General features: G+C 51.2%; 6 protein-coding genes across 9 annotated transcripts in view; 1 reads left to right on the forward strand and 5 right to left on the reverse strand.

Annotated features, from left to right (window-relative positions):
- Nucleotides 1-4,032, forward strand: part of HNF1A (HNF1 homeobox A) — an 18,843-nt gene extending 14,811 nt beyond the window's left edge. The window contains exons 6-10 of one of the 3 annotated variants that reach the window (XM_004615497.2): nt 1-10; nt 1,680-1,871; nt 2,747-2,868; nt 2,944-3,103; nt 3,905-4,032. The exon at nt 1-10 is cut by the window's left edge and continues 192 nt beyond it. In XM_004615497.2, coding sequence (XP_004615554.2) covers nt 1-10; nt 1,680-1,871; nt 2,747-2,868; nt 2,944-3,103; nt 3,905-4,032 — 612 coding nt within the window. The remainder of the gene's footprint in view (nt 11-1,679; nt 1,872-2,746; nt 2,869-2,943; nt 3,104-3,904) is intronic. The other 2 variants (XM_004615498.2, XM_055147368.1) reach the window with 2 other exon arrangements.
- Nucleotides 4,033-4,650: 618 nt separating this feature from the next.
- On the reverse strand, nt 4,651-10,984 carry C9H12orf43 (chromosome 9 C12orf43 homolog). Of its 2 annotated transcripts, none has more exons than XM_004615586.2 (6): nt 10,837-10,984; nt 9,887-9,929; nt 9,557-9,655; nt 6,605-6,678; nt 6,265-6,355; nt 4,651-5,721 (listed from the first exon to the last, which is right to left on the reverse strand). In XM_004615586.2, the coding sequence occupies exons 1-6, from the start codon at nt 10,976-10,978 to the stop codon at nt 5,397-5,399; spliced, it is 774 nt and encodes a 257-aa protein (XP_004615643.2). In that variant the 5' UTR covers nt 10,979-10,984; the 3' UTR covers nt 4,651-5,396. The 2 variants fall into 2 exon arrangements, with proteins under 2 accessions (XP_004615643.2, XP_055003045.1); XM_055147070.1 differs by having other exon boundaries at nt 4,651-5,724.
- A 7,566-nt stretch (nt 10,985-18,550) lies between these two features.
- Nucleotides 18,551-35,220, reverse strand: LOC101544279 (2'-5'-oligoadenylate synthase-like protein). The gene is made up of 4 exons (XM_055147379.1): nt 35,023-35,220; nt 31,383-31,665; nt 30,678-30,856; nt 18,551-18,595 (listed from the first exon to the last, which is right to left on the reverse strand). Exons 1-4 carry the CDS (start codon nt 35,218-35,220, stop codon nt 18,551-18,553), a joined length of 705 nt encoding a protein of 234 aa, XP_055003354.1.
- Nucleotides 35,221-42,130: 6,910 nt separating this feature from the next.
- Nucleotides 42,131-54,319, reverse strand: LOC101543414 (2'-5'-oligoadenylate synthase-like protein 2). Its single transcript, XM_055147101.1, has 6 exons — nt 54,122-54,319; nt 49,917-50,199; nt 47,343-47,521; nt 46,328-46,569; nt 44,534-44,666; nt 42,131-42,607 (listed from the first exon to the last, which is right to left on the reverse strand). The coding sequence occupies exons 1-6, from the start codon at nt 54,317-54,319 to the stop codon at nt 42,131-42,133; spliced, it is 1,512 nt and encodes a 503-aa protein (XP_055003076.1).
- A 6,534-nt stretch (nt 54,320-60,853) lies between these two features.
- LOC129407014 (uncharacterized) lies at nt 60,854-92,865 on the reverse strand. The gene is made up of 13 exons (XM_055147102.1): nt 92,668-92,865; nt 88,466-88,748; nt 85,911-86,089; nt 84,905-85,146; nt 83,083-83,215; nt 80,688-81,163; nt 79,709-79,744; nt 74,533-74,752; nt 69,029-69,311; nt 66,265-66,443; nt 65,296-65,537; nt 63,470-63,602; nt 60,854-61,342 (listed from the first exon to the last, which is right to left on the reverse strand). The coding sequence occupies exons 1-13, from the start codon at nt 92,863-92,865 to the stop codon at nt 60,854-60,856; spliced, it is 3,093 nt and encodes a 1,030-aa protein (XP_055003077.1).
- Nucleotides 92,866-99,420: 6,555 nt separating this feature from the next.
- On the reverse strand, nt 99,421-110,710 carry LOC101543680 (2'-5'-oligoadenylate synthase-like protein 2). Its single transcript, XM_012934270.2, has 6 exons — nt 110,513-110,710; nt 106,692-106,974; nt 104,123-104,301; nt 103,183-103,424; nt 102,007-102,139; nt 99,421-99,897 (listed from the first exon to the last, which is right to left on the reverse strand). The coding sequence occupies exons 1-6, from the start codon at nt 110,708-110,710 to the stop codon at nt 99,421-99,423; spliced, it is 1,512 nt and encodes a 503-aa protein (XP_012789724.2).
- Between the last annotated feature and the right edge of the window lie 6,090 nt (nt 110,711-116,800).

Consider the following 116,800-nt stretch of genomic DNA (forward strand, 5'->3'; position numbering starts at 1 on the left):
CTGGTCATTGGTAAGTGGGTGGAGATGGGGCAGCTGTGGAGGGCGGGTTCACGGGACTCCCACGGGAGCTGGAGTGGGAATCACTCACTCACCCGCTCACTCACAAGCTCATCCACTCACTCACTCACTCACTCACTCACTCACAAGCTCAGTCACTCACTTACTCACTCACTCACTCACTCACTCATACATGATCATTCACTCACTCACTCACCCATCCACTCACTCACTCACTCACTCACTCACTCACTCACTCACCCACTCACTCACAAGCTCACTCACTTTCACTCACCAGCTCACTCACTCATACATGATCACTCACTCACTCACTCACTCACTCACTCACCCACCCATCCACTCACTCATACTTCACTCATTCACTCACTCACTCACTCACTCACTCACTCACTCACTCACTCACTCACTCACTCACTCACAAGCTCACTCACTCATACATGATCACTCACTCACTCATACATGATCATTCACTCACTCACTCACTCACTCACTCACTCACTCACTCACTCACTCACTCACTCACTCACTCACATGCTTACTCACTCACATGCTCAATCACTCACCCACCCACCTATCCATCCACTCACTCACTCATACACCCACCCATCCACTCACTCACATGCTCACTTACCCACTCACCCACCCACCCATCCACCCATTCACTCATTCACTCCCGTGCTCACTCCCACATGCCCTCACCTACTCACCCACTCACTCTTGCTCAATCACCAATCCATCTACTCACTCACCTACCCACTCACACACCCTTCCACTCCCTCCCTCCCTCCATGCTCTCTCTCATGCTCTAACCTGCTTTCTCACTCACTCACACGCTCACTCTCTCACCCACTCTCTAGCCCACATGCTCATTCTCTCACTCACATGCTCACTCACTCATTCAGCTGCTCCCTCACCTGTTCACTCAGTTACTCACATGCTCATTCACTCACTCAATCACTTATTCACCCACAATTCACTTACTCATGACTCACTCCTGCACTGGCAGCCTGCTCTGTGCCAGACACTGCGGTTGATAAGGGTTCCGTGAGTGACCAGAAAGGACAGAGCCTCAGCCTCTCAGGTGGGAGGCACGGGAGGACACCTAACCAATCATGTGTTTGTTATTCTACCTAGTGCACCTCCTAAGACATGGGAGGGCGGACTGAAGTTCTCTGAGTTTCATTATCATTTTGGAGGGACCTCCAGGGGGCCCAGGGCCACTCCCGGTGAATCTCAGAAAATCAAGCTGGTGGCTTAGTGCTTAGGCTCAAGGGCCCTGCAGTGTCGGGGACCATGTCGGGTCAGATTCTAACCTCTGACGCCCCTTCTCTCTCCATCCCGAGACCGTGGGGCCTCCTCCGCAGAAGCCCCTATCCAAGCTAAGCGGGAGGCTGTGGGGAGAGGAGAGAGCCCGGCTTCAGGGCCGTGGCACTGCAGGGGGACGGGGCCCCTGGTCTCACATACCCACGGCCACAGAATGAGCCGGGAGCACTGGGGGCAGGAAGTCTTGTGCGGGCCCCGTGAGTGGCAGGTCACAGCGTGAGGTGGGGTCTGGGCCCTGGGGAGCAGGGGGAGGCGGAACTGTCGGTCCCCCACTCTTGGGGTCTGGGTGGGCTGGGCCTGGGGCGGCCAGGCTGACTCCTGTCCCTCCCGCGGCACAGGCCTGGCCTCCACGCAGGCCCAGAGCGTGCCGGTCATCAACAGCATGGGCAGCAGCCTGACCACACTGCAGCCCGTGCAGTTCTCCCAGCCGCTGCACCCGCCCTACCAGCAGCCGCTCATGCCCCCCGTGCAGAGCCACGTGACCCAGAGCCCCTTCATGGCCACCATGGCCCAGCTGCAGAGCCCGCACGGTGAGTGGGCGGCCAGTGAGGGGGGGGGCGCTCTGTGCACTTGGGGAATTGTCGGGGGGGTGGGGGGAGGACTTCCGTGGCTGTGGGCCAGGATGTGCGACGTGTGTGCACGTCTGGGAGTCTGTCGATGTGGGAGGGGGCGCACCCCTTCTAAGAATCCCCTGGCGGGCCCTAACCCTCACCCCAGAACTCAGGTTAGGGAGCAAGAAGGGCGGGCCTGGCAGTGCCAACAAAGGCGAGGCGGGAGGTTGTGCCCTTTCACACCTCAGTGGCACCTGTGAGTGTCCCTGGGCTGAAGGGACGACTCTGTCCTCGGCCACGTGTTTGTGTCTAGCAGAAAGTGTGGCTGAGTCTGTGTGGAAATGCAGTTCCCAGCCTTGTCTGCTGGAGCCTGTATGTTCTGTGTATGCGCATGGTGTGCTTGCACACACGTGCTGTGTTTGCATGTGTGTTCGTGTGTTTGTGTGTGTGTGTGGTATACACAGGGGCTGACGGGCTGCTGGGTTCTGCTGAGGTGCCCCCTCTGTGCGTGTCTGTGCACATGTGTAGGGCCTGTGTGCATGTGTTGGTGCATTTGCACATGTGTCTGTGTGTGCAGGGGCTGAGGGGGGTCGTGGAGACGGAGGTGTCGCCACCCTCTGGCCCGCTCAGTCCTCCCAGAGGCCCTCCCCTGGCCCCCTGGCCTCCTGACCTGTCATGCCCAGGTGATTGGAGGGGCTGCGTTTGGGTTCAGGCCTCTCCCAGGCCACGCTGAGGGGCTCCTGCAGCTGGGAACAGAGTTCTGCCACCCTCTGGAACCAGCCCGGAGACCCCAGCCACCACCCTGGGGCCCAGCGCCCTGATGCCGTGTCTGACCCCCCTCTCCCCCCGGCCAGCCCTCTACAGCCACAAGTCCGAGGTGGCCCAGTACACACACACGGGCCTGCTCCCGCAGACCATGCTCATCGCCGACTCCACCAACCTGAGTGCCCTGGCCAGCCTCACGCCCACCAAGCAGGTAAGGCTTCTGCCGGCCCCGGCCCCGGCACCCGGGCTCTGGTCGGCCCCCGGGAGCTCCGCCCTGGGGGCTCAGGACACTGCTCTGCCCGCACAGGTCTTTGCCTCGGACACGGAGGCCTCCAGCGAGTCTGGCCTGCACACACCGGCGTCCCAGGCCCTCCCCCTCCCCAGCCAGGAGCCCGCGGGCCTGCAGCACCTGCAGACGGCGCCCCGGCTCAGCACCAGCCCCACCGGTGAGTGCTCGGGTGGGGAGGACCACTTAGGGTCGCCGCTGGGCCAGGGACTTCAGGCCGGTGACCCCTGGCGCTGGCTGCAGGGCCGGTTACAGGGGCTCCTGTTCCAGGCTGGGACGGGGACCCTCAGCCCAGTCAGTCACGAAAGTGGATCCTCAAGGAGGGGCTCCACCTGGTCTCCAACAACTGCCAGGTGACGGGGCCAGATCTGTATCCTTGGCTCGAATCCAGCAGAGCCGGGGAAGGGACCTGGAGTTCCGCTCTCGGAGCCCCTCCCCTGACCCAGGGCCTGGCCTGGAACCTCGGTTCCCACTCGGCCCCTTCTTCCAACCTTCTGACTCAGAATCCCCCAGAACCAGAGAGAACACGAGTGCTCAGGGGGTTCGCTTACACCGCGGTGCAGCCAGCACGTTGGATGTGGGTCAGGATAGACCAGCCAGGCCCAGAATCCCGATTTTTTTGGGGGGGCGGGGGGAGGGGCGCGCACCGCTGGTGATGCTCATGGCTTACTCCTGGCTCTGCACTCGGGAGTTACTCCTGGCAGTGCTCAGGGGACCATAGGGATCAAGCTGGGATCAAGCCTCGACCAGCCATGTCGAGGCCAACGCCCTACCTGCTGTACTATCGCACCGGCCGCTAAGGCAGGAAAGCCTTTCAGTTAGTCCACTGACGGGGGGCTTCCTGCTAAAACTCTTTGGGTCCGGGAGAGGACGCAGAGGCTGGCCTGGGGTAGAGAGAATGGCGGGGAGGGGTGAAAGAGAGGCGGGGGGCCGGGCGACCAGCGCGTGCCTGTCCCCACAGTGTCGTCCAGCAGCCTGGTGCTATACCAGAGCTCCGAGCCCGCCCCCGGCCACAGCCACCTGCTGCCCTCCAACCACGGCGTCATCGAGACGTTCATCTCCACGCAGATGGCCTCCTCGTCCCAGTAGCCCCGGCCGCCTCCCAGGGCCCGCGCTTGCAGGCCTGCGGCGGGAGGAGGCGACAAGGACCTCGGGCCCCCTGCCCCTGGCGGGGGAGGGGCTTCTACCTGCCCCCAAACACTGGGCCGAGCTCGACCCTGAGCGTCGTGGGCCTTGGGGACGGCCTGGAACTTGAACTCGTGTTGCTGGGAGTGCTGAGCTGGGAGAGACTCAACGCCCCGGTTCCCCCGTGCGTGACATTCCCTGAGCACAACTCAGGGTCAGGCCGGCGGGCTCCCCCGCCCGCCACCCGCTGCCCTAGTTTTCTTGCCCCCAGCGTCGCACCGTTCATGCCAGCCTGGCATCTTGCCATTCCGGGGCAGCCCTCAGGGCAAGGGGCTGTCCTCGCTCCCTCGGGAGCCCTAACACCGGGGGCCGGACCCTGGGCCCCGCCCTGTCTGGGGGAGAAGCCACAGCGCAGGGAGGCGGGAGGTGCTGGGGGGGGGGGGAGCGGGGTCCCCCCGTGGGGACTGCATGGCGGCCTGGCTGGCAGGGGGTCCCAGGCGGTGAGTCTGAGCGCCCCAGGCCGCTGCAGGGGGCCCCGGGGGTCTTCTCTGCCCAGGACCGAGAGTGCCGACGTGGGCGAGCCAGGGAACCTGTACATTTATTTAACTTTTAGTAAAAATGAAGGAGGAATGTGCCAGAGGCTGCAAGCTCGCTCTCTTGGACCCCCCGTGTGTGCGGTGGGGGGGTCAGGGGCCAGCGTGCCTGCCCTGGCGGGGATGGATGGAACCTGGGACCTCACACCTCTAAGGCCGGGGACGCCAGGGTGAGCGACACGCCCCCACCCTGGAGTCTTAAAGCTGGGGTGAAGGAAAGCCCTCCAGGCGGGGGGCAGGTCTGACCCTTACCCCAACTACCTCGGAGTGAGGCGACACCACACGTCACTTTGGCTGGGCTTCGGGTCCCTTAATGGTTTATTCTCAGTATCTCACAAAGGCTCAGAGAGAAAATTCTGGAACCCTGCAGGGAGGAAAGCTGCTCTTTCCCGGCACATGTGAGAGCCAAGTCTGTGTGGGCTGAAGGGGGCAGCGTCTCCCTGGCAGCTGGGGGGTCGGGCCCCCTCAGTGTGAGGGTGGGGCATGTTCCAGTCCTGCAGGGCCATTGGGCTCCTCCTTCCCGAGGCCACGGAACGTCTCGGCCCCGAGGTCTGCCCCACCCTCGGCGCCAACGCAGGTGCAGGCCCGGCTCTGGCGCTCACCCTGCAGCCCCTTCTCGGCCCAGACCCGGGCGGGCCCCCGGGGGACAGAGCCTGGTCCTGCCAGTCCTCGGCCCTGGAGGGGGCACTGGGGCCTCTGGCCCCCACCCGGGCGGGCCGGCTCAGTCCGCAGTGCTCAGGGGGACGGGGCAGCCTCGCCCGCCTGCTTTGCCTTTTTCTTCTTTTTCTTCTTCTTGGCTCTCGGGGACGTCTGGTCTCCGTTGAGTTTCGTCGCTTCCTTTTCTGGCGTGTCCACGGCGGTGGTGGCAGCTAGGCTGGCGCTGGCGGCCTCCTGGGCTGGCACCTGCAGCTTCTTCTTTTTCTTCTTCTTCTTCTTCTTCTTCTTCACCACGTCTTTCTCCAGCTGCTCGGGGCCGTGGAGGGCGGACTCCTGCAGGAGGTCAGAGGCCGACACGGCCGCCTCCCGGCACCGCTGCAGTTCTTGGTCACTCTCCTCGCTGCTGCTGGGGGTGCGGGACAGCTGGGGTCAGCTGGGGTCAGCGGGGTCAATGGGGGCAGAGCGCCCCAAGCCGCCTCTCGCTGCCTCCTTCAGCGCAGACCTCCAGAGAGAGGCGAGAGCGGGAGTGCAGAGCGCTCAGGCCGGGGAGCGAGGCCGACCCCGGTGACCACGTGTGACCCCGGTGACCGCGTGTGACCGCAGTGTCACCCCAGTGCCTTCAGCCCTTTGGGGTCTTTAGCAATAAAATGGTGACTTGGGGGCAGGAGGGGGCTCAGCGGCAGGGCACACGCTCCTCCAGTGGGGCCCCGAGTTGGATTCCCGGCATACACCCAGGCAAGGAGCTGCCAGACCCCTGCACACCCGGGGCTGCCCAGGAGGGAGCGGTCGGCCAGCCCCGGCCAGCTGTGCCACAAGCACCCGCAGCCCTGCGCGGCCACTCCTCGGGCCGCCGAGCCCTGGCCAGGACCCGGGGGGCTGGCACGACCAAGCCAAGGGGCGCAGGGGAGGAGCTGGAGCGGGGGCGGTGGGGGGCGGGGGGGCTCACCTGGAGCTGGAAGGCGGCCGCTTTTGGGGGCGCGGAGGGGACGCTTTCCTCTCGGGGTCTCCCGGGAGGGAGGTGAAGAAAAGGCGGAACCCTAAAATCCCAAGGGGCAGCGTCAGCACTGTGGGGGCAGCCCAGCCGCTGCCCGTGGGGACCAACTCTTACACACACACACGCGCACTCACACACACACACACGCGCACTCACACACACACACGCGCACTCTCTCTCTCTCTCACACACACACACACACACAGACACACAGACACACACACACACACACACACACACACACGAGGTGCAGACAAGACCCCTCACACAGCCACGGGCGGGGACCACTCACCACTATCCTCCGTGGGGTCTCTCGGGGTCCTGGCCTTTGCCGGCGCCCTGGCGACTTCTGAGATGGTGATGGAGCTGCAGGTATGGAGGAGAGACGCCGGGTGAGGACTGGGCAACTCCACCGTGAAACGCAGCTCGAGGGGCCCGGCAGTGTCTGAGCTACGGGCCGGGACAGGCTGTGAGAAGCAGCCGCGGCCGCCCCCGTCTGACTGTGCTATTCCCTCTGACTATTCTCTGTGGCGCTCTTCCATGTGCTTACCTTATTTATTATTTTTTTTTGGGGGGTGGAGTGGTCCCCAGCAGTGTTCAGGGGCTTCTGTCAGCAGCAACTTTTTGCTTCTTTTGGCTCTCTGGGTCAACCCGGCGATGCTCAGGGTTTACTCCTGGCTCAGCACTCAGGAGTGACTCCTGGCGGTGCTCGGGGGACCCTATGGGATGCCGGGAATCGAACCCAGGTCGGCTGTGTGCGAGGCAAACGCCCTCCCCGCTGTGCTATCGCCCTGGCCCCTCTTGCCAGCAATTCTTGGCCCATCAATGTCAGCAGCCCAACGCCAGGGCCCACAGAGGCGGTACTGCCCGGGCTCTTCCGTGCCCAGGATGACCCCGGCCACAGTGATGGCGGTCAGACTCCTCCAGGGCCTTCCCCAACCACACTTAGGAAAACAGGTCGAACCTGGGTCAGACACAGGCAAGACACACGCCCTAGCCTGCCCCACGTGCCCAGTGTTCCCACCCCACTTCGTTCCAGAACGTACAAAGCAAGTTTAATTTATCTTTGTTTCGAGGCCACACCCGGCAGTGCTCGGGCTGACCCTGGGTATATGCTCAGGGAACACTCCTGGTGGAACCGGGTCGGCACACGCCTTTCCTCCTGGACTCGCCGGCCTTAGCGGAATTCGCTCTTAACGACTTACACAGCCACACAGTAAATGCAGCTTCAAAAAGGGCAGAGAGGGGCTGGAGCAATAGCACAGCGGGGAGGGCATTTGCCTTGCACGCGGCCAACCCGGGTTCGATTCCCAACATCCCATAGAGTCCCCTGAGCACAGCCAGGGGTGATTCCTGAGTGCAGAGCCAGCAGTAACCCCTGTGCATCGCCGGGTGTGACCCAAAAAGCAAACAACAACAACAACAACAACAAAAACGGGCAGAGAACTGACTGTGGCGGGGGTGGTCAGGATGACTCGTGCCCACCCGCCGAAAGGCCCCTGGCAGCAAGCAGGGGCAGGCAAACTGGACCAGTCGAGGCCAGTGGCCCACAGGACACGTGCACGTTGGTGCTTTAGCCTAAAATAAACAACGGACCATCCACGGGCATGTGGTCACGCGAGGGGTACTGGGAGATCCCACATGCGCCTTTCCCTCTCGGGGCGACTCGCCCCCTAGTGGGCGCAGGACGCCAGCACTGAGCCAATCGACTGACCTCACGCATCAGCCTTCAGGAGCTCCTGGCCAGTGCCTGCCCTCGGTGCCTCGTCAGACACAGTCTCAGGGCTGTCCCGGGTGAAACGGGACAGCAGGTACTGAGTACCCAGTACTGGGCCAGAGGCAGGTGCTCAGTCTGTGGGAAGACAGCAAAGTGACAATGATCTCTGCCCCTGGGATGGGCACCGGGAAGCCTTGGGCAGCCTCAAAGGCAAAAATAAAACACTCGGGAGAGCGTGAGCACGAGGCCCAGATACATGCCCGGCACGCGGCAGCCTGCGTGTGATCCCGACACCCACGGCCCACCGAGCACTGCGGGGTACTGGGCTAGAACTCCCAGCAGCGCTGGGCCTGAGCAGCACAGCAAGGCAGGCTGGGCACCGAACCGACCCGCCACATTGCCAAGTGCCAATGGGAGTAACCCTGGAGGCCTCCCCAGCCCCTGCACCCAATAACACAAACCCTCTCTCTGGAAGGGGAGAGAGAGAGAGAGAGAGAGAGAGAGAGAGAGAGAGAGAGAGGAGAGAGAGAGAGAGGAGAGAGAGAAAGAGAGAGAGGAGAGAGGACAGAGAGGAGGAGAGAGACAGAGAGAGAGAAGAAAGAGAGGAGAGAGAGGAGAGAGACAGAGAGACAGAGAGAGGGAGAAAGAGAAAGGGAGAGACAAAGACAGAGACAGAGAGACAGAGAGACAGAAACAGAGAGAGAAGAGAGAGGAGAGAGAGAAATAGAGTGAGGGGAGAGAGAGCAGGGAGAAGAGAGACAGGGACAGAGAGACAGAGAGAGATAGAGAGGAGAGACAGAGAGATAGAGGGAGAGACAAAGAGACAGACAGAGAGACAGAGACACAGAGAGAGGGGAGAGAGAGACAGAGACAGAAAGACAAAGATAGAGGAGAGAGAGAGGCAGAAAGATAGGGGGAGAAAGAGAGAGGAAGAGACAAAGACAGAAACAGAGAGACAGGGCAGAGAGACAGAGACAGAGAAAGAGAGGGGGAGAGAGAGAGACAGAGACAGAGAGAAAGAGAGAGAGACAGAGACAGAGAGAAAGAGAGGGAGAGAGAGCGAGAGAGACAGAGAGAGGGAGAAAGAGAGAGGGGGAGAAAGAGAGAGGAAGAGACAAAGACAGAAACAGAGAGAGAGAGAGAGGGGGGGGGGAGAGAGAGAGCACGTGTCGGGGTCACCTTGCCGCACAGAACACTATTCACAAAGACGAAGCTCATCTAAATAATCCTGGGGCTGATGCGGCCTGCCAGGGACTCTCCCCTCCCAGCACCCACAGGGCTGAAGTCACCCCAGGGTGCTGCTCAGGGCTGCCGTCCCCTTTCCTCCACGGCCCCCAGGGCTGGCTCCTGCTGCAGGAACGCCAGCCTGCAGCGGTGACATGCCACCTTCCTCCCTGGGACTCTGAGCAGAAGCTTCGGTCCAGGCCGGCCTGGTTCCTGGTCCCCGTCAGGGGGGACGGGGCCTCGGGTGTCCCAGGCTCTGCCCGATCTCCTGGCCCGAGAAGGCGGCGCGGCGCCTTCGCTCACCTGTCCAGGAGGGCGCCCAGCTTCTTAGCTACGTGGGCTCGGAACTCGGGGGTGGTCTGGAGCTCGTTGCCATCCTGCTCGTGATCATCCACCTTGCGCCTGCAACACACACCGCGGGCCTCACTTCCTGCCAGGCCCGGGGCACCCCCCGACCCCAGCAGGCTCCCGGATCCAGCCAAGGCGCTGCCTGAGCCCCTCACGTCCTGCCAGCTCACATGCAGGCTCCCGCATGGGCACGGTCTCCGGGGGTCTCCCAGAGCGGCCGGTAGCCTGCAGGGCGCCGACATCTGGGGAAGAAACGGAGCCAAGGCGAACCCACGGGGCAGGTACCTGAGGCTTGGCTGGGTGGGTGGCAGCTGGCTCTTTGCAGGGTCTGCGGAACACAAAAACAGGCACCGTGGGAGAAATGCCAATACTCACAGCTGCTGCGGGCCGGACTGTCGATTGATTTCCCTGGATAGTTCATTTCCCACCAGCCCCTTTTAAGGCCCCCCTCACCCCGCCCCCTTGTACCAACGTTGCAGAAGAGGAAAGGGAGGGAAGGAGATGAAAGTTAACCAAACAGCTAAGCACCCCACGTGTTGGGATGGGATTCCGGGTCACTGGGCTGCAGAGGGGACCAGGCGGCAGGCTGGCACGGCAAATCCAGGTGCCCTGTGACGCCGCCACTTACTGAGCACTTGCTATGAGGAGAGACCCTCAAGCTTAGGGGCGCCGGCCAGTGGGTACCGTCATCCTCACTTTAAGGTGAGGAGATCTGGGTAGAGTCCAATGTCACTCGGACAGAGCTGGTCTGCAAGCTGCATTCGCGGGCCTCTCTGGTCATGCCCTGAGACCCGCGGTCACCGTGCCAGCTCCGTGCAGAAGCGATCAAAGCTGGTCTTCCCCCTCCCGTCCAAGGTCAGTATCGATTTAGTTCAGCCTTATGCGAGAGAAGGCTCACGCCCTCCCGACGCTGTGCAACGATCAGATAAAGATGCGCCTGTGTTCTCGGATTTGGGATCCTGGGCGCTAGGGCGGCCGGGGTCAGGAGTCACGTGGGGGACCCAGTTCCGTGGGCAGCCCCCAGGGTGGGCGCACGAGCTGGAGGGGGATGCTCACGCGCCTCCGAGGGGCGGGCCCCCCCGCGGGCAGGGCCCAGGTTTTGCAGAGTCGAGACCGTCGGGGGCCTCCAAACCACAACCCTCCGCGCCGCACCCCTCCGTGGGGCTCTCTCGGGGCAAGGGGCCTCGGTCCCCACCCACGCCCCGCCGCCAGACTCCCCGAATGCCGCCCCCTACCGGCCCGCGGCCTTCCCGGCCCCGTCGAGCGCTGCTCCAAGCCCCAGGCTGGCATCGCCGCCTCGCGGCATCGCGCCAGTTCCTCCGCCTCGCTGCCGCTGCTGCTCTCCAGTTCACTCATGGCGCCACAGGGCGCCGCCATCTTGGCCGCCGCAAAGGATTGTGGGGAGTGCTTGCACGCGCGAGTCGCCCCGCGACGCAACGCGCGTGGACAAGGCATTGTGGGAATTGTAGTTCTCTGACTTAGGCTACCATGGGTATGACCTGTGCTTGGAGGTTTCTGTCCTCAAACGTGAGCTAGAGCACCTAAGAAATAATCTTTTCATTCATTTTTTTTCCCTTATGAGAGAACTGAGACACGCACCAGGGAAGGAAGTTCCTGAGGTCACCCATGGAGCTTGGATTGGTTCCCGTGTTTGGATCCATTTAGAGTTTCAATTTTATCTGATTTATCCCAGGAATTCTGAAGTCCATCTACTCATGAGGAACACTCTAGGGAGCTTGTTAAAACGCAGATCACTGGATATAACTAAAAAGTGACAGAATCATTATTTGTTTTGAAGCGGGGCTCAGTAATCTGTACTCCAACAACATTCCAGAGATGGTTAGAAACAATGAATTTTGGCATTTGACCAGACCAGAACCAGAACAGTGTTTAATAAGAGCTTCTCAGTTGGTGAGATAGTACAACAGCTAGGTTTCTTGCTTTGCACACTCTGGGTTCTATCCCCACCACCACATAGGGTCTCCTGAGCACAAAGCCAGGAGTAATCTCTGAGCACTGCCAGGTGTGGCCCCCCCAAGCTAAAATAAACCTAAAATAAGACGTCCAGATTGGAAAGGCACTCTCCCTGGTTCTGATGGATAGTTTGGGGAAGTTCTCTAAATGATTTCAGTGAAGTAGGGGAGTCAAGGAGGCAAAAGGAAAGATATACACACAGATATAGATAGATAGATAGATAGATAGATAGATAGATAGATAGACAGACAGATAGATAGGGAGAGAGGGAAGGAGAAAGGAGATGAGAGAGAGAGCCATTACCTTGCTTGTCCCACTTTCATCTCTCTGGGGAAGTGCTTGGGTAGACTTGGACTGGTCAAGTTTGCCACAGCATCTTCCCAGAACGGATGCTAGTGCCCCACAGCCCCTATAGGGCAGCTATCAAATTGCTCTTCACAGCTCAGAAACTAGACCCCACCACTAGAATCCTTAGGACTGTAGACTTGAACTGGAGTGCAGAATTGCTCACTGTAGGAGAAAGAATGTTGCCCAGATTCCCAGACTCATCGTCCACTCTCACAGAAAGGAGTTGTAAGAGGAGAGAGTGAAGCGATTTCTGTGAAGTAAACGGCTTCCACTCAGGAACTATGAGTGGAGATAAACATGCATGAGAGAAAATGAGGGGCTTTCCAGAGAGGCGAGTGCTGAGAGACAACAAGGTGAGATGTGGGTGAATCCTAGAAACGGGAAACGTTCCAGCTTGCTTTTCAAAGTGAGTTTTATTGGGTTTCACTCAAATGTCCCCACCCCCTTGGGGCTTAGGTAAGCATTTGCTATTGAGGCGTTGCTCAAGGGAAGAACTTGGAAATTTTGGTGATTTTCTTCCATATCATAGCCTTTTGTTTCTTCTGGAGCGTCTCTTCTCAAAGGGGTGCAGTCTGCTAGGCTCATGCCTTCATTTCTGCATCTCAGGGCTTTCAGCCTTGATGTGTTGGGGCTACTTTGTGCTGGAGACAAAAATCACTTCTTGAATTCAGATGTCAGTTTGGTTACTTCCTGAGAGAAAGAGGGGTCCCTCCTGCCTGCCTCACAAACTTTCTAGCATCGGGCTTCTATTGCCTACACAGTAGGAGGAACACTTGGGAAATGTTTAATACTCCTGATCCCAGTGACCTACCTAAATCCCACAGCCTAGAATCCCTGCAAGGAAAAAAACTGCACTGGGCAGAAGGAACAGAATTGCTTTGGTCTTTGGAATACTTTTCTCTATGGGCATCTCTGAAGTAGCGTGTGTCAATAATTTTATTAACACAGTTTTTGGCCTCAGGCTTTTCTCTTATAAAAGAGAGGGAGGTGACTTTAGTTCCCTTCTTTAAACAAGAATTTGCCCACTCAGGGAGACTAATACCCAAGAACTGTAGAAATAAGTACCAGGAGGTTGACCCCATGGCTTCGCGGCTGGCCTCACGTTCCGGGGAAAGGGCAACTCAGAGAAGCGATCACCAACTACATTGTAGTCGAAGGCCATGTGGGGGAAGGGAGTTGCGGACTGAATGAGGGCTAGAGACTGAGCACAGCGGCCACTCAACACCTTTATTGCAAACCACAACAGCTAATTAGAGAGAGAGAACAGAAGGGAATGCCCTGCCACAGTGGCAGGGTGGGGTGGGGGGGAGATGGGATTGGGGAGGGTGGGAGGGACGCTGGGTTTACGGGTGGTGGAGAATGGGCACTGGTGAAGGGATGGGTTCCCGAACTTTGTATGAGGGAAGTATAAGCACAAAAGTGTATACATCTGTAACTGTACCCTCACGGTGAATCTCTAATTAAAAATAAATAAATTATAAAAAAAAAAAAAGAATTTGCCCACTCCTTACAATGCAAGCTGTCCTGGGTATTTAAAAAAAATTGTTTGTTTGTGTGTGTGTGTGTGTGTGTGTGTGTGTGTGTGTGTGTGTGTGTGTGTGCTGGGTATTAAAGGACCTGAATATGTGGTGCACTATCCCAGAGAGAGGAGGCACGTTCATTGTTTTTGTCCATCAAGGCAAGGGTGGTGGGAAATAGGTTAGCACTGAAAAATTTTCCAGAGGCTGTTGAAAACCAGTAACAAACCCACATTTTTATATCCCATGGTTAGTTGTTCATCCTAACGCAGGATAAAAGGCGAGGGGGGAAGAGGTACTTGATTGGTTGGTCAAAATCTGGTCACCAGATGTCCTTTGAAGCTAATGACACAATTTTCTAAAATACTGAACTATTTCTAAAATATTGTACCGTGTGTGTGGAGTTGGGGGGAGGGTGGGGACCACACCGTCATTCCCGCCTCCCAGACAGTAATTTCCTTTGTCTTCGTTTCTCCACGGTCCTCACTTCTTCAGGTTGAGAAGTTCAAATAAGAAAGCTGTAACTTGGAGGACAGCATTAGCCGCAGTGGAAATAAGTAGACCACTGACATGAGAACAAAGGTAGATGAATTTCCAAGGGTGTCAGCTGCATCCTTAGCAGTTTTGGAGACGCAGTGGGAGTCAAGGGCAAAAAAAAAACGGGTCCAGGGCAAAACTTTTAGTGTAAATACGAACTTCAACCGGAAGCTGCCGGAGGGCTTACCAGGGCATCATGTGATTGGTTAGGGAGCCTGTGTAGCTAGCTGTGGTTGGTCCTAAATTGAAAGGAGGCGGGGATTAGGGGAAATTGGCAGCCGTTGACCAAGTCCCAGTGGTTTGGGGCTGATGATTGGGGAGGTGGTGGTTTGGCTCCCAGGGTTGGTGACTGCAGAGCTGGTGGGTGGGAATTCCCTTATCATATATGGTCTGGCCGTTGTTCTTTCGTTGTCCCTCCTATACCTCTGGATTCTGGCTCTGGTGGGCTGTGATAAAAGCGGAGTGGAGCCGGAAGGGGCAGTAAGGGGCAGTGGGTGGGCTGCAGCAGAAATAGACGGCGCGGAGAGGATTCTCGGAGAAGACTAGCCGATGAAGGGAAAGGGAGTCTCTCCCCCCGCTCTCTTCTTGGAGAGGAGGAGGGTGTTGTTGTCTTGGATGCCGCAGTCCCCCACACTCAGCCAGTCCTGCAGGACCTGGCCCTGGAACTCCAGCTGCTGCTGCGTCTGGGGCAGCCCCTGCTCGAGCTCTATCTGCTGCTTCAGGCTCCCGATGAGGCTGCTGGGGTGGATGGCGTAGGCCTGGCTCTCTCCGCCCGGGGTCTTCACGAAGACCTGCCTCTCGGGGGGGACCGTCTCCAGCAGAAGGAGGTGCACGCTGGCGAAGATCCCGTAGTGGGCCAAAGAGCACTGGGCGGCGAGGCCCTTGCGCTCGCCCCCTGGCTCCTGGAAAGACAGCCGCAGCTGGACCGAAGAGCGTCTGCTTCTCCGCAGCCGGGTTTTCTTTATAATCTTTGTTATGGGGTCGTAAGGGTTCACCCAGAGGATCAAGTCGGGGTGACCAGACAGCTCCACCGTCACTTGGATGTCGCGAGCACTCTGGAGGGAGAGGAGAGGGAGGAGTTAATGCCCTTGCAGCCCATGTGCCAAGTTCCCTTTGATGGCAGCTTGCCAACAGCAGCAATAGCGACAGCCAGCCAACAACAACAGCAACAATAACAATAACAACCGCAGCAATGGCAGTCATGGCAGCAAACATCCAGGGACAGCCACTTGCCTTTTTTTTTTTTTTTGCTTTTTGGGTCACACCCAGCAATGCCAGGGGTTACTCCTGGCTCATGCACTCAGGAATTACTCCTGGCGGTGCTCGGGGGACCATATAGGATGCTGGGAATCGAACCCGGGTTGGCCTCATGCAAGGCAAACGCCCTCCCCGCTGTGCTATCACTCCAGCCCCAGGGACAGTCACTTTCTATGCTCTGTGCTGGGCACTTGTCAGGTTCCTTTTCTGGGTGGTGGGAACCAGACAGTGTGGCGGAGGCCTGAGGGCTGGTTCTCTTGCCGTTCTCTCCCAACTGGTTTGATGCAATGGCCCAAGAATGCGCTGCCATTCTGGCATTGCTCAGGGTGCTCTGGGGCTGCACCTGGTGATGCTCAGGGGAGCACGGACTGCTAAAGATGGAACGGGGGCCACTGTAGGCACGTGCGTTCCCACCTGTACTATTCCTCTGGCTGTTATATTCTTCTTGTTGTTGTTTGAGCCACACCGGCGGTGCTGGGGGCTATTTCTAGCTCTGGTGCTGGGGGCCGGGGGGCCACGTGGTACTAGGGATTGAAGAGGGAGCCTCCTGAAGTGAAGTACGTGCCCCATTCATTCAGTCATCTCCCCAGCACCCTCATTTCCTCTCTAGTGTGTGTGTGTGTTTGTGTGTGTGCGCGTGTGTTTTGTCCCCATCAGTGCTTGGGATTCTTTTTTTTCTTTTTGGGTCACAACCAGCAATGCACAGGGGTTACTGCTGGCTCTGCACTCAGGAATCACCCCTGGCTGTGCTCAGGGGACCCTATGGGATGTTGGGAATCGAACCCGGGTTGGCCGCGTGCAAGGCAAATGCCCTCCCCGCTGTGCTATCGCTCCAGCCCCAGTGCTTGGAATTCTGGGGGTCACTCTTGCTGATACTTGGCCTTGATCCTATGTGGACTGGATGTCCCAGTGCTTGGCCTGTTGAGTGGTGCTGTGTGGGCCCAGTGGTTTTGAGGGGAGGGCACCAGGGACACACCTGGTGGTGTTTGGGTGATCCATGCAGTTTCGGGGATCAGACTCAGAACCTCTGCATGCAAGGCATATACTTCAGTCTTGGGCATTCTCTCACTGATCCCTTAAAGCATTTTCTTCTCACTCTGAGGATTGGGTTTCTGATTAGCCCATTCTACAGACAAAGAAGCAGGGTGACACCACTAACTGAGCACTGTGAAGGGAGGAAGGAGCAGAGCAGAGCTGAGGCCGATCAGTTTTCTAGCGTGTTCTTGATCACTGGCTGTGATCCAATGGCTGTGATCCTGGAGGCCCACTGGCTGTGATCCTGGAGGCCCCAATAGCTAACCAGCCCTGCCTGGAGGGACTTGGGCCAAGTCGGGCTGGGTAGGGTGGGTGAGAGTGCCGTGAGCCTGTCAAGAAGCAGTGCATAGGGGCTGGAGCGATAGCACAGCGGGGAAGGCGTTTGCTTTGCCTGCGGCCAGCCCAGGTTCAATTCCCAGCATCCCATATGGTCCCCCAAGCACTGCCAGGAGTAATTTCTGAGCACATGAGCCAGGAGTAACCCCTGTGCATCGCCGAGTGTGACCCAAAAATAAAAAAAAAATATCACATAGGGACTGGATTGATAGCGCAGCGGGTAGGGCAACGTTTGCCTTGCATGCAGCCCACCTGGGTTCGATTCCTTCACCCCTCTCAGAGAGCCCGGCAAGCTACCGAGAGTATATCACCTGCATGGCAGAGTCTGGCAAGCTCCCCATGGCGTATTCGATATGCCAAAAACAGTAACAACAAGTCTCACAATGGAGACGTAACTGGTGCCAACTCAAGCAAATCGATGAGCAACGGGATGACAGTGACAGTGACAGTGACTTGATTGGGGGTCAAAGAGATAGTACAGAAGTTAAGATCTCGCCTGTATCTGGCAACCCAGGTTTGGTCGCCTGCACCACATATTACTAACCAAAGCCTTGCCAGGAGAGATTTTTCAACAGAGCCAGGAGTAAGTCCTGGGCACAGCCCCCCAGACAAACAAAGAGCAAAACTCTTGACTTTCCCACTGTTCAAAATTTTCCCTGGCCAAGTGCTGTGCAAATGGTGAAGTAGAAAGTGAATAAAACAGATTATGATGGTCGTTTTTCCCCCTTTGCTTTTTGGTTCACACCCCGTGATGCTTAGGGGTTACTCCTGGCTCTGCACTCAGGAATTATTCCTGGCAGTGCTCAGGGGACCATATGGGATGCTGGGGATTGAACCCGGGCCGGCCGCAGGCAAGGCAAAAGCCCTGCCCACTGTGCTATCACTCTGGCCCCAATGATGATGATCTTTGTCTCCACTGTAGGCTTGGCATCACACTATAATAGAGTAATAATATTATCATAGCAGTATACTTTATATGATAGTTATTACAATGTAATGATTATTGTTATAATTTAAATGATAATATTATTATAAGGCTATAATATTATTCAGCATTTTCAGTTGGTAAGTATCTTCTCTGGTAATTCTAGCAGTTTTGCATGAGACTGTTCCATGGATTTGCTTCACGATAAAATCTGGGCGGGGGTGAGTGTGGCTCCTTAAGGATCAGATCTGTGCAAGATTTCTTTTCCTTTTTTCCTTTTTGGCTTTTTCGGTCACACCTAATGGTGCTCAGGGGTTACTCCTGGCTCTGCACTCTGGAATCACTCCTGGCGGTGTTCGTGGGACCATATGGGATGCTGGGGATTGAACCTGGGTTGGCCGTGTGCAAAGCAAACGCCCAACTTGCTATACTATGGCTCTTCCCTAACTGTGCCGGATTTCTTTACCCATATATTGCCCCCTTTGTGTCCATCCCACCCAGCCCCAAACAAGTCAAGTGGGGATCTAATGTGGTTGGCTAACTTAGCTTTACTGGGCTCGTGAAAAGAGGGATGAGGGCCAGAATGGATTCTCCAGTGGGTTATGGGAACAAGAAGAGGAGAACGAGCACTTGAGTAGAAGGGACCTGAAGGGCAACGGTCTGAGTCTTCCCCGAGTTAATGGAGCCGCTGGCTGGTGCAGCCGAGTTGCAAATTTTCTAGGGCTGGAGGGATAGTACAGGAGGAAAGGCGTTTGACTTGCGTGCTGCTGGCCCCAGCTGGAGCCCCAGTCCCCAGCATCACCTATGGGCCCCTGAGCACCGCCAGGGGTCGCTCCTGAGCACCCCTCTGATTCTAAAAGCTGTATTGGCTGTGGGGGGAACAGATATAGAACCACAGACTCAGCTGGTGCCTTTACCTTCACGTTCCAGCTGGGAACGGGGTAGTCCTTGTCGTCATAGCAACAGTCCTGTTTCAGGCAGTGGCTGGCTCGATGAGCCACGATGTCCCACCTATAGCCTTCAGCCACATTGTGGGTGGGGTCCGCGGGGTCCAGGATGATGGGCCTGAAACACAGGGAGAGGGGGTCCGGGTGCTCTCTCTGGTTGGGAGGCACGAAAGCCAGAGAGAAAAACCTTCTCAAGAATCTTCGGAAGGGGGCCGGAGCGATAGCACAGCGGGTAGGGCGTTTGCCTTGCACGCGGCCGACCCAGGTTCGATCCCCGGCATCCCATATGGTCCCCCAAGCACCGCCAGGAGTAATTCCTGAGTGCAAAGCCAGGAGTAACCCCTGAGCATCGCTGGGTGTGACCCAAAAAGAAAAAAAAAAAAGAATCTTCGGAAGGGAGATGCGTGCTGAAAGTAGACTAGAGACTGAACAGGATGGCCACTCAATACCCCTATTGCAAACCACAACACCCAAAAGGAGAGAGAGAGATCAAATTGGAATACCCCACCACAGAGGCGGGATGGGGTGGGGGGGATGGGACTGGGGGGGTTGGGAGGGATACTGTGGAGAATGGACACTGGTGGAGGGATGGGCTCTCAAACCTTGCATGAGGGAAAAACAAGCATGAAAATGTGTGAATATGTAACTGTACCCTCACTGTGACTCACTAATTAAAAAATAAATAAATTTAAATAATTAAAAAAAAAGAATCTTCTTTTCAGGACCCTGAGTGGTCACTCTGTTCAGAGCCTGGGCTTGTCCATGCCCGCAACTGGCAGGTGGACTGGGTCTGTCTCCCATAATTCCTCCTCTGGAGAGAGTCCCGGAGGTCCTCTTTGCAAGAAACTGGGGGCTGGTTCAAGAGCCAACGCCCAGCCCCGCAGGGAAGCTCAGACACTCAGACGTTTGTGCAGCCGTGACCAAGGCTGGCGCTGCTGAGCTGCTTTGGGGAATAGTAACGTGACCACCACCACCACCACCAACAACGATTGCCATGTATCGAGGCATTGGACTTAAAACGCTGCAAATCATTTTATCATTATCATTATTATTATTTCTGGAGGGTGCCATGCCCAGAGGAACTTGAAGAACCAGGTGGCACTGGGATTCGAACCCAGAGGCCTCCCATGTGAAAGAATTCCTTTGAACCATCTTCCTGGCCTGAAGAAGCCAGTTTTATTTTATTTTTCTATTTTTGTGTGTTGGGTCACATCCGGCGGTGCTCAGGGCTTACTCCTGACTGCACTCAGGGATCACTCCTGGTGCAGCTCGGGGGACCCCAGTGAGAGTCTTAGAGGTCCTCTTTGAAAGAAACTGGGGGGTGGTTCAAGAGTCAATATCCAGCCCTGCAAGTGGGGGGGTCTCATGAGAACAGATGCCACAATCCTCGTGTGGTACCGGGCATGGAACATTGCTAGGTCTGCCCCCCCTCAAAAAACAAATAAAAAATTCTGTGGGATCCCCAGCTCTACATGGCAGTGCTCAGGAGCTACTTCTGCCTCTGTGCTCAGGGGTCACTCCCAGTGATGCTCAGGGGTGGTGCTGGGGACTGAACTGGGGTTGCCCTCCTACAAGAGCTTAAGCCCTTCAGCCCTTTACCGTCTCCCTGGGCCCTCAGTCCTCCACTCCCGGAAGGATACTGGGGTTTCAGTCCTTGTGAAAAGGACACCCAAGGGGCTGGAGCCATAGCACAGCAGGGTAGGGCACTTGCCTTGCACGCGGCCGACCTGGGTTCGATTCCCAGCATCCCATAGGGTCCCCTGAGCACCGCCAGGAGTCATTCCTGAGTGCAGAGCCAGGAGTAACCCCTGAGCACTGCTGGGTGTGACCCAAAAAGAAAAAAAATCCAAGACTCGAAAGGGGGACTCATAAACACGGAAACATCCCGGAGACAACCACACACGTGACCCTGAGCGTCTAATGTCAGAAGTCATCAGGCTGGCTTCTTCCCTGCAGCAGACCCTAGGATAAGAGTTCAAGTGCAAGTGGCTTATTTGGGAGGGAGTACCCGGAATTACCAATGACAGGGTCGGCCAGTGAGTGACGGGAACAGGTCTGGGAGGTCAGCATGGGCCCGGGGCCAAGGGGGTTACCACGGGATGGAGTGGCTTGGGGAAGCAGGGGAAAAGCCGTGACCCCGCGAGTCCTTTGCTGGAAATGTGAGGGGCCGGGTGTTCACTGCCAAAGCTCATGGGCCATTGGGTGGAAGCTGGAGTAAATCAGGAGGACTGCTGGAAGAGGAGGCTCCAGGTAAAGAGCTACAGGTGTTGGCAGAAGGGCGGTCCAGCCTCCTGGGAAAGGATGAGTGCCCCGGGGAGGGGGACAGGGCGCTGCTCAGAGCCTCTGTCCACATTCCAGGGGCCATTGGCTGTTCGCCTGTATAATATCTTCCAGCCTCTCGGCGGTCCTCGCTGTGTTCTATCCGTGAGGATTGGGGGCTCCCTGGAGAAGAGGACAGACTCCACGCACTGGGACTGTCTCTCCACGGCCCAGCCCTGGCCTCTGAGGGCAAGAGGCTGGGGCAGGGGTGTGGTGGCCAGAAGGACGGGGACCAGCCTTCCCGTGTCTAAGCCCCAGTTGCTTCTGGGACGAGGTGACTCAGGTGTCAACATCGTGAGTCTGTGACTGGCAGTGCCTTTACGGCCTTAGCATCTCCCCCAGCCGCACCCCCCGCCCCTTGTCCTGAATTCTCTCTCCCGGTGCATCGCCTTTGGGCCCGTACCTCTCCCCTTTGAGTTTCTTCCGGACAAAGTCCCCGAAGATGGGGTCATCCAGGGAGTAGAACTTGGTCCAGTAGATGCAGAGGAACTGGTAGTCCTGAAGCAGCTCCATCACCGTGGCCAGGCCTTCGTGCAGCGGGAAACTCTCCTCCTCAGCACCCATCTCCCAGGCGTAGATGGTCAGCAGCTCCAGGGCATAGAGCGGGGGCAGCAGGGCCCTCGGGGACCTGGCTTTCACGTACTGTGCAAGAGACGGGAGAGCCCCAGGTTGTGGTTCAGGATGAGTCTGGCTAGAGGCAAACACCCAGGATCCGGGTGCTGCCACCTACTGGCCCTGGGGCTTATGCCGGGTCTCTCTTCTGGCCCCCATGTTGGTTCCCGTTTCCCACTGGGCCCATCCAGGGAGTTTTCCACCGACCTAACTTCTGGACCTAACTCAGCGGGCCGGAGCGATAGTCCAGCAGGCAGGGCGTTTGCCTTGCATGTGGCTGGCCCGGGCTCCAACCCCGACATCTGATAACGGTCCCCCAAGCACCACCGAGAGTGAATTTCTTAGTGCAGAGCCAGCCAGGAGTCAACCCTGAGCATCACCAGGTGTGGCCCCCCACAAACTGAACCAACCCCCCCCAACAACAACAAAACCCTTCTGGAGTGTAGGTATAAAGAGGCATCCCAGTCGTACACAGATGGGATTCTTCTAAGCGCAGTCCAGTGGGTTTCTAAGAATTATTATTATTATTATTATTATTATTTTTTTGCTTTTTGGGTCACACCCAGCGATGCTCAGGGGTTACTCCTGGCTTTGCACTCAGGAACTACTCCTGGCGGTGCTTGGGGGACCATATGGGATGCTGGGAATCAAGCTATCGCTCCGGCCCCTATTATTATTTTTTTAAGCAGTGAAGGCAAAACAGATTTTACTTGCAAGTTTGTTTGTTTGTTTGTTTGTTTGCTTTTTGGGTCACACCTTGCTCTGCACTCAGGAATTACTCCTGGCGGTGCTCAGGGGACCATATGGGATGCTGGGAATCAAGCTCGGGTTGGCAGTGTGCAAGGCAATCGCCCTCCCCGCTGTGCTATCGCTCCAGCCCTTTACTTACAAGTTTTGAGGTAGGGGAAGGAAAGAGAGAAAGAGAGAGTAACAGGATCAGGAGGGAACGCAGGTCTCTCCCCGTCCACAGCCCAGTGTTAAAAAATGAAGATACGAACATGCACTGAAGAGGGGGCATGGGGTGATACCTGTGCTCGGGCATCACGAGGACCACAGGGGCACAAGCAGCACATGTGCCTCTAAGAAGGGCAGCACAGGTGCCTCTAAGGAGGCTTTTCTCCCCCATAAGGACTGTAAGCTAAATTGGGAGTGGGCAGGAAAAGAGACTCACAGGATAGGAAATACCCGAGGTTCTGGGGGGGGTGTCCACATGGGGGGTTAGCCCTATGGTGGCACTGCATCCTTCACTATGTCTGGCACCTACATATTTGGATGGAAATGAGGCTTCTTAAGTGTTTTATTATTTTTTTTATTGACGCAAGCGTTCATAGCCAGAGCTTCACACATGCAAAGCCCACGGCTGTATTGAGGAGCTACCACCCTAGTGTGTGGTTTACATGGGGCCTCATCTCACCCCCAGTGTGGGTCCTGCCTGGACAGGCCCATCAGCGTAAAGCTGGTCCCTTTCCCAAGTAACAGGTTTAAGAAAGTCATGTGGGGGCTGGAGCGATTGCACAGCAGGTAGGGCATTTGCCTTGCATGTAACTGACTCAGGTTCAATTCCCAGCATCCCATAAGGTCCTCTGAGCATCGCCAGAGGGAATTGCTGAGTGGAGAGCCAGGAGTAACCCCTGTGCATCGCCAGGTGTGATGAAAAAGAAAAGGCACAGTGGGTAGGGCATTTGCCTTGCATGCAACCGACCCAGGTTCAATTCCCAGCATCCCATATGGTCCCCTGAACACTGTCAGGGGTAATTCCTGAGTGAAGAGCCAGGAGTAACCCCTGTGCATCACCAGGTGTAACGGAAAATAAAAAGATTCCTGTGATCTAAGTTGGCCGAACCAAGGAAAATCTAGCACTTTTGTTTAGTGGTTGAAAGAAGCAAAGTCAGGACTCAACAATAAATCTCTCGGAAGAGGGCATAAAGCGACATGCCATAGACATGCCTCCAGACCCTGTGCCAGGCTGTTCCATTTGGGGCACCTTGGGGGGGGGCGGGTGTGACCCCTCCCTGCCCCAACGGAGCCAGCCCCAGCAGCCGAAAACCTCCAGAACTCACCGCCACCCTGCTCATGGCCACTCTCCACATGCCTGGATGAGCCTCACCCATGAGTGAGTCTATTCCTGCATTTGCGGCCATGTGACATCTCATACTTTACACCACTAATATACCAAAGGTAGCACATTACATTTGATGGGGTTTAAAGTAGAAGGAACCCAATATTAGGGCGAAATATACTTATACAGATATATATGTATACATACATATATATGTACATAAGTCTCAACCTTTTTTTTTCTTTCTTTTTGGGTCACACCTGGCAATGCACAGGGTTTACTCCTGGCTCTGCACTCAGGAATCATCCCTGGTGGTGCTCAGGGGACCATATGGGATGCTGGGAATTGAACCCGGGTCGGCCACATGCAAGGCAAACGCCCTCCCCGCTGTGCTAACACTCCAGCTCCTAGTCTCAACCTTTAACAACATGTTACTAATATCTTATAGAAGGGCTTACTGGTCCTGGGTGAAATACAACAATCTTCACACACTTCCCTCTAAGAAACCTCTTTTGGGGGCTGGAGCGATAGTACAGTGGATAGGACGTTTGCCTTGCACGTGGCCGACCTGGGTTCGATTCTCACAATCCCATAGGGTCCCCTGAGCACCATCAGGAGTAATTCCTGAGTGCAGAGCCAGGACTAACCCCTGTGCATTGCTAGGTGTGACCCAAAAAGCGAAAAACAAAAGAAAACAACAACACCTCTTTTGGATCATTTGTAGTGGATTATTCATAACAAATAATACAAAATAAATTATTTAGGTTCTGCTTTGGGGCAGGGTTTAGAGTTTGGGATAGAAACATTCGAAATATGGTGGTGGGAAGGTGTAATAGTGCTGGGATTGGTGTATGAATATTAAATGTAATCCAATATTGAGAAAAAAGAGAACTCTGTGCTAAAGGTAAGTAAAGGAACAAACATTAAAAAAAAAAGAAAAAAGTCAATTCTTCTCTTGGGCAGGGTAGGAGCAGTTGTGACCATTTTACTACTTTGCAGGAATCCTGTCTGAGGATCAAGCTGACATATAGAAGAGGGAAGGGGAGAGAAACCGAGTCAGATCCTTCTCTGAGTAGTGTGTGAAGCTTCTTCTTTCTGGGAGGGGTCTTTGCACAGGGCCTGGTAATTTTCTTTATAGTTTAATACACTTTGAGTTGGCTTTTCTATATTTCTGTTGCTGCTGAAAGGAGGCATCTTATTTTTCAAATTTTTTGTCTTTTTGGGTTACACCCGGCGATGCACAGGGGTTACTCCTGGCTCATGTGCTCAGGAATTAACTCCTGGTGGTGTTCAGGGGACCATATGGGATGCTGGGATTCGAACCCGGGTCAGCCGCATGCAAGGCAAATGCCCTACCTGCTGTGCTATCGCTCCAGCCCCAAAAGAAGGCATCTTCATGGGGGCTGGAGCGATAGCACAGCAGGTAGGGCGTTTGCCTTGCATGCGGCCGACCTGGGTTTGAATCCCAGCATCCCATATGGTCCCCTGAGCACCGCCAGGACTAATTCCTGAGTGTAGAACCAGGAGTAACCCCTGTGCATCGCCGGGTGTGACCCAAAAAGCAAAAAAAAAAAAAAAAAAAAGAAGGCATCTTCATGGACACCAGTTTCTTCTTCTCAAGAACCTTTCTAATATGCGATTAGGAAGTGATCATTTTCATCCAACTTTCAACTATTTGATTTCTGGAAAAACACTGACCACCTGTCTCAGGTCATTTTAGAAAAGAATAGTCTGATGACAGTATGATTGATCTGCAAGCTTATTTTCTTCTTCTACTGTATTATTGGAAATTTTTATCACCACCAAAGGAAATGGAATCAACATTTCTCCTGACCCTCCCTAGGAGAGGAACTCATAAAAAGTTGATTGCTTAACCAAAGATCATCAAAGTGAGAACTAATCATACTGGTTTATATACTTCTTTTGATGTAGGATATTTTCTATTTGATCTAGCTCCTACCTCATTATAAGGCTATACTTGTTCAAAGTAATATTAAACAGTCTTTAAATGATACCTTACTCAAGAATAAAAATTATTGTACAACTCCTAACAACCTAAAAAACTCAAAGATTGGGGCTGGAGTGATAGCACAGCAGGTAGGGCATTTGCCTTGCATGTGGCCGACCCGGGTTCGATTCCCAGCATCCCTGAGCACCTCCAGGAGTAATTCCTGAGTGCAGAGCCAGGAGTAACCCCTGAGCATCGCCGGTAGTGACCCAAAAGGCAAACAAACAAACAAACCTCAAAGATAATGTCAAACAAGTCTTCAAATAAAATTAATTGGAATTGCTTATAAAACTATGAAGAAGATGATTAAACATTCTCAAAGTTTCCCTTGTGAAATTCCTTTCACAAGACTGTTTAATGTTTATAATAAATTCAAACTACTATTCGGGACTGGGACACATCCGAGCCTCGGGGGTGCACTGGAGTGGGGCGGTGCCAGCTCAAACTCCAAGTGGTCACGGCCGCCGGAAGTCACGCCCTCGACCCACCCTCGGCGCCATCTTGCCACATTCAACAGAGAAGCGGCCAGGCATTCTGGTCAGCAATGCGGCCCGGAAAATGCTCCGGACCCGAATTGGGGCCAACAACACCGGGGAGCCGGACGGAGGAGGTGCAGCCAGCACACCTTCTCCAGATGGAGCCCTGGCGATACTGAGCAGCAACTAACACGGCTCCGGGATTCGGGACTGGGACACATCCGCGCGACCTTTTCTAAAACGTGAAAACATACAATCTTTTAATGGAAAACTATCAAATGCTTCCTTAGTAGGGCTATCTTGTTTGGGGGTATAACTTCCACAACAATAGTGAGTTTTGTGTTGAAATATGGAACGTAATCAAGGTAAAGAGAAAATGAAGTGAAATTCATCAGTTATACACTTGGGGTGTGGGGCGGGGGCGGGGGGTATACTGGGGATTTTGGTGGTGGAATATGGGCACTGGTGAAGGGATGGTGTTTGAATACCGTATAACTGAGACATAAACCTGAGAACTTTGTAACTTTCCACATGGTGATAAAATTAAAAAAAAATAAATTCAAACTACCAGAATAAACTGGGTAAGTCCATCTATTAACAATTAATCAGATTTCTAAGCACATTTGCTTTCCTGCCAGATGTCTCATTCAATTTAGGTACAATAACCCCACAAGTAAGAATTAGGGTGACGTGAATAAGACCCAAAGGACAAATGCTATTGTCGAAAGAGATTTCCTCCATTTTCTCTAGCAGGAGACACTCCATCTTAAACCACCTTCAAGACCGCAATCCCTTGCTACCTTACAATCCAGTGCAGTCTGCAAATGACTCCTCAGGGTCAGCGTTGGTGTTTACAGTTCTTTGCGGGCCAAGGCTGGGAGGGAGTCAACAATCTTCCTCAGCCAGAAAACAGTCTCCAAGGTCTGTGAGCCACGGGTACAGCCTGCAGCTTCCAAAGCACTTAGCTCACAAAATATGCCTGGAGCTGCATCCTGGAGCCAGGAGGCTTTAGCCATCATCCTTCTCAATCTTATCTAATTTCATAAGCTTCAAAGAGGACCGAGAGCATCATTACTCATACAGCCGTAGTCCCAATTCGTGCTCCTGTGAGGAGAACCTGTAAAAGCCCAAGACAACAGCCATCCCATGGCACTCTTTGATGCCTTCTCCTATTTGGGAATTCTTCCTGTGGTTAGTCTCTAAAAACTGGTGCTTCTTTTTTGCTCTTTTGTGTCACACCCAGCAATGTTCAGCCAGCACTCCTGCCTCTGCGCTCAGGAACTATTCTTGGTGGTGCTTGGGGGACCATATGGGATGCTGGGGATTGAACCTGGGTCGGCCGCATGCAAGGCAAACGCTCTATCCGCTGGACTATCGCTCCGGCCCCAAAACTGGTGCTTCTTTGCAAATGTCTAGTCTCGAATTCTGTTGACAATTTTCTGTGGACTAATCTGGCACCACCCTCCTCTCTCTCTCTCTCTCTCTCTTCTTTTATTGGGACACACCCAGAGATGTTCAGGGCTTACTCCTGGCTCTGCACTCAGGAATTATTACTGGTAGTGCTCTGGGACCATATGGGATAATGGGGATCGAACATGGGTGGACCACATACTGTATTACCGCTCAGGACTCCCCCTCCACTCTCTTGCCCCTAAGCTTTACACCCCCTCTCCCCCCTCTCCTCATCTGCAACATTGTGACTCCACTTAAGTAGAGGACAGAAAATATGCAAATTCCTAGAGATAAAATGTGGAATGCTGGTTGCCAGAGATTGGGATGGGGTCTGGGGGTGGTGGTGAGGGTGGAACCAGTGTTTGCTAGGTACAAAGTTTCTATATATGGTGATGACTAAGTTCCTTCAAACAGTGGTGATTGTTATACACTGTTAGTGTATTTATTGGGTTGGCAGCCACACCTGCAGGTTCTCAGAGGCAATAGGTGGGGTCAGGGGTTGAACTGGCAAACACCTTCACCCCAGTGCTAATTCTCTGGCCCAAGTGTGAACGCATTTACCTTTTTTTTTTTTGGGTCACACCCGGCAATGCACAGGTGTTACTCCAGCTCTGCACTCAGGAATTACTCCTGGCAGTGCTCGGGGGACCCTATGGGATGCTGGGAATTGAACCCGGGTCGGCCGCATGCAAGGCAAACACCCTACCCGCTGTGCTATCACTCCAGCCCCCAAGTGTGAACACATTTAAAGCCTTGGAATTGTGTGCTTCAACTGGCATCTTCCAGAAAAAACAAACCTAAAAAGTTATATCGAAATCTCAGTCAAATTGGAATGAGTTCCACCATGTTCCTGGAATAACACTGGGTTAAAGCCTTCAAAATAGAAAAAAACAAACAAACGAACCTGTCCCCCCCCCCCAAAACAACCCCTGCCCCAGGGGCCGGAGCAACAGTACAGCGGGCAGGGCGCTTGCCTTGCATGCAGACTACCTGGGTCGGACCCCCAGCATCTCCTATGGCACTTCTGGTCCCTCAGGAATGATGCTTGAGCACAGAGCTAGGAGTCAGCCCTGGGTACTGCCGGGTGTGACCCCCAAAACAAAAAACAAACCAAAACAAGAAAGCATACCCCTCCCATACACATACAACAGTTCATTGGTTAAAATTTAAAAAAAAATGAAAATCAAGGGCAGATCTTCAAATGTGGAAAGGGTGCTTAGAAAGACCGTCCCGGAAGCTGGCCGACATGTCACCAGATTTGTGAAAGCCCAGCATCACACGTAGTAAGAAGGATGCACTTAGGGGCAGGCCATGAGCATCCCTGGATTTCTCCAGTGTCAGTTGCATAGTTCACATATAACCTAGCGGAGCCGCACTGCCTGGTCCGTGCTCCCATCCCAGCAGGTCAACGGATGAAAGCCTTAAATGCGGAACAATGGACATAAATGACTGTATCAAGGCTTTTCCCGAGCCTTGGAAACAGAACCAGAACCTCTTCACCAACAGGGACCCGAAGGTTTGCGCATCATACACCCCGTGTTGTTTATTATCCTTGGGTATTTATTGACCAACACATCCTCTGAGAATAAAACCTTGTCCGATAAAATAACAAATTAATAACACTATTTTTTTTTGGGGAAAAATGGTCCTTGAAGTCCTATAATTCTAAAGTCCTAGAAAGCCAAATTCTCATTTTGGGGCAAAGACTTGAACACAAGGGGGCCGGGTGACAGAAATAAAACTGAGATCATTGTTTGTGGACATACACAGGGAGTTGCGTATTGTCACAGGAGGAATGTGGACATACACGGGAAGTTGCGTATTGTCACAGGAAGAGACCTCTTTCCACACTGGAACCAAGCAAGACCCCTAGCAACGCAGTAAACAAGCAAACCGAGCCAGCCCACCCATGCCTCTTTTGCTTCTCTGATGTTCTACTTCTACTTCTTCTAGAACTTTCTACTACTACTTCTAGAACTCTGATGTTCTAGTTCTACTTCTCTGATGCACCCAACTTTTGAGCGTTTTCTGGGACTGACTCTCCGATACAAACAGCTTCGTTTTAGCTCCACAACGCTAATGTCTGAAGATATATCACAACTTGGGTTGATGTGATCAACCCATTTGATCAACCCCAATTGCTCTTTTCTTACCAAACTAGTTGGGGCTAGAGCCCGGGATGGAGCTTGTACCTTGCATGTGTGAGGTCCTGGGTTTGCTCACCGGCACCTAAAACAACGGAACCAAACCTTGGGGCTGACGGGTGTGCGTGCTGGGGGAGGGGGCTTGCTTGGCAGGCGGCCAACCTGGACTTGATCCCCAGCACCATATCTGGCCCCCATGTGCAGTCCAAACACTGCACTCTCCAAAACGGAACGAAACCAAAAAAAAAAAAAAAAAAAGCCCTCTCCCACAAAAAAAAAAACAAAAACCAAAAAGCATCACTAAAGCCAGACAAACTGCAAACTTTTGTGATTTTCTTATTTTTCCCCCCTTATTATTTCCTTTCAGGTTTTCTAGTCATTCTAAAATCTTGGACTTTTACTGTGTTTTTTTTTTTTTCCTTTCTAACTTCTGTGTTTCTTTCTGAGTCTTCCTTTCTTTTTTTTTTTTTTTTTTGGGGGTCGCACCTAGAAATGCACAGGGGTTCCTCCTGGCTCTGCACTCAGGAATTACCCCTGGCGGTGTTCAGGGAACCATACGGGATGTTGGGAACCGAACCTGGGTTGACCGTGTGCAAGGCAAATGCCCTACCCGCTGTGCTATTGCTCCAGCCCAGTTGAATATAATGCATCTTAATTGTTTTCTTCTTTTTTTTTTTTTTTGCTTTTTGGGTCACACCCGGCGATGCACAGGGGTTACTCCTGACTCTGCACTCGGGAATCACTCCTGGCGGTGCTCAGGGGGACCATATGGGATGCTGGGAATCGAATCCAGGTTGGCTGTGTGCGAGGCAAACGCCCTGCCCTCGGTGCCATCGCTCCAGCCCAGTTGAATATAATACATCTTAATTGTTCTCTTTTCTGTCCTCTTCCTCCACCACCAACTATCTTCTGAACCTGACAGCTCCTAAGACCAGCGTTCTCTCTCTCTCTCTCTCTCTCTCTCTCTCTCTCTCTCTCTCTCTCTCTCTCTCTCTCTCTCTCTCTCTCTCGCTCTCGCTCTCTCCCTCCCTCCCTCCACCCCTGCCTCTCAGCTCGCTAAGCTGACAACAGCCTCTGCCTTCCTGTCCCTTTCCTTCCTCCAGCTCCCCCCGTCCCCGCTGTCCCCTCACCTGCAGGTACCAGTGTTTCACCAGCCGCACGAGGCTCTTCAGCTTGGTGGGCCGATGCTTCACGAAGTTTCTCTGCAGCTCGCAGAAGGATGGAGAGAAATGCCCAGGGTTGCCCTTGGCCTTAATCAGATCGTCATAGATGGCAGGAGGTAGAGGCTGAGCGTTGGCGACCGAAGGTCCTGGGGAGAGAGGGAGCAAGTTGGGGAGGGGGGCTTAGGAAGCCCCAAGGGCTGGGGAGCCTGGAGGGAGAGACCAGCTCGCTCGCTGCCATTTCTCCTCCAAAGAAAACAGACCTCATAGCCCACGCTTGAACCCTTGGCCTCCCCCTGCTTGTCTCCAGGAAAATCCAACTCGGGCTAATCTATTTCTCAGACTCTTGTCTTCTCTCGACGCCCCGATCTTCCCTTCCTGTCTGTTTTATCTTACTGGAAAGAAGTGGGTTCGGGCCATGTCCTTTGAAGCTCTAGGGTTGCTCCTGGCTCTGCACTCGGAGATTACTCCTGGCAGTGCTCAGGGCATGTACCTGGGTCCGCAGAATGCTGGGCAAGAGCCCGAGCCACTGCACCTGATCTGGCTGATTCCTCGGTAAATTGCAGAGTCTCGTGTCCATGGCCAGAGGCAAATCAGCCCGGGGGGCCCCCCAACCCCAGGGCGAATGTGTGGGGAGGGTGAGGCGTGGGAGCGGTGCGGGCGGCCGCCCCTTACCCAGGGCCTTGTAGGCTGGCACGATGCTGACAGTGATGGCTTCCTGCATCCTCCAGGACCAGAAGGTGAAGATGAGAGTGTCGGGGACTCCCTGGACCACGCTGGCGTTCTCCAGCCCCAAGGCCAGCAGGTCTCGCGAGCGCCAGGCCCTTCTCCGAATCAGCTGCAGGACGGCGTGGTGGAGACTGGCTCCCTCCCGGAAGCTGTGGAAACAGCTCGGGAACACCACCAGCTCCACCTCGGTGCAGCCGCGGGGCCCCGTGCCGTTCCCCAGGGAGCCCACCTGCCGAACACAGAACCCGTCACGTGGTACCCCTCCGTCCGAGGCTCTTTTTTAATTCTTCTTCTTTTGGGGGGTCCACACCCAGCAATGCTCAGGGCTTACTCCTGGCTCTGTGCTCAGGGATCACTCCCAGTGCTCGGGGAACCCTCTGGGGTGCCGGGGCTTGAACTCGGGTTGGCCACATGCCAGGCAAATGCCCTCGGCTGTGTATCTCTCCAGCCCCCACCCTTCCTTTTCCTTTTTCTAGCTGGGGGAGGGGAATTCAGTAGCCCTCCCCCCCCCCGCCCCATCTTGAACAGAGAGAACCAGAAGTAGACTATATTGAAATTTTCTTTTTAGTGTTTTGAGATTTTTAGTCTTCCTGACCTCTGGGGGAACGAAGACTCACTTCTCTCTTCCCCTCCCTCTTCCTCCCTGCCCAGGTGACAGCTGATTGGGGGGTGGGGAGCCCCGGCTCACTGTTTCGAATGCAGCCTAGAACTGGCACTCGATCACGTGGCACCCGTGGCCTGGACCCACGCAATGTGCAATGGAAGTCAGTCCTCACGCTACCAGTGGGGGTCGGTCCTGGGAGAATTAGTAGTAGCCCGTAAGTGCAGACGAGAACACTGGGGCCAGGTGGGGGGTGTTCATGGGGTGCTGGGAACTCAGTGCCGTCCTGGCCAACTGAAGGGCAGTCACGGGGTGGGGTACTTCCAGCCCTTTCTGTCCCGTGACCCAGTTCTGCTGGCAGGGTGTGCTCCCAAGGCGGGGTCGGCCTCTGCCCCTCCCTCCGAGGCCCTCTCCACCCACCCCCACCCCTGGACTCAGCGTTTCTGTCCTTCCCTCTCCTTCCCCAATGATAAGATCTGGCACCGAGGAAGGAACCTTCTAGAAACGGCTTCGTTCATCAATGGGGATATTTTTTTTGTTTTATTTTTGGTTTTTGGGTCACACCCGGCAATGCACAGGGGTTACTCCTGGCTCTTCACTCAGGAATTACCCCTGGCAGTGCTCAGGGAACCATATGGGATGCTGGGATTAGAACCCGGGTCGGCCGCGTGCAAGGCAAACGCCCTACCCGCTGTGCTATCGCTCCAGCCCCAATGGGGACATTTTGAGTGTGGACTCCGGGAGAATTTTAGTTTTGGCGATGGTGGGGGAGGGTTATAGTCCGAACAACATGATTCCCCATTGGCTGCTGCTCTCGGTCAACTATTTTGCCTTTTATCTTTCCCTTGTGGGAAGTGGAGCAAAGTCTTAGGATACAAGGCCGCCCTTTTCCCCGTGGAGTCACAGGCCCTCGCTCTGGGCCTTGCGTCTTGAGTCTATTATAGGGGAGAAGTGACTCTGGTGGTGCTTCGGGGACTTTATGCTGTGCCAGGATTGAACCAGGGCCCACAGCGTGCCAGGGAAGAACCTGAACCCCTCTCCTTTTCCCTCTAGCTCCGAGGGCAGAATTTCAATGTTGGCTCGACACCCCTCTGGGCCACCAAAGCTTATTCTGTTCGGATCTGTCTCATACCATCAGCGTTATCTTCAGGGTGTGCGGCTGGGTGGTCTAGTAGGGTCACCCGACTCAGCCTGGCACCCCAGACCCGGAAGGAAGGTGGGGGTGGTGGTCAGCATCTAGGGCCTTGCTCTACTTTTTGTTTCTGCCAGCCCTGTGCTCGGAGCGTTCTGCCCGCATGTTCTGTTTGCCGGAGGAGGGAGAGGTGCGGGGGGAAGGTACAGTCACAGGTGAGAAGACCTGTGACTAGATCACAGTAGTCCGGGAGCTGCTCGCCGAAGCCTGTGTCACAGGCAGGAAGGGAGAAGCCGAGAGTCCAGCCCAAACTGTCCGATGTCAGCAAGTGGCTTCCCACTGCTGACGCCTGTGGCTTCTGGTGCCAGACGTGGGCCTGGGAGTTTAGGAGGGAAGGAAACTGGTCTCGGGGCTTCTGGGTCCTTCCCTCGGGTGCCTTCCCCTGGTTGGGGGCTAGAGCACTGGGTGGTGGCTCATTCTCTTGCCTCTCTGCCACACTCGCTGTGACACCCGTGTCTTTCGGCCCTTCTGTGCCTCAGTTTCCGGCATATTTTTTTCTTTTGATTTTCTTTGGTTTTGGGGTCACATCTGACGATGCTCAGGGGCTGCTCCTGGCTCTGCCCTCGGGGATCTCTTCTGAAAGTACTCACAGGACCCTATGGGATGCCAGGGATCGACCCCGGGTCGACCACATGCAGGGCTAGCACCCGACCTGCTGTACTAGCGCTCTGTCCTTCCTTAACCTTTGAGTGAGATTGAGACTGTGGAGTCTTGGGCCTCTCACTCTGACCTGCTTGAGTTTTGATTCCAGTTAGGACATGAAGCAGTTGTAGAAAGGGCTGGGGGGGTGTGGAGGACTGAGTGGGGTGGCCCGAAGCCCTGTTTCTGGGGCCAGATAGGCCATCCCAGCTCCACCAGGAGCTGTGCGACCATGAGCAAGTCACTCCACCTCTCTGAGCTTCTAGAAAACCCAAACTCCAACGTGTCCCATAGTAAAGAATGATAAAGCCAGAAAAGCGAGTGCTGAAGAAAACCATTGCCCGATGAGTGAGAGCCCAGAAGGGAAATGGGCACATTTTCCTCTCCTAAACCTCTTGATAGTATGTTCTAGACACCAAGGAAGTTGATCACTAAAATCTCCGGCAAAAGACAAGGCCCTCCTCCAACCCTCGCAGTAAAACGATTGAAGCAAACTCAACAATAACTCCCTTACCAGGGGCTGGCGATGTGGCACAGTGGGTAGTGCGCTTGCCTTGCAGGCGGCTGACCCGGGTTTGATCCCTGGCATCCCATACAGTCCTCTGAGTACCACCAGGAGTAATTCCTGAGTGCAGAGTCAGGAATAGCCCCTGAATATATTGCCAGATATGTCTCCAAAGCAGAACCGCCAAACTAACAACTCCCTTCTCTGATAGCCAGGCTGCACCCCAGTGCCCCCCAACTGCTACTCTTCAGCTGCTCTGCTCCCACCAGAATCCCCCGGAGACCAACGGCATTGCAGCTGGCTTGATATGCCCTCCTAAGTCCCCGCGCCTCCCTTCTTTCATCTGTCACAAGGGAAGAGCTTCGTCCCTCACCGCAGGCTGTAGATTCAAGAAGGACACACACACACACACACACACACACACACACACACACACACACAGAGCAGCGAGGCTATAATTAGCTTCCTTCGTGGGTTCATTCTGCTCGCTCCGAGGCTGGCGGCAAGGCAAGGAGCCGTGCAAGCGGATGGGATCCGAGGGCAGAAGAGGGGAGGGTTAACGGGGCAAGAGGGCGCCAGCCTCCATGGCCCGGCCTGGGTCCTAGCACTGGCCGGGGATGGCGGCGGGGGGTGGGGGGGACGGATTTACCTTGACCACCTTCAGCATCCGCACCTCCTGGTCCAACCCGTGCTCCCGCTGGAAGTGCTCCTCCCGAAGGAACTTCTCCACCGCGCCTCCGACCTCCAGTACCCTCTCCTTCCACTCCTGGGTTGGCTGCACCCAGTGTGCCACGAAGGTGTCCAGACTGGACGCTGGGGTCTCGTACAGCTCCGGGGCCAGGGCCATGTCTGTCCTAAGAGCCTGGCTGCTGGACAGATAGATGGCCACACACCTACCTGGCTGCAGGCATACACCCCTTTTTTAAGGCGGTTCCTGTGGTGCTTTCCCAGGGCTGGCTCTGTGGGATAAAGGGCTAGTAGGAAGTGAGGGGGGGGTGCTGACCGGTCCAGGATCCCCCGCGTGGAGCCCGTCTCTGGTGGCAGGGCCACTGAGGGCCACTGAGATGACATGGGAGGCCTGGGGCCACCTTAATAGGGCTTGGCCCCCAGCCAAGCTCTACATTTAGTTTCGATTCTCAGCTTGAAGAATTTCCTTTTTGTGACGTTTGGAAACTGAAATGGATGTTTCAGTTTCAGTTGCCTGGATGAGGCAACTTTTCAAGGAGTTGGCACTTGATCATCTGTCAACCCCGTCATCTCGCTTTTTTTGTTTTGTTTTGTTTGTTTTTTTCGTTTTTGGTCCGGGCACACCTGGCAGTGCCCAGAAGGTTCCTCCTGGCTCAGTAATCAGGAATCATTCCCGGTGGTGCTCAGGGGACCATTTAGGATGGTGGGGATCGAACCTGGGTTGCAAACGCCTTACCTGCTCTATTCTCCCTCCAGACCCTGTCACTCACCTCACTTTGAGCATGAGCTCCAGATAGGGGAGGGGTGAGCTGCAGAAACCTCTTAATCTGCCTCCTTCTTACAGACTCATCTAGAAAATGGGCTGAATAGCTACCTCTCTCCCGGAGGTGGTTGGACGGATAAAGCATGAGAACTGCAAGCAAACAGTGAGCGCAGTGTGAGGTGAAGATCAGGACTTTCAGCATCGGAGTTTTTATTTAAACAAAGTGTTCTTTTGTTGACTTTGGGGCCACACCTGGTGGTGCCTGGGGGCCACTCCCGCTGTGGTACCTGGGTTTTTCTCACGTGGTGCGGGAGGCGGAATCTGTGGCTCAGCCCTTTGGCCATCTCCCCAGTCCTTCCCCTGAGTTTTAAAAAGCAAGCACGTTAGCCAGGGCGGAGGTGGGCGTGAGGAGATGAATGAAGCCAGGGTGTGGGGGGGGCCGTGGGATGCTGGTCTCCACAGAATGCCTCCGGTGTCTGGTTCATCCCAGCCGGGACCTCGCAGTCCCTCCCAGAGACACGTCATCCAGGAAAATAGTGTCTGCTGTTGTCTTGATTTTTTTTCTTTGCCTTCAGAGCAGTGCTCAGGGGACAGGAGGGCCCCAGCGGTGTGTCTCTGCCAACCAGGCCAGAGGTTGAGACAAGGACCGAAGGGTGTTCTCTTACCTGCAGTGTTGAGGATACTGGGTCATCTGGCAGTTTTGGGGGCCCCCAGGAGACACCCAACGATGCTCAGGGGCCAATAGTGGCTGCAACGAGCCCAGGCTAGGGGCCTCTAGGCCTGTGCCCTAACCCAGCCACATATGCACCTTTTAAAGACAGCCATTTCCTCGGGGGCCCTGCGGGCTGCGAGCTGCTTCTCCAGGTTCCTGGTGGTGTCACCGGTGTCACACTGAACAGGTACAGCCTTCCCTAGACTGTTCTTTCAGCCAAATCCCCTGAAGCTTCAGCGCCCTGGGACCTGGCCATGCCTCCACCCATTTACTGGACACCAACAGAGCATCTGCTCAGGGAATACCCACTAGATGGAGTGCCTGCTAGGTGAGGTGCCTGCAAGGTATTATTCACTGTGCCAAGAACAAGAATTTTTTTTTTCTTTTTGGGTCACACCTAGTGATGCTCAGGGGTTACTTCTGGCTCTGCGCTCAGGAATTACTCCTGGTGGTGATCGTGGAACCATATGGGGTACTGGGAATTGAATCCAGGTCGGCCGCAATAAGGCAAATGCCCACTGTGCTATCAGTCCAGCCTCCAAGACGGTGAATACTGGACCCCCAAAGCAGCAGGAGAGACAGCCAGGACTCCAGGAAGCTGTGTGGGAAGAAGCTAATCTGGTGGTGAGTGGCATGCAAGAGTTTTTTCGAGCTGGGGGTGTGGTGAGGAGGAAGGGACATGGCCAGGAGGAGAAGCTGAGATAAGCGAGTGGCCCTGGTGTGTGCCAGGGACCCCATTACTGGATGGGTCAGCAGGGGTGGAGTCTCCGGGTGCCTGCGCCTTCAATATTCAGCATCTCAGCCAGTGTGGGGTGAGTCCATGTGCCAGAGGGGCTCTGGGACACGGCAGGGGAACAGGGAACAGGCCAAGAGTCTCATGGTAGAGGCGGACAGTCAAGACAAGGGCAGTTGGAGTGAAGAAGATGAGGCGGTGTGCTAAGCAGGAGAGGACACCAGGGCTAGAAGCATCCCGTGCTCACACACATGCTGTGGGGTCGCAGGTGAGGAGACGCAGAGAGGTCTGGAATGGAGGCGGGTGAGCCAAGCTCGGAAGGAGACGGGGACGGAGCCAAGAGCACATCAGAGAGAAGAAGCTCTAGTGAGGAGAGTGACGCATGGCCCAGGGGCGGCCACGCTGGCGGGGCTGCAATGTGACTGCAGTGGAAAGATGCAGAGGGGGAGGTGAGCCGAGGGGATGGGGCTTGAGTGGGCAGAGGGGATGGTGGAGAACTTTTGGGGTTTATTTTTGGACCACAGCTGGCTGCGCTCAGGACTTACTCCTTAGGAGGCATAGAGGAGTCTTGGTAGAAGCAGGATTGCTTCCCCTCCTATGTGGAGATTTTCCAAGAGACTCTAGAATAGTGCTCTCAAATGTCCCCATCGTCTCTCTACCCGCCCTCAGCAAGATGACAGTCCCGTGTAGGAGGAGGCAGGGCCTTTTTCTGCATCCCTCGGAGCTGGTTTGGATGTGTGACCCAAGGAGATATTAGAAAACATGGGACGAGAAGGGACTTAGAGAAACTGGTCCATGTACACAATGGAATACTACTTGGCTGAGAAAAACATGGAATCATGCAATTTGAGGCTGTGTGGATGGATCTGGAGAGTTTCAGGCTGAGTGAAGTGAGTCAGAAGAAGAGCGGCAGACACAGAATGATCACACTCATATGTGGCACATAGACAGTAGAGGTGGGGCTGAAGTGATAGTACAGTGGGTAGAGTGCCTCATACACAATTGACCGGAGTTTGATTCCTGGCATCCCATGTGGCTCCCCTGAGCACCACCAGAAGGGATTTCTGAGTGCAGAGTCAGAAGTAACCCCTGAGCATCTTCAGGTGTGAGAAAGAAAGAAAGAAAGAAAGAAAGAAAGAAAGAAAGAAAGAAAGAAAGAAAGAAAGAAAGAAAGAAAGAAAGAAAGAAAGAAAGAAAGAAAGAAAGAATGAGAGAAGAAAATGAGGGGCTGGAGCGATAGCACAGCGGGTAGGGCATTTGCCTTGCACACGGCTGACCTGGGTTCGATTCCCAGCATCCAATATGGTCACCTGAGTACCGCCAGGAGTGATTCCTGAGTGCATGAGCAAAGAGTAACCCCTGTGCATCGCCAGGTGTGACCCAAAAAGCAAAAAAAAAAAAAAAAGAAAAAAAAGAAAGAAGAAAATGAGGTATAACAAATACCTCAAAACACAGAAATGGAGAAATGGTCTTCAGTAGAAAGTTTACCATGGTGATACAGGGCTGGGGACACTGGGAAAATAGTGGACACTCTAGGGGAGTCTGTGGTGTTGAATTGTGTCATGCATGAAACCCGGTCATTAACAGTATTGTAAACAGTAGTGCCTAAATTTTAGCAGTGTGAACACATTGGAGCTGGCCCTTTCTCTTTCTACCTCAACACCTCGGGATGCCAGGTGAAGTGCCTGGAGGAGAATGAGACAGACAAGGCTAAGGCATTCGTACTTTTCCAGTCGAGATGGGGCCCACGGCCAGGAATGAGGCTGTAGTAATTCTCCAGCTCTAGGTGAGTCAAATCAAGCCAGAAAGACTGACTAGACACATGGAACCATGAGCCACAAATAAACGGCTGCTTGGGAATGGCTGGTCGCACGGTGTGGTGTGGACGAACTGACATTAACTTCTGGCCTCATTTAGATTCCCAGATGCAGCTTTGTCTCATGCCAGCCGTCCCAGAAGGCTGTGTGTAGTTGGAATGGGGTTCTGACTGGGGCAGCTTAGCTCTCTCTTCTTCTGAGGACATTTCTGCCTAGAGTTTACCCTCCACTTTTTTTTTCTTTTTTGGGTCACACTCAGTGATGCTCAGGGGTTGCTCCTGGCTCTGCACTCAGGAATGACACTTGGCGGTGCTTGGGGAACCCTATGGGATGCCGGGGATTGAATCCGGGTCAGCTGCGTGCAAGGGAAATACTCTCCCCGCTGTACTATCATGCTGGCCCAAGTTTCCCCTCCTCTTACTGGACTACTTACTGCACCTTGCTCGTGGGCCTGCTGTCCAGGACTCAACATCTGATTGATTAAGGAGAAGCAATGGGTGGATTCTGCTTTAGATTACTGACCACTTTTTGGTCCAATCTCATTGGGACAGAGGGGCAAAGGTATTGGGGATGAACATGGGGGGCTATTCCTGGATCTGTGCTCTTGAGTGATCCCTGGTGGTGCGTGGGGGAACCCCTTGTACTGCCAGGGGTCAAAGCAGACATCAAGGCAAGCTCCCTAACCGCTATACTATCTCTCTGGCACACTTTAGAGGATTTTTTATTATTATTATTATTATTATTATTATTATTATTATTATTATTATTTTTGCTTTTTGGGTCACACCCGGCGATGCACAGAGGTCACTCCTGGCTCATGCACTCAGGAATCACCCCTGGCGGTGCTCAGGGGACCATATGGGATGCTGGGATTCGAACCCGGGTCGGCTGCGTGCAAGGCAAACACTCTACCCGCTGTGCTATCACTCCAGCCCCATTGGTTTTCTTTTTTATTGTAGAAGACTCTCTTTACTTGTCCTTTCCAATGATGCAGCATTGGAGGCTCTTTGAGGGTCAGGGGAATGAGACCCATCATTGTTACTGGTTTTGGCATATGAATATGCCATGGGGAGTTTGCGAGGCTCTCTCATGTGGGCAGGAAACTTGGTTTCTTGCCAGGCTATCCCAGAGGGAGAACTAGGCCATAAGATGTCTTCTGAGAGCTTGGTTTTATAGTCTCTGGATGTTGGCGGTTGGTGGGATTACATGGTGCGGGGGGCAGTCCCTGGGTGTGAACTCTTAGCTACCGGAATATGGTGAATCTTGGCGGAACAGGCCCAGTCCTGATCCAAGCAGGCTTGGAGGTCTCAGCCCCAGGGTCCACACACCTGGGTTCCTCTGCCGGTTCCTTCATGAGTGAGGCTCATCTGAACGTGCAGAGAGGGGATTTGAGCATGGCTAGGACAAATGGAGAAGTTACTTAGAATGCTTGACAAATTCGATGATCAACGGGATGATGATGATGATGATGATGATGATGATGATTTCTTTTTTATTGAGTCACCTTGAGATAGAGTTACAATGCTTTAATGTTTGAGTTTTGGTCAAACAATGATCAAACACCCAACCTTTTACCAGTGCACATTTTCCTCCACTAAGGTCCCCAGTGTCTGCTCCCTTCCCAACCTTTTTCCTGCCTGTGTGGCAGACAATTTCCACAATACTCTCTCCGTACTTTGATTCCATTCATTATTTTGACACCAGTCTCACCATTGTTATTTGGAATTTTCCCACCACCACTCAAACCTTCCAAAGAGGCAATGCTAGATGATTTATGTGGTATTGCTTGTTATAAATAGCATATGATGTCCTGCAGCCGAGAGAGTGGCCATGCTCTCCTAAAGTTCTAAAATTTTAATAATTAGGGTCTGGAGAGAACTCTGCAGTGAGCTGCTCAGTTCCGAGATTCTTTTGTGTCTCTGAATTACAACCGTTATGGGGCTTAAGTAGTAGCTGGAAGCATTTGGTGGGCGTCATCTCAGAGTCCCATGGGGTGGGGGGACAAGAGGGACTGGCTCCACCTCCACCCCATGAGGCCTGGGGTTTGCCACTGCTCCTCCATACGTGGGCTTATCATTGGATTCTGGAAGACGGCGGCCACCGGGACACATGGGGGGCAGGCGCCCTTAGAGGACATTTAGCAGACGAGGAGCACATTCATGTTCATGCTTCAGAAAGAGCGTAATCGTCTGGATCAACAGAGGGGTACCTGAGGATACAGGATCATAGGCAGCCACCTCTGGTTTCTCCTGGTGTTATGGGGGGTTGCCGATTCCGAGACTCAGAGAACTAGAGACATTTTTTAAAAAAAATATTTATTTTTTATAGAATCACCATGAGCTACAGTTACAAAGCTTTCATGATTGCGTTTCAGTCATGCAATGATCGACCACCATCCCTCCGCCAGTGTGCATTTTCCACCACCAACGGTCCCAGTCTCCCTTCCACAACCCCCACCACACCCCACCCCAACCCTGTCTCTTCTACGGCAGACTCATTCCTTCTTCCTCTCTCTCTACTTTTAGGGGAGGAGGGAGCTGGGATAGAAAAGGACTGGAGACATTCTGAGGCGTTTATTCGCCCGTGACTGCATGGGGTCCCAGACCCGAATCATGCAACCCGGGTCACAGTTTGTTTTTTTTTTTCCCCAGCCCTTTTAAAGGTTTTGCGCATTTTTCTATCAGAAAGTCAGACAGTGAGGTAGCAACAGCTATGCAGAGGCAGATAAGCCATGTGGTCATGTTACTGTTTGGAAAACCTAGCTGCAGATCATTTCTACCTTCGGCAATCAAGGAATCTCCTGTCTTTGATCTTAATTGATCAGTGATTATTTCCACAGTCCATTGTCTCAGGAAATCCCTGACACTGGGCTCAAAGTATATTTAAGGGGGAGTTTTGGTCACAGCTCTTGGGGTGTCTCAGTCACTGGTCACGTCCACAGGCGGCATCTGTAAGCAGCTAGTTCTGGACTATGCTCTAAGGCAAAACCGTGGACAAGCATCACGGTGGTCTGAGAGCCAGGTGGTCTCCTTGACGCCTGGGGAACTAGTAATCTTTCCTGAATAGCAGGAAGGTGTCACAGTCTTGGACCTGCAGGTCTGAGAGATAGCTACTATAACGCACTTTGTGGCCTGGGAACTTGAGTATCTGGTCCTCTGCCGGGGGTCCCCCTGCCTCCTCAATCTTCTCCTTCAGGTCAGAGATGGAGTCATCGGGGTAGACGGCATAGGGCTTGCTGTGGCCGCTGCTGTCCTTCACAAAGACCTGGATCTCCCCAGGCTCTGTCACCAGAACTGAGACTGTCACCCTGGCAAAGAGCCCGTAATCTGCCAGCGTCTTGGAGCTGCTGAGTAGTTGCCGCTCTTCTCCGGGCTCCTGGAAGGAGAGCCGCTGCTGCCCGCTGAGGTACCACTTCTTCTTGATGCTCTTTTTCAACTTCCAGATGGGTCTGTAGGGGTCCACCATGAGCGTCTGAACCCCCTCACCTAGCACCTTCACTTTCACCTGAACGTCTCTTGCTGCCTGGAATTTAAGAGCGGGGGAAGGTTATCTGGGTGTCCCGAATAGACTCTTATCTCTGAAGCCTCCTGCTTCGGGGGATAATGTGTTTGACAGCTCACCCCGACATTGGTCAAATGGAAGGATCTCAGCCCCCAGGCAGAAACTGTGGCTGTCCCTAGCAAAGGAAGCAGAGTCTAAAAGGACCCAGGGACCCTCTGGCCTCTGACTCCTGCTGGCCAGGGGAATGGCAACAAGCAAAATGTCCCAGAAAGCCTCCACATGGGCCTCTACAGAGTCCCCAGCTGTCACCTAGGGGTCCCATTTGCACCTCCTTCCTCAACTCTTTAAAGGCTGTCGGAGGTGAACCCCAGAGACATTCACTGTCTTAGCAAAAGTCTGAAACACCCTAACAACCAGATCAAGTCATGTAATTGAAGGCACTTCCTTGGCCAGGTTACTGTCTTGCTCTCAGAAAGATGGATTGATCCAGGGAGACTTTTGGTGCTTTTACTCTCCCCCCACCAACTCCCCACCGCCCGCACAGTCCTGGTATATCCGTCCTGGTATATATGTCTCGTCCTGACGTGTTATGTACTTGTTTTCTAGACCACACCTGACGGTGTCCAGGCTCAATTCCTAGCATTGGTGTGGTGCTGAGGGGACTGCACAGTGTGAGGGATGGAACCCGGATCTCGCACTGCAAAACACGTGCTCCAGCCCTTCGAGCCAGCTCCCTGCACCCCATCCTGACATCAGAAGCCTCCAATAGCCTCATGCTCAAAATAGCCCGTCGTGCAGGTATGGTTGGTCGTTATGCCTTTCCAGTTTCTGTGTTAATCCGGCAATCTTTCAGATGCTTTCACTTTGCAATCAAAGAATGGAATCATTTAAGTAAGTAAAACTAAGTGTGTGAACCCCGGCCCCCTCCTCCCCTCTGCCCTCAGAGATGCACAGACAGAAGTCTGAGCCCAGGATGGGAGAGGGAAGACGCTGGAACACAGAACAGAGACCGACTTGGATTGCATGCCCTTTCTGACATAGTTCTATTTGCTTCGGGGGCCTATGTGTGAGTGTCACGGTATTTGGAACATAAAATAAAATCACCAACACCACCATGAAATGGAAACGTTTCACCAGGACTTCTCTCCTGTCGTATGTGAGCCTGGCATTCTTCTGCAGACCGGGAGAGTGATTTCTCGGGTCTGACAGCCTAGCGTCCTTCCTGGGTGCTGTGATGAGTGCAGACAGCCCTGTGTTCTGGGGAAGGCTTGGAGTTTTGCGGGGGCTGTGCAGAGGGGATCACCGTCTACCGAGAGACCCTAATTCCTCCTCTTTGTGGCGAGGTGTCGCACACAGTAGGGGTTGGTTCTGAGAAAAGCGGGGTTCAGTGGCTTTGTCAGTGTTTGAACATCACAGGGCCTTCAACCAATGACAGAGACCTGGGGGCAGAGAGGGCACCACCCAGGCTTTAGGGCACAGTGTATGGGACCAGTGTGGCACATTTTGGTCTGTCACGGACCCAGTTTAAGGACACGTGACCAGGTCAAATCTCATTTCAGCAGCTTTCAAAAACCCCTAAGAAGGGAGATTCCCCCTTACTGCGTTTATGTACGTATGTGAGTAAATTATTGTTGCTATTGTTTCTTGGTTCTCGGGTCACGCCTAGAGGTACTTCAGGACTAACTACTGACTCGGTGACCAGGGTCACTTCTGGCAGGGCTTCAGAGTCCTGGGCCCGGAACCAGGCTTGGCCGCATGCCAGGTAGGCAGCTTAAGCCCTGTACTAGCTCTCTAGTCAGTGCAAGTCAATTCTTGGCCCCTCTTCCTCATGAGACTCCAGAGCACCCCAGAAATTGTCTACCCATTTTACAGAGGAAAACAATGAGGCCCGGCCATCTTTAAGGGGGAAGGGCTGCCCAGGGGTGGACATCTCCAGGGAGCCCATACTTGCACTGGCCACGGGTCCACGGTGCTGCAGCAGGCCTGTTGCAGGGTGTAGTCAGCCTCTTTGGCCATCACATCCCATCTTTTTCCTCTCGCCAGATTGTTGGTGGGATCTGCAGGGTCCAAGATCACGGGCCTGGCAGAGAGAAGGGGAAGCAGAATTCCATCACCCTTGGAACTCTGGCCTCTGGCTCTCAACCCCCACTCCAGGTGGGAGTCACCAAGCAGGACGGGCTCCTGGGAGCTGATACCTGGGTTGATGACTGGCGGGGTCACTTAACCTGGCCCTGTCAGTGTGGTACCTTGACGTTATGCTAGAATACTGGACCCAAACGCCCTCCTTGGACTGGGGGATTCGCAAAGAAATCAGCCTGAGTTCCAGCAGCAGTGCCCACGTAGCGTCTGCCATCTTCTAGAACTCACAGGTATGAGCTTGCAGTGAGGTGGCGCGCAAGAGATTATGGGATGGGGGTATTACCAGCACGCTCTCTGCCCAGATCTCCAGAGAGATCCAGAGCAGCCATACACCACACGGCCCCTCTGCTTCTTAAAGATTGTGATCCGGGAGGTCTACTAACCCTTTTGGCACCCAGTGGCTTCTTATAGAAATGCATCTAGACTGTGAACTTAGCTAAAATAAAAGAAATCCAAAACTGCTCATATAATCTTCATTTTCAGTAATGGAAAACAAATTATCAAATGATGCCTTTTCAGCAGGTTTGATTGTTGCGGGGAAAATACAAATAATAATAGTGTGTTCTCTGTTGAAATATTGAATGTATTCAAAGTATAGAGAGAATAAAGTGAAGATCATTAGCCACTCAGGTGGGGTGTGTGGGAGAAGTGTATATTGGGGTTCCTGGTGGGGGAACAGGTGCACTGGTGAAGGGATGGGGTTTTGATCATTATACGACTCAGATTTAAACCAGAAAGCTTTGTAACTTTTGTCATGGTGATTCAATAAAATAATTAAAAAAAAAAGAAGACATCAGCCTGAATTCAGAGTGGCAAGACATAGAGTCATAGAATCGGATTTGATGATAGCAAATGCATGGACCAAGTCAGACCTGAAGGCTTGTTTATCTTCCTATAGTTTTTTCCTTTTTGGTGACAAAACTAAGACATATCCCTTTGTTTTAAAATGTGTTGGATTTTCTTTCATTCAGTGTTAGTGGGAATGTTGTGTGGCTCAGCCTCCATGGCAATCAACATGGAGATCTTTTTAAAAAACAGGAATGGAACTATCCTATTACCCATTGATGTCTCTTCTTGGCGTCATTCCCACCACACAAAACATTTATTTTGAGGGATGTATACAAACCTGCGTTAATTGCCACACTTTGCACAGTGGCTGAGATATGAAAACCACCCAAATGCCTCAATAGGATACATGGATCGAGAAGTGGTGGTATAGAGGAAACGCTATGCAGTTCCAGGAAAGGACAAACTCATGTAATTTGCAGCAATATAGGTGGAACCAGTGGATCTCGTGTTGAGGGAAGTTAGTCATAAGGAAAGGGGGCAGATACAGGATGATGTCTCTCAAAGATGGGACATAAAGATACACAGCAGTCAGGAGTCCCAGGAGAGATAATTTGAGTTGTGGGAAGGCTGAGGTTGAGAGGGAGGGGGCATTAGCATCTTTGGGTGGGGGGAGGTGGTACGCTGTGATGGCTGCAGTGTTGGGATTCTGTGTGTACCCCTGACAGCATTGTCAATCACAACATCTCAAGACAAGCATTGGAAACGTGTGGGTTGTTCTGTTCCTTGCATCTCCAAGCAGTCCTGGGAACATACCTTTCTTCCTTCAGCTGTTTTTTGATAAAGATTCTGACAGCTTCATTTTGGAAGTTATAGTACTTGGTCCAGTAGATGCAGATATCATTGTAATCTTGGACAAGCTCCATCACTGCTCTAAAGCCTTCGGCCAGGTCGAAATTCTCACTTTCATTGGTGCCTGTTTCCCAGGCGTAGATGGTCAGCAGCTCCAGGGCATATTTTGGAGGCAAGGCCACTTTTGCATGTTTGTGTTTCTGATGCTGGTGAGGAGGAGAGAGAGGGCAGGGGTGCGTTGGGGGAGCCGTGATAGATTATTACCCAGGGAATTTGATCTCTCCAGACCTCTCTATTTCCAGGTCCCGGTGTCACATCACCCACCACCCAGCACCTTTGAGGCAGGCCAGGCGGTGTGGCACCTGGCTGTACGCATCCCCTGGCCCAGCAAGATTTCATAAAGGAGGAATGCAGGGCTGGGAGTCCAGGTTCGTGGCAAATATCTGCCTTCAGTGTCGAGGCATTGAGTTTAACCCTGACGCTGTGTGTGTGTGTGTGTGTGTGTGTGTGTGTGTGTGTGTGTGAGTGGCCCATCTCAGGCCGGACTGAGTATCTCTAGGAATTTCGCCAGCCCCTGAGCCCAATGTGGGGGTAGCCAATGTTAAACAAACAAAAAAGTGGATGGGTGGGGCCAGAGACACAGTCCAGTTGTTAAGGCTCTTGTCTTGCACATGGTCAGCCTGGGTTTGATCCCCACATCCTTTATGGTCCCTTGAGCCCTGCCAGGGTTGATCCCTGAGTGCAGAGTCAAGAGTAAGCCTTGAGCGTAGCCAAGTGTGGCCCCCCCAAACCCCAGATAGTTCTGCCTCTTTTTTCCCCCAGCCGAATCCACAGCCCAGCCCCTCAGCTCGGCCCCCAACCTGGACCCCCAGCCTGGGACCCCCAATCCGTCCCACTAATCTAGTCCTCAGCTCAGCCCCCAGCCCAGCCCCCCAGCTCAGGCCCCAGCCTGGATCCCCAGCCAGTCCCCTGACTGCACCTGCAGGTACCACCAGTGTTTCACCAGCCGCAGGAGGTTCTTGACCTTTACGGGGCGACTTTTCACGAAGTGTCGATGCAAGACTGTGAAGCAGGAGGAGAACTCTCCAGGGGAGCCTCCGCAGGTTATTAAGTCTTCATAGATTTCCTGTGGCAGCTTAGAGTCTGGGGAGGCATTTCCTGTGAGGAGAGCACCTGGTCAGGAACACCCACCCTTTGGCGTGAAGACACCAGCGTCCCACGGTAATCCACAAAACATTAATTCTTGCATTAATTTTTCTGTCTTACGACGAAACATTATTCTTGGGTTACTCTTGAGCCCTGGGCTCGTGAGATATTCAGGATGGTCCTAAGAAATAGACGAAATTCCACGGAACCTTAAGGAATCACCCAGATGTGTCCAAATCGGGTCCAGTATTGTCAGTTTTCTAGGGTCCAATCTGATATTGTGATCCCATTGAACAGATTAGTACAGTTGGAGGTGTTTGATTTCTTTCCCAAGGGCAATTAGCAGGTTTTGGAGCTCAAACCTGGAGACAGAGACAGCGACAGAGAGAGAGAGAGACAGAGAGAGAGAGAGAGAGAGAGAGAGAGAGAGAGAGAGAGAGAGAGAGAAAGAGAGAGAGAGAGTGCCATAGAGGCAGGTGGGAAGGGAACCTGGGCACATTAGTGGTGGGAAATATACAGTGATGAAGGGAAAGGTGTTGGAACATTGTATGGCCAAAATCCAATCACGAACATCTTTGTAACTGTGTATCTCACTGTGATTCAATGAAAAAATAAATGAAAACAAACAAAAACAGCAACACAATACCTGAGTAAAAAAACCGAAACACAATTAAAAGGAAATCCATGGGCTGCAGCAATAGCTTGAGGACTTTATCTGAAGAGAGGAAACACTAATGGGATGGGGTGTCTGCTCCCTGTGTTCAGAGCCATGATCCACAGGATAATCATGTATTCTACCCCGAGGCCCATCTAAAGATGGCTGAGCAGAGAAGCCATCGAGTCTGTACACAATGGAATACTACTGTGCCATTGGGGGGTAAAGGTGAAATTTTGTCTCTGCTGACAAAATAGATGGAACTTGAGACCATGAATCGAATGTGAAATAACTATGGAAGTGAGAGCCCATGGGCTAACGGTTTCACTCACATTTGGAATTTGGATGAGTGAACTAAACCAGCAAGAAACAAGAAAGCCACCTATTGATTCAATTTCATTAACTAGAAGGGGAACAGGAGGGAGAAAGGGAGGAGCCAAGTGGGCTCTGGGGTGCTGGGGGGCACTGTCACATAGTCACACACTAACCCCTAAAAATTCCTCATGCCACAGAGACTGGCATCATCAGAAAGAACAAGAACCCCTAGCACTGGTGTGGGTGCGGGGAGAAAGAGACTCTCATTCATTGCTGGTGGGGACGTCAGCTGGTCCAGCCTTTCTGGAAAACAATATGGGCATTCCTCAAAACACTAGACAGTGAGCTTCCATATGACCCAGCAACACTGCTCATGAGAATATGCCCCAAGGACCCCAAAACATAGTTACAAAAAGCCATCTGCACTCCTATATTCATGGCAGCACTATACACAATCGACCAGAATCTGGAAACAGCCCCAGTGCCCACGAACAGATGAATGGATATAGACTATGGTACCTCTACAGAGTGGAATACTGTGCAGCTGTTAGGAAAAAGTGAAGTCATGAAATTTGTTTATATGTGGATGGAGGTGGAGAGTATCATGCTGAGTTAAAAGAGTAAGAGGGAGAGGGACAGACAGAGAATGATTGCACTCATTTGTGGGATATTAAAAAAAACATGGTATGAGAATAATACGCAAAGTGAAAAGAGGGCCAGTAGGCCCGTCTAGGAGAGGAAGTTTGCCACAAGTGGTTGGGCGGAGGGCAGTTTGGACAGAGAAGGAACTGCTATAGCAGTGATAATTCGAAATGGGACAAAAACTGGGTGCTGAAAGGAGGTAAAGTGATATACATGATAGAAAGAGAGAGAGAGAGAGAATGAGACAGTGAGAAAGATCCTGTGTCTTCCATAGAGGCAGACTAGCGAGGGGAGGGATGGGAGGGACACGGAAATCATCAGAGGTGAAAATGTACACTGGTGAAGGAACAGGCATTGGTACATTGTAGGACTGAATCACGATCAACTTTGTAATTGAGTATCTCAAGGGAATTCAATTAAAAAGACCCCTAAAAATCCATCATATTGTCAATGATAAACCCGCATAAATAAAAAAGAAAAAAGAAAGGATTCCCTATGTAGTTCTGACTTTTAGATTCTTCTAAGTGCTGGAAGGTCCTAGGGTTTTCCCAGGGAAGAGAAGATCACGAAATCTGGTATAAGTTTCACACTGATGCTTGGCCACATGCATTTACGGGAGGCCTTCATCATCAAGGGGTCTTTCCAGACCTATCCTTCTGCACTGAAAAGTGAAGAAACTTTATCTACCCCAGACTCTGCCCCCCAATTTACACTCTGCCAGTGCTCCCTAGGGCCAGCTTGCAAGAATGTCCTCCCCCAGCGGCCTCTGCGCAGCTGACCCCTCGTCCTCTTTACCCAGAACGTCGAAAGCCGGGAGCACGTCCACTTTGATGACATCGCTGTTCTTCTTGGCCTGGACCTGGATGGCCAGGGAGCGGGGGCTCCTGCCCCAGTGGGGAATCACAGAGAGGTTGTAGCCCAAGCTCTGGCTGCAGTGTTCCACTTTCTTCTCGATGAAGTCGATGATGTCCTTACGGAGGTCTGCTTGGTCTCGGAAACTGGAGAAACAGCTCAGGAATAGGATCAAGTCCACGTCGGAGGTGTGGTTCAGCATTGTCCCCTTTCCGTAGGAGCCACCCTAGGGAGCACATCAATGTGGAGCTTCATTTGTCCTGAGGCCTGATGCTCTGAGACTGGGTGGGAGGGGGGTTGAAGCCAGAGACACCCTGGAAGGCTGTTGACTCCCGTTCCCAAAGGAGCCTTTGTTGTCCGTTGGACACGATGGCCTTTAATATCAAGATGTTCCTATAATCACATCTTTTTTTTTTGGTGAGTGTGGTGGGGGTACACCAGATGATAGTAAGTGTTTATTCCTGGCTCTGGACTTAAATTTTTACTCTTGGTGGTGCTGAAGGGAAAAATGGGATGCTGGCATCAAACCTAGGTTGGCTGCGTTCAAGACAAGTGTTTTATCTACTGTTCTACCTCTCTGGCCACTTACTTTCTTTTTTTTTAATTAAAATTTACTCCTGAGAGCCTTTTTAGTCACATCCATGGGTGTTCAGGGCTTATTCCTGGCTCTGAACTCAGGAATAACTCCTAGAAGGGCTCCAGGTACCATATGGGTTGTCCCCATGCAAGGCAAATGCCTTACCTGCTGTACTATTGTTCCAGCTGATGTTTTCACCTCTTTACATTGAATAGAAAAATAAATCACTGGGCAGGCTGCTCAAACATATCAATGAGATGCAGAACTTCCGATTCATCCCTGTTCCTAAGCCTTTCCTCAGAGGCCATCAGAGCTACCTGCTTCTGACACACCATCAATTATCCACGCCTGCACCAGGGCAGCCTAACACACACCTCAGCCAACCGCCATGCGTGACTTTTTGGTTTTAAAAGGATTAAAATAGATTGAGATATGAAAAGCTCAGCTCTGCACTCAGACATTCCCCTCGAGTGCTCTGGGCTCCCCGTGGACTGTTACATTGTCCATGCATTCCCACTCGGCATCATGCATTTGACAGCCATCCATGTTCTGTGTGTGTGCTGATAACTAAACACATGTTAATCATGCAAACACTTCCATTGCCATAGAATGTTCTAGGGGGCAGCTCAGGCCAGACCAATGCATTTTTGTATCTAAGCACCAATGAATATTCTAAATTTAAAATTTTGGAGCAGTAGTACAGTGGGTAGGACATTTGCCTTGCACACGACTGACCTGGGTTCAATCCCTGGTATGCCCTATAGTCCCCCAAGCCCCATAATGGGTAATTCCTGAGCGTGGAACCAGGAGTAACCCCTGAGCATAGCTGGTGTTACCCAAAAAGCAAAAATAAATTTTTTTGGAAAGAATTAGGGGAATAAGAAGTGGTAAAGCCAGTGCAGAGAGGTCTAGATCTAGGGGATACTTTCTTCAGACCCTCTTTGGGGGGCCTCCTCACTATATCACTGTCATCCCCTTGCTCATTGATTTGCTCGAGTGGGCACCAGTAACGTCTGCATTGTGGGACTTATTCCTTTTTATGGCATATCAAATACGCCACGGGTAGCTTGCCAGGTTCTGCTGGGAGGGCGGGATACTCTCAGTAGCTTGCTGGGCTCTCCGGAAGAGGGACAAAGGAATCGAACCTGGGCCAGCCACGTGCAAGGCAAATGCCCTACCTGTTGTGCTACTTCTCTAGCCCGCTGTGTGATTGATCGTAGTAGAGTAAGATGCTAATAGTGCTATTGGTGCGCGGTCATTTTGTGATCTGGGAATATTTCCTATATTTTGGTGCCTAAATGTGGAATTAGAAATGTCCTGAAGCAAGTTGGAGGCTGGCTTACAAGGCCAGCAGGCCTGCTTTTCACATGGGAGGCCTGGATTCATCCCTTACACCATATGCGCCCCTGGCCCCAGCACTGGGGAAGGCCACTCAGGAGCACCTATCTGGGAGCACTGCCAGGGCTAGCCCCCCAAAATAAATAAATAAAATCACAAAGCAGAGCTGAGATATAGCTCAGAGGTAGAGACTGTGAGGTTTTAGGTTTGATCTCCACCACAGCAAAAACCAAATATTTCCCCCCCCTCACCTTACCCCCAACACACACACACCAAAGAAAACAAAACCACTAAACAACTCTCGAAGCAGTTTGACCTCAGACTCCTGCATAATCTTGAACATGTTCATCATGCTCATCAAAAAGAAGCTCTTTTCTTTTTTGATTTGAGATTCTGAAAACAAAGGATGATCTAACGTGGCAGTAAAGGCTGCCATGCCCGTACAGTGCAGAAGGGACCATGCACATGACCCAAATTCCATCACTGACACTTCATATGTCCCCCAAGTACCACCAGGAGTGACCCCTGAGCACGGAGCTAGGCTTAAGTCCTGAGTACCTTAGGTGTGGCTCTCTCCAAACAAACCAAAGTGAAACAAAGCAAAAACTACTCTGCAGTGTTGTCTGGAGTTCATGCTTTGCGTGCAGGCGTCCTGGGTTCAATCCTGTAGTCTCCGCAGGCCCATCAGCCCTACCTAGCCCTGAGCTCGCAGCATTCCCCAGCAGTGAGCTGGTCGAAGCCTCTCCCCAAAGCAAAGTGTCTGTAGAGCAGGAAGCAGAAGTTGCCCTTTAGCCCTGGACTTCAGCCCTGGGGAGCCCAGCCTAGAACGGCAAGGTTGACTCTTAAAGGAACCGAAGGGCCTCGAGTCTCTGACTTTTCTGCTTCTAATCTCCTGGATTGCTAAGAAGACCCCTGACGCTTTGAAAGATTCTTCTAGAAAAAAAAATTGTCGCTGAAGAATCACCTGGACCGCACCCAGCAGTGCCCGGTGGCCAAATGAAGGGATTCTTTTCAATGCAGCCTTTGCCAAACTCAGGGAGAGGCTGGGTACTTTCATGCTCAATGGTTTTCACTGTAGTAATAGGCACACAATCTAGTTTATTTGTTTTTTTTTTTTTTTTTTTTTTTGCTTTTTGGGTCACACCTGGCGATGCACAGGGGTTACTCCTGGCTCTGCACTCAGGAACCACCCCTGGCGGTGCTCAGCGGACCATATGGGATGCTGGGATTTGAACCCGGGTCGGCCGCGTGCAAGGCAAACGCCCTACCCGCTGTGCTATCACTCCAGCCCCCACAATCTAGTTTATCGTCAAGACACATTTAATTTAGGCTGCAATACTATACATCCAATTGCATGGGCTGGGGAGATATACAGGGGCATGCTCCTAACCCCAGACTAATCCTCGACGCCTCTTGCACTAGAGGTGGAGGGGGGCAGGGCAGGTAATTCCCGGCACCCCTATCAAAGCATCTGCTGCTTTGGATGCTTGCATTTAACCTCTGGCCTGGTTGGCTGAAACTTTACGGGATTATTCCCAGCATCTCTGAGCACCTCTTGGGTCATTTTGTTTGAGCACTTTCGAGGAGAAACCAAGCTATGACAGGGTGTTGAATTACGTGGTCCATCTCTGAAAATCCATTTTACTGTGGGGGTACGCTCTGACACTACATAATTTCTCTGAGATTATAATAATATTATATTCACTTATAATATTAAGTTCCTATGATAACTTAATAGGATTCATAATATAAATTTATGATGGTGCAGTTTTTGAAGAAAAATATAGCAAATAACATTTATGACTGGGGATACAGTCTACTTTTTTGGGGGGAGACTGGAGGCTACCCTGTAGGTACTCAGGGATCAGAATCTAGGTTCCAGTATGCAAAGCATGGACTCTAGCGCTTCGAGTCTCCTTGGCCCCCAAGAAGGTTTTGTTCAACAAGAAACAAGAAACAGGAAGCATGCAGTTGGGAGGCACGTAGAGAGCCTAGTCCACCTGTGTCTCAGAGGCTGGATTCCAAAGGACAATCCTTGTCGTTCCATTACTTTGGAGAGTCACTGTTTAAGAGCACATTCCCCGCTTCTGGGACACTTAATTTTTCTCAATATTTAGGCTGAAGAGGAGGAAGGACCCCAAGGCCAAGAGAGGGAACCACTTCCCTGCCACCCCCCCAGGGCACCCATCCCAAAGGAGCAGGGCTGGGATTGGAGCACGGGGTTGTCACTCACCTTCATCACCTTCAGCACCCGGACCTCTTGGCCTGCCACCAGCTGATCCTGGAAGCAGTGATCCATTAAGAAAGTGGAACATCGGTGCCAGGCATCCTGCTCCTCCCTCTTCCACTCCCCGTCGGGCACGAGGCTCTTCTCCACAAAGTCACCGAGGTCCTCTGGCAGAGTGTTGTACAGATCCTGCCGGGGCTCCATCTCCGACCGATGCTCTTGGTATCTGACCAAACCTTTTAAGTCTCTCCCAGCCCCAGCCTGGCAGGAGGCTCCTCCCTCTCCTACACCCTCTCTGACACAGAAGTTAGGAAACTGAAACTGAGCCTGCAGGGCTGCACTTTCCTCTTTCTGTGTTGCTGTCCGGATGCTCTTGTGATTTGATCAAACCTTTTCCGTCTCTCCCAGCCCCAGCCTGGCAGGAGGCTCCTCCCTCTCCTACACCTTCTCTGACACAGGTATCAGGAAACTGAAACTCTTCTTCTCTTCTCCTCTCCTCCTCCTTTTCTCCCTCCTCCATCTCCTCTTCCTCCTCTCTCTCTCTCTCTGTCTCTCTCTCCCCCCCTCCCCCCCACTTTGGGCATTATGGTTTCCAATACAGGTACTGAGAGGTTATCATTAATATTCCTTTACCTCCTTTTACAACATTCAGTTCTTGTCCAGAGTGACCATTTCTAACTATTATCATCACTGTACGCTTCTCTATCCTAACTACCTGTTGCCCCCCACGCACTTGTGTCAAATCATCCCCCCCCACACCATCTTGAACAGAGAGAGCCTGAAGTAGAGTATATTGAAATTTTCTTTTTAGTGTTTTGAAATTTTTAGTCTTTCTGACCCCCGGGAGAACAAAGACTCACTTCTTTCTTCTCCTCCCTCTTCCTCCCTGCCCAGGTGACAGCTGACTGGGGCAGTGGGGAGCCCCGGCTCACGGTTTCGAATGCACCCTGGAACCAGCACTCACCACGTGGAACCTGTGACCTGGACCCAACAACGTGCAACAGAAGTCGATCTTCACACAACGTGTGTGGGTGGGTCCTGGGAGAATTAGTAGTAGCCCGTAAGTGCAGATGAGAACACTGAGGTCAGGTGGGGGGGTGTTCATGGGGTGCTGGGAACTCAGTGCCGTCCTGGCCAATTGAAGGGCAGTCACAGGGTGGGGTACTTCCAGCCCTTTCTGCCCTGTGACCCAGTTCTGCTGGCAGGGTGTGCTCCCAAGGCGGGGTCGGCCTCTGCCCCTCCCTCCCAGGCCCTCTCCACCCACCTCCTCCCCTGGACTCAGCGTTTCTGTCCTTCCCTCTTTTTCCCCAACAATAAGATCTGGCACCGAGGAAGGAATATTCTAGAAAAGGCTTCATCCCTTGTTACAATGTGAACCTTTTGAGTGTGGACTCGGGAGATTTTTAGTTTTGGTGATGGTGGGGGAGGGTTATAGTCCGAACAACATGATTCCCCATTGGCTGCTGCTCTCGGTCAACTATTTTGCCTTTTATCTTTTCCTTGTGGGAAGTGGAGCAAAGACTTAGGATACAAGGTCGCCCTTTTCCCCGTGGAGTCACAGGCCCTCGCTCTGGGCCTTGCTTTTGAGTCTATTATAGGGGAGAAGTGACTCTGGTGGTGCTTCGGGGACTTTATGCTGTGCCAGGATTGAACCAGGGCCCACAGCGTGCCAGGCGAGAACCTGAACCCCTCTCCTTTTCCCTCTAGCTCCGAGGGCAGAATTTCAATGCTGGCTCGACACCACTTGGGGCCATTCTGTTCGGAGCTGTCTCATACCATCAGCGTTAGTCTCAGGGTCAGCAGCTGGGTGGTCTAGTGTGGTCACCAGACTCAGACTGGCACCCCAGGCCAGGATGGAAGGTATGAGTGGTGGTCAGCATCTAGAGCCTTGTTTTACTTTTCATCCTGGCCAGCCCTGAGCTCGAAGCGTTCTGCCCGCATGTTCCATTTGCTGGATGGGGGAGAGGTGCAGACGGGAAGGTCCAGTCACAGGTGAGAAGACCGGTGACTAGATCACGGTGGCAGTGTGGGAAGTAGCTAATCTGGTGGTGAGTGGCATGCAAGCGTTTTTTCGAGCTGGGGGTATGGTGAGGAGGAAGGGACATGGCCAGGAGGAGAAGCTGAGATAAACGAGTGGCCCTGGTGTGTGCCAGGGACCCCATTACTGGATGGGTCGGCAGGGGTGGAGTCTCCGGGTACCTGCGCCTTCAATATTCAGCAGCTCAGTGTGGGGTGAGTCCATGTGCCAGAGTGGCGCTGGGACACGGCAGGGGAACAGGGAACTGGCCAAGATTCTCATGGTAGTTGCGGACAGTCAAGACAAGGGCAGTTGGAGTGAAGAAGATGAGGCGGTGTGCTAAGCAGGAGAGGACACCAGGGCTAGAAGTATCCTGTGCTCACACACATGCTGTGGGGTCGCAGGTGAGGAGACGCTGAGGGGCCTGGAATGGAGGCGGGTGAGCCAAGCTCGGAAGGAGACGGGGACGGAGCCAAGAGCACATCAGAGAGAAGAAGCTCTAGTGAGGAGAGTGACGCATGGCCCAGGGGCGGCCACGCTGGTGGGGCTGCAATGTGACTGCAGTGGAAAGATGCAGAGGGTGAGGTGAGCCGAGGGGATGGGGCTTGAGTGGGCAGAGGGGATGGTGGAGAACTTTTGGGGTTTAATTTTTGGCCACAGCTGGCTGCGCTCAGGACTTACTCCTTAGGAGGCATAGAGGCATCCTGGTAGAAGCAGGATTGTGGTGTGGATGAACTGACATTAACTTCTGGCCTCATTTAGATTCCTGGATGCAGCTTTGTCTCATTCCAGCCGTCCCGGAAGGCTGTGTGTCATTGGAATGGGGTTCTGACTGGGGGCAGCTTGGATCTCTCTTCTTCTGAGGTCGTTTCTGTTTAGAAGTTTACTTTCCTCTTGTTTTTTTTTTTTGGCTTTTTGGGTCACACCCAGTGATACTCGGGGTTGCTCCTGGTTCTGCACTCAGGAATGACACTTGGAGGTGCTTGGGGAACCCTATGGATGCTGGGGATTGAATCCGGGTCAGCTGCGTGCAACGCAAATGTCCTCCTTGCTATTCCATGACACCGGCTCAAGTTTCCCCTCCTCTTACTGGACTACTGCACCTTGCTCGTGGGCCTGCTGTCCAGGACTCAACATCTGATTGATGAAGGAGAAGCACTGGGTGGATTCCGCTTTAGGTTACTGACCACATTTTGGTCCAACCTCATTTGGACAGAGGGGCAAAGGTATTGGGGATGAACATGGGGGGCTATTCCTGGCTCTGTGCTTTTGAGTGATCCCTGGTGGTGCATGGGGGAACCCCTTGCACTTGCAGGGGTCAAAGCAGGGATCAAAGCAAAGTTCCTAACCGCTATACTATCTCTCTGGCCCCTTTAGAGGATTTTATATTATTTTTTTTTTTATTGTAGAAGCCTCTCTTTACTTGTCCTTTCCAATGGTGCAGCACTGGAGGCTCTTTGAGGATCAGGGGAATGACACCATCATTGTTACTGGTTTTGGCATCTGAATATGCCATGGGGAGTTTGCGAGGCTCTCCCATGTGGGCAGGAAACTCTCCGTATCTTGCCAGGTTCTCCCAGGGGGAGAACGAGGCCACAAGATGTCTTCCAAGAGCTTGGTTTTATAGTCTCTGGATGTTGGCCATTGGTGGGATTACATGGCCCGGGGGCAGTCCATGAGTGTGACCTCTTAGCTACTGAAAGATGGGGAATCTGAGCAGAAGAGGCCCAGTCCTGATCTGAGTAGGCTTGGAGGTCTCAGCCCGGGGTCCCACACACCTTGGTTCCTCTGCCGGTTCCTTCATGCGTGAGGCTCATCTGAACGTGTGGAGAGGTGCCTCAGCATGGCTAGGACGAATGGAGATGTTATTGACACTGCTTGAGAAATTTGGAATGATGATGATGATGATGATTTCTTTTTTTTATGTTAAATTTTATTGAATCACCATGTGGAGGGTTACATAGTTCTCAGGATTATGTCAGTTATACAATACTCAAACACCCTTCCCTTCACCAGTGCCCATATTCCATCACCAACCACCTCAGTGTACCTGCCGCTCCCTCCCACCTCCCCAGTCCCAGCCCTTGAAAGTGATAAGTTTCACTTCGTTTACGCTTTATCTCGATTACATTCCATGTTTCAACACATAACTCACTATTGTTGCTGGGGTTTCCCCCCAAAAAGAAAAAGACAGTCCTATTGCCAAGGAAGCATTTGATAGTTCTCCATTGCTTAGAACATAGAGATATTAAGTCCCGCTGTTTGTTACATAACTTTTCTTTTTTCCCCCCTTGCCCCGCGCCACCGAGTTCACGCCTGTTTAGTAATCGCCACGCTGCCTGACAAAGGGAAAAGAACCGAAAAAGATGGTTATTTCCCGTCATCAGCCGGCGTGGGGCCCTGGTTTAGTTGATAGTCTAGTAGAGTGTCTGCAAGGAGTTTCTAGAACCAAAGGTATTGCGCTGGTATCGGCTCTGGCCTCGAGATTCCACCAGCGTCCTGCTGTTCCATGTACATAATTTTCCCCTTTATATCCCATTCCCACGCCACCAGGTCTGCGTTTGCTTAATGGACATCACACTATGGTTGACGCCACACCGCGTTTCTTCCCGAGAAAGAAGGATATTTCTTCTCAGCCGGCGTGGGGATATGGCTTAGTTCAGTCTAGAGAGATGGCTACCACTTTGATTGCCTTCAATATTTCAGCAAAAGACTTACTATTCTTGTTAGGATCTCCCATAAAAGTCCGACCCGTTAAAAAGGAACCATTACATACTGCTGATGCTTAGATGACATTAGGTTGTGCGGCCGCTTTTGCGGCCGCGCGGTTTTGGGTTTCTGTATAAAGTCCAGGGAAAGTACAACCAGAAATAACATCACTACAAACTTTTACCCTTTTATGGTGCTCAGAAGATGGAAAACCTAGAGAGAGCTGGCTCGGCGTCTCCATTTTGTGCTCAGAAAGCCGTGGACCCTGTGCTGTGCTCAGGAGGAAGGGGTTGAAAGAGAGAGGTTAAAAGACTTGGGGAATGCCCGGTTTCCACTGTCGCAGCCCACCGTGGGGTCTCCGTTCCCGTGCCAGAATTAGTTCAGTGGGCTGCTTGGAGTCCAAGGGCGCTCTTTTGGGCTCTTCCATCATGCTCGATCCGCAGCAGCGCCAAAAAGGCTGATGATTTCTTTTTTATTGAGTCACTGTGAGATACAGTTACAATGCTTTAATGTTTGAGTTTTGGTCAAATAATGACCAAACACCGATCCTTCTACCAGCGCACATTTTCCACCACTAAAGCACCCAGCATCTGCCCCCAACCCAACTTTTCTCCTGCCTGTGTGGCAGACAATTTCCACAATCCTCTCTCCCTACTTTGATTCCATTCAATATTTTGACACCAGACTCACCATTATTATTTGGAATTTTCCCACCACCACTCAATCCTTCCAAAGAGGCAATGCTAGATGACTTATTTGGTATTGCTTGTTAGGAGTACCATATGATGTTGTGCATCTGAGAGAGAGGCCATCCTCTTCTGAAGTTTTAAAATTTTAATAATTAGGTTCTGGAGAGAACGCTGCCGTGAGCTGCTCGGTTCCCAGATTCTTTTGTGTCTCTGAATCACAACCGTTATGGGGCTTAAGTAGTAGCTGGAAGCAGTTGGTCGGCGTCATCGCAGAGTCCCATGGGGTGGGGGGACAAGAGGGACTGGCTCCACCTCCACCCCATGAGGCCTGGGGTTTGCCACTGTTCCTCCGTACCTGGGCTTTTCACTGGGTTCTGGAAGACGGCGGCTACCGGGATACGTGGGGGGCAGGCGCCCTAGAGGATTTTTAGCACAGGAGGAGCGCATTTATGTTCATGCTTCAGAAATTGCATAATCATCTGGATAAAAAGGGGGGTACCCGGGGATGCAGGATCATAGGCAGCCACTTTTGGGTTCTCCTGGTGTTATGGGGGGTTGCCGATTCTGAGACTCAGAGAACTAGAGACTTTTTTAAAAAAATATTTTTTATAGAATCACCATGAACTATAGTTACAAAGCTTTCATGACTGAGTTTCAGTGATACAATGATTGAACACCACCCCTCCACAAGTGCGTATTTTCCACCACCAACTTTCTCAGTCTCCCTCCTGCCACCCCACCCCACCCCACCCCAACCCCTGCCTCTTCTATGGCAGACAGTTTCCTTCTTCCTCTCTCTCTACTTTTGGGGGAGAAGGCGGCTGGGATAGAAAAGGAACTGGAGATATTCTGAGGCGTTTATTCACCCAAGACTGCATGGGGTCCCAGACCTGAATCATGTAACCCCGTCACAGTTTCCCCCCCCCCAGCCATTTAAAGGTGTTTGCGTATTCTTCTATCAGAAAGTCAGACAATGAGGTAGCAACAGATATGCAGAGGCAGATAATCCATGTGGTCAGCTTACTGTTTGGAAAACCTAGCTGCGCGGCTCATTTCTGCTGTCGGAAATCTGGGAATTTCCTGGGTCTGATCGTCGTCGATCAGTGATTATTTCCACAGTCCATTGTCTCAGGAAATCCCTGAAACTGGGCCCAAAGTATATTTAAGGGGGACAGTTTTAGTCACAGTGCTTGGGGCGTCCCAGTCACTGGTCACGTCTACAGGCAGCATCTGTAAGCGGCTAGTTCTGGAGTCTGCTCTAAAGCAAAACCGTGGACAAGCATCATGGTGGTCTGAGAGCCAAATAATAGACTAGTAATCTATTCAGGATAGATTACTAGTCCCTATCCTGAATAGCCGGAAGGTGTCACCGTCTTGGACCTGCAGTTCTGAGAGATTGCTACTATAATGCACTTTGTGGCCTGGGAACTTGAGTATCTGGTCCTTTGCCGGGGGTCCCCCTGCCTCCTCAATCTTCTCTTTCAGGTAAGAGATGGAGTCACCGGGGTAGACGGCATAGGGCTTGCTGCGGCCGCTGCTGTCCTTCACAAAGACCTGGATCTCTCCAGGCTCTGTCACCAGAACCGAGACTGTCACCCTGGCAAAAATCCCGTAATCCGCCAGTGTCTTGAAGTTGCTGAGTTCTTTCCGCTCTTCTCCGGGCTCCTGGAAGGAGAGCCGCTGCTGCCCGCTGGGGTGCCACATCTCCTCGATGCTCTTTTTCATCTTCCAGATGGGTCTGTAGGGGTCCACCATGAGCATCAAGACCCAATTACCTGGCACCTCCACTTTCACCTGAACGTCTCTTGCCGCCTGGAAGGGAAGAGGGGGGGGGAAGTTTATCTGGGTGTCCTGAATAGACTCTTATCTCCAAGGCCTCCTACTTTGGGGGATCACGGTGTGCTTGACTGCTCACCCCGACATTGGTCAAACGGACCTCAGCCCCCGGGCAGAAATCGGGGTTTCCCTGGCAAAGGAAGCGGAGTCTAACAGGACCCAGGGATGCTCTGACCTCTGACTCCTGCTGGCCAGGGGAATGGCAACAAGCAACATGTCCCAAAAAGCCTCCTCATGGGCCTCTACAGAGTCCCCATCTGTCTCCCAGGGGTCTCATTTGCACCTCCTCCCTCGACTCTTCACTGGGCAGTTGGGAGGTGAATCCCAGAGACATTCACTGTCTTAGCAAAAGTCTGAAACACCCTGAAAACAATATCAGGTCATGCAATTCAAGGCATTTCCTCGGTCAGGTTACAGTCTTGCTCTCAGAAAGATGGATTAGATCCAGGGAGACATTTTGTGCCTTTCTCCCCTCCCACCCCCCACCCCCCGCACAGTCCTGGTATATCAGTCCTGGTATATATGTCTTGTCCTGATGTGTTTATGTACTTGTTTTCTAGACCACACCTGACGGTGCCCAGGCTCGATTCCTAGCATTGGTGTGGTGCTGAGGGGACCACACAGTATCAGGGATGGAACCCGGAACTTGCATGTGCAGAGCACGTGCTCCAGCCCTTCGAACCAGCTCTCTGCACCCCATCCTGACATCAGCTCCTTCCAATAGCCTATGCTCAAAAAGCTGGTCGTGCACCGTATGGTTAGTTGTTATGCCTTTCCAGTCGCAGTCGCTGTGTGGATATGGCAATCTTTCAGATGCTTTCACTATGCAATCAAAGAATGGAATCATTTAAGTAAGTAAAACCAAGTATGGGATCCCCGGCCCCATCCTCCCCTCAGCCTTCAGAGATGCACAGACAGAAGTCTGAGGCCAGGATGGGAGAGGGAAGATGCTGGAACACAGAACAGAGACCTACTTGGATTGTGTGCCCTTTCTGACATAGTTCTATTTGCTTGGGGTGGGGGGGGCTATGTGTGAGTTGCGCTATATTTGGAACATAAAATAAAACTACCACCACCACCATGAAGGTGTTGGGGAGGGTTTTTTTAAAGCGTTTGAAGACTGTGCCAAGGATCTTGCCTCAGAAGCTCCCAGGTGCCCTGGGACCTTCCAGCCAACGGGTGACAGCTGGGTGGGGGTCCCCCAGGCTTCACAGCTCATCAGCCTTGCCACTGGGACCTTGGACTTCTGCTTCCTCTCCGTCCTCTTACAGAAATGGAAACGTTTCGCCAGGACTTCTCTCCTGTCGTATGTGAGCCTGGCGTTCCTCTGCAGACTGGAAGAGTGATTTCTCGGGGCTGACAGCCTAGAGTCCAGCATGGGTGCTGTGATGAGTGCAGACAGTATTCTGTGCGTTATGGGGATGGCTTGGAGTTGGGCGGGGGCTGTGCAGAGGGGATCACCATCTGCCGAGAGACCCTAATTCCTCCTCTCCGTGGTGAGGTGTCGCACACAGTAGGGGTCAGTTCTGAGAAAAGCGAGGTTCAGTGGCTTTGTCAGTGTGTGAACATCACAGGGCCTTTAACCAATGACAGAGACCTGGGGGCAGAGAGGGCACCACCCAGGCTTTAGGGCACAGTGTATAGGACCAGTGTGGCACATTTTGGTCTGTCACGGACCCAGTTTAGGGACACGTGACCAGGTCAAATCTCATTTTGGCAGCTTTCAAAAACCCCTAAGAAGGGAGATTCCCCCTTACTGCGTCTATGTACGTATGTGAGTAAATTATTGTTGCTATTGTTTCTTGGTTCTGGGGTCAGGCCTAGAGATACTTCAGGGCTTACTACTGGCTTGGTGACCAGGGTCACTTCTGGCAGGGCTCTGGAGTCCTGGGCACCTAACCAGGTTTGGTTGCATGCCAGGTAGGCAGCTTAAGCCCTGTACTAGCTCTCCAGTCAGTGCAAGTCAATTTTTGGGCCCTCTTCCTCATGAGGCTCCAGAGCACCCCAAATTGTCTACCCATTGTACAGAGGAAAACACTGAGGCCCGGAAATCTTTAAAGGGGAAGCACTGCCCAGGGATGGTCCTCTCCAGGGAGCCCATACTCGCACTGGCCACGGGTCCACGGTGCTGCAGCAGTCCTGTTGCAGGGTGTAGGCAGCCTCTTTGGCCATCACATCCCAGCTCTTTCCTCTCCCCAGGTTGTTGGTGGGATCTGCAGGGTCCAAGATCACGGGCCTGGGGTAGGGAAGGGGAAGCAGATTTCCATCACCCTCTGACCTCTGTCCTCTGGCACTCAACCCCCACTCCGGGAGAAAGTCACCATGTAGGACGGGCTCTTGGGGAGCTGATGCCTGGGTTGAGGACTGGAGGGGTCACTCAGCCTGGCCCTGTCAGTATGGTTCCTTGACGTTGTGCTGGAATACTGGACCCAAACACCCTCCTAGGACTGGGGGATTCCCAAAGAAATCAGCCTGAGTTCCAGCGGCAGCTCCCATGTGGCGTCTGCCATCTTCTAGAACTCACAACCCAGAGGAATGAGCTTGCAGTGACGTGACGCTCAAGAGGTCATGAGATGTGGGTGTTACTGGCACGCTCTTCGCCCAGTTGATCCAGTGCAGCCGTACACGACACGGTCCCTCTGCTCCTTAAAGTCTGTGATCTGGGAGGTGTACTAACTCATTTTGGCACCCAGCGACTTCTTGTAGAAATGCATCTAGACTGTGAACTGAGCTAAAATAACAGAAATCCAAAACTGTGCGGCCGCTGTTGTGGCCACACGAGCTCATATAATCTTCATTTAAAGCAATGGAACACAAATTTTCAAATGATGCCTTTTCAGCAGGTTTGATTGTTGGGGGAAAATTCCAAATAATAATCGTGTGTTCTCTGTTGAAATATTGAATGTATTCAAAGTATAGAGAGAATAAAGTGAATATCATTAGCCACTCAGGTAGGAGGTGTGTGGGAGGGGGTATATTTGGGTTCTTGGTGGGGGAACAGGTGCACTGGTGAAGGGATGGGGGTTAGATCATTATATGACTGAGTCTTAAACCTGAAAGCTTTGTAACTTTTGTCACAGTGATTCAATAAAATAAAAATTAAAAAGAAAAATAAATCAGCCTGAGTTCAGAGGGGCTAGTCATAAAGAGTCATAGAATGGGATTTGATGATAGCAAATGCCTGGACCACGCCAGACCTGAAGTTTTGTTTATCTTCATATAGTTTTTTCCTTTTTGGTGACAAAGCTTTCCCTTTGTCTTAAACTTGTGTTGGGTTTTCTTTCATCCACTGTTGGTGGGAATGTTGTGTGGCTCAGTCTCCATGGCAATCAACATGGAGACATGGAGATCTATTTAAAAAACAGGAATAGAACTATCATATGACCCATTGATGTCTCTTCCTGGCGTCATTCCCACCACACAAAAACATTTATTTTGAGGGATGTACATAAACCTTTGTTTATTGCTACACTTAGCACAGTGGCTGAGATATGAAAACCACCCAAATGCCTCGATAGGATACATGGATCGAGAAGTTGTGGTATAGAGGAAAAGCTATGCAGTTCCAGGAAAGGACAAACTCATGTAATTTGCAGCAACATAGGTGGAACTAGTGGATTTCGGGTTGAGGGAAGTTAGTCAGAAGAAAATGGGGCAGATACAGGGTGATGTCTCTCATCGGTGGGACATTAAGATACACAGCAGTCAATGGTCCCCAGAGAGATAACTTGAGTGTGGGAAGGCTGGGGTTAAGAGGGAGGGGGCATTGAAATCTTTGGGTGAGGGTAGGTGGTACGCTGTGATGGCTGCAGTGTTGGGATTCTGTGTGTGCCCCTGACAGCATTGTCAATCACAGCATCCCAAGACAAGCATAGGAAACGTGTGGGTTGTTCTGTTCCTTGCACCTCCAAGCATTCCTGGGAACATACCTTTCTTCCTTCAGCTTTTCTTTGATAAATATACTGACAGCCTCATTTTGGAAGTTATAGTACTTGGTCCAGTAGATGCAGATATTATTGTAATCTCGAACAAGCTTCATCACTGCTTTAAAGCCTTCAGCTAGGTCGAAATTCTCACTTTCGTCGGTGCCTGTTTCCCAGGCGTAGATGGTCAGCAGCTCCAGGGCGTATTTGGGAGGCAAGGCCACTTTTGCACGTTTGTATATCTTATGCTGGTGAGGAGGAGAGAGGGCAGGGGTGCGTTGGGGGAGCTGTGATAGATTATTACCCAGGGAATTTGATCTCTCCAGACCTCTCTATTTCCAGGTCCCGGTGTCACGTCACCCACCACCCAGCACCTTTGAGGCAGGCCAGGCGGTGTGGCACCTGGCTGAACTCATCCCCTGGGCCCAGCAAGATTTCATAAAGGAGGAAAGCAGGGCTGGGAGTCCAGGTTTGTGGCAAATATTTGCCTTCAGTGCCGAGGCATTGAGCTGTAACCCTGGCGATGTGTGTGTGTGTGTGTGTGTGTGTGTGTGTGTGTGTGTGTATGTATGTATGTGTGTGGCCCACTCTCAGGCTGGGCTGAGTATCTCTAGGAACTGCCCCAGGCCCTGAGCCTAATGTGGGGGTAACCACTGTTAAACAAACAAGCAAAAAGTGGATGGGTGGGGCCAGAAATATAGCCTAGTGGGTAAGGCTCTTGCTTTGCATACGGTCAGCCTGGGTTGATCACCACCTCGCTTATGTCCCTTGAGCCCTGCCAGGAGAGATCCCTGAGCGCAGAGTCAAGAGTAAGCCTTGAGCATGGCCAAGTGTGGCCCAAAAGTAGAGAAAAAAAAGTTCCAGATAGTTCAGCCTTTTTTTTTTTTCCCCAGCAGGATCCCCAGCCCAACCCCTCAGCCTGGACCCTCAACTTGCTCCCGAACCTGGACCCCCAGCTCAGCCCCCTGACTGCACCTGCAGGTACCACCAGTGTTTCACCAGCCGCAGGAGGTTCTTGACCTTTATGGGGCGAGTTCTCACAAAGTGTCGATGCAAGACCGTGAAGCTGGAGGAGAACTCCCCAGGGGAGCCTTCGAAGTTTATTAATTTTTCAAAGATTTCCTGTGGCAGATTAGAGTCTGGGGAGGCATTTCCTGTGAGGAGAGCACCTGGTCAGGAACACCCACACTTTGGCGTGAAGACACGGGGAAAGGATCAGCGTCCCATGTTAATCCACAAAACCCTCATTCTTGCTTTAAATTTTCTGTCTTATGACCAAACATTATTCTCAGGCTACTCTTGAGCCCTGGGCTCGTGAGATATGCAGGATGTTCCCAAGAAATAGGTGAAATTTCCCGGAACTCTAAGGAATCACACAGATATGTTTTAATCGGGCCAAGTATTGTCAGTTTTCTAGGGTCCAATCTGATTTTGTGATCCCATTGAACTGGTTAGTACAGTTGGGGGTGCTTGATTTCTTTCCCAAGGGCAGTTAGCAGGATTTGGAGCCCAAATCTGGAGACAGAGAGAGAGAAAGAGAGAGAGAGATAGAGAGAGATAGGGAAAGAGGGAGAGCAGGAGAGAGAGAGTGCTATAGAGGCTGGGGTGGGAAGGGAAACTGGACACATTAGTGGCGGGAAATGTACAGTGATGAAGGGAAAGGTGTTGGAACATTGTATAACCAAAATCTAATCACGAACGTTTTTGTAACTGTATCTCACTGTGATTCAATGAAAAAGTAAATGAGGGGCTGGAGAGATAGCACAGCGGGTAGGGCGTTTGCCTTGCACGCGGCCGACCCGAGTTCAAATCCCAGCATCCCATATGGTCCCCTGTGCACGGCCAGGGGTAATTCCTGAGTGCAGAGCCAGGAGTAACCCCTGTGCATCGCCAGGTGTGACCCAAAAAGAAAAAAAAAAGAAAAAGTAAATGAAACAAACAAAAACAGCAACACAATCCCTGAGCAAAAAACACCACAAAACTTTAATTGGAAATCCATGGGCTGCAGCAATAGCTTGAGGATTTTATCTGAAGAGAGGAAGCACTAATGGGACGGGGTGTCTGCTCCCTGTGTTCAGAGCTGCGTGATCCACAGGCTAAGCTGGTACTCTACCCCGAGGCCATCCACAGATGGCTGAACAGAGAAGCCATCGAGTCTGTACACAATGGAATACTACTGTGCCATTGGGGGGAAAAGGTGAAATTTTGTCTCTGGGGACAAAATAGACGGGGAAAAAATAGACTTGAGACCTTGAGGCGAATGTGAAATAACTATGGAAGTGAGAGCCCATGGGCTAACGGTTTCACTCACATTTGGAATTTAGATGAGTGAACTAAACCAGCAAGAACAACAAAGCCACCTAGAGATTCAATTTCATTAACTAGAAGGGGAACAGGAGGGAGAAACGGAGGAGCCAAGGGGGTGCTGGTGTGCTGGGAGGGCACTGTCACACAGTCACACCCCAACCCCTAAAAATTCCTCATGCCACAGTGACTGGCACCATCAGAAAGAACAAGAACCCCTAGCGCTGGTGTGGGTGCGGGGAGAAAGAGACTCTCATTCATTGCTGGTGGGGACGTCAGCTGGTCCAGCCTTTCTGGAAAACAATATGGGCATTCCTCAAAACACTAGAGAGTGAGCTTCCATATGACCCAGCAACACTGCTCATGAGAATATGCCCCAAGGACCCCAAAACATAGTTACAAAAAGCCATCTGCACTCCTATATTCATGGCAGCACTATACACAATCGACCAGAATCTGGAAACAGCCCCAGTGCCCACGAACAGATGAATGGATATAGACTATGGTACCTCTACAGGTGGAATACTGTGCAGCTGTTAGGAAAAAGTGAAGTCATGAAATTTGTTTACATGTGGATGGACGTGGAGAGTATCATGCTGAGTAAAAAAGAGTAAGAGGGAGAGGGACAGACATAGAATGATTGCACTCAGTTGTGGGATATTAAAAAATACATAATATGAGAATAATACACAAAGTAGAAATGAGAGCCAGTAGGCTCGTCTAGGAGAGGAAGTTTGCCACAAGTGTTTCAGCGGAGGGCAGTTAGGACAGAGAACGAACTGCTATAGCAGTGATAATTCAAAGTGGGCAAAAACTGGGTGCTAAAAGGAGGTAAAGTGATATACATGATAGAAAGAGAGAGAAAGAGAGAGGGAACGAGAGAGTGAGAGAGAACATGTGTCTTCCATAGAGCCAGGCTAGGGAGGGGAGGGTTGGGAGGGACACGGAAATCATCAGTGGTGAAAATTTAGACTTGTGAAGGAACAGGTGTTGGTACATTGTAGGACTGAGACCCAATCACGGTCAACTTTCTATTGGGTATCACAAGGGAATTCAATTAAAAAAATCCCTAAAAGTCCATCATATTATCAATGATAAACCAGCATAAACAAAAAAGAAAAAAGAAAGATTTCCCGATGTAGTTCTGACCTAAGTTCTTCTAAGTGCTGGATGGTCCTAGGGTTTCCCAAGGGAATAGAAGATCACAAAATCTGGTTTAGGTTTCACACTGATGTATGTCCACATGCATTTACGGGGGACTTCATATTCAAGGGGTCTTTCCAGACCTATCCTCCTGCACTGAAAATTGAAGAAACTTTATCTACCCCCCCGAACATGCCTGCCAATTTCCACTATCCCAGTCTTCCCCATGGCCAGAATGCAAGAATGTCCTCCCCCAGCGGCCTCTGCGCAGCTGACCCCTCGTCCTCTTTACCCAGAACGTCAAAGGCCGGGAGCACGTCCACTTTGATGACATTGCTGTTCTTCTTGGCCTGGACCTGGATGGCCAGGGAGCGGGGGTTCCTGCCCCAGTAGGGAATCACAGAGATGCTGTAGGCCAAACTCTGGCTGCAGTGTTCCACTTTCTTCTTGATGAAATCAATGATTTCCTTACGGAGGTCTGCTTGGTCTTGGAAGCCGGAGAAACAGCTCAGGAATAGGATCAAGTCCACGTCGGAGGTGTGTTTCAGTGATGTCCCCTTTCCGTAGGAGCCACCCTAGGGAGCACATCAATGTGGAGCTTCATTTGTCCTGAAGCCTGATGCTCTGAGACTGGGTGGGAGGGGGGTTGAAGCCAGAGACAGCCTGGAAGGCTGTTGACTCCTGTCCCCAAAGGAGCCTTGGTTGTTCAGTGGACACGATGGCCTTCAGTATCAAGATGTTTGTATAATCACATCTTTTTTTTTTTTGGTGGGTGTGGTGGGGGCACACCTGATGATAGTAAGAGTTTATTCCTGGCTCTGGAATTAAACATTACTCTTGGTGGTGTTGAAGGGACAAATGTGATGCTGGTATCAAACCTAGGTTGGCTGCATTCAAGACAAGTCTTTTATCTATCTCTCTGGCCACTTCTTTCTTTTTTTTAATTAAAATTTACTCTTGAGAGCCTTTTTAGTCACATCCATGGTTGTTCACGGCTTATTCCTGATGGCTTTGAACTCAGAAATCACTCCTAGAAGGGGTCCAGTTACTATATGAGATGCCAGGACCATATGGGTTGGCCCCATGCAAGGCAAATGCCTTACCTGCTGTACTATTGTTCCAGCTGATGTTTTCACCTCTTTACATTGAAAAAAATAAATCACTGGGCAAGCTGCTCAAACATATCAATGAGATGCAGAATTTTTGATTCATTCCTGTTTCTAAGCCTTTCCTCAGAGGCCATCAGAGCTACCTGCTTCTTACACGCCATCTATTATCCATGCCTGCATCAGTGCAGTCTAACAAACACCTCATCCCACCGCCATGGGTGACTGTTGGTTTAAAATGATTTAAAGAGATTGAGATATGAAAAGCTCAGCTCTGCACTCAGACATTCCCCTCGAGTTCTCTGGGCTCCCCGTGGAAGGTGACTCTTACATTGGCCGTGCATTCCCACTCGGCATCATGCATTTGACAGCCATCCATGTTCTGTGTGTGTGCTGATAACTAAGCACATGTTAATCAGGCAAACATTTCTATTGCCATAGAATGTTCTGGGGGCAGCTCAGGCCCAGACCAATGCATTTTTATATCTAAGCACCAACATATATTCTATATTTAACAATTTTGAAGGGGACTGGAGCAGTAGATGGGTAAGGCTTTTGCCTTGCACACGAATCACCTGGGTTCAATCCTTGGTATCCATTTTGGTCCCCCAAGCATCACCAGGGGTAATTCCTGAGTGTGGATCCAGGAGCAACCCCTGAGTATAGCTGGGTATGACCCAACAAGCTAAAAATATTTTTTTGGAAAGAATTAGGGGCAACAAGATGTGGTAAGGCCAGTGCAGAGAGGTGTAGGGGACACTTCCTCCAGACCCTCCTCGGGGGGCCTCCTCACCGTATCTCTGTTGTCCCGTTGCTCATCAACTTGCTTGAGCAGGCACCAGTAACAGTAGCAATAAAAGTCTCCATTGTGAGTCTTGTTCCTGTCTTTTTTTTTTTGGCTTTTTGGGTCACACCCAGCAATGCACAGGGATTGCTCCTGGCTTTGCACTCAGGAATCACACCTGGCGATGCTCAGAGGACCTATGGGATGCTGGGAATCGAACCTGGATCGGCCGAGTGCAAGGCAAACACACTACCCCCTGGACTATTGCTCCAGCCCCTGTTCCTGTTATTTTGCATATCGAATACGCCACGGGTAGCTTGCCAGGCTCTGCGGTGCGGGCGGGATACTCTCGGCAGCTTGCAAGGCTCTCCGAGAAGGACAGAGGAATCAAACCCGGGTTGGCCGCATGCAAGGCAAATGTCCTACGTGCTGTGCCATCGCTCCAAACCACCTGGGTGAGGGTAAGGGGCGGGACTTATCTTCCATAAACAGAGGATTTCCAACGAGGAAATAGACTTTGCCCCAAGGTGTATGTTTAGTTCTCTGACATCTTGTCATTGGTGCGGACTACTATTATCACTAGTGAAACCAGATAGAAAGAGCCTTTTCCGTTTCCTCATACTACCTTTATGGCCACGCCACCTTCCCACACCCCACACACCGGGCATCTATTTTCTACCTATCTTGACTCTCTTGGCATTTGCAGAGTTATATAAATGGATCAGGCAGAATGTTCTTACTGTGACCATTTGACACTGGCTCTTTATTTCCTCTCCTCCGTCCGCATCATGCGTCTGATACCTATCCGTGTCCTATGTCTACTGATTAATAAATGTTGATCTTGCAAATTACCAAGAAAATGGTGGATACAAGAGGGAACCCTCATTCCATCTTGTTACTCAAGGCTTGGGGTTTGTCTCCAACCCGTCTGTTGTTTACTCCTGAGTTCTCAAGAACTTGGTTCTGATGTCTGCGCATTTTAGCTGTCGTTTGGGTGAGTGACTGTGGTTCTAAATTGGCTCCCTCTTGATTGGCACCACAAGTTCACATTCTTTTTACCTTTAAATGTGAGGGGTGTGTGTGTGTGTGTGTGTGTGTGTGTGTGTGTGTGTGTGTGAGAGAGAGAGAGAGAGAGAGAGAGAGAGAGAGAGAGAGAGAGAGAGAGAGAGAGACGAAAGTGCCTGCCATAGAGGCAGGCTGGGAGGTGCAGATGGGGGGTGATGGGAGGGAAACTGGGGACTCTGGTGCTGGTAAATGTTCACTGCTGGAGTGATGGGTGCTGGAACACTGTATGACTGAAACCTAATCATGAACAGCTTTGTGAGGGTCTCTCTCACAGTGATTCAATGAAAAAAATCTTAAAAGAAAAAGAAATTGGGGGGAAGCTGAATTTGGCCAAAAAGTATAAGAAAAGTTAAGTGGTGCCAGTTTATATCTGCATTTATTTTTCTTTTCTTTTTAAAAAATCTCTCCTGTGTTGATTTTCTTCTTTTTATGGTCATTTCCCCCCCCTCAATACTTCTTTTTTTTTTTTTTTGGTCTTTTTAAAAATTTTTCTTTTTTTGGAACACACCCGGGAATGCACAGGGGTTACTCCTGGCTCTGCACTCAGGAATTACTCCTGGAGGTGCCCAGGGGACCATATGGGGTCCTGGGAATCGGACTCAGGTCGGCCTCGTGCAAGGCATACGCCCTACCCACTGTGCTACCACTCCAGCCCGCTGTGTGATTGATCGTAGTAGAGTAAGATGTTAATAATAGTGCTATTGGTGTGCGGTCATTTTGTAATTTGGGGAATATTTCCTATATTTTGGTGCCGAAATGTGAGTTACAAATATCCTGAAGCAAGTTGGAGACTGGCTTATAAGGCCAGTGGGCCTGCTTTGCACGTGGGAGGCCCAGGTTCACCCCTTTCACCGTATGCTCCCCCTGCCCCAGCACCCGGGAAGGCCACTCTGGAGCACCTATCTGGGAGCACTGCCATGGGCAGCCCCAAATAATAAATAAATAAAATCACAAAGCAGAGCTGAGTTATAGCTCAGAGGTAGAGACTGTGAGGTTTTAGGTTTCATCTCCACCACAGCAAAAACCAAATATTTCCCCCCCTCACCCAACTCCCAACACACACACACCAAAGAAAACAAAACCACGAAACAACTCGCGAAGCAGTTTGACCTCAGACTCCTGCGTAATCTTGAACATGTTCATCATGCTCATCAATAAGAAGCTCTTTTCTTTTTTGATTTGAGATTCTGAAAACAAAGGATGATCTAACGTGGCAGTAAAGGCTGCCATGCCCGTACGGTGCAGAAGGGACCATGCACATGGCCCAAATTCCATCCCTGACACTTCATATGGCTCCCAAGAACCACCAGGAGTGACCCCTGAGCACAGAGCTAGGCATAAGTCCCGAGTACCTTAGGTGTGGCTCTCTCCAAACAAACCAAAGCGAAACAAAGCAAAAACTACTCTGCAGTGTTGTCTGGAGTTCATGCTTTGCGTGCAGGCGTCCTGGGTTCAATCCTGTAGTCTCTGCAGGCCCATCAGCCCTACCTAGCCCTGAGCTCGCAGCATCCCCCAGCAGTGAGCTAGTCGCAGCCTCTCCCCAAAGCAAAGTGTCTGTAGAGCAGGAAGCAGAAGTTGCCCTTTAGCCCTGGACTTCAGCCCTGGGGAGCCCAGCCTAGTACTACAAGGTTGACTCTTAAAGGAACCAAAGGGCCTCGAGTCTCTGACTTTTCTGCTTCTAAGTTCCGGGTTTGCTAAGAAGACCCCTGACACTTTAAAAGATTATTGTGGAAAAAAATTGTTGCTGAGGGATCACCTGGACTGCACCCAGCAGTGCCCGGTGGCCAGATGGAGGGATTTTTTCAGTGCAGCCTTTGCCGTACTCAGGGAGAGGCTGGTGGCTCTCGTGCTCAATGGTTTTCATTGCAGCAATAGGCATACAATTTAGTTTATGGTCAAGACACATTTGATTTAGGCTGCAATACTATACATTCAATTACAGGGCTGGGGAGATAGTACAGGGGCATGCTCCTAACCCCAGACCAATCCCAACACCTCTTGCACTGGGGGTGGGTGGGGCAGGGCAGGTAATTTCCGGCACCTCTATTAAAGTATCTGCTATCTGGATGCTTACATTTAACCTCTGGCATGGTTGGCTGAAACTTTACGGGATTATTCCCAGCATCTCTGAGTACCACTTGGGTCATGGGCTGCCTGCCCATCTGATAGAATTCTGATTGAGCACTTTTCCAGGAGAAGCCAAGCCATTACAGGGTGTTGAATTACGTGGTCCATCTCTGAAAATCCATTTTACTGTGGGGGTACGCTCTGACATTACAAAATTTCTCTGAGATTATAATAAAATTATATTCACATATAATATTAAGTTCCTATTATAACTTACTAGGATTCATAATATAAATTTATGATGGTGCAGTTTTTGAAGAAAAATATAGCAAATAACATTTATGACTGGGGAAAAAGTGTGCTTTTTTGGGGGGGACTTGGGGCGTACCCTATAGGTACTCAGAGATCAAAGCTAGGTTCCGGCATGCAAAGCACGGACTCCAGACATCCGAGTCTCCTTGGCCCTCAAGAAGGTTTTGTTCAACAAGAAACAAGAAACAGGAAGCATGCAGTTGGGAGGCACCTAGAGCGCCTAGTCCATCTGTGTCTCAGAGGCTGGATTCCAAAGGACAATCCTTGTCGTTCCATTGCTTTGGAGAGTCACTGTTTAAGAGCACATTCCCCGCTTCTGGGACACTTAATCTTTCTCAATGTTTAGGCTGAAGAGGAGGAAGGACCCCAAGGCCAAGAGAGGGAACCACTCTCCCTGCCACCCCCCAGGGCATCCATCCCAAAGGAGCAGGGCTGGGATTGGAGCACGGGGTTGTCACTCACCTTCATCACCTTCAGCACCCGGACCTCTTGGCCTGCCACCAGCTGACCCTGGAAGCAGTGATCCTTTAAGAAAGTGGCACATCGGTGCCAGGCATCCTGCTCGTCCCTCTCCCACTCCTCGTCGGGCACGAGGCTCTCCTCCACGAAGTCACCGAGGTCCTCTGCCAGAGTGTTGTACAGATCCTGCCGGAGCCCCATCTCCGACCGATGCTCTTGGTATCTGGCCAAACCTTTTAAGTCTCTCCCAGCCCCAGCCTGGCAGGAGGCTCCTCCCTCTCCTACGCCCTCTCTGACACAGGTGTCAGGAAACTGAAACTCTTCTTCTCTTCTCTTCTCCTCTCCTCTTCCTCCTCCTCTTCCTCCTCCTTCTCCTCCTCCTCCTCCTCCTTCTCCTTCTCCTTCTCCTGTCCTACTCGTCATCCTCTCTCTCTGTCTATCTCTGTCTCTGTCTCTCTCTCCCCGCCCCCCCCCCCCCGTTTTTGGTCATTATGGTTTGCAATACAGGTACTGAGAGGTTATCATTAATATTCCTGCACCTCCTTTTACAACATTCAGTTCTTGTCCAAAGTGATCATTTCTAACTATTATCATCACTGTACGCTTCTCTATCCTAACTACCTGTTGTCCCCCACGCACTTGTGTCAAATCATCCCCCCACCGCGCCATCTTGAACAGAGAGAGCCTGAAGTAGAGTATATTGAAAATTTCTTTTCAGTGTTTTGAGATTTTTAGTCTTTCTGACCCCCGGGAGAACAAAGACTCACTTCTCTCTTCCCCTCCCTCTTCCTCCCTGCCCAGGTGACAGCGGACTCGGGCAGTGGGGAGTCCCGGCTCATTATTTCGAATGCATTCTAGAACTGGCACTCACCATGTGACACCCGTGGCCTGGACCCAACAACGTGTAATAGAAGTCAATCTTCACACAACGTGTGAGGGTGGGTCCTGGGAGAATTAGTAGTAGCCTGTAAGTGCAGATGAGAACACTGAGGTCAGGTGGGGGGTGTTCATGGGGTGCTGGGAACTCAGTGCAGTCCTGCCAACTGAAGGGCAGTCACAGAGTGGGGTACTTCCAGTCCTTTCTGTCCTGTGACCCAGTTCTGCTGGCAGGGTGTGCTCCCAAGGCGGGGTCGGCCTCTGCCCCTCCCTCCGAGGCCCCTCCACCCACCCCCGCCCTTGGACACAGTGTTTCTGTCCTCCCCTCTACTTCCCCAACGATAAGATCTGGCACCGAGGAAGGAACCTTCTAGAAATGGCTTCATTCATCAATGGGGACCTTTTGAGTGTGGAATCCGGGAGAATTTTAGTTTTGGCGATGGTGGGGGAGTGTTATAGTCCGAACAACATGATTCCCCATTGGCTGCTGCTCTCGGTCAACTATTTTGCCTTTTATCTTTCCCTTGTGGGAAGTGGAGCAAAGTCTTAGGATACATGGCCGCCCTTTTCCCCGTGGAGTCACAGGCCGTCGCTCTGAGCCTTGCTTTTGAGTCTATTATAGGGGAGAAGTGACTCTGGTGGTGCTTCGGGGACTTTATGCTGTGCCAGGATTGAACCAGGGCCCACAGCGTGCCAGGCGAGATCCTCAACCCCTCTCCAGTGGACACTCCAGGGGAGAGTGTGGAGTTGAACTGTGTCATACATGAAACCCTGTCATTAACAGTATTGTGAACAGTAGTGCCTAAATTTTATTATTATTAATTATTATTATTTAGTATTTTTTGAAATTTATTTATTTATTAATTAAATTGAGTTACTGTGAGAACAGTTACTGGGCTTTTAGGATCAAATCTCAGTCATACTATGCTCAAACACCCATTTCTTTACTAGTGCACATGTTCCACCACCAATAATCCCAGCATACACCCCTCCCCCTCCCCCTCTGCCTGTGTGGCAGATGATTAGCACTTTATTCTTTCCTTACTTTGATTGCATTCAATTTTCAACAGGAAACTCTCTATCATTATTTGGTGTTTTACCCCCAACAGTCAGACCTGTCAGAATGACATCATTAGATTGTATGTTTTCTATTGTTGGTAACAAAGAGTATATGATGTTGCACGGTTGAGAAGCGGCCGCCCAGATTTGGAATTCTGGTATTAAGTCCAGAGGTATTTCTGCCACCAGCCACTGAATTCCAGCTTGGTTTCTGGGGCACTGGGATCATGGCTGTTCAGGAGTGGAGGAGCTGTCCATGGTCGACCGCTCGGGGTCTCATTATGGCAGGAGGCAGGGCTGGTTCTGCCTCCCCCATCGCAAGATTCCCCATGGATCCCGTCCCATCACTGCAAACTCCTACCTCTCTGTCCAACTGATTCTGAATGGTGGCGGTCGCCATTCTGTCACAGGGGGGAAAAGGCCGAGGGACAGAAACCTTTCCTCTCCCAGGGCTGCAAGGGGCCATAGCTTAGTTCAGAGTCGAGGAGTATATCTGCCAGCAGCAGCTGCATTCTGAGATTGGTTTCTGTGCCTCTGGGATAATGGATGCTCAGGAGTGGTGGAGCCATTCCAGAGCATATATTTTGTATATCAGAAAAGGTATACATGTATATCAGATGCAGACGCTCTATCTGGAGCTGTCTAGTCCCGCATACTGGAGCCGTGTTAGTAGAAGCTCAGTGTCGCCAGGGCTCCATCTGGAGAAGGTGTGCAGGCTGTACCTTCCCCGTCTGGCACCCCGGTGTTGTTGGCCTGGTCTGGGGTCCGGAGCGTTCTCTGGCCTATGGTGCTGCTGGAATGGCCCGGATTCTTCACTGCTGATTATGGCAAGATGGCGCTGAGGGCGGGGCGAGGGCGTGACTTCCGGCTGCCGGGGCGAATTGGAAATGAGGCTGGTGCCTCCCTGTTCCAGTACGCCTCCGAGGTTTGGAGATGTCCAGTCCCGCATACCGGAGCTGTGTTAGTAGAAGCTCAGTGTTGCCGGGGCTCCATCAGGAGATGGCGAGTCGTGCCTAAATTTTAGAAGTGTGAACATATTGCAGCTGGCCCATTCTCTTGCTACCTCAAGACCTCCAGATGCCAGGTGAAGTGCCTGGAGGAGAATGAGACAGACAAGGCGAAGGCATTCGTACTTTTCCAGTCGAGATGGGGCCCACTGCCAGGAATGAGGCTGTAGTAATTCTCCAGCTCTAGGTGAGTCAAATGAAGCCAGAAAGACTGACTAGACACAGGGAACCATGAGCCACAAATAAACGGCTGCTTGGGAATGGCTGGTCGCACGGTGTGGTGTGGACAAACTGACATTAACTTCTGGCCTCATTTAGATTCCCGGATGCAGCTTTGTCTCATGCCAGCCGTCCCGGAAGGCTGTGTGTAGTAGGAATGGGGTTCTGACTGGGGCAGCTTAGCTCTCTCTTCTTCTGAGGACATTTCTGCCTAGAAGTTTGCCCTCCTCTTGTTTTTTTTTTGGCTTTTTGGGTCACACCCAGTGATACTCTGGGGTTGCTCCTGGTTCTGCACTCAGGAATGACACCTGCAGGTGCTTGGGGAACCCTATGGATGCTGGGGATTGAATCCGGGTCGGCTGCGTGCAACGCAAATGTCCTCCTTGCTATTCTATGACTCAGGTTCAAGTTTCCCCTCCTCTTACTGGACTACTGCACCTTGCTCATGGGCCTGCTGTCCAGGACTGAACATCTGATTGATGAAGGAGAAGCAATGGGTGGATTCTGCTTTAGGTTACTGACCACTTTTTGGTCCAGCCTCATTTGGACAGAGGGGCAAAGGTATTGGGGATGAACATGGGGGGCTATTCCTGGCTCTGTGCTTTTGAGTGATCCCTGGTGGTGCATGGGGGAACCCCTTGCACTGCCATGGGTCAAAGCAGCCATCAAGGCAAGCTCCCTAACCGCTGTACTATCTCTCTGGCCCACTTTAGTGATTTTATATTATTTTGGTTTTCTTTTTTTATTGTAGAAACCTCTCTTTACTTGTCCTTTCCAATGGTGCTGCATTGGAGTCTCTTTGAGGATCAGGGGAATGAGACCATAATTGTTACTGGTTTTGGCATCTGAATATGCCATGGGGAATTTGCGAGGCTCTCTCATGTGGGCAGGAAACTCTCGGTATCTTGCCAGGCTCTCCCAGGGGGAGAACGAGGCCACAAGATGTCTTCCAAGAGCTTGGTTTTATAGTCTCTGGATGTTGGCCGTTGGTGGGATTACAGGGTGCAGGGGGCAGTCCCTGGGTGTTACCTCTTAGCTACTGAAAGATAGGGAATCTGAGCAGAAGAGGCCCAGTCCTGCTCTGAGGAGGCTTGGCAGTCTCAGCCCCGGGTCCCACACACCTGGGTTCCTCTGCCAGTTCCTTCATGTGTGAGGGTCATCTGAACATGCGGAGAGGGGACTTGAGCATGGCTAGTATGAATGGAGACGTTACTGAGAACGCTCGAGAAATTTGGGATGATGATGATGATGATGATTTCTTTTTTATTGAGTCACTGTGAGATACAGTTACATTGCTTTAATGTTTGAGCTTTGGTCAAACAATGATCAAACACAGATCCTTCTACCAGCGCACATTTTCCACAACTAAAGTCCCCAGCATCTGCCCCCATCCAACCTTTCTGCTGCCTGTGTGGCAGACAATTTCCACAATCCTCTCTCCCTACTTTGATTCCATTCAATATTTTGACACCATTCTCACCATTATTATTTGGAATTTTCCCACCACTACTCAAACCTTCCAAAGAGGCAATGCTAGACAATTTATTTGGTATTGCTTGTTATGAATAGCATATGATGTCGTGCAGCCGAGAGAGCAGCCATTCTCTCCTAAAGTTCTACAATTTTTTTTTTCTTTTTGGGTCACACCCAGCGATGCTCAGGGGTTACTCCTGGCTTTGCACTCAGGAATTGCTCCTGACAGTTCTTGGGGGACCATATGGGATGCCGGGGATGGAACCCGGGTCGGCCGAGTGCAAGGCAAATGCCCTACCTGCTGTGCTATCGTTCCGGCCCCTAAAGTTCTACAATTTTAATAATTAGGATCTGAAGAGAACTCTGCAGTGAGCTGCTCAGTTCTGAGATTCTTTTGTGTCTCTGGATCACAATGGTTATGGGGCTTAATTAGTAGCTGGAAGCAGTTGGTGGGCGTCATCTGAGTCCCATAGGGGGGGGGGACAAGAGGGACTGGCTCCACCTCCACCCCATGAGGCCTGGCGTTTGCCACTGTTCCCCCGTACCTGGGCTTTTCATTGGATTCTGAAAGATGGTGGCCACTGGGATAAGTGGGGGGCAGGCGCCCTTAGAGGACTTTTAGCAGAGGAGGAGCACATTCATGGTTGTGCTTCAGAAAGAGCGTAATCATCTGGATCAAAAGGGGGATACCGGGGGATGCAGGATCATAGGCATCCACCTCTGGTTTCTCCTGGTGTTATGGGGGGTTGCCGATTCCGAGACTCAGAAAACTAGAGACATTTTTTAAAAAATATATTTATTTTTTATAGAATCACCATGAGCTACAGTTACAAAGCTTTCATGATTGCGTTTCAGTCATGCAATGATTGAACACTATCCCTCCGCCAGTGCGCATTTTCCACCACCAACGGTCCCAGTCTCCCTTCCACAACCCCCACCACACCCCACCCCAACCCTGTCTCTTCTACGGCAGACTTATTCCTTCTTCCTCTCTCTCTACTTTTAGGGGAGGAGGCGGCTGGGATAGAAAAGGACTGGAGACATTCTGAGGCGTTTATTCGCCCGTGACTGCATGGGGTCCCAGACCCGAATCATGCAACCCGGGTCACAGTTTGTTTTTTTTTCCCCAGCCCTTTTAAAGGTTTTGTGCATTTTTCTATCAGAAAGTCAGACAATGAGGTAGCAACAGCTATGCAGAGGCAGATAAGCCATTTGGTCATGTTACTGTTTGGAAAACCTAGCTGCAGATCATTTCTACTTCGGCAATCTAGGAATGTCCTGTCTTCGATCTTAATCGATCAGTGATTATTTCCACAGTCCATTGTCTCAGGAAATCCCTGACACTGGGCCCAAAGTATATTTAAGGGGGACAGTTTTAGTCACAGCTCTTGGGCATCCCAGTCACTGGTCACGTCCATAGGTGGCATCTTTAAGCGGCTAGTTCTGGAGTCTGCTCTAGAGTAAAAACGTGGACAAGCATCACGGTGGTCTGAGAGCCAGGTGGTCGCCAGACGCCCGGGGGACTAGTAATCTGTCCTGAATAGCAGGAAGGTGTCACCGTCTTGGACCTGCAGTTCTGAGAGATTGCTACTATAACGCACTTTGTGGCCTGGGAACTTGAGTATCTGGTCCTCTGCCGGGGGTCCCCCTGCCTCCTCAATCTTCTCCTTCAGGTCAGAGATGGAGTCATAAGGGTAGACGGCATAGGGCTTGCTGCGGCCGCTGCTGTCCTTCACAAAGACCTGGATCTCCCCAGGCTCTGTCACCAGAACTGAGACTGTCACCCTGGCAAAGAGCCCGTAATCTGCCAGCGTCTTGGAGCTGCTGAGTAGTTGCCGCTCTTCTCCGGGCTCCTGGAAGGAGAGCCGCTGCTGCCCGCTGAGGGGCCACATCTCCTTGATGCTCTTTTTCATCTTCCAGATGGGTCTGTAGGGGTCCACCATGAGCGTCTGAACCCCCTCACCTAGTACCTTCACTTTCACCTGAACGTCTCTTGCTGCCTGGAATTTAAGAGCGGGGGAAGGTTATCTGGGTGTCCTGAATAGACTCTTATCTCCGAGGCCTCCTGCTTCGGGGGATCATGGTGTGTTTGACAGCTCACCCCGACATTGGTCAAATGGAAGGATCTCAGCCCCCAGGCAGAAACTGTGGCTGTCCCTAGCAAAGGAAGCAGAGTCTAAAAGGACCCAGGGACCCTCTGGCCTCTGACTCCTGCTGGCCAGGGGAATGGCAACAAGCAAAATGTCCCAGAAAGCCTCCTCATGGGCCTCTACAGAGTGCCCAGCTGTCATCCAGGGGTCCCATTTGCACCTCCTCCCTCAGCTCTTGACAGGCTGTCGGAGGTGAACCCCAGAGACATTCACTGTCTTAGCAAAAGTCTGAAACACCCTAACAACCAGATCAAGTCATGTAATTGAAGGCACTTCCTTGGCCAGGTTACTGTCTTGCTCTCAGAAAGATGGATTAGACCCAGAGAGACTTTTGGTGCTTTTACTCTCCCCCAAGCAACTCCCCACCCCCCACACAGTCCTGGTATATCAGTCCTGATACATATGTCTCGTCCTGACGTGTTATGTACTTGTTTTCTAGACCACACCTGACGATGTCCAGGCTCAATTCCTAGCATTGGTGTGGTGCTGAGGGGACCGCACAGTGTCAAGGATGGAACCCGGATCTCCCACTGCAAAACACGTGCTCCAGCCCTTCGAGCCAGCTCCCTGCACCCCATCTTGACATCAGCAGCCTCCAATAGCCTCATGCTCAAAATAGCCCGTCGTGCAGGTATGGTTGGTCGTTATGCCTTTCCAGTTTCTGTGTTAATCCGGCAATCTTTCAGATGCTTTCACTTTGCTATCAAAGAATTGAATCATTTAAGTAAGTAAAACTAAGTGTGTGAACCCCGGTCTCCTCTACCCTCTGCCTCAGCGATGCAGAGACAGAAGTCTGAGCCCAGGATGGGAGAGGGAAGACGCTGGAACACAGAACAGAGACCGACTTGGATTGCATGCCCTTTCTGACATAGTTCTATTTGCTTCGGGGGCCTATGTGCGAGTGTCGCGGTATTTGGAACATAAAATAAAACCACCAACACCACCATGAAATGGAAACGTTTCTCCAGGACTTCGCTCCTGTCGTATGTGAGCCTGGCATTCTTCTGCAGACCGGGAGAGTGATTTCTCGGGTCTGACAGCCTAGCGTCCTTCCTGGGTGCTGTGATGAGTGCAGACAGCCCTGTGTTCTGGGGAAGGCTTGGAGTTGGGCGGGGGCTGTGCAGAGGGGATCACGGTCTACCGAGAGACCCTCCTCTTCGTGGTGAGGTGCCGCACACAGTAGGGGTTGGTTCTGCGAAAAGCGGGGTTCAGTGGCTTTGTCAGTGTGTGAACATCACAGGGCCTTCAACCAATGACAGAGACCCGGGGGCAGAGAGGGCACCACCCAGGCTTTAGGGCACCGTGTATGGGACCAGTGTGGCACATTTTGGTCTGTCACGTACCCAGTTTAAGGACACGTGACCAGGTCAAATCTCATTTCAGCAGCTTTCAAAAACCCCTAAGCAGGGAGATTCCCCCTTACTGCGTTTATGTACGTATGTGAGTAAATTATTGTTGCTATTGTTTCTTGGTTCTCGGGTCATGCCTAGAGGTACTTCAGGACAAACTACTGACTCGGTGACCAGGGTCACTTCTGGCAGGGCTTCAGAGTCCTGGGCACGGAACCAGGCTTGGCCGCATGCCAGGTAGGCAGCTTAAGCCCTGTACTAGCTCTCTAGTCAGTGCGAGTCAATTCTTGGCCCCTCTTCCTCATGAGGCTCCAGAGCACCCCAAATTGTCTACCCATTTTACAGAGGAAAACACTGAGGCCTGGCCATCTTTAAGGGGGAAGGGCTGCCCAGGGGTGGACATCTCCAGGGAGCCCATACTTGCACTGGCCACGGGTCCACGGTGCTGCAGCAGGCCTGTTGCAGGGTGTAGGCAGCCTCTTTGGCCATCACATCCCATCTCTTTCCTCTCGCCAGATTGTTGGTGGGATCTGCAGGGTCCAAGATCACGGGCCTGGCAGAGAGAAGGGGAAGCAGAATTCCATCACCCTTGGAACTCTGGCCTCTGGCTCTCAACCCCCACTCCATGTGGGAGTCACCAAGCAGGACGGGCTCCTGGGAGCTGATACCTGGGTTGATGACTGGCGGGGTCACTTTACCTGGCCCTGTCAGTGTGGTACCTTGACGTTATGCTAGAATACTGGACCCAAACGCCCTCCTTGGACTGGGGGATTTGCAAAGAAATCAGCCTGAGTTCCAGCAGCAGCGCCCACGTAGCGTCCGCCATCTTCTAGAACTCACAGGTATGAGCTTGCAGTGAGGTGGCGCGCAAGAGATTATGGGATGGGAGTATTACCAGCACGCTCTCTGCCCAGATCTCCAGAGAGATCCAGAGCAGCCATACACCACACGGCCCCTCTGCTTCTTAAAGACTGTGATCCGGGAGGTCTACTAACCCTTTTGGCACCCAGTGGCTTCTTATAGAAATGCATCTAGACTGTGAACTGAGCTAAAATAACAGAAATCCAAAACTGTGTGGCCGCTGTTGCGGCCGCATGAGCTCATATAATCTTCATTTTCAGTAATGGAAAACAAATTATCAAAGGATGCCTTTTCAGCAGGTTTGATTGTTGCGGGGAAAATACAAATAATAATAGTGTGTTCTCTGTTGAAATATTGAATGTATTCAAAGTATAGAGAGAATAAAGTGAAGATCATTAGCCACTCAGGTGGGGTGTGTGGGAGAAGTGTATATTGGGGTTCCTGGTGGGGGAACAGGTGCACTGGTGAAGGGATGGGGGTTTGATCATTATACGACTCAGATTTAAACCAGAAAGCTTTGTAACTTTTGTCATGGTGATTCAATAAAATAATAATTAAAAAAAAAGAAGACATCAGCCTGAATTCAGAGTGGCAAGACATAGAGTCATAGAATCGGATTTGATGATAGCAAATGCATGGACCAAGTCAGACCTGAAGGCTTGTTTATCGTCCTATAGTTTTTTCCTTTTTGGTGACAAAACTAAGACATATCCCTTTGTTTTAAAATGTGTTGGATTTTCTTTCATTCAATGTTAGTGGGAATGTTGTGTGACTCAGCCTCCATGGCAATCAACATGGAGATCTTTTTAAAAAACAGGAATGGAACTATCCTATGACCCATTGATGTCTCTTCTTGGCGTCATTCCCACCACACAAAACATTTATTTTGAGGGATGTATACAAACCTGTGTTAATTGCCACACTTTGCACAGTGGCTGAGATATGAAAACCACCCAAATGCCTCAATAGGATACATGGATCGAGAAGTGGTGGTATAGAGGAAACGCTATGCAGTTCCAGGAAAGGACAAACTCATGTAATTTGCAGCAATATAGGTGGAACCAGTGGATCTCGTGTTGAGGGAAGTTAGTCATAAGGAAAGGGGGCAGATACAGGATGATGTCTCTCAAAGATGGGACATAAAGATACACAGCAGTCAGGAGTCCCAGGAGAGATAATTTGAGTTGTGGGAAGGCTGAGGTTGAGAGGGAGGGGGCATTAGCATCTTTGGGTGGGGGGAGGTGGTACGCTGTGACGGCTGCAGTGTTGGGATTCTGTGTGTACCCCTGACAGCATTGTCAATCACAACATCTCAAGACAAGCATTGGAAACGTGTGGGTTGTTCTGTTCCTTGCATCTCCAAGCAGTCCTGGGAACATACCTTTCTTCCTTCAGCTGTTTTTTGATAAAGATTCTGACAGCCTCATTTTGGAAGTTATAGTACTTGGTCCAGTAGATGCAGATATCATTGTAATCTTGGACAAGCTCCATCACTGCTCTAAAGCCTTCGGCCAGGTCGAAATTCTCACTTTCATTGGTGCCTGTTTCCCAGGCGTAGATGGTCAGCAGCTCCAGGGCGTATTTGGGAGGCAAGGCCACTTTTGCATGTTTGTGTTTCTGATGCTGGTGAGGAGGAGAGAGAGGGCAGGGGTGCGTTGGGGGAGCCGTGATAGATTATTACCCAGGGAATTTGATCTCTCCAGACCTCTCTATTCCAGGTCCCGGTGTCATGTCACCCACCACCCAGCACCTTTGAGGCAGGCCAGGCGGTGTGGCACCTGGCTGTACGCATCCCCTGGCCCAGCAAGATTTCATAAAGGAGGAATGCAGGGCTGGGAGTCCAGGTTCACAGCAAATATCTGCCTTCAGTGTCGAGGCATTGAGTTTAACCCTAACGCTGTGTGTGTGTGTGTGTGTGTGTGTGTGTGTGTGAGTGGCCCATCTCAGGCCGGACTGAGTATCTCTAGGAATTTCCCCAGCCCCTGAGCCCAATGTGGGGGTAGCCAATGTTAAACAAACAAAAAAGTGGATGGGTGGGGCCAGAGACACAGTCCAGTTGTTAAGTCTCGTGTCTTGCACATGGTCAGCCTGGGTTTGATCCCCACATCCTTTATGGTCCCTTGAGCCCTGCCAGGGTTGATCCCTGAGTGCAGAGTCAAGAGTAAGCCTTGAGCGTAGCCAAGTGTGGCCCCCCCAAACCCCAGATAGTTCTGCCTCTTTTTTCCCCCAGCCGGATCCACAGCCCAGCCCCTCAGCTCGGCCCCCAACCTGGACCCCCAGCCTGGGACCCCCAATCCGTCCCACTAATCTAGTCCTCAGCTCAGCCCCCAGCCCAGCCCCCCAGCTCAGGCCCCAGCCTGGATCCCCAGCCAGTCCCCTGACTGCACCTGCAGGTACCACCAGTGTTTCACCAGCCGCAGGAGGTTCTTGACCTTTACGGGGCGACTTTTCACGAAGTGTCGATGCAAGACCGTGAAGCAGGAGGAGAACTCTCCAGGGGAGCCTCCGCAGGTTATTAAGTCTTCATAGATTTCCTGTGGCAGCTTAGAGTCTGGGGAGGCATTTCCTGTGAGGAGAGCACCTGGTCAGGAACACCCACCCTTTGGCGTGAAGACACCAGCGTCCCACGGTAATCCACAAAACATTCATTCTTGCATTAATTTTTCTGTCTTACGACGAAACATTATTCTTGGGTTACTCTTGAGCCCTGGGCTCGTGAGATATTCAGGATGGTCCTAAGAAATAGGCGAAATTCCACGGAACCTTAAGGAATCACCCAGATGTGTCCAAATCGGGTCCAGTATTGTCAGTTTTCTAGGGTCCAATCTGATATTGTGATCCCATTGAACAGATTAGTACAGTTGGAGGTGTTTGATTTCTTTCCCAAGGGCAATTAGCAGGTTTTGAAGCCCAAATCTGGAGACAGAGAGAGAGAGAGAGAGAGAGAGAGAGAGAGAGAGAGAGACAGAGAGAGAAAGAGAGAGAGAGAGTGCTATAGAGGCAGGTGCGAAGGGAACCTGGGCACATTAGTGGTGGGAAATATACAGTGATGAAGGGAAAGGTGTTGGAACATTGTATGGCCAAAATCCAATCACGAACATCTTTGTAACTGTGTATCTCACTGTGATTCAATGAAAAAATAAATGAAAACAAACAAAAACAGCAACACAATACCTGAGTAAAAAAACCCACAACACAATTAAATGGAAATCCATGGGCTGCAGCAATAGCTTGAGGACTTTATCTGAAGAGAGGAAACACTAATGGGATGGGGTGTCTGCTCCCTGTGTTCAGAGCCATGATCCACAGGATAAGCATGTACTCTACCCCGAGGCCCATCCACAGATGGCTGAGCAGAGAAGCCATCGAGTCTGTACACAATGGAATACTACTGTGCCATTGGGGGGAAAAGGTGAAATTTTGTCTCTGCTGACAAAATAGATGGAACTTGAGACCATGAAGCGAATGTGAAATAACTATGGAAGTGAGAGCCCATGGGCTAACGGTTTCACTCACATTTGGAATTTAGATGAGTGAACTAAACCAGCAAGAAACAACAAAGCCACCTAGAGATTCAATTTCATTAACTAGAAGGGGAACAGGAGGGAGAAAGGGAGGAGCCAAGTGGGCTCTGGGGTGCTGGGGGGCACTGTCACATAGTCACACACTAACCCCTAAAAATTCCTCATGCCACAGTGACTGGCATCATCAGAAAGAACAAGAACCCCTAGCGCTGGTGTGGGTGCGGGGAGAAAGAGACTCTCATTCATTGCTGGTGGGGACGTCAGCTGGTCCAGCCTTTCTGGAAAACAATATGGGCATTCCTCAAAACACTAGACAGTGAGCTTCCATATGACCCAGCAACACTGCTCATGAGAATATGCCCCAAGGACCCCAAAACATAGTTACAAAAAGTCATCTGCACTCCTGTGTTTATTGCAGCACTATACACAATCGACCAGAATCTGGAAACAACCGCAGTGCCCACGAACAGATGAATGGATATAGAAACTCTGGTACCTCTACAGAGTGGAATACTGTGCAGCTGTTAGGAAAAAGTGAAGTCATGAAATTTGTTTATATGTGGATGGAGGTGGAGAGTATCATGCTGAGTTAAAAGAGGAAGAGGGAGAGGGACAGACAGAGAATGATTGCACTCATTTGTGGGATATTAAAAAAAACATGGTATGAGAATAATACGCAAAGTGAAAAGAGGGACAGTAGGCCTGTCTAGGAGAGGAAGTTTGCCACAAGTGGTTGGGCGGAGGGCAGTTAGGACAGAGAAGGAACTGCTATAGCAGTGATAATTCGAAATGGGACAAAAACTGGGTGCTGAAAGGAGGTAAAGTGATATACATGATAGAAAGAGAGAGAGAGAGAGAATGAGACAGTGAGAAAGATCCTGTGTCTTCCATAGAGGCAGACTAGCGAGGGGCGGGATGGGAGGGACACGGAAATCATCAGAGGTGAAAATGTACACTGGTGAAGGAACAGGCATTGGTACATTGTAGGACTGAATCACGATCAACTTTGTAATTGAGTATCTCAAGGGAATTCAGTTAAAAAGACCCCTAAAAATCCATCATATTGTCAATGATAAACCCGCATAAATAAAAAAAAAAGAAAAAAGAAAGGATTCCCGATGTAGTTCTGACTTTTAGATTCTTCTAAGTGCTGGAAGGTCCTAGGGTTTTCCCAGGGAAGAGAAGATCACGAAATCTGGTATACGTTTCACACTGATGTATGGCCACATGCATTTACGGGAGGACTTCATCATCAAGGGGTCTTTCCAGACCTATCCTCCTGCACTGAAAAGTGAAGAAACTTTATCTACCCCAGACTCTGCCCCCCAATTTACACTCTGCCAGCGCTCCCTAAGGCCAGCTTGCAAGAATGTCCTCCCCCAGCGGCCTCTGCGCAGCTGACCCCTCGTCCTCTTTACCCAGAACGTCGAAAGCCGGGAGCACGTCCACTTTGATGACATCGCTGTTCTTCTTGGCCTGGACCTGGATGGCCAGGGAGCGGGGGCTCCTGCCCCAGTGGGGAATCACAGAGAGGTTGTAGCCCAAGCTCTGGCTGCAGTGTTCCACTTTCTTCTCGATGAAGTCGATGATGTCCTTACAGAGGTCTGCTTGGTCTTGGAAACTGGAGAAACAGCTCAGGAATAGGATCAAGTCCACGTCGGAGGTGTGGTTCAGCATTGTCCCCTTTCCGTAGGAGCCACCCTAGGGAGCACATCAATGTGGAGCTTCATTTGTCCTGAGGCCTGATGCTCTGAGACTGGGTGGGAGGGGGGTTGAAGACAGAGACACCCTGGAAGGCTGTTGACTCCCGTTCCCAAAGGAGCCTTGGTTGTCCATTGGACACGATGGCCTTTAATATCAAGATGTTCCTATAATCATATCTTTTTTTTTTTGTGAGTGTGGTGGGGGCACACCTGATGATAGTAAGAGTTTATTCCTGGCTCTGGACTTAAATTTTTACTCTTGGTGGTGCTGAAGGGAAAAATGGGATGCTGGCATCAAACCTAGGTTGGCTGCGTTCAAGACAAGTGTTTTATCTACTGTTCTACCTCTCTGGCCACTTACTTTCTTTTTTTAATTAAAATTTACTCCTGAGAGCCTTTTTAGTCACATCCATGGGTGTTCAGGGCTTATTCCTGGCTCTGGACTCAGGAATCACTCCTAGAAGGGCTCCAGGTACCATATGGGTTGTCCCCATGCAAGGCAAATGCCTTACCTGCTGTACTATTGTTCCAGCTGATGTTTTCACCTCTTTACATTGAATAGAAAAATAAATCACTGGGCAGGCTGCTCAAACATATCAATGAGATGCAGAACTTCGGATTCATCCCTGTTCCTAAGCCTTTCCTCAGAGGCCATCAGAGCTATCTGCTTCTGACACACCATCAATTATCCACGCCTGCACCAGGGCAGCCTAACACACACCTCATCCAACCGCCATGCGTGACTTTTTGGTTTTAAAAGGATTAAAATAGATTGAGATATGAAAAGCTCAGCTCTGCACTCAGACATTCCCCTCGAGTGCTCTGGGCTCCCCGTGGACTGTTACATTGTCCATGCATTCCCACTCGGCATCATGCATTTGACAGCCATCCATGTTCTGTGTGTGTGCTGATAACTAAACACATGTTAATCATGCAAACACTTCCATTGCCATAGAATGTTCTAGGGGGCAGCTCAGGCCAGACCAATGCATTTTTGTATCTAAGCACCAATGAATATTCTAAATTTAAAATTTTGGAGCAGTAGTACAGTGGGTAGGACATTTGCCTTGCACACGACTGACCTGGGTTCAATCCCTGGTATGCCCTATAGTCCCCCAAGCCCCATAAGGGGTAATTCCTGAGCGTGGAACCAGGAGTAACCCCTGAGCATAGCTGGTGTTACCCAAAAAGCAAAAATAAATTTTTTTGGAAAGAATTAGGGGAATAAGAAGTGGTAAAGCCAGTGCAGAGAGGTCTAGATCTAGGGGATACTTTCTTCAGACCCTCTTTGGGGGGCCTCCTCACTATATCACTGTCATCCCCTTGCTCATTGATTTGCTCGAGTGGGCACCAGTAACGTCTGCATTGTGGGACTTATTCCTTTTTATGGCATATCAAATACGCCACGGGTAGCTTGCCAGGTTCTGCTGGGAGGGCGGGATACTCTCAGTAGCTTGCTGGGCTCTCCGGAAGAGGGACAAAGGAATCGAACCTGGGCCAGCCACGTGCAAGGCAAATGCCCTACCTGTTGTGCTACTTCTCTAGCCCGCTGTGTGATTGATCGTAGTAGAGTAAGATGCTAATAGTGCTATTGGTGCGCGGTCATTTTGTGATCTGGGAATATTTCCTATATTTTGGTGCCTAAATGTGGAATTAGAAATGTCCTGAAGCAAGTTGGAGGCTGGCTTACAAGGCCAGCAGGCCTGCTTTTCACATGGGAGGCCTGGATTCATCCCTTACACCATATGCGCCCCTGGCCCCAGCACTGGGGAAGGCCACTCAGGAGCACCTATCTGGGAGCACTGCCAGGGCTAGCCCCCCAAAATAAATAAATAAAATCACAAAGCAGAGCTGAGATATAGCTCAGAGGTAGAGACTGTGAGGTTTTAGGTTTGATCTCCACCACAGCAAAAACCAAATATTTCCCCCCCCTCACCTTACCCCCAACACACACACACCAAAGAAAACAAAACCACTAAACAACTCTCGAAGCAGTTTGACCTCAGACTCCTGCATAATCTTGAACATGTTCATCATGCTCATCAAAAAGAAGCTCTTTTCTTTTTTGATTTGAGATTCTGAAAACAAAGGATGATCTAACGTGGCAGTAAAGGCTGCCATGCCCGTACAGTGCAGAAGGGACCATGCACATGACCCAAATTCCATCACTGACACTTCATATGTCCCCCAAGTACCACCAGGAGTGACCCCTGAGCACGGAGCTAGGCTTAAGTCCTGAGTACCTTAGGTGTGGCTCTCTCCAAACAAACCAAAGTGAAACAAAGCAAAAACTACTCTGCAGTGTTGTCTGGAGTTCATGCTTTGCGTGCAGGCGTCCTGGGTTCAATCCTGTAGTCTCCGCAGGCCCATCAGCCCTACCTAGCCCTGAGCTCACAGCATTCCCCAGCAGTGAGCTGGTCGAAGCCTCTCCCCAAAGCAAAGTGTCTGTAGAGCAGGAAGCAGAAGTTGCCCTTTAGCCCTGGACTTCAGCCCTGGGGAGCCCAGCCTAGAACGGCAAGGTTGACTCTTAAAGGAACCGAAGGGCCTCGAGTCTCTGACTTTTCTGCTTCTAATCTCCTGGATTGCTAAGAAGACCCCTGACGCTTTGAAAGATTCTTCTAGAAAAAAAAATTGTCGCTGAAGAATCACCTGGACCGCACCCAGCAGTGCCCGGTGGCCAAATGAAGGGATTCTTTTCAATGCAGCCTTTGCCAAACTCAGGGAGAGGCTGGGTACTTTCATGCTCAATGGTTTTCACTGTAGTAATAGGCACACAATCTAGTTTATTTGTTTTTTTTTTTTTTTTTTTTTTGCTTTTTGGGTCACACCTGGCGATGCACAGGGGTTACTCCTGGCTCTGCACTCAGGAACCACCCCTGGCGGTGCTCAGCGGACCATATGGGATGCTGGGATTTGAACCCGGGTCGGCCGCGTGCAAGGCAAACGCCCTACCCGCTGTGCTATCACTCCAGCCCCCACAATCTAGTTTATCGTCAAGACACATTTAATTTAGGCTGCAATACTATACATCCAATTGCATGGGCTGGGGAGATATACAGGGGCATGCTCCTAACCCCAGACTAATCCTCGACGCCTCTTGCACTAGAGGTGGAGGGGGGCAGGGCAGGTAATTCCCGGCACCCCTATCAAAGCATCTGCTGCTTTGGATGCTTGCATTTAACCTCTGGCCTGGTTGGCTGAAACTTTACGGGATTATTCCCAGCATCTCTGAGCACCTCTTGGGTCATTTTGTTTGAGCACTTTCGAGGAGAAACCAAGCTATGACAGGGTGTTGAATTACGTGGTCCATCTCTGAAAATCCATTTTACTGTGGGGGTACGCTCTGACACTACATAATTTCTCTGAGATTATAATAATATTATATTCACTTATAATATTAAGTTCCTATGATAACTTAATAGGATTCATAATATAAATTTATGATGGTGCAGTTTTTGAAGAAAAATATAGCAAATAACATTTATGACTGGGGATACAGTCTACTTTTTTGGGGGGAGACTGGAGGCTACCCTGTAGGTACTCAGGGATCAGAATCTAGGTTCCAGTATGCAAAGCATGGACTCTAGCGCTTCGAGTCTCCTTGGCCCCCAAGAAGGTTTTGTTCAACAAGAAACAAGAAACAGGAAGCATGCAGTTGGGAGGCACGTAGAGAGCCTAGTCCACCTGTGTCTCAGAGGCTGGATTCCAAAGGACAATCCTTGTCGTTCCATTACTTTGGAGAGTCACTGTTTAAGAGCACATTCCCCGCTTCTGGGACACTTAATTTTTCTCAATATTTAGGCTGAAGAGGAGGAAGGACCCCAAGGCCAAGAGAGGGAACCACTTCCCTGCCACCCCCCCAGGGCACCCATCCCAAAGGAGCAGGGCTGGGATTGGAGCACGGGGTTGTCACTCACCTTCATCACCTTCAGCACCCGGACCTCTTGGCCTGCCACCAGCTGATCCTGGAAGCAGTGATCCATTAAGAAAGTGGAACATCGGTGCCAGGCATCCTGCTCCTCCCTCTTCCACTCCCCGTCGGGCACGAGGCTCTTCTCCACAAAGTCACCGAGGTCCTCTGGCAGAGTGTTGTACAGATCCTGCCGGGGCTCCATCTCCGACCGATGCTCTTGGTATCTGACCAAACCTTTTAAGTCTCTCCCAGCCCCAGCCTGGCAGGAGGCTCCTCCCTCTCCTACACCCTCTCTGACACAGAAGTTAGGAAACTGAAACTGAGCCTGCAGGGCTGCACTTTCCTCTTTCTGTGTTGCTGTCCGGATGCTCTTGTGATTTGATCAAACCTTTTCCGTCTCTCCCAGCCCCAGCCTGGCAGGAGGCTCCTCCCTCTCCTACACCTTCTCTGACACAGGTATCAGGAAACTGAAACTCTTCTTCTCTTCTCCTCTCCTCCTCCTTTTCTCCCTCCTCCATCTCCTCTTCCTCCTCTCTCTCTCTCTCTGTCTCTCTCTCCCCCCCTCCCCCCCACTTTGGGCATTATGGTTTCCAATACAGGTACTGAGAGGTTATCAGTAATATTCCTTTACCTCCTTTTACAACATTCAGTTCTTGTCCAGAGTGACCATTTCTAACTATTATCATCACTGTACGCTTCTCTATCCTAACTACCTGTTGCCCCCCACGCACTTGTGTCAAATCATCCCCCCCCACACCATCTTGAACAGAGAGAGCCTGAAGTAGAGTATATTGAAATTTTCTTTTTAGTGTTTTGAAATTTTTAGTCTTTCTGACCCCCGGGAGAACAAAGACTCACTTCTTTCTTCTCCTCCCTCTTCCTCCCTGCCCAGGTGACAGCTGACTGGGGCAGTGGGGAGCCCCGGCTCACGGTTTCGAATGCACCCTGGAACCAGCACTCACCACGTGGAACCTGTGACCTGGACCCAACAACGTGCAACAGAAGTCGATCTTCACACAACGTGTGTGGGTGGGTCCTGGGAGAATTAGTAGTAGCCCGTAAGTGCAGATGAGAACACTGAGGTCAGGTGGGGGGGTGTTCATGGGGTGCTGGGAACTCAGTGCCGTCCTGGCCAATTGAAGGGCAGTCACAGGGTGGGGTACTTCCAGCCCTTTCTGCCCTGTGACCCAGTTCTGCTGGCAGGGTGTGCTCCCAAGGCGGGGTCGGCCTCTGCCCCTCCCTCCCAGGCCCTCTCCACCCACCTCCTCCCCTGGACTCAGCGTTTCTGTCCTTCCCTCTTTTTCCCCAACAATAAGATCTGGCACCGAGGAAGGAATATTCTAGAAATGGCTTCATCCCTTGTTACAATGTGAACCTTTTGAGTGTGGACTCGGGAGATTTTTAGTTTTGGTGATGGTGGGGGAGGGTTATAGTCCGAACAACATGATTCCCCATTGGCTGCTGCTCTCGGTCAACTATTTTGCCTTTTATCTTTTCCTTGTGGGAAGTGGAGCAAAGACTTAGGATACAAGGTCGCCCTTTTCCCCGTGGAGTCACAGGCCCTCGCTCTGGGCCTTGCTTTTGAGTCTATTATAGGGGAGAAGTGACTCTGGTGGTGCTTCGGGGACTTTATGCTGTGCCAGGATTGAACCAGGGCCCACAGCGTGCCAGGCGAGAACCTCAACCCCTCTCCTTTTCCCTCTAGCTCCGAGGGCAGAATTTCAATGCTGGCTCGACACCACTTGGGGCCATTCTGTTCGGAGCTGTCTCATACCATCAGCGTTAGTCTCAGGGTCAGCAGCTGGGTGGTCTAGTGTGTTCACCAGACTCAGACTGGCACCCCAGGCCAGGATGGAAGGTATGAGTGGTGGTCAGCATCTAGAGCCTTGTTTTACTTTTCATCCTGGCCAGCCCTGAGCTCGAAGCGTTCTGCCCGCATGTTCCATTTGCTGGATGGGGGAGAGGTGCAGACGGGAAGGTCCAGTCACAGGTGAGAAGACCGGTGACTAGATCACGGTGGCAGTGTGGGAAGTAGCTAATCTGGTGGTGAGTGGCATGCAAGCGTTTTTTCGAGCTGGGGGTATGGTGAGGAGGAAGGGACATGGCCAGGAGGAGAAGCTGAGATAAACGAGTGGCCCTGGTGTGTGCCAGGGACCCCATTACTGGATGGGTCGGCAGGGGTGGAGTCTCCGGGTACCTGCGCCTTCAATATTCAGCAGCTCAGTGTGGGGTGAGTCCATGTGCCAGAGGGGCGCTGGGACACGGCAGGGGAACAGGGAACTGGCCAAGATTCTCATGGTAGTTGCGGACAGTCAAGACAAGGGCAGTTGGAGTGAAGATGATGAGGCGGTGTGCTAAGCAGGAGAGGACACCAGGGCTAGAAGCATCCCGTGCTCACACACATGCTGTGGGGTCTCAGGTGAGGAGACACAGAGAGGCCTGGAATGGAGGCGGGTGTGCCAAGCTCGGAAGGAGGCGGGGACGGAGCCAAGAGCACATCAGAGAGAAGAGGCTCCGGAGAGAAGAGGGACGCATGGCCCAGGGGCAGCCGCGCTGGTGGGGCTGCAATATGACTGCAGTGGAAAGATGCAGGGGGGAGGTGAGCTGGAGGGGATGGGGCTTGATTGAGCAGAGGGGATGTTGGAGAACTTTTGGGGTTAAATTTTGGGCCACAGCTGGCTGTGCTCAGGACTTACTCCTTAGGAGGCATTAGGCATCCTGGTAGAAGCAGGATTGTGGTGTGGATGAACTGACATTAACTTCTGGCCTCATTTAGATTCCTGGATGCAGCTTTGTCTCATGCCAGCCGTCCCGGAAGGCTGTGTGTCATTGGAATGGGGTTCTGACTGGGGGCAGCTTGGATCTCTCTTCTTCTGAGGTCGTTTCTGTTTAGAAGTTTACTTTCCTCTTGTTTTTTTTTTTTTTTTGGCTTTTTGGGTCACACCCAGTGATACTCTGGGGTTGCTCCTGGTTCTGCACTCAGGAATGACATTTGGAGGTGCTTGGGGAACCCTATGGATGCTGGGGATTGAATCCGGGTCAGCTGCGTGCAACGCAAATGTCCTCCTTGCTATTCCATGACACCGGCTCAAGTTTCCCCTCCTCTTACTGGACTACTGCACCTTGCTCGTGGGCCTGCTGTCCAGGACTCAACATCTGATTGATGAAGGAGAAGCACTGGGTGGATTCCGCTTTAGGTTACTGACCACATTTTGGTCCAACCTCATTTGGACAGAGGGGCAAAGGTATTGGGGATGAACATGGGGGGCTATTCCTGGCTCTGTGCTTTTGAGTGATCCCTGGTGGTGCATGGGGGAACCCCTTGCACTTGCAGGGGTCAAAGCAGGGATCAAAGCAAAGTTCCTAACCGCTATACTATCTCTCTGGCCCCTTTAGAGGATTTTATATTATTATTTTTTTTTATTGTAGAAGCCTCTCTTTACTTGTCCTTTCCAATGGTGCAGCACTGGAGGCTCTTTGAGGATCAGGGGAATGACACCATCATTGTTACTGGTTTTGGCATCTGAATATGCCATGGGGAGTTTGCGAGGCTCTCCCATGTGGGCAGGAAACTCTCCGTATCTTGCCAGGTTCTCCCAGGGGGAGAACGAGGCCACAAGATGTCTTCCAAGAGCTTGGTTTTATAGTCTCTGGATGTTGGCCATTGGTGGGATTACATGGCCCGGGGGCAGTCCATGAGTGTGACCTCTTAGCTACTGAAAGATGGGGAATCTGAGCAGAAGAGGCCCAGTCCTGATCTGAGTAGGCTTGGAGGTCTCAGCCCGGGGTCCCACACACCTTGGTTCCTCTGCCGGTTCCTTCATGCGTGAGGCTCATCTGAACGTGTGGAGAGGTGCCTCAGCATGGCTAGGACGAATGGAGATGTTATTGACACTGCTTGAGAAATTTGGAATGATGATGATGATGATGATTTCTTTTTTTTATGTTAAATTTTATTGAATCACCATGTGGAGGGTTACATAGTTCTCAGGATTATGTCAGTTATACAATACTCAAACACCCTTCCCTTCACCAGTGCCCATATTCCATCACCAACCACCTCAGTGTACCTGCCGCTCCCTCCCACCTCCCCAGTCCCAGCCCTTGAAAGTGATAAGTTTCACTTCGTTTACGCTTTATCTCGATTACATTCCATGTTTCAACACATAACTCACTATTGTTGCTGGGGTTTCCCCCCAAAAAGAAAAAGACAGTCCTATTGCCAAGGAAGCATTTGATAGTTCTCCATTGCTTAGAACATAGAGATATTAAGTCCCGCTGTTTGTTACATAACTTTTCTTTTTTCCCCCCTTGCCCCGCGCCACCGAGTTCACGCCTGTTTAGTAATCGCCACGCTGCCTGACAAAGGGAAAAGAACCGAAAAAGATGGTTATTTCCCGTCATCAGCCGGCGTGGGGCCCTGGTTTAGTTGATAGTCTAGTAGAGTGTCTGCAAGGAGTTTCTAGAACCAAAGGTATTGCGCTGGTATCGGCTCTGGCCTCGAGATTCCACCAGCGTCCTGCTGTTCCATGTACATAATTTTCCCCTTTATATCCCATTCCCACGCCACCAGGTCTGCGTTTGCTTAATGGACATCACACTATGGTTGACGCCACACCGCGTTTCTTCCCGAGAAAGAAGGATATTTCTTCTCAGCCGGCGTGGGGATATGGCTTAGTTCAGTCTAGAGAGATGGCTACCACTTTGATTGCCTTCAATATTTCAGCAAAAGACTTACTATTCTTGTTAGGATCTCCCATAAAAGTCCGACCCGTTAAAAAGGAACCATTACATACTGCTGATGCTTAGATGACATTAGGTTGTGCGGCCGCTTTTGCGGCCGCGCGGTTTTGGGTTTCTGTATAAAGTCCAGGGAAAGTACAACCGGAAATAACATCACTACAAACTTTTACCCTTTTATGGTGCTCAGAAGATGGAGAAACCTAGAGAGAGCTGGCTCGGCGTCTCCATTTTGTGCTCACAAAGCCGTGGACCCTGTGCTGTTCTCAGGAGGAAGGGGTTGAAAGAGAGAGGTTAAAAGACTTGGGGAATGCCCGGTTTCCACTGTCGCAGCCCACCGTGGGGTCTCCGTTCCCGTGCCAGAATTAGTTCAGTGGGCTGCTTCGAGTCCAAGGGCGCTCTTTTGGGCTCTTCCATCATGCTCGATCCGCAGCAGCGCCAAAAAGGCTGATGATTTCTTTTTTATTGAGTCACTGTGAGATACAGTTACAATGCTTTAATGTTTGAGTTTTGGTCAAATAATGACCAAACACCGATCCTTCTACCAGCGCACATTTTCCACCACTAAAGCACCCAGCATCTGCCCCCAACCCAACTTTTCTCCTGCCTGTGTGGCAGACAATTTCCACAATCCTCTCTCCCTACTTTGATTCCATTCAATATTTTGACACCAGACTCACCATTATTATTTGGAATTTTCCCACCACCACTCAATCCTTCCAAAGAGGCAATGCTAGATGACTTATTTGGTATTGCTTGTTAGGAGTACCATATGATGTTGTGCATCCGAGAGAGAGGCCATCCTCTTCTGAAGTTCTAAAATTTTAATAATTAGGTTCTGGAGAGAACGCTGCCGTGAGCTGCTCGGTTCTGAGATTCTTTTGTGTCTCTGAATCACAACCGTTATGGGGCTTAAGTAGTAGCTGGAAGCAGTTGGTGGGCGTCATCGCAGAGTCCCATGGGGTGGGGGGACAAGAGAGGCTGGCTCCACCTCCACCCCATGAGGCCTGGGGTTTGCCACTGTTCCTCCGTACCTGGGCTTTTCACTGGGTTCTGGAAGACGGTGGCTACCGGGATACGTGGGGGGCAGGCACCCTAGAGGATTTTTAGCAGAGGAGGAGCGCATTCATGTTCATGCTTCAGAAAGAGCATAATCATCTGGATAAAAAGGGGGGTACCCGGGGATGCAGGATCATAGGCAGCCACTTTTGGGTTCTCCTGGTGTTATGGGGGGTTGCCGATTCTGAGACTCAGAGAACTAGAGACTTTTTTAAAAAAATATTTTTTATAGAATCACCATGAACTATAGTTACAAAGCTTTCATGACTGAGTTTCAGTGATACAATGATTGAACACCACCCCTCCACAAGTGCGTATTTTCCACCACCAACTTTCTCAGTCTCCCTCCTGCCACCCCACCCCACCCAACCCCAACCCCTGCCTATTCTATGGCAGACAGTTTCCTTCTTCCTCTCTCTCTACTTTTGGGGGAGAAGGCGGCTGGGATAGAAAAGGAACTGGACACATTCTGAGGCGTTTATTCACCCGTGACTGCATGGGGTCCCAGACCTGAATCATGTAACCCCGTCACAGTTTTTTTTCCCCCCAGCCATTTAAAGGTGTTTGCGCATTCTTCTATCAGAAAGTCAGACAATGAGGTAGCAACAGATATGCAGAGTCAGATAATCGATGTGGTCAGCTTACTGTTGGAAAACCTAGCTGCGCGGCTCATTTCTGCTGTCGGAAATCTGGGAATTTCCTGGGTCTGATCGTGGTCGATCAGTGATTATTTCCACAGTCCATTGTCTCAGGAAATCCCTGACACCGGGCCCAAAGTATATTTAAGGGGGACAGTTTTAGTCACAGCGCTTGGGGCATCCCAGTCACTGGATACGTCCACAAGCGGCATCTGTAAGCGGCTAGTTCTGGAGTCTGCTCTAAAGCAAAACCGTGGACAAGCATCATGGTGGTCTGAGAGCCAGGTGGTCGCCCTGATATCTGGCCACCACCCTGGGGACTAGAAATATTTCCTCAGGAGCAGGATGGTTTCACCGTCTTGGACCTGCAGTTTTGAGAGAATTCTCTTATTACGCACTTTTTGGCATGGGAAAATGAGTATCTGGTTCTCTGCCGGGGGTCCCCCTGCCTCCTCAATCTTCTCTTTCAGGTAAGAGATGGAGTCATCGGGGTAGACCGCATAGGGCTTGCTGTGGCCGCTGCTGTCCATCACAAAGACCTGGATCTCCCCAGGCTCGGTAACTAGAACCGAGGCCGTCACCCTGGCAAAGAGCCCGTAATCCGCCAGCGTCTTGAAGTTGCTGAGTACTTTCCGCATTTCTCCGGGCTCCTGGAAGGAGAGCCGCTGCTGCCCACTGAGGGGCCACATCTCCTTGATGGTCTTTTTAATCTCAAAGATGGGTCTGTAGGGGTCCACCATGAGCGTCAAGACCCAATTACCTGGCACCTCCACTTTCACCTGAACGTCTCTTGCTGCCTGGAAGGGAAGAGGAGAGGAAGGTTATCTGGGTGTCCTGAATAGACTCTTATCTCCAAGGCCGCCTGCTTCGGGGGATAATGGTGTGTTTGACTGCTCACCCCGACATTGGTTAAATGGAAGGATCTCAGCCCCCAGGCAGAAACTGTGGCTGTCCCTGGCAGAGTCTAAAAGGATCCAGGGACCCTCTGACCTCTGACTCCTGCTGGCCAGGGGAATGGCAACAAGCAACATGTCCCAGAAAGCCTCCTCATGGGCCTCTACAGAGTCCCCAGCTGTCATCCAGGGGTCCCATTTGCATCTCCTTTCTCAACTCTTCACAGGCTGTCGGAGGTGAACCCCAGAGACATTCACTGTCTTAGCAAAGTCTGAAACACCCTAACAACCAGATCAAGTCATGTAATTGGAAGCACTTCCTTGGTCAGGTTACTGTCTTGCTCTCAGAAAGATGGATTAGATTCAGAGAGACTTTTGATGCTTTTCTCTCCTCCCACACCGCATCCCCCGCACAGTCCTGGAATATCAGTCCTGGTATATATGTCTCGTCCTGTCGTGTTTATGTACTTGTTTTCTAGACCACATCTGACGGTGCCCAGGTTTGATTCCTAGCATTGGTGTGGTGCTGAGGGGACCACACAGTGTCAGGGATGGAACCCGGATCTCGCACTGCAGAACATGTGCTCCAGCCCTTTGAGCCAGCTCCCTGCGCCTTATCCTGACATCAGCAGCCTCCAATAGCCTCGTGCTCAAAATAGCCCTTCGTGCAGGTATGGTTGGTTGTTATGCCTGTCCAGTCCTTGTGTGGATCCGGCAATCTTTCAGATGCTTTCACTATGCAATCAAAGAATGGAATCATTTAAGTAAGTAAAACTAAGTGTGTGAACCCCGGTCCCTTCTACCTTCTGCCTCAGCGATGCAGAGACATAAGTCTGAGCCCAGGATGGGAGAGGGAAGATGCTGGAACACAGAACAGAGACCTGCTTAGATTGTGTCCCCTTTCTGACATAGTTCTATTGGCTCGGGGGCTATGTGTGAGTGTTGCTATATTCGGAACAACAAAAAAAAAAACACCACCACCACCATGAAGGATGGTTGGGGAGGGTTCTTGGCAAGCATTGAAAGACTGTGCCAAGAATCTTGTCTCAGGCACTCCCTGGTTCCCTGGACCTTCCAGCCATCGGGTGACAGCTGGGTGGGGGTCCCCCAGGCTGTACAGCTCATCAGCCTTGCCACTGGGACCTTGGACTTCTGCTTCCTCTCCTTCCTCTTACAGAAACGGAAACGTTTCGCCAGGACTTCTCTCCTGTCGTATGTGAGCCTGGCGTTCCTCTGCAGACTGGGAGAGTGATTTCTCGGGGCTGACAGCCTAGAGTCCTTCCTGGGTGCTGTGATGAGTGCAGGCAGTATTCTGTGCGTTCGGGGGAAGGCTTGGAGTTGGGCGGGGGCTGTGCAGAGGGGATCACCGTCTACCGAGAGACCCTAATTCCTCCTCTACGTGGTGAGGTGTCGCACACAGTAGGGGTCAGTTCAGAGAAAAGCAGGGTACAGTGTCTTTGTCAGTGTTTAAACATCACAGGGCCTTCAACCAATGACAGAGACCCGGGGGCAGAGAGGGCACCACCCAGGCTTCAGGATACAGTGTATGGGACCAGTGTGGCACATTTTGGTCTGTCACTGACCCAGTTTAGGGACACGTGACCAGGTCAAATCTCATTTCAGCAGCTTTCAAAAACCCCTAAGAAGGGAGATTCCCCCTTACTGCGTCTATGTACGTATGTGAGTAAATTATTGTTGCTATTGTTTCTTGGTTCTGGGGTCACGTCTAGAGGTACTTCAGGGCTAACTACTGACTCTGTGACCAGGGTCACTTCTGGTAGGGCTCCGGAGGGAGTCCTAGGCACGGAACCATGTTTGGCTGCATGCCAGGAAGGAAGCTTAAGTCCTGTACTAGCTCTCTAGTCAGTGAGAGTCAATTCTTGGCCCCTCTTACTCATGAGGCTCCAGAGCACCCCAAATTGTCTACCCATTTTACAGAGGAAAACACTGAGGCCTGGCCATCTTTAAGGGGGAAGGGCTGCCCAGGGGTGGACATCTCCAGGGAGCCCATACTCGCACTGGCCACGGGTCCACGGTGCTGCAGCAGGCCTGTTGCAGGGTGTAGGCAGCCTCTTTGGCCATCACATCCCATCTCTTTCCTCTCCCCAGATTGTTGGTTGGATCTGCAGGGTCCAAAATCACGGGCCTGGGAGAAAGAAAGGGAAGCAGATTTCCATTACCCTCTGACTTCTGTCCTCTTCACTCAACCCCCACTCCAGGTGGGAGTCACCAACGCAGGACGGGCTCCCTTGGACCTGATGCCTGTCTTGAGAACTGGAGGAGTCATTTAACCTGGCCCTGTCAGTGTGGTGCCTTGACGTTGTACTTGGATACTGGACCCAAATGCCCTCATAGGACTGGGGGATTCTCAAGGAAATCAGCCTGAGTTCAGAGGGGCAAGACATAAAGAGTCATAGAATGGGATTTGACCATAGCAAATGCCTGGACCCCGCCAGACCTGAAGGTTTGTTTATCTCATATAGTGTTTTCCTTTTTTCGGTGACAAAGCTAAGGCACTTTCTTTTGTCTTAAACTTGTGTTGGGTTTTCTTTCATCCACTGTTGGTGGGAAGCTGTGTGACTCAGCCTCCATGGCAATCAACATGGAGATTTATTTAAAAAACAGGAATAGAACTATCCTATGACCCATTGATGTCTCTTCTTGGCGTTATTCCCACCACACAAAACATTTATTTTGAGGGATGTACACAAACCTGCGTTTATTGCCACACTTAGCACAGTGGCTGAGATATGGAAACCACCCAAATGCATCGATATGATACATGGACCAAGAATATGTGGTACAAAGGAAACACAATGCAGTTCCAGGAAAGGACAAACTCATGTAACTTGCAGCAACATATGTGGAACTATTGGATCTCATGTTGAGGGAAGTTAGTGATAAGGAAAGGGGGCAGATACAGGATGATGTCTCTCATAGGTGGGACAGAAAGATACACAGCAGTCAGGGGTCCCAGGAGAGATAACTTGAGTTGTGGGAAGGCTGAGGTTGAGAGGAAGGGGTCAAAGGCATCCTTGGGTGGGGAGAGGTGGTACGCTGTGATGGCTGCAGTGTTGGGATTCTGCGGGTGCCCCTGACAGCACTGTCAATCACAACATCTCAAGACAAGCATTGGAATCGTGTTTGTTGTTCTGTTCTTTGCAGCTCTAAGCATTCTTGGGAACATACCTTTCTTCCTTCAGCTTTTCTTGGATAAAGATTCTGACAGCCTCATTTTCGAAGTTATAGTACTTGGTCCAGTAGATGCAGATATCATCATAATCTCGGACAAGCTCCATCACTACTCTAAAGCCTTCGGCCAGGTCAAATTTCTTACTTTCGTTGGTGCCTGTTTCCCAGGCATAGATGGTCAGCAGCTCCAGGGCGTATTTGGGAGGCAAGGCCACTTTTGCATGTTTGTGTTTCTGATGCTGATGAAGAAGAGAGAGAGGGCAGGGGTGTGTTGGGTAAGCCGTGATAGATTATTACCCAGGGAATTTGATGCCTCCAGACCTCTTTATTTCCAGGTCCCGGTGTCACGTCACCCATCACCCAACACCTTTGCCATGTGCCAGGCGGTGTGTTGTCTAGCTGAACGCATACCCTGGGCCCAGCAAGATTTCATAAAGGAGGAAAGCAAGGCTGGGAGTCCAGGTTCATAGCAAATATCTGCCTTCAGTGCCGAGGCATTGAGTTGTAATCCTGGCGCTGTGTGTGTGTGTATTGCGTGTGTGTGGCCTACTCTCAGGCTGGGCTGAGTATCTCTAGGAACTGCCCCAGTCCCTGAGCCTAATGTGGGGGTAACCACTGTTAAACAAAGAAGCAAAAAGTGGATGCGTGGGGCCAGAAAGATAGCTCAGTGGGTAAGGCTCTTGCTTTGCATACGGTCAACGTGGGTTTGATCCCCACATCCCTTATGGTCCCCTGAGCCCTGCCAGAGTGATCCCTGAGCGCAGAGTCAAGAGTAAGCCTTGAGCATATCCAAGTGTGGCCCAAAAGTCGAGGAAAAAAAAGTTCCAGATAGTTCTGCCCCTTTTTTTCCCCCAGCAGGATCCCCAGCCCAACCCCTCAGCCTGGACCCTAAACTTGGTCCCGAACCTGGACCCCCAGCTCAGCCCCCTGACTGCACCTGCAGGTACCACCAGTGTTTCACCAGCCGCAGGAGGTTCTTGACCTTTACGGGGCGAGTTCTCACGAAGTGTCGATGCAAGACCGTGAAGCTGGAGGAGAACTCCCCAGGGGAGCCTTCGAAGTTTATTAATTTTTCAAAGATTTCCTGTGGCAGCTTAGAGTCTGGGGATGCATTTCCTGTGAGGAGAGCACCCGGTCAGGAACACCCACCCTTTGGCGTGAAGACGCGGGGAAAGGACCAGCGTCCCATGTTAATCCACAAAATCCTCATTCTTGCTTTAAGTTTTCTGTCTTATGATGAAACATTATACTCTTGAGCCCTGGGCACGTGAGATATGCAGGATGGTCCTAGGAAATAGGTGAAATTTCACGGAACCCCAAGGAATCACACAGATATGTCTAAATCGGGCCCAGTATTGTCAGTTTTCTAGCGTCCTATCTGATTTTGTGATCCCATTGAACTGGTTAGTACAGTTGGAGGTGTTTGATTTCTTTCCCAAGGGCAGTTAGCAGGATTTGGAGCCCAAATCTGGAGACAGAGAGAGAAAAAGAGAGAGAGAGAGAAAAAGAGAGGGAAAGAGAAAGAGAAGGAGAGGGAGAGAGAGAGGTAGAGAAAGATATTGATAGAGAGTGCTATAGAGGCAGGTGCGAAGGGAACCTGGGCACATTAGTTGTGGGAAATATACAGTGATGAAGGGAAAGGTATTGGAACATTGTATGACCAAAATCCAATCACGAACATCTTTGTAACTGTGTATCTCACTGTGATTCAATGAAAAAATAAATGAAAACAAACAAAAACAGCAACACAATCCCTGATCAAAAAACCCCACATCACTATTAAATGGAAATCCATGGGCTGCAGCAATAGCTTGAGGACTTTATCTGAAGAGAGGAAACACTAATGGGATGGGGTGTCTGCTCCCTGTGTTCAGAGCCCATAATCCACAGGCTAAGCATGTACTCTACCCCGAGGCCCATCCACAGATGGCTGAACAGAGAAGCCATTGAGTCTGTACACAATGGAATACTACTGTGCCATTGGCGGGAAAAGGTGAAATTTTGTCTCTGGGGACAAAATAGATGGAACTTGAGACCATGAAGTGAATGTGAAATAACTATGGAAGTGAGAGCCCATGGGCTAATGGTTTCACTCACATTGGAATTTGGGTGAGTGAACTAAACCAGCAAGAACAAGAAAGCCACCTAGAGATTCAATTTCATTAACTAGAAGGGGAACAGGAGGGAGAGAGGGAGGAGCCAAGGGGGCTCTGGGGTGCTGGGAGGGCACTGTCACACAGTCACACACTAACCCCTAAAAATTCCTCATGTCACAGTGACTGGCAACATGAGAAAGAACAAGAACCCCTAGCACTGGTGTGGTTGCGGGGAGAAAGGGACTCTCATTTATTGCTGGTGGGGACGTCAGCTGGTCCAGCCTTTCTGGAAAACAACATGGGCATTCCTCAAAACACTAGACAGTGAGCTTCCATATGACCCAGCAACACTGCTCATGAGAATATGCCCCAAGAACCCCAAAACATAGTTACAAAAAGCCATCTGCACTCCTATGTTCATTGCAGCACTATACACTATCGACCAGAATCTGGAAACAACCGCAGTGCCCAGGAATAAATGAATGGGTAAAGAAACTCTGGTACCTCTACACAGTGAAATACTGTGCAGCTGTTAAGAAAAAGTGAAGTCATGAAATTTGTTTATATGTGGATGGACGTGGAGAGTATCATGCTGAGTAAAAAGAGTAATAGGGAGAGGGACAGACAGAGAATGATTGCACTCATTGTGGGATATTAAAAAAAACATAGTATGAGAATAACACCCAAAGTAGAAATGAGGGACAGGAAGGCTCATCTATGAGAGGAAGTTTGGCACAAGTGTTTCGAAGGAGGGCAGTTAGGACAGAGAATGAACGACTATAGCAGTGATAATTCGAAATGGGCAGAAACTGGGTGCTGAAAGGAGGTAAAGTGATATACATGATAGAAAGAGAGAGAGAGAACGAGAGAGTGAGAGAGAACCTGTGTCTTCCGTAGAGGCAGGCTATGGAGGGGCGGGATGGGAGGGACACGGAAATCATCAGTGGTGAAAATGTATACTTGTGAAAGAACAGGCGTTGGTACATTGTAGGACTGAAACCCAATCATGGTCAACTTTGTAATTGAGTATCTCAAAGGAATTCAGTTAAAAAAAATCCCTAAAAATCCATCATATTATCAATGATAAGCCAGCATAAATAAAAAAAAAGAAAGGATTCCCGATGTAGTTCTGACTTTTAGGTTCCTCTAAGTTCTGCCTGGTCCTAAGGTTTCCCGAGGGAAGAGCAAGATCACCAAATCTGGTTTAAGTTTCACACTGATGCGTGGCCACATGCATTTACGGGGGGACTTCATCTTCAAGGGTCTTTCCAGACCTATCCTGCACTGAAAAGTGAAGAAACTTATCTCCCCCCAAACCTGCCCGCCAATTTCCGCTCTCGCAGTCCTCCCCGGTGCCAGCTTGCAAGAATGTCCTCTCCCAACAGCAACGGGGTCCCTCGTCCTCTTTACCCAGAACGTCGAAAGCCGGGAGCACGTCCACTTTGATGACATTGCTGTTCTTCGTGGCCTGGACCTGGAAGCGCAGGGAGCGAGGTCTCCTGCCCCAGTAGGGAATCACAGAGAATCTGTAGGCCAAACTCTGGGTGTAGTGATCCACTTGATTCTTGATGAAGTCGATGATGTCCTTACGGAGGTCTGCTTGGTCTTGGAAGCTGGAGAAACAGCTCAGGAATAGGGTCAAGTCCACGTCGGAGGTGTGGTTCAGAGTTGTCCCCTTTCCGTAGGAGCCACCCTAAGGAGCACATCAATGTGGAGCTTCATTTGTCCTGAGGCCTGATGCTCTGAGACTGGGTGGGAGGGGGGTTGAAGCCAGAGACACCCTGGAAGGCTGTTGACTCCCGTTCCCAACGGAGCCTTGGTTGTCCAGTGGACATGATGGCCTTCAATGTCAAGATGTTTGTATAATCACATCTTTTTTTTGTGGGTGTGGTGGGGGCACACCTGATGATAGTAAGAGTTTACTCCTGGCTCTGGACTTAAACATTACTCTTGGTGTGCTGAAGGGACAAGTGGGATGCTGGTATCAAACCCAGGTTGACTGTATTCAAGACAAGTGTTCTATCTACTGTTCTCTCTGGCCACTTACTTCTTTTTTTTTTTTTAATTAAGACTTACTCTTGAGAGCCTCTGCTCCTAAAGACTTTGATTCTAGAGGTCTTCTAACCCATTTTGGCATCCAGAGCGGCTTCTTACAGCAATGCACTAGGACTGAGAGCTGTGCTACAACTCCGCGCTGCCCGGGGATGGATTTTTCCTCTCCACCCTGTTTTTCTGCACGGAAAACGGCGGCGGCAGCAATATCCACGTGGCGAGAGCCACCTTCTAAGACTCCTAACCCAGAGGTATAAGGTTTTTGCATTTTGGTGCTCATAGGCAATCATGGGTAGTGGGTGTTACCGGCATGACCTGGACCCAGATAAATTCGGAGCTGCTGAGCGCAAAACGGACCCTCTGCTCCTAAAGACTTTGATTCCAGAGTCTAATCCATTTTGGCCACCAGAGTGGCTTCTTACAGCAATGCACTGGGACTGTGAGCTGGGCTATGCAATTTCTGGCAGAATTTTCTCTGGACTTTATACAGAAATCCAAAACTGCGCAGCCGCTGCCGCGCGACTTAACATCTCTTAATTGTCAGCAATGTGAAACTGTTCCTTTTTAGCAGGTCTGACTTTGGGGGGAAACTCCAAACAAAAACAGTGAGTTTTTTGTTGAAATATTGAAGGTAATCAAAGTAGCAGCCATTTCTCTAGACTGTGAACTAAGCCATAGCCCCACGCCGGCCGAGAAGAGGAAATATCCCTCTTTCCTGGTTGCTTCCCATTTTCGGGGAGAAACGCGGCGTGGCGTCCACCATACTATGAGGCGCGGGAAGGGGGATGAGGAAAAAAAGAAGGAAAAGAAAAAAATGAAGTTATGTACTTGGAGCAGTGGGACTATGTATATCTTCATTCTAAGCAATGGTAAACTAATCGTCAAATGCTTCCTTGGTAGTAGGGCTGTCTTTCTTGGGGGGAAACTCCAACAACAGTAGTGAGGTTTGTGTTGAAATATGGAATGTAAAGAGAAAATGAAGTGAAATTCATCAGTTACGAATTTGGGGGTGGGGGGTGGGGGCGGGAGATATACTGGGGCTTTTGGTGGTGGAATATGGGCATTGGTGACAGGATGGGTGTTTGAATATTGAATAACTGAGACATAAGCCTGAGAACTTTGTAACTTTCCACATAGTTATCCAATTAAAAAAAAAAGATTTACTCTTGAGAGCCTTTTTAGTCACACCCATGGGTGTTCAGGGCTTATTCCTGGTTCTGAACTCAGGAATCACTCCTAGAGGGCTCCAGGTACCATATGAGATTCCAGGACCATATGGGTTGTCCCCATGCAAGACAAATGCCTTACCTGCTATACTATTTCTCCAGCTGATGTTTTTGCCTCTTTACATTCAATAGAAAAGTAAAAAAAAATAAATCACTGGGCAGGCTACTGAAACATATCAATGAGATGCAGAACTTCTGATTCATCCCTGTTCCTAAGCCAACTCACGAAGCAGTTTGACCTCAGACTCCTGAGAATCTTGAACATGTTCATCATGCTCATCAAAAAGAAGCTCTTTTCTTTTTTGATTTGAGATTCTGAAAACAAAGGATGATCTAACGTGGCAGTAAAGGCTGACATGCCCGTACGGTGCAGAAAGGACCATGCACATGGCCCAAATTCCATCCCTGACACTTCATATGGTCCCCCAAGTACCACCAGGAGTGACCCCTGAGCACGGAGCTAGGCTTAAGTCCCAAGTACCTTAGGTGTGGTTCTCTCCAAACAAACCAAAGCGAAACAAAGCAAAAACTACTCTGCAGTGTTGTCTGGAGTTCATGCTTTGCGTGCAGGAGTCCTGGGTTGAATCCTGTAGTCTCTGCAGGCCCATCAGCCCTACCTAGCCCTGAGCTCGCAGCATCCCCCAGCAGTGAGCTGGTCGAAGCCTCTCCCCAAAGCAAAGTGTCTGTAGAGCAGGAAGCAGAAGTTGCCCTTTAGCCCTGGACTTCAGCCCTGGGGAGCCCAGCCTAGAACTGCAAGGTTGACTCTTAAAGGAATGGAAGGGCCTCGAGTCTCTGACTTTTCTGCCTCTAAGCTCCGGGTTTATCTAAGAAAATCCCTGACTCTTTTAAAGAGTCTTCCGGAAAAAAAATGTTGCTGAGGGATCACCTGGACCGCACCCAGCAGTGCCTGGTGGCCTGATGGAGGGATTCTTTCAGTGCAGCCTTTGCCATGCCTAGGGAGAGGCTGGTGGCTCTCATGCTCATTAGTTTTCATTGCAGCAATAGGCACACAAACTAGTTTATGGTCAAGACACGTTTGATTTAGGCTGCAATACTATACATTCAATTACAGGGGCATGCTCCTAACCCCAGACCAATCACCAACACCTCTTGCACTGGGGGTGGGGACAGGGCAGGTAACTCCCAGAACCTCTATCAAAGCATCTGCTGTCTTGGATGCTTACACTTAACTTCTGTTCTGGGTGGCTGAAACTTTACGGGATTATTCCCAGGATCTCTGGGCACCACTTGGGTCATGAGCTGCCTCCTCATCTGATTGAATTCTGATTGTGCACTTTTCCAGGGGAAGCCAAACCATAACAGGCTGTTGAATTACGTGGTCCATCTCTGAAATTCTATTTTACTGTGGGGGTACGCTCTGACATGACATAATTTCTCTGAGATTATAATAAAATTATATTCACTTATAATATTAAGTTCCTATGACAACTTAATAGGATTCATAATATAAATTTATGATGATGTAGTTTTTGAAGAAAAATATAGCAAATAACATTTATGACTGGGGATAAAATGTGCTTTTTTTGGGGGGGGGCTGGGGGTGTACCCTATAGGTACTCAGAGATCAAAGCTAGGTTCCAGCATGCAAAGCACGGACTCCAGACATCCGAGTCTCCTTGGCCCCCAAGAAGGTTTTGTTCAACAAGAAACAAGAAACAGGAAGCATGCAGTTGAGAGGCACCTAGAGCGCCTAGTCCATCTGTGTCTCAGAGGCTGGATTCCAAATGACAATCCTGGTCGTTCCATTGCTTTGGAGACTCACTGTTTAAGAGCACATTCCCCGCTTCTGGGACACTTAATTTTTCTCAACGTTTAGGCTGAAGAGGAGGAAGGACCCCAAGGCCGAGAGAGGGAACCACTCCCCCTGACACTCCCCAGGGCACCCATTCCATAGGAGCAGGGCTGGGATTGGAGCACGGGGTTGTCACTCACCTTCACCACCTTCAGCACCCGGACCTCTTGGCCTGCCACCAGCTGATCCTGGAAGCAGTGATTCTTTAAGAAAGTGGAACATCGGTGCCAGGCATCCTGCTCTTCCCTCTCCCACTCCTCGTCGGGCACGAGGCTCTCCTCCACGAAGTCACCGAGGTCCTCTGCCAGAGTCTTGTACAGATCCTGCCGGAGCCCCATCTCCGACAGATGCTCTTGGTATCCGGCCAAACCTTTCAAGTCTCTCCCAGCCCCAGCCTGGCAGGAGGCTCCTCCCTCTCCTACGCCCTCTCTGACATAGGTATCAGGAAACTGAAACTCTTCTTCTCTTCTCCTCTCCTCCTCCTCCTCCTCCTCCTCCTCCTCCTCCTCCTCCTTCTCCTCTCTCTCTGTCTCTCTCTCTGTCTCTGTCTCTCTTTCTCTCCTCCCTCCTCCCCCTTTTGGTCATTATGGTTTGCAATAGAGGTGCTGAAAGGTTATCATTAATATTCCTGTACCTCCTTTTACAACATTCCGTTCTTGTCCACAGTGACCATTTCTAACTATTATCATCACTGTTCACGTCTCTATCCTAACTACCTGTTGTCCCCCACACACTTGTGTCAAATCCTCCTCCCCCACCACCCCATCTTGAACAGAGAGAGCCAGAAGTAGACTATATTGAAATTTTCTTTTTAGTGTTTGAAATTTATAGTCTCCCTGACCCCTGGGAGAACAAAGACTCACTTTTCTCTTCCCCTCCCTCTTCTTCCCTGCCCAGGTGACAGCTGACTCGGGCAGTGGGGAGCCCCGGCTCACTGTTTCGAGTGCAGCCTGGAACCAGCACTCACCACGTGGCACCCGTGGCCTGGACCCAGGCAATGTGCAATGCAAGTCAGTCTTCACACAACGTGTGAGAGTGGGTCCTGAGAGAATTTGTAGCAGCCCGTATGTGCAGATGAGAACACTGAGGTCAGGTGGGGGGTGTTCGTGGGGTGCTGGGAACTCAGTGCAGTCATGGCCAACTGAAGGTCAGTCACAGGTGGGGTAATTCCAGCCCTTTCTGCCCCGTGACCTAGTTCTACTGGACGGGCGTTTTCGGAGGTGGGGTCTGCCTCTGCCCCTCCCTCCGAGGCTTTCTCCACCCACCCCCCTCCCCTGGACTGAGCGTTTCTGTCCTCCCCTCCCCTTCCCCAAGGATATGGTCTAGCACCGAGGAAGGAAACTTCTAGAAACGGCTTCATTCGTCAATGGGGACATTTTGAGTGTGGACTCAAGGAGTCCACACTCCTGGAGTTTTGGTGATGGTGGGGGAAGGGTATAGTCCAAACAATATGATTCCTCATTGGCTGCTGCTCTCGGTCAACTATTTGGCCTTTTATCTTTCCCTTGTGGGAAGTGAAGCAAAGTCTTAGGATACAAGGCTGCCCTTTTCCTTATGGAGTCACAAGCCGTAGCTCTGAGCCTTGCTTTTTGAGTCTATTATAGGGGAGAAGTGACTCTGGTGGTGCTTCGGGGACTTTATGCTGTGCCCGGATTGAACAGGGCCCACAGCGTGCCAGGCGAGAACCTGAACCCCTCTCCTTTTCCCTCTAGCTCTGAGGGCAGAATTTCAATGCTGGCTCGACACCCTTCGGGCCATCAAAGCTTCTTCTCTGCAGAGCTGTCTCATACCATCAGCGTTAGCCTCAGGGTATGCAGCTGGGTGGTCTAGTAGGGTCACCCGACTCAGCCTGGCACCCAGACCAGAAGGTGTGCCAGAGGGGTGCTGGGACACAGCAGGGGAACAGGGAACAGGCCAAGAGTCTCATGGTAGAGGCGGACAGTCAAGACAAGGGCAGTTGGAGTGAAGAAGATGAGGCGGTGTGCTAAGCAGGAAAGGACACCAGGGCTAGAAGCATCCCGTGCTCACACACACGCTGTGGAGTCTCAGGTGAGGAGACTCAGAGGGGCCTGGAATGGAGGCGGGTTAGCCAAGATCGGAAGGAGGCAGGAACGGAGCCAAGAGCACATCAGAAAGAAGAGGCTCCAGTGAGGGGATGACATACGGCCCAGGGGTGGCCGCGCTGGTGGGGCTGCAATGTGACTGCAGTGGAAAGATGCAAAGGGGGAGGTGAGTCTGAGGGGATGGGCTTGATTGAGCAGAGGGGATGGTGGAGAACTTTCGGGGTTTATTTTTGGGCCACAGCTGGCTGCGCTCAGGACTTACTCCTTAGGAGGCATAGAGGCATCCTGGTAGAAGCAGGATTGCTTCCCCTCCTATGTGGACATTTTCCGAGAAACTCTAGAATAGTGCTCTCAAATGTCCCCATCGTCTCTCTGCCCGCCCTCTGCAAGATGACAGTCCCGAGTAGGAGGAGGCAGGGCCTTTTTCTGCATCCCTTGGAGCTGGTTTGGATGTGTGACCGAAGGAGATATTAGCAAACAAAGGACGAGAAGAGCCTTAAAGAAACTGGTCCTTGTACACAGTGGAATACTACTTGGCTGGAAAAACATGGAATCATGCAATTTGAGGCTGTGTGGATGGATCTGGAGAGTTTCAGGCTGAGTGAAGTGAGTCAGAAGAAGAGCGGCAGACACAGAATGATCACACTCATATGTGGGACATAGACAGTAGAGGTGGGGCTGGAGTGATAGTACAGTGGGTAGAGTGCCTCGTACACAGTCGACTGGAGTTTGATTCCTGGCATCCTATGTGGTTCCCCTGAGCACCACCAGAAGGGATTTCTGAGTGCAGAGTCAGAAGTAACACCTGAACATCTCTAGGTGTGAACAAAAAAGAAAGAAAGACAGAATGAAAGAAGAAAATGAGTTGTAACAAATATCTCAAGACAACAGAAACGCAGAAATGGAGAAATGGTCTTCAGTGGAAAGTTTACCATGGTGATACAGGGCTGGGGACACTGGGAAAATAGTGGACATTCTAGGGGAGTTTGTGGTGTTGAACTGTGTCATGCATGAAACCCTGTCATTAACATTATTGTAAACAGTAGTGCCTAATTTTATTATTATTATTATTATTTTAATAATTTTTTGAAATTTATTTATTTATTTATTAAATTGAGTTACCATGAGAACAGTTACAGGGCTTTTAGGATCGAATCTCAGCCATACTATGCTCAAACACCCATCCCCTCACCAGTGCACATGTTTCACCACCAGTAACCCCAGCATACGCCCCTCCCACTACCCCTCTGCCTGTGTGGCAGATGATTAGCACTTTACTTTTTCCTTACTTTGATTACATTCAGTTTTCTACAGGAAACTCTCTATCAATATTTGGTGTTTTACCCCCAACAGTCAGACCTGTCAGAATGACATCATTAGATTGTATGTTTTCTATTGTTGGTAACAAAGAGTATATGATGTTGCACGGTTGAGAAGAGGCCGCCCAGATTTGGAATTCTGGTATTAAGTCCAGAAGTATTTCTGCCAGCAGCCACTGCATTCTGAGATTGGTTTCTGTGGCACGGGGATCATGGCTGTTCAGGAGCAGAGGAGCTGTCCATGGGAGACCGCTCAGGGTCTCATTTGGGCAGGAGGCAGGGCTGGTTCTGTCTCCCTCATCGCAAGATTTCCCGTGCATCCCGTCCCATCACTGCAAACTCCTACCTCTCTGTCCAATTGGTTCTGGACGGTGGCTGTCACCATGCTGTCACAGGGGGGAAAAGGCCGAGGGACAGAAACCCTTCCCCTCCGGGGCTGCACAGGGCCGTAGCTTAGTTCAGAGTCGAGGAGTATATGCCAGCAGCCGCTGCATTCTGAGATTGGTTTCTGTGCCTCTGGGATAATGGATGCTCAGGAGTGGCGGAGCCATTCCAGAGCGTATATTTTGTATATCAGGAAAGGTTGCGCGGCGCTTATGCTTCCGCGGCCGTGCAATTTGGAGATGTCCAGTCCTGCATACCCGGAGCCGTGTTGATAGAAGCTCGTGTCGCCAGGGCTCCATCTGGAGAAGGCGTGCTGGCTGTACCTTCCCCGTCTGGCACCCCAGTGTTGTAGGCCCGGTCCAGTGTCCGGAGCTTTCTCTGGCCTGTGATGCTGCCGGGATGGCCGGGATTCTTCACTGCTGATTATGGCAAGATGGCGCTGAGGGCGGGGCGAGGGCGTGACTTTCGGTGGCCGGGGCGAATTGGAAACTAGGCTGGCGCCGCCCTGTTCCATTCCCCACCCCCCCACCCCCCGCCCCGAGGTTTGGAGATGTCCAGTCCTGCATACCGGATCCGTGTTAGTAGAATCTCAGTGTCGCCGGGGCTCCATCTGGAGAAGGCGAGTAGTGCCTAAATTTTAGCAGTGTGAACGTATTAGAGGTGGCCCTTTCTCTTGCTACCTTAAGATCTCCAGATGCCAGGTGAAGTGCCTGTAGGAGAATGAGACAGACAGGGTGAAGGCATTCGCACTTTTCCAGTTGAGATGGGGCCCACTGCCAGGAATGAGACTGCGGTAATTCTCCAGCTCTAGGTGAGTCAAATGAAGCCAGAAAGACTGACTAGTCACATAGAACCATGAGCCACAAATAAACGGCTGCTTGGGAATGGCTGGTCGCACGGTGTGGTGTGGACAAACTGACATTAATTTCTGGCCTCATTTAGATTCCCGGATGCAGCTTTGTCTCATGCCAGCCGTCCCGGAAGGCTGTGTGTAGTTGGAATGGGGTTCTGACTGGGGCAGCTTAGCTCTCTCTTCTTCTGAGGACATTTCTGCCTAGAGTTTACCCTCCTTTTTTTTTTGTTTTTGGTCACACCCAGTAACGCTCAGGGGTTGCTCCTGGCTCTGCACTCAGGAATGACACTTGGCAGAGCTTGGGGGACCCTATGGGATGCCGGGGATTGATTCCGGGTCTGCTGCGTGCTAGGCAAATACTCTCCCCGCTGTACTATTTCTCCGGCCCAAGTTTCCCCTCCTCTTACTGGACTACTGCACCTTGCTCGTGGGCCTGCTGTCCAGGACTCAACATCTGATTGATTAAGGAGAAGCAATGGGTGGATTCTGCTTTAGGTTACTAGCCAATTTTTGGTCCAAACTCATTTGGACAGAGGGGCAAAGGTATTGGGGTTGAACATGGGGGGCTATTCCTGGCTCTGTGCTCTTGAGTGATCCCTGGTGGTGCGTGGGGGAACCCCTTGTACTGCCAGGGGTCAAAGCAGGCATCAAGGCAAGCTCCCTAACTGCTATACTATCTCTCTGGCACACTTTAGAGGATTTTATATTATTTTGGCTTTTTTTTTTTGCTTTTTGGGTCACACCTGGCGATGCACAGAGGTCATTCCTGGTTCATGCACTCAGGAATCACCCCTAGCGGTGCTCAGGGGACCATATGGGATGCTGGGATTCGAACCCGGGTCGGCTGCGTGCAAGGCAAACACTCTACCCGCTGTGCTATCACTCCAGCCCCATTGGTTTTCTTTTTTATTGTAGAAGACTCTCTTTACTTGTCCTTTCCAATGATGCAGCATTGGAGGCTCTTTGAGGGTCAGGGGAATGAGACCCATCATTGTTACTGGTTTTGGCATATGAATACACCATGGGGAGTTTGCGAGGCTCTCTCATGTGGGCAGGAAACTCTCCATATCTTGCCAGGCTCTCCCAGAGGGAGACCTAAGCCATAAGATGTTTTCTGAGAGCTTGGTTTTATAGTTTCTGGATGTTGGGCGTTGCTGTGATTACATGGCGAGGGGGGGCAGTCCCTGGGTGTGAACTCTTAGCTACTGGAATATGGTGAATTTTGGCGGAACAGGCCCAGTCCTGATCCAAGCAGGCTTGGAGGTCTCAGCCCCAGGGTCCACACACCTGGGTTCCTCTGCCGGTTCCTTCATGAGTGAGGCTCATCTGAACGTGCAGAGAGGGGATTTGAGCATGGCTAGGACAAATGGAGAAGTTACTTAGAATGCTTGAAAAATTTGATGATCAACAGGATGATGATGATGATGATGATGATGATGATGATGATTTCTTTTTTATTGAGTCACCTTGAGATAGAGTTACAATGATTTAATGTTTGAGTTTTGGTCAAACAATGATCAAACACTCAACCTTTTACCAGTGCACATTTTCCTCCACTAAGGTCCCCAGTGTCTGCTCCCATCCCAACCTTTTTCCTGCCTGTGTGGCAGACAATTTCCACAATACTCTCTTCATACTTTGATTCTATTCAATATTTTGACACCAGACTCACCATTGTTATTTGGAATTTTCCCACCACCACTCAAACCTTCCAAAGAGGCAATGCTAGATGATTTATGTGGTATTGCTTGTTATGAATATCATATGATGTCCTGCAGCCGAGAGAGCGGCCATGCTCTCCTAAAGTTC

This window comes from Sorex araneus, chromosome 9 (genome assembly GCF_027595985.1).
Source record: "Sorex araneus isolate mSorAra2 chromosome 9, mSorAra2.pri, whole genome shotgun sequence".
Lineage (NCBI taxonomy): Eukaryota > Metazoa > Chordata > Mammalia > Eulipotyphla > Soricidae > Sorex > Sorex araneus.

What these genes read in the sequence shown, in the direction of transcription:
- LOC101544279 (XM_055147379.1), bottom strand. Translation starts at nt 35,220, where the DNA reads ATGGCCCTGGCCCCGGAGCTGTACGAGACCCCAGCGTCCAGTCTGGAC. An exon ending in GCCAGCCTACAAGGCCCTGG is followed by an intron (nt 30,857 to 31,382) that starts GTAAGGGGCGGC and finishes CTCTCTCCCCAG; the next exon opens with GACCTTCGGTCGCCAACGCT. An exon ending in TGAAACACTGGTACCTGCAG is followed by an intron (nt 18,596 to 30,677) that starts GTGAGGGGACAG and finishes CCTGTGTTTCAG; the next exon opens with GCCCATCATCCTGGACCCCG.
- LOC101543414 (XM_055147101.1), bottom strand. Translation starts at nt 54,319, where the DNA reads ATGGAGCCCCGGCAGGATCTGTACAACACTCTGCCAGAGGACCTCGGT. An exon ending in CCCGGCTTTCGACGTTCTGG is followed by an intron (nt 47,522 to 49,916) that starts GTAAAGAGGACG and finishes CTCTCCTCACAG; the next exon opens with GAAATGCCTCCCCAGACTCT. An exon ending in TGGACCCGTGGCCAGTGCAA is followed by an intron (nt 42,608 to 44,533) that starts GTATGGGCTCCC and finishes CTTAAATTCCAG; the next exon opens with GCAGCAAGAGACGTTCAGGT.
- LOC101543680 (XM_012934270.2), bottom strand. Translation starts at nt 110,710, where the DNA reads ATGGGGCTCCGGCAGGATCTGTACAAGACTCTGGCAGAGGACCTCGGT. An exon ending in GGGTGCTGAAGGTGGTGAAG is followed by an intron (nt 106,975 to 110,512) that starts GTGAGTGACAAC and finishes TGTGCTCCTTAG; the next exon opens with GGTGGCTCCTACGGAAAGGG. An exon ending in GAAAAGCTGAAGGAAGAAAG is followed by an intron (nt 102,140 to 103,182) that starts GTATGTTCCCAA and finishes TCTTTCTCCCAG; the next exon opens with GCCCGTGATTTTGGACCCTG.
- LOC129407014 (XM_055147102.1), bottom strand. Translation starts at nt 92,865, where the DNA reads ATGGAGCCCCGGCAGGATCTGTACAACACTCTGCCAGAGGACCTCGGT. An exon ending in CCCGGCCTTTGACGTTCTGG is followed by an intron (nt 66,444 to 69,028) that starts GTAAAGAGGACG and finishes CTCTCCTCACAG; the next exon opens with GAAATGCCTCCCCAGACTCT. An exon ending in AACACTGGTGGTACCTGCAG is followed by an intron (nt 65,538 to 66,264) that starts GTGCAGTCAGGG and finishes CCTCCTCACCAG; the next exon opens with CATAAGATATACAAACGTGC.
- C9H12orf43 (XM_055147070.1), bottom strand. Translation starts at nt 10,978, where the DNA reads ATGGCGGCGCCCTGTGGCGCCATGAGTGAACTGGAGAGCAGCAGCGGC. An exon ending in GCCGGGAAGGCCGCGGGCCG is followed by an intron (nt 9,930 to 10,836) that starts GTAGGGGGCGGC and finishes TGTGTTCCGCAG; the next exon opens with ACCCTGCAAAGAGCCAGCTG. An exon ending in CCCACCCAGCCAAGCCTCAG is followed by an intron (nt 9,656 to 9,886) that starts GTACCTGCCCCG and finishes TGTGTGTTGCAG; the next exon opens with GCGCAAGGTGGATGATCACG.